At 42.0% G+C, this 121,896-nt stretch overlaps 2 protein-coding genes across 5 annotated transcripts; both read right to left on the bottom strand.

The window, feature by feature from the left end:
* Positions 1–1,301: 1,301 nt before the first annotated feature.
* LOC132821108 (NXPE family member 3-like) lies at positions 1,302–90,152 on the bottom strand. 4 transcript variants are annotated; one of them, XM_060833652.1, is made up of 6 exons: positions 90,113–90,152; positions 33,998–34,149; positions 24,275–25,044; positions 17,857–17,930; positions 13,055–13,264; positions 1,302–2,782 (listed from the first exon to the last, which is right to left on the bottom strand). In XM_060833652.1, the coding sequence occupies exons 2-6, from the start codon at positions 34,112–34,114 to the stop codon at positions 2,235–2,237; spliced, it is 1,719 nt and encodes a 572-aa protein (XP_060689635.1). In that variant the 5' UTR covers positions 34,115–34,149; positions 90,113–90,152; the 3' UTR covers positions 1,302–2,234. The 4 variants fall into 4 exon arrangements, with proteins under 4 accessions (XP_060689635.1, XP_060689636.1, XP_060689634.1 ...); XM_060833653.1 differs by lacking the exon at positions 90,113–90,152 and adding an exon at positions 90,009–90,059; XM_060833651.1 differs by lacking the exon at positions 90,113–90,152 and adding an exon at positions 49,937–50,100.
* A 9,320-nt stretch (positions 90,153–99,472) lies between these two features.
* LOC132820644 (NXPE family member 3-like) lies at positions 99,473–114,510 on the bottom strand. The gene is made up of 4 exons (XM_060832845.1): positions 113,795–114,510; positions 107,236–107,309; positions 102,408–102,617; positions 99,473–100,098 (listed from the first exon to the last, which is right to left on the bottom strand). The coding sequence occupies exons 1-4, from the start codon at positions 114,508–114,510 to the stop codon at positions 99,551–99,553; spliced, it is 1,548 nt and encodes a 515-aa protein (XP_060688828.1). The 3' UTR covers positions 99,473–99,550.
* Positions 114,511–121,896: the final 7,386 nt, after the last annotated feature.

The raw sequence follows: 121,896 nt of genomic DNA, 5'->3' as shown, positions 1-121,896 counted from the left end.
AATCATTGATATAGTCATGGCGGTATCAACGTCCATTTGAACCGGGTCACCATTTAACCATTTATCTTGATTGATTATGATTTGGATGTTGCAAAGCAATTTAACTGTTCAAGCTAGATGTAGGTGGGTTTTCCATGGTGTGCATTCTCCTGGATACTGGCCCATGAGAAATCTGACTCCATTTAGGAGTAGTAGGACTCTTTAGCTGCCGAAAATGGCTCGCCATCCCAGATCCTGAAGAAAATATTGACCATTTGGCCGAGGCTTGGCCTTGTTTTGGAGCTTTGAGCTAACCTAGAACACTTCTGTTCAGAATATGGTCTGACTGAGGTGATGCAATTGCCTTCACACAAGTGGTGTCCCCAAAGCTCAGTCAGTCTGATGAGGGTGTCCACTTCCATTGGCTTATCCTGAAACTTTTCTGCTCCATTTGCCACATTTTCCAATGATAAAGCCAGTTGTAGTGCCTATTTGAAGTCCAGTTGGGCTTCAGCTGTAGGCACCTTTGCAGGGTTACATTTAATGATGTAAACGGTCTCTCAGCATCTCATTAGGAATTAAACTAAAGTCACATGCCTCTGCCAGTCATCTTACCCTTATCAAGAATCCCAATAGATTCCCCAATTATAAAATTGCCAAATAAAACTGATAGCATTTCAGAATTACAGGAGTCTTGGGATTGTAATGTTCCTTAGCTAAATCCATCAGCTCTTGAAAGGTTTTAGTATTCCATGCCTCAGGGAAAGTCAGGGTCCTAATAATTGAAAAAGCTGCAGGTTCACAAGCTGTCAGGAGAATTAGTCATTTCTTTTCATCTGCACCAATGTCATTTGCCTGAAAAAAAAGCACATTCTTTTAACATTCCAGTCCCAGTTTTTGATGATAGAATGAAATGAATCAAGCTTCCCAAATAGCGGCATAATGCTCGAAACGCTCATCCTGACTCAAAGGTGACTGTCGCGAGTGAATTTCTTCAAGACTGCATTTTTTTTTCTATCATCACTGAAATAACTCCACTGAGGACAGTACCTTGTCACCAAGTTGCACTTTATTTAGTGTGGAGTCCTTGACACTGGTTCAGCTCCCTCCTATCAGGCTGAACTAATTCAAATCACTTTAGTTTGCATGTGAGAGAATGCATATGTGCATCTGCTGGTGTTTGCGAGAGGATGTGTGTGTGAGAATGTCTGTGTGAGAGATTGAGTGTGTGTTTGTTTGAATGCAAAAAGATGCGTATTTGTGTGTCTATGAGAGACTGCATGTGTGAGTGTATGAGAGCATGTATATTTATGTGCATGAGAGAGAGAGAGAGAGAGACTATGTGTGTGTTTGGTTTCTTTGAGTTTGTACAAGAGAATGTATGTTTGAGTTTTTGTGTGTGTGAGCGTTTGTGTGAGAAACAATGCAAGAGTGCATGTGTTTGTGTGAGAGTGTTTGTGACAGACAGAGTGTGTGTGTGTTTGTATGAGAAAGAGTCTGTGCATGTGCATGCAAGAAGATGTGTGCATGAGAGAGGATGTGTGTGTAAGAGTGTATGCAACAGGATGTGTATGTGTAGATGTAAGGGATGTGTATATGAGATAATTTGTTTATTTATGTAGGTGTGTGAGAGAGAGAAAATGTGTGTGGAATAGGATGTGTGTGTATGCAAAAATGTGCATGAGAGAATGTATGTAAGTGTCTGTATATATGTGAGAGGACGTATGTCTATGTGTACGAGAGAGAGTATGTGTCTATGAGAGAGCTGCTTGAGTTTGTATGTGAGTGAGAGAGATTGTGTGTTTGTGTGAGAGAGGGCATATGTGAGTGTTTTTATGTGTGAGGCAAGATGTGTGTGTGTGTGAGAGTGAAAGAGAGACTATGTAAGAGAGTGGATGTGTAAGTATGTAGCTGTGTTTGTGTAAATATGTGAGCGTATGTATTTGTGTGTGCAAGAGAATGTGTGTGTGTGTATATGAGACAGTATGTCTGTGTGCAAGAGGATAAGTGTGTGTGACAGTTATGTGTGTGCATGTGAGAGAAGGTATGTGTGTTTATGAGAGAGTGTGTGTCTGTTTGATCAGTTTGAGTGAAGTGCACAGGTATTCATTTCAGGCCTGATTTGTTGGACAAGTGTCAGACAGTGATATCCAGTAGCAGTGCCCAGAGCCCAAAGGTATGAACATGTTATTTAAACTTTGAATCATATGATTATTAAAAAAACCCTGGTTGGAACTGATTTCATAGAAATGTCATCATTTTACAGAAGGGCACACATATGAAAGAAACTCATCTATTTGATTCTTTATAATAATTCTCCCAGGATGTATATTGTGAGGAAGGTAATGTGCTATGGTCATCTCCCAGGCATCTACAAATACCACGTTGATACCTGTGAACATCTTCCTCATCACTGAATCAATCTGATAAGCGTACCAGTCACTGTAATAGGGAACGAGCTGTGGGGGGTTTTCCCGGACATTGGCCGTCTTTATTACAACCAGTGTATCCGGATTCCTGTCGAGTAACTGGAGAATCGACCTCCTGACATTCTGTATTCTTCGAATATAGACTTCAAGAGGAAATGGGGTGAAATGGGCCATTAGGGTAATGGCTATAGTTGTGTTTTCTCCTCCTCTAAGTTCATCCAGCACATTTGAAATGTAACGCAGGTGTCTTGGAAAGGTGCGGAATTGGATGGGAAGACCATGAGGGCGAAATTCTACCACAGTGTTGTTCTCCACGTTCACTGCAAGATGAGGACCAAGCTTGATAGGATTACCAAGATCCAATGTTTTGAGACCTGAAACACAGAAAATAGAATTGCATTACATTCTAACCCACAACATTGCTGATGTTAATGGATTTGAAACGGCTCTCTACTGTAGACAGCAGATCTCAAAATTTGTCTGCATGTTTTTCAGTCTGCTGTTCTAATGCATGAGTTACAGACATGAAATGTACAGAAGTATCATGCAGCAAACCCAGACAAGCTGAGAAATAAGTACATACCTCCTGTATCTCATTAATTTTCTTTCAGCTTTTGTATGACAATTTACATTTCTTCCCCTTACTCTCATGTGCCATTCTGCATTGAAGAGACAGCTGATTGCTGACCTGTTCCCAGTGTTGTAGCGACTTCACAGTAACAGGTTAACAGTGTCAGATTTTGTCATCTTCCATGTAAAGGAATAGTTCTGAGGGCATGAATAGAAATTAGAAACTAATTTTGTGCATTCACAGAGGTGAGAGTATCTGGGAGACCTTCATTATTAATTAGGCAACATTCAATCAGAATTTATTCAGAGTCAATTAAATGAATCGGTTACTGATCACACAAAGAAAATTTCTACCTACACTGGGTGAACATATCGAACAAAAAAAATCTATAATCCTGCAAGTCTCAATCTGCAATTCCAAAACAACATAATTTCTTTCTTCAGAAGTAGAGTCTAACCAGAATCAAAATATTAACTGTGTTTCTCTCCACAGATGCTGCTGTACCTTGGCTTTCTCTAGCGCACTCTATGCTTGCAGCAAAATGATTATCAGAGACTGGATCAGATATTGACACATGATCCAGTCAGGGAGAGGACAGTAATGGACGAGGAATGGAGTTAGTGGCCTGAAAGTTACGGCAAAACACATGAATGAGACAAATTATTAACTTGAACGAGGAGGGGAAGCAATTCACAAAGTGAGAGAGAGCAGGAATCAGGGCTATGGTTGTTCACTGTCAGAATTATTCCAGACCAATTGTTAGAACTGCTTTAGTCTATTAGTAAGTTTGCAGATGACACCAAAATTGGAGGTGTAGTGGACAGCAAAGAGGGTTACCTCAGATTACAACAGGATCTGGACCAGATGGGCCAATGGGCTGAGAGGTGGCAGATGGAGTTTAATTCAGATAAATGTGAGGTGCTGCAGTTCGGGAAAGCAAATTTTAGCAGGATTTATACATTTAAGGTAATGTCCTAGGCAGTGTTGCTGAACAAAGAACAAGGAGTTAGTGCAAGTTCATAACTCCTTGAAAGTGGAGTCACAGGGAGATATGATAGTGAAGAAAGCGTTTGGTATGCTTTCCTTTATTGGTCAGAATATTGAGTACAGGAGTTGGGAGGTCATGTTGCGGCTGTACAGGATATTGGTTAGGCCACTGTTGGAATATTGTGCAATTCTGGTCTCCTTCCTATCGGAATGATGTTGTGATACTTGAAAGGGTTCAGAAAAGATTTACAAGAATGTTGCCAGAGTTGGAGGATCTGAGCTACAGAGAGAGGCTGAACAAGCTGGGACTGTTTTCCCTGGAGCGTTGGAGGCTGAGGGGTGACCTTCTAGAGGTTTACAAAATTATGAGTGGCATGGATAGGATAAATAGACCAAGTCTTTTCCCTGGGGTCGGGGAGTGCAGAACTAGGGCATAGGTTTAGGGTGAGAGGGGAAAGATATAAAAGAGACCTAAGGGGCAACTTTTTCATGCAGAGGGTGGTATGTGTATGGAATGAGCTGCCAGAGGATGTGGTGGAGGCTGGTACAATTGCAACATTTAAGAGGCATTTGGATGGGTATATGAATAGGAAGGGTTTTGGAGGGATATGGGCCGGGTGCTGGCGGATGGGACTAGATTGGGTTGGGATATCTGGTTGGCATGGATGGGTTGGACCGAAGGGTCTGTTTCCATGCTGTACATCTCTATGACTCTATGACTCTAAATGCTACCAAACACGAAATGAAAAGAGAAATTACTCAGGGACTGTTATTGGGAGGGAGGTTGGAGCAGAAACTGGAACCAAAGTGACACAGGAAGCAGTGAGGAAGCTGCCTCAAAGATACTGAACCGTAAAGCTGTTTACTGCATTACCACCAACAAAAAACAAGAACTTCTTTTATCTGAACAGGTAGTTGCAATTTTTCTTAATTAATTTGACATCAATCAGAGATTCACTGTGTTTTTGTGTCTTAAACAAGAGAAGTATTTGCAATGTTCCCAATGTTCCAATGAGATTCAGCACCCCCGGTGGAATTCTGATTCACTGAGCTTGGGAAGTTTTGCATGGTCTGAATTTTAGAACTCACCCAGCCAGTTGGTTTGAAGGCAAGGGAGCTCATAAAATTAAGCTGCTAGCTTGAAACATTGAAGGCTATTGAAGCATGTTCCTCAGTTGTATTTGAAAAAGTTTGACATTGGTCCAGATACTTCCATGCCTCAAAAAGGAATTTTTGTGTATAATTGCTAGCTGTGATAATATTGAATTCCACACTCAGTTTCATACATTACAGAAGTTTACATCAGCATTGCTGCATCAGGTAGAATCCCTCAGTGGAAATAAAATTACATCATGTTTAGCAGTGGTGGCCATCAATCCAAAAGACCCCAATAGTTTTTATCGTTATTTGTAAATCTCAACAAAGATTAAGTGGATTATAGTTGATTTTGTAGATGACTTGAAGTATGGAATGGTACAAGCAGAATGCTCGTCCATTGCAAATAAATGGATTGAGACTATTCCAACCCATTAGGTATCAGTGAGTGTAATAATTCCATAGATTAGCCAGCCATAATAAATGTCTGTTGGATCTTTCAATACCATATTACTTATGCTTAATTTCTTATAATACATGGGATAACAAGTATTGTCACACCAGATAAGGAAACTTTGCTGGAAGTAAAGCTCATTATCCATTAATAAAAAGAGTCCAAGATCTTTGGTAGATATTTGGAAATCTAATGGATGATCAACTGGAACATAGCCTTGGACATTAAAGGATTCGGACAATAAGTCAGCAGTATCAGCCTCTTTAACTCTACACAGCCTTACAGATCTATTTATTGTCACTGACCAAACAGAAGACAGAATTATATTTTTTCTGGTAAAACCTTTCAAGCTAGAAGCCCTATTTTGTGTTTTATTTCAAAAACACCCAAATGCCTGCAGTTCTAATGTTAAAAAATGAAGTCAAATGTTTCTGACAGAATTGATACAAAGCTTTCCAAAATCAATACTGCTTATGAAACACTTCTCTACAGTAAGAATGTTTATTTCAGTCCAGACCAATTTCTTTCTTCAAATCAGTGTCAAGTGTAAAAGAAAGCCGATGTGACATAATCACTCCTTATTTGGTACAAATGCTGTAGAGAGACAGAAACTCCCTTAAGCACAAATTGCAATCTTAAACCTACAAACCTGGAATTCCTGAAACAACACTCCTAAAGGAGGCACAGCTAGTCATGGGGCAGCAACAAAAAAATGAAGAGAAACAGATGGAAAAAGAAACAGAGAAAAACAAAAACTAGCAACAAGGAATAATGATATACTGAAGAGCACTCAACTTCAGTAAAATAAAAATGAAAAAACAACAATAGAGAAGTGAAAAGCAAACACTGAACATTTTACTCAGCAATGACGATTTAAACAATCTATTCATTTCGATTTTACAGATCGAGAGATAGATGATCCCAAGAAGAAAAGTCTGAAAATCTTGCTTGGTAACAAAAGCCTTTGTAGAATTAACTCATCCAGTCTTATAAATGATCTGAAAGTTCCAGAAAAGGTCTGAAATATTCTTGAGAAGCAATACAAGCTATGAACTAACTTTAGGATTAACAAACTTTAACTCATACCATACAGTGAACAGACTCAAGAGTCCACTGACCAGTTTGTTAAATGATGCAAAGAGAAGTAAATGTGACTTTTCTGAAGAGGAGGAGTTGAGGCCTTCATTGTGTTAGTCACCACCTCCACACTGTTTAAAGCTTGACAAAAGAATCTTTGTTACTGATCCAGACCATTGACACATTACTTCAGGATAGATGCAAGTATGAAGCCAGAGTGGTAGGTCAGTATCAACTGCATGCATTAGATGCAGCAAAGTGTACCAAACAAGCAGAATCTGTTATGGATGTAGTTTGTCACATTTAACCAAAGGTTGTGCAGCTTTTTGCCATATTTTGAAAGCTTCTAGTGCCAAAGGAATGTGCCCAGTCATGTGCATGGAATTAGGCACAAAAGCCAAACCAGGCCCCAGGATAAATGCAAGTGACCAACAAGGCAGTACAATATCAGAAGGAAGGAAAGTGTTAACAACATGTACAAATGAAAAAAAAATCAAGGAAGTTTACAGTCGATCAAGCAAATGGCAAATTTCTGAAGATGATCAAGCTTTCCATCTCACCATGTTGATGGTACATTTCATAACAATAATAAGCATAAACTGGCTGTGGTGGAGTCCTGTGGGCAGAGTTTGTTCCATGGTGGTGGAATGGAACATCAAAGGAGGAACAGTAACTTCCCTGAAAAACTGCATTGTGCATTTGTGAACAGGAAAGTGAGATGACAAGTTTGGTCAATGCATAGACCTGTTCAGATTAGCAAGTGATTCAAAATTGTGTTAATGCCATAAGGAAAAGAGGAAGGACCATTGTGTTATAAAGGCAGTAAATGTAAGTCCCCCACTCAGCAAGCAGGTAAATAAGGCTGTTAGAGATATGATACTAGACAACTGCTATGTTTCTTGAAATGTGACTGAGATAAGGCCCTGGAAAGGTACATCTGACAGTAGCTTTTAACAAGAAAATGATGTTCTAAAGGACTGACTGATTGGGCTAAAGGAATATCTTACTTTATATGGCACACAGCCATCTCAAGAAAGATGTAAAGAGAGTCTTTGAAGGACTTGGTGCAGCAATGAGCAGGGTGGATAGTCTGCTGCTATGGTGATGTGCTTGGAGATCCATTATGATCTGATTGATGATCTGAGACAGGCTCTAGCCTCATACTACATTTTAGCAGACAGTGTCATTGTGAGTTTTACTGTGGCTTAGTGCTTCAGGGCAGCATGGTGGCTCAGTGGTTAGCATTATTATCTCACAGTGCCAGGGACCTAGATTTGATTCCCGCCTTGGGCAACTATTTTTGTGGATTTTGCACATTCTCCCCGCATCTGCGTGAGTTTCACACAATCCAAAGATGTGCAGGTCAGGTGAATTGATCATGCTAAATTATCTGCAGTGTTAGGTGCATTAGTCAGAAGTAAATATTGGGTTGGGGATTAGATCTGGGTGGGTTACTCTTTGGAGGGTTGGTGTGGACTTTGGCCAAATGGCCTGTTTCCATGCTGTAGGGAATCTAATCTAGTCAAGAGGTATTACATTTTGTTGATCAGTATTCAAGTTGCTGTGAACTGTTGGCATTTGTAGGAACAGCCAGAACTTGTGGAGAATGGGTTCTTACAAAGGTCATTGATGAAGCAACTAAAGATTTAGGGGGTGCCAAGGCATTATGCTGGGAAGGATATCCCGGGGCCGAGATTATTATCTCCAAAAACCCCAAGGATCTTCTGTTGTAGTAGGTTTAATATCAATTCCTTTAGGATCTATTGGTGTTATACTAAGTCAAGTGCTACTTTGGTGTCAAAGGCAATGATGACACCTCACCTTTGGAATTCAGCACTCTTGTCCACATTTGACCCAATGTTCCAGGCAGAATCTAAACTAAGTGTCAGTAAATAAGTTGTTGTTTACTAAGTGCTACTTGATACTGCTGTTGATAATATTTTCAGTCACGTGTTGCTGATTAGACACTAGACCTATGGGGCAGTAATTGGCTGGATCAGATTTGTCCTGCTTTTTGTGAACAGGACATTCATAGACACACTTCCACGTTATCGGATAGATGCCAGAATTGTAGCTGTACTGGAATATTTTAGCTAGAGACGCACCTATTTCTATAACATAAGTGTTTAGTGTTACGAGAAGTACAATAGTTTCTGGAAGGGTCATAAAGACATTATTGGAGTAGTATGCTTATACTGTTTGATGAGGGAAATCAGGGAGAAGACAAATATTCCTGACAATGATGTCTTCAGTCTGTCTGCAGCTCCTCTCAGACCACATGGATTGGGGTGGCAATTGGACTCACTGCAAAGCCGACAGGAGGAAAAACATTTGATAGATAGGAGTTTCAGGGATGTGGTCACACCAAAGGTTCAGCTAGATAGGCGGGTGACCACCAGGAGAGACACGCAGGCAGTGCACGAGTCTCCTGTGACTACTATGCTCTCATACATGGAAATTGTTTTGGATACTGCTGAGGGGTGAAAGGCCTGGCAGGGGAAAGGAACAGTAGTAGCCAGATCAATGGCACTTAGACCAGCTCTGTTGTACTGCAGGGTGGGTCTAGTAAAGGCAAATGTTAATAATGGGGACTCTACAGTCAGGGGCACAGAGAGGTGTTTCTGTGGCCATGAACAAGACTTGAGGACGGTAGGAGTGTCTGAGCAGGCACAAAGCATTCTGAAAGGGGAGGGTGAGCAGCCAGAGAACATGGTCCATTTTGGGATTAATGACACAGACAGGAAGGGTGATGAAGACCTGTAAAGGGAATTTGGGAGATCGGCAGGAAGTTGAAAAGCAGGACGTCTAGGGGTGTAATCTCAGGATTATTTTCTGTGCCATGTGCTAGTGAAGCCAGAAATATGAAGATAATATAGCTGTGGCTACGGAGCTGGTGTAGGAAGCCTACAGATATTTGGATCAATGGGATCTCTTCCAGAGAGGATGGACCTGTACAAGAAGGATGGATGCACCTAAATTGGAGGGTCACCAATATCCTTGTGGGGAGGTTTGGGACGGTTTATCCACATGTGGCAGGGGCAGAATGGTAGGTCAGCATGTGAAGTGACTGGGGAGAAGGTAGAGCTTGAGTCAGGTACATCTAATAGGAAGAACAGGCAGGGCAGCTAAATGAACACAAATGGACTGGCAGTCTGAAGTGTATCTATTAAAGTACTGTACAAGGAGAAAAAGGTTAGGGAGGTGTGCTTACAGTCTGGTTTAGAACCATTGTAGCCATTACAGAAACTTGGTTGGAAGAAGGGCAGTATTGGCAGCTCAATGTTCAAGGGCTTAGATGTTTCAAGAGTGATACAGAGGTAGAGGAGTTGAATTACTGATTAAGGAGAATGTCACAGGTGACACTGACAGGACATCTTGGAGGGCGTATCTAATGAGGCAATGTGGCTATAATTCAGCAATAAGAATGATGCAAATGCTATGACGGGGTTATAATATAGGCCTTCCAATAGCCAGTAGGAGATAGAAAAACATATATATATATATATATATATATACGGATCATGGAAGGATATAAAAACAACAGAGTTATTGCAGTGGGTAGATTCAACTTCGCCAGTAGTGACTGGGCCTCCCATAGTGGGACAAAATTTGTTCAGTGTATCCAGGAGAGTTTCTTGAAACAATATATAGATAGTCCAACTAGAGAAGGGCCTGTAGGAGACCTTGATTTGGGGAATCAGCCTGACCAGGTGATCGAAGTTTCAATGGGAGAGCATTTAGCAGTGATCATATTTCTGTAGCTGTTCAGGTAGTTATGGATCAGGATAAGACTTGTCTTCAAGTGGAGGTGCTAAATTGAGGGAAGGGTAATTACAACAGGATTACAGGAAGCAGAGAAATTAGATTGTGGGTGGCTGTTTGAGGATAAGTCCACATCTGACATGCAGGAGTCCGAAAAGGTCAGTTGATCAGGACCAGAATGTTCCTGTAAGGATGAAAGATAAGGATGGCAAGATTCAGGAACCCTGGATGATAACCGATAATGAAAGTTTAGTGAAAAAGAAAAAAAAAATGCATCTGTAAGGATCAAGAAACTGACAAGGCCATTGATGAATGTAAAGGAAGCAGGAAACAGCTTAAACAAGGAATTGGGAGGGTGTGGTGTGAAAAGAGACCAGGAAATGTTCTTGGAAAGTAGCATAAAGCAGAATCCCAAACCAGTATATAAGGGTAAGTGTGGGCCAAGCACAGATTCATGGCGATGGTGTCAGAGTTGAGTTTGGGTTGGCAGCAGCTTCTGCATTCAGTGCAGACTGATACAGGCTGAGGTAGAGGGAGTTTGGGCCCAGTACAAAACCCTGTAGAATTGGCTGCAGCTGCATTGGTGAGGCAGACTCATGGCACCAGCGGCAGAGTCTGGTTTGGTACCTGGCGACATCGGTAACATCTGCATTGTCAAGGCCCAGTGAGGACTCATTGGACAATGACATCAGTGAAGGCGAGAAGGTGCCAAAGAGTGGCAACATGGTGAAGAGGACTTGTGCCTGACCATTAGATTAGATTAGATTATAGTGTGGAAACAGGCCCTTCGGCCCAACAAGTCCACACCGACCCGCTGAAGCGCAACCCACCCATACCCCTACATTTACCCCCTACCTAACACTATGGGCAATTTAGCATGGCCAATTCACCTGACCTGCACGTCTTTGGACTGTGGGAGGAAACCGGAGCACCCGGAGGAAACCCACGCAGACACGGGGAGAACGTGCAAACTCCACACAGTCAGTCGCCTGAGACAGGAATTGAACCCAGGTCTCAGGCACTGTGAGGCAGCAGTGCTAACCACTGTGCCACCATGCCGCCCACTAGGCCCATGGAGAAAGTGAGGACTGTGGATGCTGCAGATCAGAGTCGAGAGTGTGGTTCTGGAAAGGCACAGCAGGTCAGGCAGGAGAATCAACGTTTCCAGCATAAGCCCTTCATCAGGAATGAGGCTTGTGGGCTGGGGAGCTGAGAGACAAATGGGAGGAGGTGGTTGGGGGGTTGGGATTGGGGGGAAGGTAGCTGAGAATCCAATAGGTAGATGAAGGTGAGGGAAATGGTGACAGGTCGGAGAGGGGGATGGAACTGATAGATAGGTGATGGACAGTGTTGCCGAGTTGGAGGCTTTGGACTTGGATAATATCGGGGGAGGGGAAATGAGGAAACTGGTGAAATCCATGTTGATCGATGTGATTGCAGGGTCCCAAGGCTGAATACAAGGCATTCTTCCTCCTCAGGTGGTTAGAGTTTGGCGATGGTGCCTGACCTGCTGACCTGATGTTCTGTTCCAGCACCACACTCTCGACACTAGGCCCGTGGCCCATGGTGGAGAACCGAACAAGAAGGGCTGTTAAGTTGAACACTTTTTAAAATTCTTTATTTTTCTGCATTTCTATTCAATGGTTTAGTTTATTTCTCCATGTTTTAACATGGCGCCGGAGAGTGGTAATTCTGAACAACACTTTTCATCACATTTTCTAACAAAATAATTACTCAAATCAAGTCAAGAGGGTAACCATGGAAAGGGTAGGTCCACTCAAGGACAAAGGAGGAAAATTATGTATTCATCCAGCAGCAGTGGGGGTGGTCCATGATATGTGTTTCACATCAGTATTCACCAAGCAGATGATGGTAAGGTTAGGGAGGGGTATGTTCATATTCCAGGGCATGTTGATGTTAAAAAGGAGTAGGTGTTATGTGTGCTGAAAAACATTCAAGTAATATGTCGCCAGGGGCAGATAGGATCTATCTCAGGATACTGAGGGAGATAAGGGCGACGATTGCTGGGGCCTGATAGAGATGTTTGTGTCTTCTTCAGCCACAGGGGAGGTCCCAGGGGCTGGAGAATAGCCAATGTTGTTTCTTTGTTTAAGAAGGACAACAGGTATAATCCAGGAAATGATAGGCTAGTGAGTCTTACATCAGTGGCCAGACAATTCTTGGACATTATTCTTAGGGAGACAATTTACTCGCATTTGGAAGACAATTGACTTAGTAGGAATAGTCAGTATGGCTTTGTATGGGGAAATTCTTGTCCCACAAATTTCATTGAGGTTTTTGAGGAAGTGAGAAAGTTGTTGATGAGATTAGTAGAGGTTTTCTGCATGGACTTTACTAAAGTATTTGACAAGGTCACTCATTGTCGGCTTGTCCAGAAGATTAGGTCACATGGGATCTACTGGGAGTCAATCAGTTGGTTACAGAATTGACTTGGTCATAGAAGACAGTGAATACTTTTAACAAATTAAAAAGTACAATTGACAAATTTCAGATGTCATATATGCATTTAATTTATAATCTATGCTACAGACACGATAATAAAGAAAGATTGACAAGCCAACTGACAGAGATAGGCTAACAGATGGACAGGTGGATGGATGCACATAAGGTCATACAGACAGATTTTCAAATTAGTACAAAATGATAGAAACTAACAGAAAGACACAATAATCGCCTAACCTGGAACCATTTGTATCAAGTATTCAAACCACTGACGCATAGTGGAATCTCCAAACAGATAAACTCTTTTTTGACGAAGACAGTCTGTCATTTTTGCAGGAGTGTCAAAGTGATAGATATTGCAGGTCATTGACATCCATCGGTCCTTATAATAAAAACCAGATGGTGATACAATGGGCTGTCCTCGGACACATTTTCCAAGAGCCGGAGCTGATAGTAAAGGGAAAAAAACAGAAAAATTACGATGCACTACACCTTCAGTTATCAATATATTTTCATTCATTTAATCACAGATTCCATGGTATTAGCAATCCCAGGAGGACCATGAGCTGGTGCTACAGGAAGTACACATGCACAGTGAGAAAATGAATCTGAGTAATAATCTGAACAAGGCTGTGTCAGTGGGTAAATACACCACTTGTTGTCACTGAGCTGTCATGAGAAGGAAGTCCCACTGTTCATGCTTGGTCTGCACTGGGAGAGCTCAGCTCAGCTGGGTGATGGTGAGGCCACTACATAGGATAAATTTGGAAAATGTGATCATGTTCCATTAAATATAGCATGCTGTGTATATGGCTATCTATTAGACTATTTAACTTTCTCTATAAAAGAAAAGAGTAAATAAAATGTGAAAAAGTAACAGCTCTTTCCCACATCCTAACCACTACCTTTTTGAATTAGTCCCTAGTCCAAGTTCTTGTCATTGGCAATAGCAAGTACACACTGTACATTGCCCTCTCCCCCAGCTCATCCCAGATCCAACTCTGCAACTTGGCACCTGTCCTACCAGTCCATCTTCCTTCCCACCTATCCATTCCACCCTTTCCCTGACCTATCACCATCACCCACACCTCCATCTACCTATCACTTCCCCTGCTACCTTACCCCAGCCCCACCCCACCCTCTTATTTATCTCTCAGCCCCCTTCCCATACCCCCACCACATTCCTGATGCCTGAAATATCGATTCTTCTGCTCCTCAGCTGCTCCCTGACCTGTTGTGCTTTTCCAGCGCAACACTTTTTGACTGTCCTTGTTATCCTTGCTATAGAATATCGAGCATATGAACACTTTCTGGCATATCTCTGCTGAGATGTATTCAGTCCATAACCCTGTAATGCACACACTTCTGCACCAATTTTGAGTAACCCAAGTATATTTTTCAGCCAAAGCTGTGTTCTGTAATTCTTGATGTATAAAAGCACTTTTGCACAGGAAAAAGCACCAATGGATTCCAAAGATTAATGAAGTACTCCACTGAAATTTCTGTCGATTTATTTTGCAGTGTAAGCCTCTTAGTTGGATTCTATCTTTTATCCTCACCCATCTTCTGCATAATATCAACCTTTACCTAGCTGCCATCATTCTGAAGAAGGGCTACTGACTCCAAAGTGTTCACTCTGCTTTCTGTCCACAGATTCTGCCAGACCTGCTGAGTTTCTCCAGCAATTTCTGTGTCCACAGCTATTTCTAGTCTATATTAATGATTTTGAGGGAAGTGAATATGGCCAGATTTGTGAATGACAAACATATGAAGGCATCTGATGAGGATGACAGAAAAGAGTCTGCAGAGGGATATAGACAAGTTAAGGGGGTGGACACAAATTTGGCAGCTGGAATATAATGTGAAAAATGTGATTTGGAACTTTGGCAGGAAGCATAGAGAAGCTGAATATCTTTTTTTATTCATTTGTGGGAACTGAGCGTTACTGTCTGTCCAGCATTTATTATTTAAATGGAGAAAGACTGCAGAAAGCTGTAGCACAGATGGATTTGGGGGCTCTTCATGCATAAATAATAAAAAGATGGTTTATAATTTTAGCTGGTAATTGGGAAGGCAAATGGAAAGTTGACACTTATACCAAAAGGGAATGACGTCCAGAAATCAAAGTATAAAAACTTCTTGCTCAATCTATTCAAGGCATTCATTAGACCACACCTGGAATAGTGTGCACAGTTTTAATTCCCTTATCTAAGGAAAGATATACTGGCACTAGAAGCAGTCCAGAGAAGGTTCATTAGGTCAGCCCAGGGTCTGGGGAAGAAATTGAGGAGGTTGGGCCGATACTCATTGGAGTTTACAAGAGTAAAAAATTACATGATTGAAACATGCTTTGGAGATTTAGATTCTTTGGAGATTTCACCAGAGTAGATGTAGAGAGGTTGTGTCCCCTTGTGGAAAAAAGCTAGAACTAGAGGACATATTCTCAGAGTTAGGGACTGCACACTTAGATCAGAGGTGGTTACAGAGTGAATCTGTCAAATTATTTCCCACAGAAGGCATCGTTAATTATAGTAAAGGCTGCGGTCGACAAAATATTATTTGGTTCGGGCATCAAGGGTTACTGGAGTAAGGCAGAAAAGAGGAGTTGAGGATTATGAGATCAGTCATGATCTCATTGAATGGCAGAGCAGACTTGATGGGCAGAATGGCCTACTTCTGGCCTGCACCTGACAGTCTTATAGCAGGTTTTAATCTTCTGATTGTTGATTCAATCCTACTGAGATTGCTGTGCGATTGGCCAGAGACACAGATCTGGGAAGTTTGTCCTATACTTACCCTCGCTTTACACACAGACATTTTAGAGATTTTCACAGCTGGTGTAAAGCTTGCTGAGGTGTTTAACTGTTATAAATCCATTGGAGATCATGCCATCACCAGCAGCAATGCTAATCACCCTCTCCCTCAACAGACCGTGGTCAGCACCCCTTCCCAAGCCAGAGATGGTGTTAACTGCTCTGGCCCTTCTGAACAATGACAGTGTTACAAAGGAACATGGGAACACCACTCAGCTATTTAACCCTTTGAGCCCTTTCTCCTATTCAGTGAGACCATGGTTGATCCGTGGCCTAATATGACTTTGGCACATATCTCTTAATATCTTTGCATAACAAAACTTTATCTGTCTCAGATTTAAGATTAACAATTGATCCTGAATTGATTGAGCTTTGTTGAAGAGAATTTCAAATATCTACTCCTATTTGTATGTTGAAATGCTTCCAAACATCTCTCTTGAATGGTCCTGCCCTAATTCTGGCACTATGCCCCTAGTTCGAGAAGCCCCAGCCTGTGTAAATAGGTTATCTTCATTTACCCTGTCTTTTCCTGTTAATATATTGAAGACTTTAATCAGATCACCCCTCAACCTTCTGAATTCTAGAGAAAATATCCACCGGGTTTGTGTAATTTTTCCTCAAACATATTCCCTGCAGTTCAGGTATCATTCTTGTACACCAATGTTAAGACAAAACAGGCTTATGAGGAAAACTAAGTTCTGGAGGAGAAAGACAGATAAATCCACTACTTTTAAAACAAGGAATCAAAATAGGAAGCTAGTGGGTTCTGTGTATTAATTCACAGTCATCTGTGATGATGGCCCACTGCTTGGCTTTGGAGACTGTTATTCCATATGGGCCAGCAGCAGGCAGGTGAAGGGCTATTGCCTGAAATGTTGATTTTCCTGCTCCTCGGATGCTGCCTGACCTGCTGTGCTTTTCCATCCCCACTCTAATCTAGACCCTGATTTCCAGTATCTGCAGTCCTCACTTTTGCCCAGGAGGGGGCAGGTGGCAATAGTTTAGTTTGGAATTACGTGTGGCATGGACTTGTTGGAGTGAAGTGTCTGTTTCCGTGCTGTGGCTCTATGACTCTCTCAGATTTTATGGAAACTGTAAGGAAGATTTTGAATACAAGGAGAATTACAGTCTGAGGTTCTATTTGGTGTGATGTAACTTAAATCACTGGAAACAACTTGAAATAAAGTTCATTAACCCTTTGGAATTCAATATAATTTTGTTGAGGCCAGTAATGGAAGGTTGGACAATTTTAACAATTTGCCTCTGGGACCAGTTCATGTTTACTCAGGATTACATTCAGTTCTGAAGAAGGGTCACTGGATCTGAAACGTTAGCTCTGATTTCTCTCCACAACTGCTGCCAGACCTGCTGAGATTTGCCAGCAATTTCTGTTTTTGTTTCAGATTTCCAGCATCTGAAGTTCTTTCACTTTTTTCCTTAATGGTGTATTGTGTAATAACCCCGAGACAATACAACGCTTTCTAGTCCTCACTAACTTTTTCACACATTTATCCTGTGGTTTTGGCTGTTTCAAGCTTTCATTTTACTGCAACTTTTCCAGCCCAGACTGACTGAGTGCAGCTTCAGCTGCAACTGTCACAGAAGCTGACTGTCTTTTTAACACTGACACACTCTTATAGTGACAACTCACTTATTGTCTGAAGAACGTTTTTTTTTACTTTACAGATCATTTAGATCCTTTCTCCCAATAGTTTATTCAGATTTGAAGACAGGAATCTGTATCCCCAAACACCAGGTTGTATGGGGTAGCACTCTCTGGGCAGCTTGCTACTACTTTGGAAGTGATGAGAGTAAAACTGCTGGCACCAATCTTTCTTTTAATGTTAGTCTATGATGCTTACCAATATTAAGTGATGAAGGGCTAACCATAATAAGTTTTTTGCAAAAAGGCCTGAATTTGTTTAATAAGAGTTGGTTTATTACTTACAATAACAGGTTATATTAGCTTCAGATTAACTGCAGCTAACTGGTGAACTCTATTACACAATGTAAAAGACATTGTTGTTTCTGAAAGGCACCATGTTGAGCTCGTGATTTGCAACTGGCTTGCTGCTCCCTGAGACAATCATTTATATATCAATGGGAGGAGTTATCCCAAAGGTTCAGAGTTAATCCCTTCAGTTCAACTACCTTATATGACAATTCATATTTCCTTTGATATACCAAATCTACAATTCCACATTTATAAATGTATGATTAACTTACTTGGTCGAGGTGAAGGCTCTACCATTATGTATCCTGTGCCACTGGGTAATATGCGCTGCTTGAGATTGATACGACTGTAGATGTAAATATATTAATGTAACAAGTGAATGTAGACAGGAGACAGCCCAATAATATGTTTTGCTCTGTTACTTCTCAAACTAATAGTAACAGTTTGAATTTTATAGTTACCACTGACTCCACTAAATTCTGTAATTGAGTTGTCAGCCTCTTGTCCCTAACCAACATTCCCAGTGTAAATAGCAGTCATCACCCAGAACCAGCTTCACTGGGTGTGTCATTTCATTCACAAACCTGACACCAAGTTCCTGAGCAACTGCTTTTCTCTGAACATCACGACAAGAGATTCCCAGGAGAGTAGAGGAGGTGCTTCAATGATATTATCGAAGCATAATGTGAAGAGATTCTCAATGAGCCTAGCTCACTATCACTCAGAATGGAGAACAGGCTTTCAGGGAAGCAATGAGTGATTGGACAGATTTCAATCAGAGAATGTTGAGGCCAAAGTCAAGGCGGTGGACAGAGTCCACAACACCCTCTGAGTAACTCAACTATTCAACCCTTCAAACACCAAGATCATAGAGTTTGCAGATCATTCATCAGACTGGTCAGCCCTCTTAGAATGTACTGAAACAAAGACAGAGATTGCTGGAAGAGCTCAACAGGTCTGGCAGGATCAGTATTGAGGAAGGGTCCCAGACTGGAAAACTTTGAATAACGGATTTCCCTCCACAGATGCTGCCAGACTTCATGGAATCACGACAGTGTGGAAACAGGCCATTCAGCCCAACAAATCCATATCGATTCTCTCAACCAGACCTATACTTTCCCTGCAGCCTGACATTTCCCATGGCTAGTGCACATAAGCTACACATCCCTGTACATTATGGACAATTTAACATGAACAATCCAGCTAACCTGCACATTTTTGGACAGAAGGAGGAAACTGGAACACCTGCTGGAAACCCAAACAGTCACAGAGAGGACGTGTCCATACAGACAGTTGTCCGAAGGTGGAATTGAACCCAGGTACCTGGTGCTGTGAGGCAGCAGTGCTAACCACTGAGCTACCATGCCACCTGATGAGTTTTTCCAGCAATTTCTGGTTTTGTTTCTGATCTACAACATTCACTTTCAGTTTTATTTAGTATGTACTGAGCCAGGGTGAAAGCATGCCATTCTCAATTCTGATGATTTGCCCAACAGAGGTTGTGAAATATCTTCAATCTGAATTTCTGATGGTGCTTCTCCAATAAGATGAGGGAAAGCACTGAACAAATGTGGTTCAATCAGACTCATCAGCATGAATAACAAATAATTGACTGAGGCTATTCCATGTCTCTCATTTTAACAGAGTCAGTAACTGCTAGATAGCCCACATTGACCCTTGTGTAATAAAATGTCCCAAGACTTTTCATCAAGCTATCACCAGAAGGAACATGGTACCAAGTCAACAAAAGACATTCAGGGAAGTGAAGAAAATTTTAGCTGAACAGGTTGGCATTAGGCAGCATTATAAAGCAGGAGGGAAAGGTAGCAAGGTGGGTTGGAAGGAATTCTCAAGCTTCTGGTCTGACAGCTGTTGGCACAGGCCCAACGGATATGGAGCAGTTGTAAAAGACCATAATAAAGTCATGGAGTCCTACCATATATTGTCACATCTGTATGAAAACAAACACTAATTAATACTATTTATCGGTGCAGGTATCATTGTGTGATGGGTTCTTCCAAATCCATGACTCCTATGTAAGTGCACAAACAATACAGTGAATCAACAAATCAGCAGGTCCAGGAATCAATGACTCAGATTTGGAAAAATGTGAGATCTTCGAGGATTACAGACTGGAGGAAGTGACAGAGCCAGAGAGAGGTGAGACAGCAGAAAGATTTGTACACCAGGACGTTAGCATGAATATTGTGGGAGTTCTGGGCAGGATTTTATTTATTCATGATTTTTGGGAATTGCTGAATGGGACAGCAATTATTTCTCATTTCTACTTGCCCTCAAGAGGGTGCGAGTGAGCTGTCTGCTTGCACTGCACAAGTCCATTTGGTGTAGGTACACACATGATGCTATTATGAAGGGTGTTTCAGGCATTTGACCCAATGACTTTAAGGGAAAAACATTTTAGCTCCAAGTCATCATTGTACGTGTGGAAGTTGGAGAGGAATGTGCAGCTGGTGGTGTTACGAAGGTTTTGCTGCCTTTGTTCTGCCCCAGGGGAGAGGTGTTTGGTTAGAAAGGGGTGTCAAAAAGTGTTAGTAATTTACTGCAGTGCATCATGGCCAGTGGTGGAGAGTGGGAATGTTGAAGGGGCTGCATAAGGTGGCAAGCAAGCATGGTGCTTTGTGGTAGGTGGAGGTTCGTGAGTGTTTCTGGAGTTAGATGGAGAGTGTGAAGAATTGCCCCACACTCATGACTTGTAACTTGTAGATGATGAACAGGTTTTGAGGAGTCAGGAGGTGAGGTACTCACTGAAGCATTGGAGGAACAGTATCTGATTGGTTCATGCAGTACATTTGCTGGTCAATGGTAATGTCCAAAATGTTGAAAGTGAGGCCAATAGTAATGCCTTTGAATTTCAAGGTCAGATAATATAATTGTTTCTTGTTGGAGATGCTTATTGCCTGGGACATGATTGTAATGAATGTTACTTGCCACTATCAACCTAAGCTTCTGATGATTTGGTTTATAGTGAGACCTCAATGTCCATCACCAAGAGTGACTTGGCAGAAGCACTGATGACCTCACTGGTCATGTCCTGAAGGACATAACTGCCAATCTGCTTTTGGGCAAATGGTGAAGGAATCTACACAATGGAAATATATACTTGACCTCACTGTCACCAATCTGCCTGCTGCCGATGCCCCTGTCCATGTGAGTACTTGGAGGAGAGACCAGGGCACAGTCCTTGTGGAGACGAAATCCCATCTTCACATTTAGGATACTCTCCATGGTGTTGTGTGGCACTACCACATGCTAAATGGATAGATGCTGATCAGACCTAGCAACTCAAGACTGACTATTCATGAGCAGCTGTGAATGCAAGGTAGCAGCAAAATTGGACTCAATCACAGTCTGCACCCATATGTCTGTCATATTCCTCCAAAGCACCATTACCATCAGGCTGGAGGATCAATCCTGGGTTCATTGAAGACCAAAAAGGACATGCCAGGAGCAGCAAAAGCATCTCAAAAAATGGGGTGCAATCAAGCAAAAACACAGGAGTACTTGCATGTCAACCACAATAAACAGAAAGTGATAGACAAAGATAAGTGTTTCCACAGTCAACAGATCTGATCTCAGCTCATCAATGATGGAGGAATCCAGTACATCAATGTAGCAGATAAGGGTGACAGGTTAATACAATCTTAACCCAGAAATGCTGAGTGTATCCACCTTGGCCTCATCTCGAAGTGCCCAGCATCACAGATACCAGTTTTCAGCCAATTTGATTCACTCCTTCTGACATCAAGAACCAGATGAAGGCTCTGGATATTACAAAGACAATGGAACTGGAAAGATTCTGGCAATAGTACTTAAGCCTTGTGCTCCAGTAATTGTCACAGCCCTAGTAAAGCTCCAGTACAGTGACAACGTTGGCATCCCTGTACATACAAAACAGGACAAATCCAAGCTGGAAAATTACTGCTGCATCAGTCTGCCCTTGATCATCAGTAATGTGATGGAAGGTGTTGTCAACTGTCTTAACAAGCAGCACTTTCTTTGTACTAACCTACTGACTGACACTCAGGAGGGAAACTTCTCTGTAGGTTGGAGTCATACCGAGGATAAAATATAACATTGAAGATCAATCATCTCAACTCCAGTACATCTCTTCAGGGGTTCCTCTGGGCAGTTTCTTCAGCATAGCCATCTTAGCTTTTTCAACAATGTCCTTCCCTCCATCATGAGGTCAAAAGCAGGGAATGTTCACTGATAATTGCACAATGTTCATTCACAACTCCTCAGATACTGAACCTATCCATACCCATGCACAGTGCGACTGGATCATATCCGGACTTGGCCTGGCAAATAGCATTCACACTATGTAAGTACCAGGCAAGGCCATCCCCAACGAGAGAGAATCTGACAATTCAATCGCATTGCCATAGCTGAATGCTCTAGTTTCAGTAACTTGGGGTCACTATTTACCAGGATCTGAACTGAGCAGGATTTTGCCTGTAGGGGCAGGCCAGAAGCTAGGAATTCTGCAACAAAGGACTTACTTCCTGACTTTCTCAAGTCAGTCGACCATCTACAAGGCATGAGTCAGGAATGTGGTTGAATACTCTTCATGTGCCCTAACGAGTGTAGCTCCACCAACACTCAAAACATTTGCACCATCCAAGACAAAGCAACTGCTTGATTGGTCCACATTCAGAAATATACATTTCCCCCAGTACCATGCTCAGTTTTTTTTTGTTTCTTTTGTCTTTCTTTCCCTAACCTATATGCTTCCTCCTGTGTCTCTACGAGCTTCATCATGAAGGATGGCTTTTCGAATGATGTTTTATCCCTGCTGTTGATCCTCTGACTGTTGCTCACTGACAGTTTTTGCATTTTATCTCCTTGCTGACTCCCTGAGCTTTCTTAACACAGTCATGCTCTTAAATTGCTAAATCCCTTTTCTTTAAACATTTTTTTTCCATTTGAATCCATGCAGCTGCTCTCCATGTTGTATTCTGATCTGGGTTGTTCATTGTCACCAATCCTTTATTAAAGCTAAGTCTGAGGCCTGACTAGTTATTATTGATGGAGGATAAAACAACTGGTGAGACTAATCAGAAGGGGTATTTTATTCTATAACAAGATAGTTTATTGCATGATAGCAATAAGATGATTACCATTAAGTTCATACACATACTTACTAAGGACTACCCAGAATTGCTCAAACCACATTCATTTCCCGAGGGAACACATGCAGATTTCAATGGCCACAATCCAAAGACTGTGAGATCATCAGATTGGTTGGAGGTCAATGCAATATCAACATTCCCCAACACTGACACTCCCGTACCACTGATGCTGTTGGACCCAACACTCACCCTCTTCATTGCCACCCGCTGGGGCTTCGCATCCCCTCACTTTTTGAGGGACCTGACACAATCCACCACAATATCCAATCCCTGACATCAAGTTCTATTTGTCCACAAACATGTAACTCTCCCTCAACCCAGGACCTGGGAAAACCCTGCACACAGATCCAAATGCACCATTTTATTACTGGATCCCCCTCCTCCCTGGAACCCATACCCGACACCCAAAGGACTGATAACTCATGCCCCACTCATCCAGACCCAATGTCCATCAGCCACCCTACAATACACACTCCAGAGACCCTACCTCCTTTCCAACCCAGCATCCTAACCATCTGGCACCCTACTTACCACGCACTATTGCATTCTTCCCACCTTGACACCTATTCTCCTTGCACCTGCTCCTCATGCACATCTTACATAGTTACAAGAGCTGCATAGATTGTGCAGACATATTCCTTAATGCAAAAGAACATCAGGAACTGAGTGGCAAACTGGGTGTGATTGCTATTCCTCAGCAAATGAGGAATGGCAAACCTTCCTGATGCCCTTCCCGATGAAGGGCTTATGCATGAAACATCAATACCCTTGTGTCTCGGATGCTGCCTGACCTGCTGTGCTTTTCCAACACTACACTTTCGACTCTGATCTCCAGCATCTACAATCCGCACTTTCTCCTAGTTGATTTTAATGTCACTGTGAAGCCTCTTCTCAGGATGCCTACCCTTGAAGAAGTTATTCTCCTCTTTCCAAAGGTTCTTAGTGAGTCACTCTCTCACTGCACCCCTCCCCCAGGTCATCTCTTCTGCCATTCTTGATGAAAAGCTTATGTCCAAAACATCGATTCACCTGCTCCTCAGATGCTGCCTGACCTGCTGCATTTTTCTAGCACCACACTCTCGATACCACAGCAAATCCAGACCATTGTGTGCAGCAACACCATATGGACAGCATGGGATCAAAGGGATGTCTCGACAACACAACCCTCACAAGAGTATTTAGAGATGGTCAATAAATATTAGACTTGCCAGCAATGCCCAAATCCCATGAACATTTCAAGTAAAGATGTGGATCGGTCCAATGAACTCTGCCAAGCTACACTTAGGAAACTCTTAGATTTGTCTGAGGATAGTGTATGATAACTTGACTTTCAATTGTTGACAGTGAGCATGCAGGTGAACTTTCTTAATTTGATAACAGCTCCAAATCTTTGTACCTAAAAGGATATAAATACTGTATCCCAAAGTGAAGGTTACTTTCCAGTGTTGAGAAGTCTGGTTCTGTGCTTCTCTATTAAAATCTGAGTCAGAAAGAAGAATGAGAAAACAAAATAGCAATAAAAATACTTCAACTGACATACCTTTGGAAATAGCGCTTCTCTTCTCCCGTTAAGAGATTTTTTTCAAATCCTGCTAAGCCACGTTTGATACGAGCAGAGCAGGAAAAATTCTTTGGTTTGTAACAGAACCAGGGCTCCCCAGTCTTGGGATCAGTAAAGTTACAGAGTGGTTCAGTTTGAGGCAAATAAAGATTACATCGAGTGGTCTGTAAGGTACTTTGAAAATAAACTCTTGAGATTCGTTCCTCACGTAGCCTTTTGAGTATTTGGATCCCTTCACTGGAATGAACCAATGAAATTGAGACTTCAACTTTCCCTGGCCATGATAAAGTAAAATTGACATAGTAAAATCCATTTTCATTGTCTATAATAGTTCCTGCTGAACCAGCTTTTAAAGCTGGGGTGTGGATCCGAGCTTGGAGATAGTCACCCCCATATCGCTTTGGGTGACCTTCAAAATCACTCATCTGCAGCATCACTTGTAACTGATCTCCCACATAGAAAGTCTTTGCAGAATTTAAAATTACAAAGTGAATGTGTGCTGGGTCACTGCTTTTCTGAAAGGGCACAGCAGAGTTGGGGGGCTTAGGCCATTTGATCATTTTCATAAGGGACGTTCCCTCTGACCTTTCTTCAGGGGTGAAGCTGTGAATCTGGTAGCCACATTGTATCAGCCTGTCTGTCCAATGGGGATTCCTTGTCTCCACTTTCTGCATCATGGTGTGATTAAACTTTGGAACTGGATATCTTCTCCATTCGGACACAGATCCAGGAATTGCAGTTTTATCGTACTATGAAAAAGAAAACCATTTTTCATGAATAACAGGGAATTCTTCAGAATTGCAGCATCTTAATCAAAGGATTACATACTTCAATGAGGTAGTGAGCATTAATTCATTCATATGCTGCATGTTCAGCTCAAGAGGAAACAGGTCATCAGAAAGTCTAACCCTTGATTCCCTGACAGCGCAGTGATCTTCTCCTGAAAGTGACCAGACCCGGAAAGTTCCCAGTTTAATTCCAAGTCTGTACAGAGTTGATTTCCTCACTGATTATTGAGGTAAAAATGCACAATCAATTTGTGTTCCCAAACGTCACACTGTGCAATGGCAGCTGCTGGAAGAGCATAGGATGAGGCAGAGGATGAGGAACAGACCTGAGCTTCAGTTTGAGACCCTGATTCAGGTCAGGTGACTTGAATACTAGGTACTAGGTCTGTCTGTAGAACTGTATCTCATAACTTAAGTCATAATCTCAAAAGACATCTCATAAATCCAGTTTTCAATTGATGAGCACCCTGAACAATGTGTAAGTCTGTCATGTTCAATAATCCCCTAGGGCTTATCCACCAACGAACAATAGCAGCTTGTCGATGTCATGAACAAAAGACAGACAAGCAGACTGTTGACTTGTGAACTCCAGTCAGTTGGTATAAAATCAGTTTTTGATACTGATGCATGTCTGCCCTCACTGTTTACATTGTATGAAAGAAAAAACCAGAAGCAACCTCAATGACAGGTTTAAAAGGAAAGATAGAGAAGGAAGAAAAAAAGGAGAGGGAGCAGTGTTGTTTAAGGAGTGCATTACAGTGTGGGAGAAAGAGAAAGTCTCACACAGATCAAATTGCCTCAAGAAAAGGAATAAAAACTGTATAATTGCTTTGCTCAATATAGTCTTTAACCAATCAACTCGTAGAAAGGGTGGGAAAGAACAAATTTTTATTCACCTTATGTAGGATGTCCATGTCACTGGCTGGGCCAGCATTTATTGCCTGTCCTTAATTGTCCTTCGTTATGTGGGGCCATATATTGGAAGGGATGTGCAAAAGAAGCAAATGTGATCAGAGAAAAAAACTTTCTCACACAGCAAGTAGTTAGGGTATAGAATGCACTATCTGGAAATGTGGTGAAGGAAGATACATTTGATGCATTCAAGTGATCATTGGATGATTATTTGGATAGAAATAGTGTTCAAGTTTATGGGGAATATTTAGACGTTTGCGCATAGAAATGATGTCAAAAAGTGTGGCACTGAAAAAGCACAGTAGATTAGGCAGCGTCTGAGGATCAGGACAGTCAATGTTTCGAGCATAAGCCCTTCATTTCGCACAGTGGTTAGCACTGCTGCCTCACAGCGCTAGAGACCCGGATTCAATTCCCGCCTCAGGCGACTGACTGTGTGGAGTTCGCACATTCTCCCAGTGTCTGCGTAGGTTTCCTCCGGGTGCTCCGGTTTCCTCCCACAGTCCAAAAATGTGCAGGTTAGGTGAATTAGCCATGCTAAATTGCCCGTAGTGTTAGGTGAAGGGGTAAATGTAGGGGAATGGGTCTGGGTGGGTTGCGCTTCGGCGGGTCGGGTGTGGACTTGTTGGGTCGAAGTGCCTGTTTCCACATTGTAAGTAATCTAATCTAATCATGAATGTGGGGGCGGGTGCCCAGGGGGGCTGAGAGATAAATGGGAGAGGGTTGGGGTTGGGGCTGGGGGGACAGTAGTAGGAATGTGATAGGTAGATGAGGGTGGGGGGTGATGTTGATAGGTCAGAGTGGAGGGTGGAGTTGATAAGTGGGAATGAGCATGGACAGGTAGGAGCGTTCAAGAGGGCAGTGCCAAGTTGGAGGTTTGGATCTGCGATAAGGTGGAGAGAGGGGAGATAAGGAAATGATGAAATCAACATTGATTCCATGTGATTGGAGGGTCCCAAGGTAGAAGATGAGGTGTTCTTCCTCCAGTCATTGGGTGGCTCAGACTTGGTGGTGGAGGAGGCCCAGGTCTTACATGGACTATTTTCTAAATGGGGAGAAAATTCAGAAGTCTAAAATACAAAGAGTCTTGGGAATTCTAGTCCAGGATTCCCTCAAGGTAAACCTGCTCATTAAGTCAGTATTTAGGAAGGCAAATGTAATGATGGCATTTATTTTGAGAGGACTTGAATATCAATACAGGGATTTCCTTCTGTGATGATGCTGCTCTTTAACAAGTTATCTTGTCCTTGGTTTCTTTTCAAGAGCTTGCAAAGATACAGGTTCCAAAATGTCTTGGATTGATCTATTTGAAGAAGCATTTAAGTTAAAAAAAAACTTTTGCAATGAAAAGGAAGTGGCCAGTTCTCCAAGCTCAGCGTTTCTCTGGTTTGGTTTGGTCTGGTTTTCGCAGTCTGGCTGTTCAGGGCTGCTAGTCAGTGGTGAAGCTGCTGGACCCAAAGAAGCAGGTCCATGCTGATCCTCCCTCTTTCTGACATCTCTCTTGCAAGAACCTGTGTTGAATTTTTCCTCTTTTTGCTCAAGTTCTTCCTGGGGATTGTCACAAGTATTTGGAACAGCATCATTAATTGGGATAATCTGATGGATTTCAGATAGGTTATTCTCTATTCTGTTCTCTTTTGTTTGTGTTTCATTTGATAATCTTGCAAATAAATTCTGTTTTGTTTAAAACTAAATGGTTGGACCAGCTGCATCGTCCCTGGAATATCCACATTCCACCTGCTTAAAGCAACGAGCAAAGTTAGGGTCCAGGCTACTTTCTTGAAATGTTTTGAGTGGGTCTGGCCTGGTCCATACAGATTGGGGAATCTTTGCAGGATTTGTTCTTTGTTCCAAATTGGGATTAAGGTTGTTGGACTTAAAAGCTGCAAGTGATAGGTGTTAGTGTCTGTTGTTGTGGGTGTTGATTTTTTTTGGTTTAAGCAGTGCTTGGGATAGCAATGGCTCTTTCAGTCACCAGTAGTTTTCTGGGGATGAAAGAAGTGACTATGGAGGTGTTGCAAAAGGAGATGAAGGACAAGCTGCTGGAATTAGCAGACAAGCTGGAGTCGGAGCTGTCTCCTTCCGTGAGGAAAGGACAGATAATTACAGCAATAGCTCAGCATTTACATTTGCTGGAAACACCATCAGAATCTTTAGAATTGGATAAAGTTCAACTGAAAATGAAGCAGCTTGGGTTAGAGGCAACAGACAGAGACCGGGAAAGAGAAGTGAAAGGGTTTGGATTATGATTAAAAGCAGAGGAAAGAGAGAGAGAGAAAAGGAAAAAGAGAGGGAATTTGAACTTTAGAAATTGGCATTTAGACAGGAAAATCAGCTTAAAAGGATGGAGAGGAAGGCTGAAGGTTAGCTTAGTGAGGAAGAGAGTGAGGATGAATAAACCCATGGTATCGAAAGGCCTGGTGAGGATCTGTTCCAATAGATTCAAGCATTGCCTAAACTTGATGAGAAGAATGTGGAAGCCTGATGCATCTCATTTGAAAAGGTGGCTAAACAAATGCAGTGGCCAGTGACCATGTGGGTTTTGTTGATCCAAACATAACTTGTAGGTGGAGCTAGTGAGATATTCATATCACTTTCAAAGGAGGTATCTAGGGCATATGGGGAGGTGAAGAAAGCCATCTTAGTGCATATGAGCTTGTGCCAGAAACCTACAGACATTTCAGGAATCTAAGGAGGGATCCTGGTCATACCTACATTGACTTTGAAAGAATGAAACAAAGTCATTTAAGGGCATTAAAAATAAGGATAAGGGCATTAAAAATAGAGCAAATCTATGACACTCTTAGAGAGATGGTTATTTTGGAGGAATTCAAAATTTAGTTCCTGAAGTAGTGAGAACTCATATGGAAGAGCAGAGAGTTAAAATGGCAAGATTAGCAACTGAAATGGGTGATGATTATGAGTTGGTCCATAAGTCAAAGTTTGGCTTCCAAAATCAATTTTAGTCTATGAGAGAAATTGGGGAAAAGAGAAATCCTCACATGAAATAGGAAAGGTAGATCTTGGTGAAGAGCATAACTATAATTTACAACAGGGTAAAAAGGAAACCCTTGAAGCAGAAAGAGAAGTTAAAGAGCTCCAGTGTTTTCACTGCAATAAAATAGGCCACATGAAATCGTAGTGTTGGTGGGCTAGGAAAAGAGAGGAAAAGACGATAAGCCAGTGAATTTTATTGAAGTGGTAATGGAAAGTACAGTGGAGGCAAGAAAGCTGCACCAGAATGTTCCATCTGGTGGGAGATTGGTTAAGGAGTGCCAGATCTGCAAAGGTAAAGTTTATTCACATAGGTCAGGAGTAGCAGGAAAAGAGGTTACAACATTAAGAGCTACAGGATCCTCTCAATCTTTGAGACAGGAAAATCAGCTTAAAAGTCAGAATAAAAATGGGCAGATGTTCATAAGTCGTATTGCCAATTAAATAATGAAATATAGAATAGTGATGTTGCAAGTGGTGCATGAATTACCAGTAGGGGGTCATTTAGGGGTAAGAAAGACTAAAAATAAAATATGAAAACATTTTTATTGGTCTGGACTGTTCAAGGATATAGTTGAATTTTGCCCTACATGTCATATATGTCAGGTAATTGGAAACCCACAGGCAGTGATGAAATCTGCATCTTTAATGTTTATTTCAGTATTTGCGGAAACTTTCACAAGTGTCTTAATTAATTGCATCGATTTCTTGCCAAAAACAAAAAGTGGAAATCAATATTTGGTAACCTTCATGGATGTGAACACTAGATTTCCAGAGGATGTCCCATTATGCAATAGATAAAGGGATTATAGAAGATTTACTCAAATTTTTCACTTGATACAGACAGCACACATAGATACAATCAGGTCAAGGGTCCAATGTTACATCAAATCAATTGCATACCATCCAGAGTCACAGGCAGCACTAGACAGGTGGCATCAGACATTAAAGACCATGTTGAGGGCCGATCGTCAAGACTATCCAGGTGACTCGGATGACGGAATTCTATTTGTACTGATTGCCATCAGTGATGCACCAAATGAAGTGACCAAATTCAGTCCATTTGAATTAGATTTTTGAGCATGAAGTGAGAGGACCATTAAAGATGATCAAGGAGAAATTAGTAAGTCAGAATTCAGAGACCACATATTTGGACGATGGGTATTGGTTTAGCACAGTTGGCTGGATTGTTGGTTTATAGAGCAGTGTGAGGCTAATAGTGTGGGTTCAATTCCCATCAGTGGTTTGAGGTTACCACAAAGGACTCTTTTTCTCAACCTCTTCCCTTGCCTGGGGACAGATGGTCCTCATGTTAAGTCACCACCAGTCGCTTCTATCTACAAATAGAGTAGCCCATATGGTTTGGTAAGACTACAGGGACACAACATGTATGACATTTTCAGGAACAATTAAATAGATCAGGGAGGTAGCTAGATAGCATTTAAAGGTATCACAGGATACAATGAACCAGAAAGCAAACAAGAAATCAAAAACTCACAATTTTGCTATCAGAGATATCATGTTAGTCTTACTTCCAAAGATAGGTAAACTTTTAAAAGCAAGGTTTAGTGGACCTTATCAAGTTGAAATGAAATTGAGTGAGGTGAGCGATTTGATCAGGATTCCAGACAGAAAGAAGCCTCACAGAGTGTGTTATGTGAATATGCTGAAAAGGTATTTTGCTAGGGAAGGAAAGCCAGAGGAGACTGTGTTATTGGTTACAACACAGAGGGAAGAACCAAGTTTAGAAGGTTCTGAATTGGACATTCCTCAAATTAAATTGGACAATGAGGAAGTTGTCAAAAATTGTGATAATTTATTGAGTTACCTTCCAGACGAAAATTGAAATGACCTGAAAGAATTATTACTATCACATGGGGAGATATGTGGAAATAAGCTAGGAAGTACTAACCTAATTTTGCATGATCTAGATACAGGAGATACTGTTCTGATTAAGCAATATCCGTATAGGCATGGCCCTCTGAATTTGGCACAGGTTCAGAATGAGATTGAACGCATGCTTCAAGATGACATAATCAAAGGGAGTTACAGTGACTGGAGCTCATCCATAGTAGTGGTGCTGAAACCAGATGGTCCCCAATGGCTATGTGTGGTCTATCACAAAGTCAATGCAGTTACAAAGATTAATGCAAACCCAATTCCGAGTTTGGAAGACTGTGTTGAAAAGCTAGGACAAGCAACGTATTTCTATGTTGGACTTGTTCAGAGGGTACTGGCAGGTACCTTTGTCTGAAAGAGTGAAGAAAATTTGGATTTTGTGACACCGAAAGGACTGTGTCAGTTTAAAGTCATGTTGTTTGGTATGAAAAATGCACCCACCACATTTCAGAACCTAGCCAATAAGGTCATTTCCAGATTACCCAACTGTGTACTTTATATTGATGACCTGATGGTTTTTACTCACTGTTGGAAGGAACATTTACAACATTTATCAGAATTGTTTGATCAACTTCAGGAGGGAGATTTGGTGAAAAACCGAGCTAAAATTAAACTTGCTAAAGCGCAAGTCACCTTCCTGGACCTTGTTATTGGACATGGACAAATAGTCCCATAGAATGTGAAAACAAAAGTGATAGGGTGGGGTGGGGGGAGGGGGGAGGTTTCTACACCATTGACAGAAAGAGCAGTACTTTGATTCCTGCAATTAAGTGGATTTTATTTAAAATTCACGACAAATTTTACCAGTGTGACTCCTCTACTCACTAAGTTGTTGAAGAAAGGCAAGTAGTTGCAGTGGACAGCAGACTGTCAAAAAGTGTTTGACTTCCTGTGGTAACCACTGCCCCAGTATTAGCCACACCTAATTATGCAAAGCCATTCAAGGTGGGCTATTGATGCAAGTAAAAAATGAGGTCTGCAGATGCTGGAGATCACAGCTGCAAATGTGTTGCTGGTTAAAGCACAGCAGGCCAGGCAGCATCTCAGGAATAGAGAATTCGACGTTTCGAGCATAAGCCCTTCATCAGGAATGCAAGCGATGTGGGTGTCAGTGCTGTGTTCTGACAGGAAGACAACGAGAAGATAGAAAGACCGATCAGGTATTCCTGCAGGGAATTGATCAGCAGAAATATTCGACAGTTGAGCTTGGTGTTGACGTTACAATATTTCAATGTTTATGTTACCAGTAACGTATCTGAGACAATCATATGCACTGATTGTAATCCTCAAGGTGCCAAAAACAATCCATCAAAGAGGTAACTGTATTCAATTTACCTGTACTAAAGAACATATGAAAACACTGGCAAAAATAAAGAAACACAAGCATCTCAAGCATCAGCAACTGGATATATTTTAGGAAGGGATAATTAGTAATTACTGTTAAAAATTACTGTTTAACAGTATTCCCATCTCTTTACCGGACTGTTCATGAAAAAAAAGAGGCCCAGAAAGTAAACAGATGCGCGAGGTGGTGCTTTTATCTTTCTATCGCGATGCTGAGTTCCCAGAAACTGACAAATGCTCTTGCAATCACCGAAGCTGTTCAGGACCTTGTTTAATGCTGGGATTACATAAACTGTATTTATATGATGATGAGGGTTTCGTCCTTTTCAGTTAAATTATAATTTGCAGAATGCAAAGATTGTTTAAAAGCAGACTCATTAAAATTATAGATTTAAATAAATTCTCTAGTAGAGCACAACATCAGATCAGTACGGCTTCCCTTGTTCAAGATAAAATTTGATTATCCCTATAATCAATTATCTGAACAAAATAGTGCACACCCATCTCATTCAGATAATCGAGATTCCTCTGTATTATGTGCAGTTTTGGGCCCCATATCTCAGAAAAGATTTACTGGCCCTGGAGCAGGTTCAGTGGAGGTTCACGAGAATGGTCCTAGGAATGAAGAACTTAATGTATGAGGAATGTTTGTGGACACTGGGACTATACACAATGGAGTTTAGAAGGATGAGGAAACATCTAATTGAAACTTGGAAAATACCAGACCCCTATGCTACAGCCTACGTATCAGGGTTGCTTAAAAACTGTCAGAGAAATTCTATCCTAAATTACTCGATTGCTTCTTTCAGATTCAATAGGGTGATGATTAAACAAGTACTTGTGCACTTCTCAATTTCAGCTCCATCAATATTCAGTCTAAACTTCTGCACACTATGATGGACTGGCCTGTTTGCCTGGAAAGTTAAAAATGATCTCCCTCTGGAGTCCTGTTTTCTAAACTCATGCATGACCAATGTTCCAGGGAAGACCATCGAAAATGGTTCTAAGACTCCCTGAAGCCTGCTTGAAATGTGCAATCATCACTTAAATGGACTGGAACGAGCTTGGACAAATTGTTCAAGTTCATCAAACTGCATCTTGAGTCAAAAGGTCATAACAGTGAGGCTTCATCCAAAGGCTCACTAATGATGTTACCTAGAATGGTGACAATCTGAAAATGAACCCAGCGAGTAAACCTACATCCAGTGAGGCAGAAAGTTACCAGAGAAGGAAAGAAAAGGAAGCAAATCCTCAACTCTGGATCCCAATATCTCATTAGACATCCTGCCCCAAGTGACCATAGACCTGTGGTCAAGAATTAGCCAAAATAGTCATGTAAAGATCCAAACTAGAAGCTTGTGACTCTGAATACAGGACTACCTTGTGTCTCGAAATAGCTCATGACAATCACCTGAAATATGGGTGGGAGGTGGGGAAGCAATGGGGGGGGGGGTGGAGAGTAAAATATAAAATGGCCCTGTCAGATCAATGTCGGGCATTTCCCAGCAGGCCATCATGAGAGAATGGCCAGACATCTGGAACATTCTCACTATGCAGGGAGAAAATGTACCCCCATAGGACTGAAACACGGAGAAACCTCAGTCCTTGATTCAAAAGGAAGCATGTGAAATAATTAAAATGGGTTTTAGCAATTGAAATGCCTCAGCCTGAGAGACTTACTATTCCATTTTAAAGGCTGTCACTTTGAACCTTGGTGAATGTGATCAGTTTCCTCTTGACATATTGATCGTACCATTCTACATACCATAATGCCATACAAATTCAGAATCAGGAGCAGTAGAGCTGTCAATACCAGCAATGTGAAGTGGGAGGGATGTATGGAGAAGAGGAGATTAGATTTTCTTGTACTTTGTCCATCCATATTGAAAGGTCACACTGCACTCACATGGTGTAAATCTGCAACAAAAAGTAAATCAATTTAATATCATTTTATGACTAAATTTGCTGCTTTTCATTGAAGAATCCTGAGGGAGTTTAATTTCACAAAATGCCCCAGAAAGGAAAGCCATGCTGGAGAACTGGGGAATATGAAATAAGGCACCAAAATGGAGGCAGGGATAAGGGAGATAATAACAGATGAGTCACTATTATTTCAGCTCTCACTAAAAATCAAAGCATAATCACAGTGAAACACAAACTCTCGGGGCCATTAAATATGGATTACAGGGAAGTAAATGGAGAGAAAAGACAATGTGACAGGTGCCAAGATCAAAAGGAAGAATGAAGAGGGAATGAGGTGCAGGGTGGCAGAGACATTGGAGAACTGTGGGTCTTACCAGTGAGAGAGTGTGAGGACGGTTCATTCTGGCTGACTATTGGGTTTTGTCAATAGCTTAGGATCCAGCCAAATGAAGATCATGAGAAACTTACATTGGATATAGTCATTGCCTGGCAAATGTTTTTCATTAATGTTATTTACTAATTTTCAGCCCAAGCCTGGATGTTGCCCACTTCTCATTGAATGTTTACACGAGCTGTTTCAATGGTTGAGGAGTCATGAATGATGCAATCAGGACTAACATCCCCACTTCTGACCTTGGATGGAGAGAAAGTCATTGATATTGGTTCAGCCTAACCTACTACCCTGAGGTACGCATGCGATGATAGTCTTGGACTGAGATGATTGACCTTTGCCAAACAGTTTCTAAAGATAAAGGTAAAGATTACATTGCCTCTTGATGCAGCTGCTGCCTCTTTTGATGGGCTGATCTAAAAAGTAGAAGCTGCAAAACTGAGCCCTGTGAGACTCCACTCATCACATCGTATCAAAGATCCATTTCAGCACACTCTTTGTTGGCTGCTCGATGGCCAGCCAATCTTTTATCTACCCACATGCTATGAGTTTTTATTTTTTTGCAATAACCTTTAATGTTCCAAGATCTGGAATTCAAGTTTAGTGTCTAAATTACTTCCTGCAATTGATTATGAATGCCACATGAAATTTTCAGAACTCTCCCCATGGTACAGGATATATCTACTATACAGCTGAGTTGTCCTTATTGTCATAAACTTACATTTCGACCAGTTAAACTGGTGGTAAGAAAGAAGGAAGTAAAAGTTCTCACTATCCAATGTCTCTGACTGCCTATTCCAGTGTCCTGACTTTGCCTTCTCCTCTAGGTACCATTTATTGCCTGTCTTGGAATCTTCTCAATGATTTTTTTGCAGTGTTAGTCTCTTACAAAAGATGTAAATGCATTCTGGTGTTCAGAGGTGGTTCAGAGGGTCACTGTACCTGAAATATTAACTCTGGTTTCTCTCTGGGGATGCTACCAGAACTGCTGAGGTTTTCCAGCAGTTTCTCTTTTTTGCACATTTTGACAGACTGGACTTGTTTCCTCTGGGAAAGTATTTGGGTGAGTGAAGGATGATTTGATGGAGATTTATGACATCCTGAAAGAGCTTGAAAAGATGAATGTGGAAAAGATCTTTCTTAAAACAAGGGAGTACAGCCTTAAAATTTCAGGACAGAGATGAGAATCTTTTTCTCTCAGAGTATTAGGTTTGTGGAATTTCCTGCCCCAGAAGGCAGTGGAGGCTGAGTCATTGAGTATTTTTAAGGTAGAAGTACTTAGATTTTCATTAGACAAAGGACTCAAAGTTTATCAAGGCTAGTTTGAAATGTGGAATTCGAAACACTGCAATGTTACTATGGCTTTCAGAGGTTTATTTTGTCTTGGTTTTTCTTTGAAGACAGATTCTGAGCCGTAGTTGTAGAGCTTTCTCTTCAAAGCCAATAAAGTAAACACCTTGTGAGGCCTTGGGTATTTTTTTAAAATGTAGGAACTGTAGAAGCAGCCTGGATGGGTGGACTCAGGCTCCCACAGAACCAGAGTTTTAGTATAGCTTTCAGTAGAAGGAGAGGACTGCAGATGCTGGAGATCAGAGCTGAAAATGTGTTGCTGGAAAAGCGCAGCAGGTCAGGCAGCATCCAAGGTGGAGGAGAATTGATGTTTTGGTCATGAGCCTTTCTTCAGGAATGAGGAGATTGTGCCATGCAGGCTTAGATAAAAGGTAGGGAGGAGGGACTTGGGGAAGGAGCATTGGAAATGCAATAGGTGGAAGGAGGTTAAGGTGAGGGTGATAAGGGCAGGGTGATAGGCTGGAGTGGGGGTGGAGGCGGAGAGGTCAGGAAGAAGATTGCAGGTTAGGAAATCAGCACCACCTTGAAGATGGCCATGGAAGCTCTCTCTCTGTCTCTCTCTCTCTCTCTCTCTCTCCTTTTTCAGTGCAAAGCTTGCCTTCTCTCTCTGGAGGAGAAAGTGAGGACTACAGATGCTGGAGATCAGAGCTGAAAATGTTTTGCTGGAAAAGCACAGCAGGTCAGGCAGCATCCAAGGAGCAGGAGGATTGACATTTTGGGCATGAGCCCTTCTTCAGGAAGGTGTGATTCCTGAAGAAGGGCTCATGCCCAAAACATCGATTCTCCTCCTCTTTGGATGCTGCCTGACCTGCTGTGCTTTTCCAGCAACACATTTTCAGCTCTTGTCCTCTCTCTCTGCTGACAGAATCCATATGAGACAATCTGTTTTACTGACTTTGCCTTTGCCAAGGGTGTGTTTATGGGATGTTACTATATTGGAACTGTTGTTGTTTCATGGTAAAATAATCTATTATTCTATTAAGCTTTCCTAAAGAGTTAAAGTTATATCAATTCTTATTTCTTTTGTTTATATTTTAACTATAGAGTAAGAATAAGGTGTGTACTGCTTAAAGCCTAGCTGCCTGATAAAGGAGCAGTGCACGGAAGATTTGTACTTCCAAATAAACTTGTTGGTTTATAACCTGGTGTGATTTTTAAATTTAGCCACCCCAGTCTAACACTGGCACCTCCTCATCTGTGTAACCAATCGAATTACATCTGGAACACAGCACCTTACACTTGACTGTAGAGAAGATTAAAGTTAGGACCCTGACTATCTTCTTGGGGATATATTTGAAGAGGGTTTGGTCTGGTCCATAATAACACAAACAGATCATCTATGATCTTATTGAATGGTGAAGCAGGCACACACAGCCAAATGGTCTTCTTCTGCTCCTATTTAGTACTTCTGCATGTTCATATCTTTCGATCTAAATAAATGATATTGGATACAGAAACTTAAATGTGGGCAACACAGTGGCACAGTGGTTAGTACTGCTGCCTCACAGCGCCAGAGACCCGGGTTCATTTCCTACCTCAGTGTGGAATTTGCACATTCTCCCCGTGTCTGCGTGGGTTTCCTTTGGGTGCTCTGGTTTCCTCCCACAGTCCAAAAATATGCAGGTTAGGTGAATTGGCCATGCTAAATTGCCCATAGTGTTGGGTGAAGAGGTAAATGTAGGGGAATGGGTCTGGGTGGGTTGCGCTTCGACGGGTCGGTGTGGACTTGTTGGGTCGAAGGGCCTGTTTCCACACTGTATCTAATCTAATCTTTAATTTATATTGTGCCTTGAAGGTGCTTCACAAGACCATTTGAAAACGTCATGGCTATGGTGGGGAGAATGTGACAGACCAGTCACAGTTGAGTGCAATAGTTGAGTTATGATAAATTAATGTATTTATGAATGTTCCAGTGGATTCCAAGTTAAAAGATTTAATTTATGTACATATGTAGATTTTTTACTATCTTATAGTGGTAGTAATAAGTCTAGACTTTTGTAGGTGTATGAGCAAAGTGTTTTTTAGTTATGACTATATATACGGAACAGTAAAAGTAGAACCCCATACACTATGATCCCAGTTCCAGGTAATTTGATGTTGCTATGTTAGAGCAACCAATGCATGTGCTGGGTAGCTACACTTAGTATAAGGCTTTGGGGTATTGTGTACTGTACAACTCTGCACCTCATCCACAAGTTATTTTTCTGCACCAAATTAACGATTAGCATTTGGCCATGAATTTAACTCTGTTCCCTCTGATCTAAGCCCTCCATCCACAAGTTTCATTTTCTTGAGGCAGTTACCTCCAAAGGTTGTCTCTGCTCTCTTGGAGGATGCAGACGGTGTATCTACTCCCTGATCTGGAGATTGTTTTATTTGAGCAAAACAAGGAGAGATCTGTGCTGAAAATGTGTTGCTGGTTAAAGCACAGCAGGTTAGGCAGCATCCAAGGAACAGGAAATTCGACATTTCAGGCCAGAAACGTCGAATTTCCTGTTCCTAGGATGCTGCCTAACCTGCTGTGCTTTAACCAGCAACACATTTTCAGCTCTGATCTCCAGCATCTGCAGACCTCACTTTTTACTACAAGGAGAGATCTGTGTTAGTTATGAGACCAAAGCAAAATCTCAAGCACACAGAAGAGCTGAATATCTTATTTTATTCACATCCTCTTATGCAAATATCAAGTGTTCTTTATAACCAGCAAATAAAATAAAAGTCCCAACAGTGTCAGAGGTTCATGCGTTAAGGTCTCCCTTCACCAAGCCATGGAGTAAACAATCAATCTCACCCTGGACATCTCTTCCTTCATCAGTGGTTGTCCTACACTGTCTCCTCTCCAAGCATTCTTAGGATGCTTCCATTAGCACTGTTGCATATTTACAGAGATGGCTAAAGGCATTCTGCAGACACTAGTCTCTAAACTGTATAAGTATCATTCCATGCAAAGTTGAAACCTGCTTTCATAATGGAAACATTATTTTATCTATCGAGTCTAAAAATCTAAATTTCTCTGACATAGTCCATCAAATGTTGGTCCAATAATTGCAAACAGCCAATAAAAATGCCATGCAGAGAAAAGGATTGGTTGAAGTCCGAGTTGGATGGTGCCAATATTAGTTTTCAGAAATTTATAATCAACATAATGATGACTGGAAATTACCATGGAGTCTCATCAGCAAATCATGTAAATATTCTTTTTCAGTCAACAATGTAATGCCCAATTCTGGAGCTTTTAGAGGTACAGAATTCCTGAGCAAAGCTTAAAGTCAAACTCATATAAAGATCCAACTTGTTGCATTAAGCTTGGAGACTGCAAAAGTAAGGATATTTCCTAAAATCCTGCCAGACACAGGCAATGTTTTCATATGATTGACACAAAAAGACCTGTATTAATGGATTTAATGGAAATATTCAGAGCTCCAAGACCTGGTGAGCGATGATCTGAAAGTTGAGAAAGGAATTTCATTGAGAGAGAGCAAAAGTTGGTGTTTAAAGATACAGAAGAATTTCATGCACAAGGAAACCCTTGCTAATTACGGAGATCACCTACAGAATGAGGATGATTCTTTGGGAAAATATCTTAGAAATACATGGGAAAGTAAAATAATCCTGACAGGTGAATGTCTGAAAGTCAGTTTCCTAAACAGCTATGTTTTACAGTTTACAGTTTACATATAAACTTCTACTTTCAGATGGAGACCTGTGAATATTCTTCAGAGAAGATGTGATCCACTTCATCTCCAAGACAGCAGAGAGTAAAACAATTGTACAAACCTATACTCACTCTCTAGCAGCTGGTTTTTAAAAAAATCATGAAAGTATACGGGTTCTCAAACTATCAAAGCAGCTTGACAAAATAGATGAGTATATTTCATTTATTATACATAGTTAGGGCTGGAAGCTGACCTGAGATGATTCAGTCAGGTGTCAAAGCAACTTTTCTTTATTCATTCATGGCACATGGACATTGCTGGCTGGCCAGCATTTATTGCCTGTCCTTAATTGCTGTTGAGAAGGTGGTGGTGAGCTACCTTCTTGAACTGCTGCTGTTCACACATTGTAGGTAGACCCACAATGCCCTGAAGAGAGGGTATTCCAGGATTTTGACTCAGTAACAGTGAAATAATGATGATAGATTTCAAAATCAAGATAGTGAGCGAAACTTGCACAGGGGCATTCCAGTGTATCTGCTTTCCTTGTCCTGCAGTGGTAGTGGGTTTGGAAGGTACTATCTGAGGATGTGGAAGAGGACTGAGGATAGAAAACGCTGAAAGAGAGAGATTGGTAACAAAGGCGCTGTGTTGGTAGAATTCGCATAGAAGCTATGGTAGTATCTGCACAGGAGTTGTGATTGATCCAAATCCGTATGGAAGTATCAATGCAGGAGCTGAGGATGGTCCATGCTGGCAATATTTGTGCTGAGTATGAAACAACTTTTTAAAAATGCAGTAAGGAGAGGTGAGGAAGGAAAAGCGCTGTGAACTTTAATGGGCGATCAGAAGGATCACCAAGTTTAAAGCAAAACAACAGTGACGTTGCAATGAAGAGAATGCTGGAGGAACCCACAGTGCACCCCAGAGGAGGTAAAGAAGAGAAGAGGGAAAATGGTCATCACCACTTTCTATTGATAGCTGTGCCGATCAGTTAGTGCAAAAATAAGTAGAAACCATGAGTCAGTGGCTGCAGCATGTATCAATGAGTATAGGGCAGAAACAGCTGGAAAATAGGGAGAGGACAGGTCTACACCATATAATGAATCACAACTGCCCACAGCACCACAGTCTGAGACGACAGGTACTCACCTTATTCAGGGGGGTCCCTGATTTATAAATATCAGACTAAGGATGTTCTATACTTACAAATAGGATCCCAAACAGGGATGTAATTTTAAAGATCCAACATACAAACATTTCCTGGATTGACAAGTAAGTATTTTACATTGTTCTTCACTGTGCCTTGACTTGTGTACAAATTGATTTGGAAATTAACTCAAGAACCCAGGGAGATGGTGAGAAAAGAGATCAGTCTGAGACTGGTGCAGTTGGGAAAAAAAGTAAGTCAGACAGTCAGGGCAGGCAGGAACAAAGCAGAGAATGAGGTAGGACTGATAAATTAATCTGCATTTATTTCAATGTAACATGCCGAACAGGTAAGGCAGATGAACTCAGGGTATGGTTGGGAACATAAGGATGGTATTATCATTAATAGACTCCCCATTTATCAGCAGGAAATTGAGAAGCAAATTTGTTGGGAGATCTAATTTATCTGTAAGAAAAATAATGGTATTGGTCAGGGATTTTAATTTTCCAAACATGGACTGGGACTGCCATAGCGTTAAGGGCTTGGATGGAGAGCAATTTGTTCATGGTGTACAAGAAAATTTTCTGATTCAGTATGCAAATGTGCCTACTAGAGATGAAGCAAACCTTGATTTACTCTTGGGAAATAAGGCAGGGCAGGTGACTGAAGTGACAGTGGGGGAACACTTTGGGGTCAGTGCTCATAATTCTATTTGTTTTAAAATAGTGATGGAAAAGGATAGATTGGATCCATAAGTTAAAGTTCTAAATTGACAGAAGGAAAGAGTATAACGCAAGAACTTTCAAAAGTTAATTGGGGGGAAGATGTTCACAGACAAAGGAAAAGCCTGGAAAATAGGAAGCCTTCAAAAGTGAGATACCAAGAGTCCAGAGACAGTATGTTCCTGTTAGGGTGAAAGGCAAGGCTGGTAGGTGCAGGAATGCTCTTCCAACAGCTCACGGATATGCAATATAGCCCTATGTATTCCTTAGCAGCTTCCAAGATGCTCAGAGGACCATCCATATATGAGAGTATTGTGCTGCATCATCAACTTCACATATTTTCCTAATGAGTACTTGAAATAGCAACTTTTATCAAATTATACATCAATCCCAATTTCAGAACTAAAAATCTCCTGGCTCAGTGGTTTGAAATCGTTCTTTTTAGATCAGAGACCCAAGTGATCAGAGTCAGTGTAAGATTCTCCCATTTTCAAACACTGTGTCTCAGTGGGTAACACATTGCCTGAATGATTCAGGCCAGTCTCTAAAAGGTAAAACCTTTAATCCATCTTGGATGTCAGTAAATTTCTAAAACCATACACCTTGGCCAAAAGAATCCCAGGCTCAATATGCAGACAGAGCTCCACGCCATCACCCCAGTCATTAGATGGAAATTAATTTCGATAAATGTGAGGGACTGTTTTTGGAAAGGCAAAGCAGGGCAGGACTTATTTACTTAATGGTAACATCCTGGGGAGTGTTGGTGAACAAAGTGACCTTGAAGTGCAGGTTCATATTCCTTGAAACTGAAGTTGCAGGTACTTATGATAACGAAGAAGACATTTGACATGCTTGCCTTTATTGTTCAGTGCATTGATTATAGGAGTTGGAAGGTCATGTTGTTGCTGCACAGGACATTGGTTAAGCCAGTTTTGGTTTACTGCATACAATTAGATTACTTACAGTGTGGAAACAGGCCCTTCGGCCCAACAAGTCCACACCGACCCGCCGAAGCACAACCCACCCTTTCCCCTACATTTACCCCTTTACCTAACACTATGGGAAATTTAGCATGGCCAATTCACCTGACCTGCACATCTTTGGACTGTGGGAGGATACCGGAGCACTCTGCTCCACCTGCTATAGGAAGGATATTGCGAACTTGAAAGGGTTCAGAAAAGATTTACAAGGATGTTGCTGGGGTTGGAGAGTTTGAGGTTTAGGGAGAGGCTGAATTGACTGTGGCCATTTTCCCTGTACCATCAAAGGCTCAGGGGTGACATTATGGGAGCTTATAAAATCATGAGGAGCAAGGATAGAGTAAATGGCCAAGGTCTTTCTCCTCAGAGTAGGGGAGTCCAAAACTAGATGGCATAAATTTAAGGTGAGAGGAAAAACGTAAAAGGGACCTAGGAAGCAATTTTTTCACGCAGAGGGTGGTGCACGTATGGAATGAGCTGCCAAAGGAAATGGTGGAGACCGTTGCAATTACAACATTAAAAAGGGCATCTAGATGTGTATGAATGGGAAGGGTTTAGAAGTATAGGGGCTAAATGCTGGCAAATGGAACTGGGTAACCTCAGGATATCTATTTGGTATGGACGACGAGGACCAAAGGATCTGTTTCCATGTATTATAACACCACTATGACTGTATGACTCCCCATTAAGGTGCCAGGAGGATGAGGTACCCTGAGCTTATTCCAGGTGCCCCTTCCTCACAAGGAGACAGGGCAGTGCCAATATGTACCCGGCCAAAGAAGGAAACACAGACATTGTGGATGGGTTAGTAAGTTTGCAGATGACACTAAAGTCGTGAGAGTGGTGGACACTGTGGAAGAATGTTGCAGGTTGCAGGCAGAGCTGGGCTGAAGGGTGGCAAATGGAGTTCAATTCAGATAAATGTAAGGTGATTTACTTTGGGAAGAATAACAGTAAGGCAAAGTACTAGATTAATGGATAGATTCTTGGTAGTGTGGATGTGCAGAAAGATCTTGGTGTCCATGTACATAATTCCCTGAAAGTTGCCACCCACATTGGTCGTGCTGTTATGAAGGCATACTATGTCTTCGGTTTTATTGGTAGAGGGATTGAGTTCTCTAGCCATGATGGTATGCTGTAACTGTACAAAACGTTACTGCAGCCTCACCTGGAATATTGTGTGCTGTTCTGGACACCCCATTACAGGAAGAATGTGGAACCATTGGAAAAAGTGCAGAGGACATTTACCAGGATGTTGCTTGGTCTGATGCAACAGTCTTACAAGGAAAGACTGAGGGACCTGGGTCTGTTCTCATTAGAGCAAAGAAGACTAAGAGGCAATTTAATAGAGATATACAAGATATCAGAAGATTAGATTGGGTGGACAGTGAGAGTCTCTTTCCAAGAATGATGAGATCTGCTTGTACGAGGGGCACAGCAGCAAATTGAGGGGCGATAGATTTAAGACAGATGTTGGAGGCAGGTTCTTCGCCCAGAGAGTGGTGAGGGCATCGAATGCCCTGCTTGCCAATGTAGTTCATTCAGCCACTTTAGGGGCATTTAAACAGTCCTTAGATAAGCATATGGATGATGATGGGATAGTGTAGGGTGATGGGCTCAGATTAATTCATTGTTCGATGCAACATCGAGAGCCAAAGAGCCTGGTCTGTGCTGTATTGTTTTCTGTTCTATGTTCTATGGTCTCCTTCACCCAGTCTGGGAGTGAACAATCAATCTCACTGCAGGTATTGCTGTCTCTTCCATTACAAGTTTCTGTCCTGCACTGTCTCCTCCCAAGGCCTTCTTCGAATATTTTCATTAATGTTGTCCCTTATTTACACAGGTACCTACAGGGATCCTCCTGACACATTTCTGTAAGGGGCTTGAGCCTCAGTCTATATAAAGTTGAAACCTGCTTTCTACTTAGAGTAAGCAAGCAACATTTAACATTTAGAGTATTAAAATCTAAATTTCCTTAATAATACCCACTTTTGGTCCCTTGGCCAAAGGTAGCCAATACTGTGATGTCATCCTTGTCCTTAATGCTCCATCATCCATCGATACTCACCAGGTGTCCAGATTAGGTTTGTAAAGGCAAAGGGTTAAACCATCTGTGCCATTAGGTAATTCAGTTGAGGTCTCTGACCTAATTGTTCCTGGTTTCTGAATCATCATCACCATCTTCTATGCAATCTGCCTGTGCCATAAATCAGGCATGTTTCTCTAAAGTCTTTAACAATTGGCTGACAACCAAGGCATGAGAGACCATACTAATCCGTGGTTGAATTTCTGCTTTTATTCTACAATTCCATACATTGCCCTACACGGAGTATCTCAGCCTGTCCTGCTTCTACGTGTTCCTCTATATCATGCCGAAATTGCTGATTCTGATCTCCTGTGTTTGCACAGCTTCCACACACTCTCTTTTTCTTGCTCCTCACTCGATTGCTCCTGTGGACACGAATACCCTGCACAAGCAGCTGCAACCTCCTTATTGGCTGAGTGATTGCTCAATTCACAGGGTTTGCCACTGTGGACTGTGATCTGGATTAATGCTGCCTCTAAGAGTAGTGTTGCAGCTTGTACTAAATCCTGATTGTTGCCTAATGTTACGTATATCCCCTTTAGCTTCATGATTCCATATAATCAGGTATTACCTCAAAGTCAGGTTTAATGTTTGTATAAAAGTTCACTTACTGAATCACAGAGGCCTTACACCACAGAAGAAGGCCATTTGGCCCATTATGCCTGGATCAGCTCTTCAAATAAGCATCATTACCTTGTGCCAATCTCCTGCTTCTTTCCTTACACCTTACATTGTTTTTTCATCAGTTGATTATTGATTGCCCTCATGATCATTTGAATGCTATAACACATTATGTGTGGTCATCAGTACCCAATGTTGTAATTTGATACAAGATTCCATTTTTATTGGCACTTAAACAGAAATATCTTTACTATCATATCAAATGAGTTTAAAAGAGTCTATGGCTCTCATTTTCCCTGTATAATTTGATGTTTTAAAAATTAGTTCCTCTATGGAAAAGTATATTTTCTTGTTCTTGATCAAAAGCCGGAAAGACATGTGTACCCTCCCCCCAACCCCCACTCAATCCCAATGTTTCAGGCGGTGGTCAAATTGTCCAATCCAGTTCTCTTAAAGCCTTAATTAGATTAGATTACTTACAGTCTGGAAACAGGCCCTTCAGCCAACAAGTCCACTCCGACCCGCCGAAGCACAACCCACCCATACCCCTACATTTACCCCTTACCTAACACTACAGGCAATTTAGCATGGCCAATTCACCTGATCTGCACATCTTTGGACTGTGGGAGGAAACCGGAGCACCCGGAGGAAACCCACGCAGACACGGGGAGAACGTGCAATCTCCGCACAGTCAGTCGCCTGAGTCGCCTGAGTCGCCTTCTCGATCAAGAGCACACATATCTCCAAAAGACAGCTGAAAATTAATTTGTTTCATTTACACATTCCTTTCTTTTGAAATATCCCATTTAATTACACCAAGTGATCAATGCGAGATGTTGTACATTGGCAAGGCAAACCAGGGCAGGGTTTATCCAGTTAATGGAGAGCACTGGGGAATGTTAGTAAACATAGGGACTGAGGGGTGGGGGATTGGGGGGGGAGAGTCATAGCTCCTTGAAGGTGGAGTTGCAGGTAGACAGGGTAGGGAAGTGACAGTGCTTGCATTCATTAGTCATGATCAATATTAAACATCATCTGCGACTTCTCGGCCCATTGACCTATCTGATCAAGAGATCACTTTGAGAGATAACCTTCTTCACTGCCTACTATCAGTTTGGTATCATCTGCAAACTTACAAACTATACCTCCTGTAGTTTCATGTCCTTGAAATGTTGTAACTGTACCTGCATCAGACTTCATTGAATTTGTAAGACACAGTCTCTCACACCCAATGCCAAACTGACTATTCCTAATCAGTCTTTGCCTTTCCAAATGCAGGTAAACCCTGTCTCTCAGAATTCCTCCACCACCTAATGCCAACATCCAGCTGACTTGGTCTGTCGTGCCCTGGCTTTTTCTTGCAGCCTTTCTTAAACAATGGAACAACATTAGCCACCTCCAAACCTCTGACATTTCACCCACGGCTGTTGGTGAAACTAATCTCTTTACAAGGGGCCTTGCAATCTCTTCCCTAGATTCCCATAATGTTGTGGAGACACCTGATCAGGTCTTGGGAATTGATCTGTCTTTATGCATTTTAAGAGCTCGAGCACCTTTTCAAGACATCACTATTCATTTCTTCAATTTCCCTTGCTTCATGTCTTTCTCCACACTAAATAGTGGTGCTCAATATTTGTTTAGTATCTCACCCATCTCCTGTGGTTCCACACACAGACAGCCTCATTGATCTTGAATGGACCCTATTCCCTCCCTGGTAATTCTTCTGCCATTAATGGACATGGAGAATTTATTAGGATTTTTCTTAACTTTATGCGACAAAGCTATCACATACCCCTTTTTGCCCTCCTGATTTCCCACATCTGTACACTCCTACTCCCCCTATACTCCTACAGGGATTCACTTCATCCCAGTGTCTAGACCTGCCATTTGCATCTTTCTTTATCTTGACTAGAGCCTCAATATCTCCAGTTGTCTGGTGTTCCCTCCATCTTCCAGCTTTCCCCTTCACATTAACAGGAACACACTGTCTCTGAACTCCCGCTATCTCATTTTTGAAAGCCTCCCACATGCCAGACATCCCTTTAACTGCAAATAGCCTCTTCCAATCAACCTTTGAACATTGGTGTCTGACACCATCAAAGTTGGTCTTGCTGTAATTTAGAACTGCAACTTTCAGATCAGACCTACCCTTTTAAGGAATCGTGGAACAAATGCACAAATTCATCCGAGGATTACAATGGTCTCCCCTGTCTTGGTTGGCATCCAATTGTTATAGATTTGACACCGGGAGATGGTGATGATTCAGAAACCAGGAACAATTAGGTCAGAGACCTTGAATGAAGGACCTAATAGTACAGATGGTTTAACCCTTCGGGATAGGAGTGTTTGTGCCTAGAGGGACCAGACATGCAGATGGTGTCCTCACAAGGGGCAAACGCTCCCTTCTGGTATTGACCCGACACTGTCTGACACTGGTAGGCGGGATGGGGGTGGAAGGCCTGTCGAGTGTCGAGAGAGAAGGGATCTCTAGGGGGACCTGTCTGTGGTTCCTCCTCTGGCGGGTGCCTACTGGCACTGCCCTGTCTCCTTGTGGGGAAGGGGCACCTGGAATAAGCTCAGGGTACCTTATACCCCCATCACCTTGCTGGGGTGCTGGGAGGCAATGACTGGGGCGATGGTGTGCAGCTCTGACTGCGTTTCGAACAGGCTGTGACAGGGCTGGATCAGGCTCTCCATGTCATCCACCAGCCTGACCATGGAGACAACCAGAAAATCACATGCTTGAGGAATCAATGTCTCCATGACGATACTACATTCCTGCAGCCACTGGGCTATGGGGGCAGGGGTAGAGGGAGGGCATTGATGCCCCACCAGCCTGCCTGCTGCCCCTATCTCTGGTTGTTGCATGGCACCATGTGCTCCCCTCCTACCAGGGACTGAGTGGGGGCCTGTTCCCCAGCGTCCTCCAAGTGCCACAAACCTGGGGCATTCCTTCCTTGGCTGAGATGTGACAGTAAAAGTGTCCAGCAGCTGGTACTCACATCTCTAATCTCAATCAAAGACATTCCCCCACCCACCTCCACCCTTAACCCGGGGTGTCAGTATCTGAGCAGGAGACAGGCAGGATGCAGCCTTGCCTGTGCTGCTTCTGGGGTATCCGCACTCTCTTTTTCAGAGGTAGTGAACCATCATTGTCAGGAAGGCTAACCCACCTGCAACTTCCTGCTGACTTAATGTCCAAATTTCAACCTGCTGTCAAAAAGCTGATCATTAACTTCCTGCCCAGGTACGTTACCTCACCCATCTTTCAGCATCAGTTTGCCCTCTTGCTCCTTTCCTGTCTTGCAAGTCTTATACATTTTAATACATAGTTAAACTGGACATCCTGAACAAGCTGAGACCTGCAAAGGAATCCCTGTAGACGCCAGACTCCTCAAATGTCCACCTGCTGTCAGGCTTGGTGAATTATTGTAAATACCATATGTAATTGTACACAACCATTACATACACAGTCAGAAGGATGGAGATAACTAGAATTAACTTTGTGATGATTAAGGATGTGTTTACAATTAAATAACTTAAACTTGTAAGAACTGAAAAATTCAAATAACACGACTTCCTATGTCCCAGATAACTCAGAATAACTAAAGATCTGTCGTATGAAATAGAAACATTGAAAATGCAAATGCCAAGATATGCAAATGCCTAAAATTTCATACACAACCCAAAGAGCAAAAGAGCTGTGATGCGTGATGTGATTTTCTAATATTATCCCAGGTAATGTTTACCAAAGAGTCACAATTGTATTGAATCACACATCTAGAAATTTATCAGCAACCAACTGGTATCTTAATATGATATTTCAGGTTTAAAACATAATCTGGTTTATAAGATCACTCAGATTCTTGTTACTAGATGTACATATTTGACTGGCTTACTAAATGACTGACTAGCAGGCTGACCGCCAACTGTATGTACAGAGAGTAAGGTGGAGACCTTTTCCACTGAAGCATCATGCGGTGTGATGTCACCTAGCTGTCTGAAGGACATCAAGTCTTTCTCAGATAATACAACAAACTCCAAGGAGTTGTATACTGATACCAAAATGCCAATGTTTCCGCTGTTTGATCAAAGCTGCAGAACATCAGAAATCTCTTCCTGAGGACAGACTGGAGAAAAGCAGAAAGTGGGGTTGCCCTGAGTGTAGTTGGGTGACGGAGGCATTACACATGAGATACTGGGGATGTGTGAAGGTGACACAAGATGGAGGAACTGGACATGCAATGACACCAAGTCTTCTGGGAAGAGAGTCTGCAAGTAGGGGCAGTGACTCGGAATCAAACACGTTTTCCACAGAAACTGTCCCATTCTCCTTGCAGAATAATTGCAAAAAATCTGAACAACTGTGTTGATATTGGCAAGAAAACACTCAAATTTTTTAAACTGTTGCTTCAGTTGAATGTAATTGCGTGCTCACAGAGTTTAATCTTTGTATGGTGTGACCTATCAGGAAGTTGAGATTTCTTTTGAACAGTCAGGTACTTTGTTTCATATCTCATCTTAAAATGTCAACAATGGGTGTGTGGAATACTCAAAGCTTAATGTTTAATGATCAGTTTAAAGATTGTCTTCTATCACAAAAGTTGTTTTGAACATTGTTACCACACGGGATAAACCCCTCTGCTAATTTTAAACCCGACACACAGAAGCTCACCTCTCGCTGTCATCTGTTCAATTTTGAGAGACAAAGAACAAACCCAGAGGTCACTATTTAATGCAAAAATTAACAATTTTATTCTTTAAGTCCAACAGAGAATATTAAAACCAACAACTATTTACAACTCCTTTCTCTTAAATCTATATTTACCTGTCCATCTCCAATACTGGTCCAATAAATTCCCTCTTACATGCATGGCAAAGCCAAAATCAAACCTGTAGGTTCTTCTGGGTCAACTTTGATGTTCTGCTGCACAAATGACTTATAGACAGCTACCTTTCCAAGAGCTATTTGGCTGGCAGTCTGTTTGTTAGCGCTTGTAGCTGTTCTCTCCCCAACCGTTCAAAATGTCTGGTTTTATACCCCATATCATGGGATCATTTCATTGGTTTGATGTCATCAAAACACTAAATTCACATTCGATTGAACTTTGGTATCTGGGGTATAATTTAAACTGATTGGCTGAATTTAAATTTGCTTTTTTTTCAATGGCAACGCAAATCCACCTATTTGTTTTCAAAAGTGTTATATGTTTACATTGTTCAGCACACTGTGCTTTTAGTCAGTCCTTGCTATCTTCCTCCCTCTCACAAAGGTACAGTACAGCTGCACCTTCACAACAACGTACTATCTAATATTCGGATGAACCGGTGCTTCCATCACTGGTTGTTTTTCTGGAGATCAAACTGACGTGTTTTGATGAATTGGACTTTTTTGCATGAAATTGTATCCTTCATCAGATAACATATGCTGAGTGATACACATGAAAAATAATCCTTACCTTTTCAATACCTTATGATAAAACATAATATCGTACAACACAGAAACAGGCCCTTCATCCCACTAAGCTTATGCCAATTCCTATCCCTTATTTAGACCCACCACTTATTGCACACACCTATCAATTATCCCTTTGTTCACATCCTGATGATGTATCTAAGAAGATACACCTTAAACATTTCTAACTTTCCTGCTTCAACCACCTCCACTGCAGTGTGTTCCAAGCATCCACACTCTCTGTGTGAAACTTTTTCCCCTAAATGTTTCAGCTCACACTTTGTACCTGTGCCCTTTTGTAGTTAGATTACGTACAGTGTGGAAAGACGCCCTTCAGCCCAACAAGTCCACACCGACCCTCTGAAGAGTGACTAATGCACCTAACACTATGGACAATTTAGCATGGCCAATTCACCTGACTTGCATATCTTTGGATTGTGGGAGGAAACCAGAGCACCCAGAGGAAACCCACACAGACACGGGGAGAGAATGTGCAAACTCCACACAGTCAGTCACCTGAGGTGGGAATTGAACCCGGGTCTCTAGTGCTTTGAGACAGCAGTGCTAACCACTGAGCCACCGTGCTGCCCTTTCCACTCTGGGGAAAAAGTTGCCCTTTCCACCATGGGAAAAAGCCTTCAATTATCCACCCTGTCAGAAATTTATTGACCTCGATCAGATCGCCCCTCAGCCTCCATCTTTCCATTGAAAACAATCCAATTTCATGCAACTTCTCCTCAATTCTAAAATCCTTCAGTCCAAGCAACATCCTGATGAACCTTCTCTGCACCCTGTCCAAAACATCCATGATTTTAACGAGAGTAGAGGCCCTCAGTTTTTGGCCAAAAATCTTGTATTTTCTTTACATCTCATGTTTCCGTTGACCCTACTAGGTCACATTATAAAACTCTTCCAAAGGAAACTTTAAGTTCCCATTAACTTATTTTGCTGAAATTTCATAGAATTTTCAGAAAATATCTGCTTAATGAAGAAAATAAGAAAAATGAAGAACCCTTTAATCCACTTAAATAGAATCACATTCATCCACTCGTACTGATAACTCTACTCATCGTTCTTTGTTTATTATATCACATTTCCATTGATCATAAGGCAATAAACGCACTTGGTTTGCAACAGCATGTTTTGACTCATTCATTCATTCAGACTGGTACTAAGTCTATCATTACTTCTCACCGTGAACAATGGTAAGTTACTACATTATCATATGAAATTAAAGGGAAGTATAGTTATTGTGGGTTAGAGCCTGGAAGGCAGTGGGAAAGGCTGTGCTTTATTGTCTCTAACCGCGATGAACCGAATATATTCCATCTTTATGGAATAAAACGTCAAACTATTTGAAAGGAACATTATTGGGGGAAATTGACAGTTCTCCCCACACAGAGTGAGGAAGGGGGAATGAGAGTGAGAGGCAGATTGTGACACCTCGTTCCCTTTCTTCAGGTGAAAGTGTAACTTGTTGGAGGATGTGAGGCATTGACAACCATCGCTCATTAATCAGCGGTTGAGTGAGCCGCTCTGTATCAGGGCCTTGCCCCCATCCCACTTGTGGCTACCCTCCCGTCTCACCTTCTCCTCCTCACCCCTGCGCCTCTGCCCCCATTTGACACTAGGCTACGAACCGCCAGCACCTTCCATCAGCACAGCACACAGCGGGAGGCAGTGCCCGTCACCTGTCTCCAATGACATCACTGACCACCAATCAGAACATCTGCCTACTTGATGGGCAAGCTGAAAGCCAATCCGAACTGCAGTCTGTGGGCAAGGAAATATCACAGAGAGATTGGAACTCCATGTACTGTGATAGAGAACATTGTAAATTGAGGAAAGTTTGTGTTTCTGACTCAGACCCGGCAGGAAGGTGGACAGTAGAAGATTAGGATTCGGTAGTAGTTTGGCGCACCGACCTTTATACCGCCAGTAGGAGATTAGGATTCATGAAGTATTTAGAATTCTTCTTTACCCTGGATTAGCTGTGTGATCAAATCGACTTCTGCTAAAAATATGATATTTCAACAAGCAGCATGAATTTCAGCCCCTAAAAAATAACGCCTCATGTCTAAATCGACCCCCTAATTTCAGCTTTTAAAAAGACTTTAAAATTCAACCTATACATGAGTATATATGGTAACCCATTCACAATCATTTCCCAAGGGACCAAAATTAATTTATTTCAACTATATCAGAAATAAGTAGAACTTTTTCTTTGACTTTTACAACTTTAACTTGTTACACATTTTCCCTGGATTAATAATGATCAGCCATGACCGTATACAGTTCTGGTTCTGTGCACAGCAAAACACTTGTGGTTCTGAACATTGAGGTCTCCCACATTGGGAATTGCCAAACAGCTGACAGGAGTGTCACACCTACCCTGCTGTCGGAGCATTCAAGAATGTTAAATAATTTAAACATTTTAAATTCATATGCTAATTTAAAAAGCTGTCATTTCGACCAACTTAAAAGTTTGGGGTTTAGGAACATTTAAAGATTCGATATTTATTTTGCTGCATTCACTCCCCAGGCAGTAAAAGAGGAATAGAGAACCCACAAAATGTTCTGTTCTATTTTCTGTGACAACACAATATCCAACCATTCCACTTCAAGCAGAAGGGGTTGATTAGGCGTGATTTACTGCTGATTTAAAGGGTGCAGGGCAAAAAAAATCCTGCGTCAAAAGCCTCTCCTCTTTCTGTACAGGAAATAAAGCCATTTGTTAGAATTCATTTGTGAACGAAGGAAAACCCTCCCTCATTTGTTTCATTCTACTCTCTCCTTTGTTAACTCTTTGATATCAATTTTCTAAGATTTTAGACCATGTCAGGAGGTAATTTCCATCAAAGAGAATTGCATGTCCAAAATTTCCAATTTACCTATTATTTGAGTACATTCACACCAATCAGCATTTAAGATAAGCAAATCTTATCATTTGGAATTAAAGATTCACCCATGTGTTAAAGTAATATTTGCAAGTTATTCTGTCCAGAAAATGAAATTCGTAACATGATAGCTTAGACATAGAGGTTCAGAGCTTAAACATTCATCCAGGACTTTCTTCAACCTAAACACAACACATAGAAATAACAAAGATTGGAGCAGGAAGAGACCATTCAGCCCTTTGAGCCTGCTCCACAATTCATCATGATCATGATTGATCACTCAATCATTAGCCTAATTCTGCTTTCTCCCGTTAACTTTGATGCCATTTGCCTGAAGTGTTTTGTCTTCAATACATTCAATGTTTTGGGATAACTACTCCCTGTGGCAATGAATTCCATAGGCTCACTGCTCTTTGGGTGAAGAAATGTCTCCTCATCTCTGTCCTAAATGGTCCACCCTGAACCCTCAGACTGTGACCCCTGATTCTGGACACATTTGGGAACAATCTCTCTGCATCTACCCTGTCTCGTCCTAGTATCAGCCTTTTATAAGTTTTACAGATAGTACATTATTTTGAGGAAGGAGGAAATAAGTTATGTCTTTTGACTTACTTGTTTTCTTCTTCAAATAACTTTAATCAACTGTAACTACTTCCAAGAGATACATTTTTACTATGCTTAAGAAACAAATTCTAAATCAACATTTCAAAGCAACTTTCAATCACCATACATTCCCAAAATGCAAACTAAACTCAATGTTACCCCCGATCATGAGTTCTGGGGAACAAAAACAAACATATTATCTATCTATCTATCTATCTATCTCTCTCTCTCTCTCTCTCTCATGTACTTCCAATCTCTGTTTTTAAATCTTTATTTACTCTTTGCTTGTAATGAGAATGAAAGATAATTGTTTCACTTTCTAGAACCAGCAGTTATTTAACACACAATCACTTTCATAAATCTCAGCTGTGATAAATATCTACTGGTCAATGAATTTCTCTTTTAATTACACATGAGCTCAAAGTGCCAATTAAATTCATTTTCAGGCCTTATCTTTGTTTTACCACTCACTTTGCAGCCCAAGTAGCTTTGTGGGGTTCCAACTAGCTTTAACCATTTGGTCAATTCACTTGCCTCTCTGCTGGGGTAAAATGTTCGAGGAAAACATACTTCCTATCGTGTGAATTCCCTGTCTATCACTTCAATTTTTTAACTACAACCCAGACTGCAGCTATAGGTGCAGGTCTTTCTGGTTCATAGGGAGGTAGGTCATCCCACCCTTTGTTGATCTACATACGCCTTGTCCTCTAATCCAGTCCAATCAATGTCATTGCCCTCACTGCCCTCTGAGTAGAACAAGGTACTGAGTGCCTCCCTGACTGTGACCACTGTCCAGCCTTTCGACTTTAAACCCTCACATCTGAGAGCTGTCACCCTCATGGTTCCTGGCTCTCATTGGCCATATTTCTAATGAGGGCTGTCAGAATTACAACTGCCTTCTCACATTTCACATTTCCTTGTCCGTTCCACCAAGCTTTCTGCTCTGGTATCAGGGTATCTAATCACACCCCCTGTTGATCATCTCTGTGAAAAGCTTCTGATTGTAATCTAGTGCACTTTGTACCAATGCCCTTTCTGGACTCCATATTATTTTACCTTTGTCCTAAGACATGATCCCTTCCAGACCATTTCCTGCTACCATGGTCTTGTGCCTCCCTGAGCACTCTTTTCTGTTGAGGTGAGCTGCTGTGGGGTTGAACAACTCCATGGTGCAGATTAGACCTATGGATTGTGGACCAACACAGCACAACTCTGTTCTCCCTCATTGTCCTTTTTATGCTGCAAATTACAGCCGGGATTGACTACAGCATTAGCCCTGTTACTAAAGGGTGGTCATATTAAACATACTCACCCAATTAGGACCCACGTAGTCAGGAATGGACCGGTGCAGTACCTTGCTCACAGTGCCAATTGTTGGGGAAAGGTTGTCAAACAGAAGAATTGAGTTCAATAGTTAGCAAGAGAATTGATTTTTATTCGGAGCTCTTTATATTACAACATGGGAAAGATTCCTGGAACAGTGTTCATTGAACATTTTGGTGTTCCTCATCACGTACAGCATTTCTATACATTTTCAATCAAATTTAATTACACGTAAGTCATATCCTCCCAATTTATATGTCCAATCCTGTAAACACATGATGAAAAATGGATATTTCTATGGACACACCTAGGTTCCCCATGCTGTCATGATATTTACCAGTATTGTCTAATTTCTCCTTAAATAAATTCAACAACTCCAACCAGAATGTTATAAACTGTTTGCCAAGGTATCCCAAAACAGCAAAGCCTCCAAATCAATACAAATACAATCCAGTATCAACGCAAATCAGTCATACTTTTATTAGGAACAAAATTACAATAATGTTTAATATTTAGAATGAACAGTTCGACATTTTCATTGTACATGTTTCACTGTATAATCAATCAATAATCTTCTATGTGTTAAAAGAAACCTGATTGATGGATCTTTTTGTTTTAAGCCTAATGTAGAGAAAGCATATGATTGGCTATAACAGACCGTGAGCACTAGATTCACCCCGAGGGGAAAGGAATATCCATTCTCACCGTCAAATCTTATATTAAATTCAGGATCTTATATGCTTCAACTTAGTCAACCCTCAATCTTCTGAACTCAAATGGAAACAACTGCAGCCTATTCAAGCTATTCTCACAAAACAATCCAATTCCAGGTACAACCTAGTCAACCTGCTTTGAACCACTTCCAATGCACAGGGTCAATAAGATTAAGCAGGTCAATGTGTGGCTCAAAGATTGTGAGAATGAGTTTGAATTCATGGGGCACTGGGGAAGAAGGCATCTGTTCTGATGGGATGGTCTTCATCTGAGCTGTGCTGGGACCAGAGTCCTAACGAATTGCGTAACTGGAGCTGTAGACAGAGCTTTAAATTAAATGGTGTTGGTGGGTGTTTGGATACAGTTAGAGGGAAAAATAGAAAACCCAAATTAGAGGAGGAGGTAAGATTGCAGGACTCAGGAGAAGTTAGATTAAAATCACCAGAGCAGATTCTAATGCTATGATCTGCCTGTATAGCTAGCAAAACAACATTTTTCACTGTACTTACATACACGTGGCAGCAATAAATCATATCAAATCAAAATGTTCAATTCACCTTGTAGTAAAGGATAGCATTTAGTGATTTTGTGCTGTACCTTCATCATAAACTTTAATGACTCATTCCTGATGAAGCGCTTATGCCTGAAATGTTGATTCTCCTGCTCCTTGATGCTGCCTGACCTGCTGTGCTTTTCCAGCACCACTCTGTCAACTCTAATCTCCAGCATCTGCAGTCCTCACTTCTTCCCTCCAAACTCATGCACCAGAACACGTAACTTATTCTGCAACTCAAAAATCTCTGTTGTTCACCATTCAGTAAATTACTCTTATTTTTTAATTCTTACCGTAAAGGAAAACAACTTCCCATTTTCCCACATAATACTTTTCATGCCAGATGTTTGCCTGTTCATTCAACCCATTCCCATTTGCAACTTCATATGCCTTCTTCACAACTTAGCTTCCTACCTATCATGGCATTGTCTGAGAATTTAGGTGCCTTGATTTTGCTCCTCTCCTCTGAGTCATTGATTTAAATTGTAAAAGGTTGAGGTCCAGCCTCGACCCGTGCAGGGCATCACTCATCACATCAAGTCCATTGGACAATGACTCATTTACGCATTCTCTCTGTTTTCTGCCAGCCAGCCAGTCTTCTAACCATGCTATATACTCAGAGCTTCTATTTTGCAGAATAAGCTTTCTTTTGCCACCATATCAAATACCTTCTGGAAATTCAAGAACTGCGTGACTACTCACTTCACATTATTCACAGTGTAATTCAGGTAACTGTGGGAGTGGGTGGGTTTGTAGTAGATGTCCATGTTAGGTCAGTCACCAGAGATGGAGATGGAGAGGTCCCGGAAGGGGAGGGAGGTGTCTGAGGTGGTCCAGGTGCATTTGAGATTGGAGTGAAAGGCGATAGTGAAGTAGATGAACTGTTCAATCTCCTTGTGGGAGCATGAGGTAGCACCGATACAGTCATCGATGTAACAGGGGAAAAGGTGGGGGATGCTGCCGGTGTAGCTGTGGAAGATGGACTGTTCCATATACCTGACAAAGAGGCAGGAATAGCTAGGGGCCATGCGGATGCCCATGGCTACCTATTTGGTTCGGAGGATAGGAAGGAGAAGATGTTGAGGATGAGGACCAGTACAGCTGGGTGAATGAGGGTACTGGTTGGGACGGCATGAGAGGATGCATTGGAAGGGGTGGAGTCGGAGGTGCGAGAAGTGGAGGAGATGCATTGGAGGGCATTGTTGACCATGTGGGAGGGAAAATTGCGGTCATCGAACAAGGAGGACACCTGGGATGCTCTGTGGTCATAAAGAGAATTCTTTCTTCAACTCCCTTATCAGAACCACACCCCCCACCTGCCCACAACTCATCTTTGACACCTTCCCCTGCCACTGCAAGAAGTGTAAAACCTATGGCCCCACATTCCCCCTCACCTGCATCAAAGGCCCTAAAGGATCCTTCCACATCTGACAGAAATTTACCAGTAAGTCCACAAATGTCATCTACTACATCCATTGCACCCGAAGTGGTTTTCTCTACATTGGGGAGACAGGACGCCAACTTATCGATCATATCAGAGAACATCTCTGGGACACCCACACTAACCAACCCCACCACTCCATGGCTGAACACTATAATGCCAACTTCCACTCCACAAGGCCATGCAGGACCTGGGCTGCCTCCATTGCCAAACCCTAACTACCTGGTGCCTGAAGAAAGAATGCCTCAATTTCTGCCTTACTGAATAATCAATGGAGTATGTTTTGGTCACAGATGCTATTTGTCAATATTGACCACACATAGAACATAGAACATAGAACAATACAGCACAGAACAGGCCCTTCGGCCCACGATGTTGTGCCGAACATCTATCCTAGATTAAGCACCCATCCATGTACCTATCCAATTGCCGCTTAAAGGTCACCAATGATTCTGACTCTACCACTCCCACGGGCAGCACATTCCATGCCCCCACCACTCTCTGGGTAAAGACATCCCCCCTATACCTTCCACCCTTCACCTTAAATTTATGTCCCCTTGTAACACTCTGTTGTACCCGGCGAAAAAGTTTCTGACTGTCTACTCTATCTATTCCTCTGATCATCTTATAAACCTCTATCAAGTCACCCCTCATCCTTCGCCGTTCCAACGAGAAAAGGCCGAGAACTCTCAACCTATCCTCGTACGACCTATTCTCCATTCCAGGCAACATCCTGGTAAATCTTCTCTGCACCCTCTCCAAAGCTTCCACATCTTTCCTAAAGTGAGGCGACCAGAACTGCACACAGTACTCCAAATGTGGCCTAACCAAAGTCCTGTACAGCTGCAACATCACTTCACGACTCTTGAATTCAATCCCTCTGCTAATGAACGCTAATACACCATAGGCCTTCTTACAAGTTCTATCCACCTGAGTGGCAACTTTCAAAGATCTATGTACATAGACCCCAAGATCCCTCTGTTCCTCCACCTGACTAAGAACCCTACCGTTAACCCTGTATTCCGCATTCTTATTAGTTCTTCCAAAATGGACAACCTCACACTTGGCAGGGTTGAACTCCATCTGCCACTCCTCAGCCCAGCTCTGCATCATATCTAAGTCCCTTTGCAGCCGACAACACCCCTCCTCACTATCCACAACTCCACCAATCTTCGTATCATCTGCAAATTTACTGACCCACCCTTCGAACACACCCACTCAAATATCAATCACTTACCTTCCCGACCAGCTCTGCGCTCCAACCTCACTTCCGCCCAGCTCGCACCGCTCTCTGCGGTGAAAATACATCAATGTATTATCCATGTTTACCAGATGTCACCTTTGGATATGAAACTTAATTTGTACATGGATTGCAGATTGTAGACCAATTCCAAGTTTTCTAGCAATGTAGTGTTGGCTCAAACCATGCTATCTTGTGCCTTTATTCCCTTTGGATCCACACTTCAGTCTTTCTACTTTAAAAAGAAAGCTTTCTGGTTCTTAACCAAATCATAACACACATTATGATCCTGAATGCAATGAGAAAAGTAAATTGGGCACACTGATCTAGGATCAGGTCGACACGTTTTTATTGCAGTTTGCCAAGTGAGCTTTCCAGCATTTTCCGTATTTTTCAGACCTTGATGAATGCATTCCTGTGTTCATTCTCTCATCCCCACATATTAATAATTCATTTGCCCTTCAGTAACCTCTGGATATCACTGACATGTTAGAGGTTATTAGATAACTTACAATGTGGAAACAGGCCCTTCGGCCCAACAAGTCCACACCGACCCGCCGAAGCGCAACCCACCCAGACCCATTCCCCTACAATTACCCTTCTACTAACACTACGGGCAATTTAGCATGGCCAATTCACCTAACCTGCACATTTTTGGACTGTGGGAGGAAACCTGAGCACCCGGAGGAAACCCACGCAGACACGGGGAGAATGTGGAAACGCCACACAGTCAGTCCCCTGAGGCGGTTTACATTGAACCCGGGTCTCTGGCGCTGTGAGGCAGCAGTGCTAGGTGCTGTGAGGCAGCAGTGTTCGGCGCTGAGACAGCAGTGCTAGGAGCTGTGAGGCAGCAGTGCTAACCACTGTGCCAACGTGCCACCTTGAAAATCTACTTCTAATCTAAACTCCACTGGAATCTGTGAGATTCATCCATTTAATTTGCTTAAAACAATGTGAATTTTCTGATTTTATAATTATCTAAATTACATTTACCTCAGATGAAATGAATGATGAACAAGGTATTGTTATTGATGATGGAATTGTCACTGATTCTGAAGAAGAACAGTGAGTGGATAAAGAAAGCAAAGTACGTTCACGTGAAGTCCTTTCTCCTGGAATCATTATTTAAAATATAATGAAGTACAAGTATATGTCTTTGTAGACTCTATCTTGATATAAATTAATTTTACATTGGTACAATCCATAGAATGCCCACATTAAAGGACAGAAATGCAGTCATTTCAAATACCTCTGTAGAATATTTAGAATTTGGTTACTTGTTTGAAGCCATGAGTCCCAAAATTACCAAGATTGATCTGACACACCCTTTGTGAATGAACACAGGGATGATGAAATGCAATGAGTAAGATCCAATAGAAATAGAAAATGTTGGAAATAATCAGGAGTCTGGAAACATCTGTGTTGAGAGTTGAGTTAACAGACAGGATTGATTTGGAAATTGTAAGTCAGGTTGTTTTCCTGATATTACTTTCCGAAACTCAGAATGGTTTAGCTGACAGTATAAACTTTAAGCTGTTGTCATTGTGTGCAGTAACTTCTTTCAATCTGCCCCTTCTAAACCATTGCTGAAAGAGAGGTCCGCCTACATCCTCGATAATGAGTGTGCTTGTGGAGGGAGTGGGTGTGGGGGCTGTCATTCCACAATTGGATTTGATTCAAGAAAGAGTGGAGCAAGATTGACCACGGAAAAGAGTAAACTCCCAGCTTTTCAATGCTGCATGAGAGCTCGAGCTGAGGAGGTGGAAAGGAGGAAAGGTGCCCATTGTTCACAGCAGTACAGCAGGATAACAAGGCATGTCAAAACAAGGGGAATGGAAACAGTCAGCCTCAGAGAGTGATCAAATAAAGAAAAGCAACATGAGGAACTTACCATCAAACGGCTGTATGTAATACCATGAGTTTAATCACCACATTGAATGATCGGGTCAGTGAATGCTTCCTCAAATGCCATATCCCTCTAATTACATCACCCTCCTCGGTCATTCCTCAATACAGCTCGTCACCATTATATACCCTGCAGCAATCATTATCAATCTTGACTCACATATATTTAAATGCTTCAGCACAGGCTGTAAGACACACCTGTACTGCTTGCATAGATCGTTGGTTATTCAAACCCATCTCCACTTCACACATGCCGGTACTGAACTCTAATCGTATTGTTTTTAAAAAATTCCCACATGACAGATGTGGATTTACCCCCCAATCTCAGTTCCCTAGTTCTGCCTTAATATTGTGGTAATTACTCTTCCCACAAGACTATTCTTATCCCTCTCCATAAGTAACTTAAAACATAATGGAATGATGATCCTGCTCCTGAAATTTTCCCCCATTGAAACAAAGATCAACTGGCCGCACACAATCCCCAACATCAGGCCCAGTATGGTCCCTTCCCTCGTTGGAATATTTCAAAAAGTTTTGAAAAGTGTCCCAGGACGCACTGAACATTTTCTTCCCCATCAAAGTCCCTGGCACTAAGTGAGTCCCAGACAGTATGGGGGAAGTTTAAATCCCCCAGAACAATAATCCTATTGTTTTCATGTTTTTCATAATCTGTCCAAATATCGGCCCTTCTACCACCTGATGGCTGTTGGGAGGCCTGTAGTACATCAAAGTGATTGTACTTTCCTGTTCCTGATATGTTCCCATTTGGCTTCACTGGAAGTGCCCTCTAAGATGTCCTCCCTCAGTATAGCTGGGATGTTTTCCCTAATTAGCAACACAACTCCCCACCTCTTTTACATCGCTCTCTATCATACCTGTCTTTGAGTTAATTTCTGAATTTAATCCCTGACTGCATAGCCTACCTTTGTGTGTTTATGCTTAAAGCTGGATTTTCTTTGCAGCATTTATATATCGGATCTTTTTTTTCAAATTTCATAACATCCAGTCGGAAAAATGTCTGATCCCACACTTGTGATGTGGTATGTGGTCACTTCAAGAAGTTGAAGAGCAGTACACCCACCAGCTCCCCATTACCTACAGTACTTGTTAATTCCTCATAGAACTCCAAAATACTTTTTCTTTTCTCCCATTGGTGTATAGGTATTATTGGCACCAGCCAGTATTTATTCCCTGTCCCTCGTTGACTATCAGAAGGTGCTGGTGAGCTGCCTTCTTGAAACAATGCAATTCATGTGCTGCAGATAGTCCATTTAATTTCAACAATTACACAAAGTAAAACAAGAAAGCCAGTATGAGAGATTATGCAAGACCCTGCTGTATACACAAGATACACAGACACTGTAACAGTATCATAGCCTGCTATATTGTGAGAACTGTATGTTCTGAATAAGTTTGAACATTCTGACTATGAAATTGAGCAGACCTTGAATACCTGCAGTAGCACCCTGATGCAGGATTGCTTCTGATTTAGCAACATGCAAATCTAATGCTGCCACCTAAATTAAATAATTGTCGCTTGCTGCCAATTCTTGGCTCATCCTTTACTGGTTGCATGCCTGAACGAGAAGCACAAAGTTATGGATTCAAGTTACGATGGCTTCACGGTAGCTCATCCTGTTTCCTCGCCTCATCAAGGAGAGCTGCATTGCAGCTAAAGATGGTAGTGGAAGTCTTGACTGGGAATAATTTAGCTATGATAAAAGCCCTTAATTGTCAAAGGAGCAATGTTTGGACTCTGTCTTGTTGAACATGGTCATTGCCTGACACTTGTCTGGCAAAGGTATTCCTTATCACTTATCAATCCAAGCTTGGAGAGAGTCCAGGTCTTCCTGTGTATGGCCACGAGCTACTTCAATGTTAAAGGAGTCACAAACAGTGCTGAAGATTATGCAATGATCAGAAAACATCACCATTTTTGACTTGCTGGATGTAGTTCATTGATGAAGTGATTGAGTCTAGGTCATTACCCTGGGGAACTTGTTTGATGATATGCTGGAGCAAAGGTAATTGATCTTCAACAATCTTCTTCCTTCTTTGGTCAGTCTGTCTTCATCTCAAAGAAAGTTTTACTCCTGACAACCATTGATTCCACTTTTGTGAGGGCTTCTCGAAGCCACACTCAGTCAGTGGGTGGCACGGTGGCTCAGTGGTTAGCACTGCTGCCTCACAGCACCAGAGACCCGAGTTCAATTCCCTCCTCAGGCAACTGTCTGAGGTGAATGGATAAATGTAGAGGAATGGGTCTGGGTGGGTTGCTCTTCGGAGGGTCGGTGTGGACTTGTTGGGCCGAAGGGCCTGCTTCCACACTGTAAGTAATCTAACCTAAACAAATGTGACCTGGACATCAAGACAGTCACTCTCACCTCACCACTGGAATTTAGCTCATTTGGCTCCCTGGCATCACGCAAACCGAGATTCTGTGGAAAGGTTATTATTGGGTAAGTGTCATTTGAGAGCAATACCGATGACAGATTCTATCAGTTTGCTGATGATTGGGAGTAGGCAGTTGGGATAATGAATGGGCAGTTTAGATTTGTCCTGCGTTTTGTTCACAGTATGTACTGGGCAATTTTCCTCCTTGCTGTAGAGATGTCAATATTGTTGCTAAGTAATAGCTTGACTTTAGTATCTTTCTCTCTGTCAGTGAAAATTTAAAATAGTGGTAAAGCCTTCAGTGATATCATTTTTCTGCAGGGTAAAATCCACCTAACCGTCACGGGAATCAGGACAAGTTTGGCTAAACCATGCAAAATGTGTCAGATAGTTATGTATGATCCAATTCACTGGTTCCTGGCATTACATATCACTTACATGGTAGTTTCAGAGGAAATATCCATGGAATTCCAAAGCAATGCTGAGGTTGTTAGCCACACTATATTGTTGCTCAGTGGCTTATCGTTCCCTCATTATTGATTGCATTCTCAGAGGAATTAAAAAGATGATTCATATCAATGTAGGAGAGAGATTTATTAATGATCGTTGCTGTGCTGATACAGTATTTACAGCACAAATGAAAAAGACAGGAAAAAAACGAATTTGTCTGTCCATAATGAAAGTGGCAGTTCTCAGCTTAGACTCGAGTGTGAGCAAATATCAACTGGGGAATGACAAAAGAAAAACAAATTCTATCTGCAATATTAAAATAAACACATGATAAGTTGTAACACTCAATTATGTTCATAGATAGTAGAAGGTGGTTGTTAATGAGGTCAGTATCTGGGAATTGCCTCCGGTAAGTCCAGAAGGCACCATAAATTCAAGCAGATGGCAGATGTTGACTAGTAATTGAGAGCACAGGAACAGGTGCTGAGTGTCTCAGGGCAGGACTGATGTTGAAGTTGGGTTTTTGAACAATGACTTCTATGGAGATGAGTTTGACTGCTGGTGAAACAGCATGGAGATCTGACAGCTCCCTGCCTCATCTCCCCCTCCCGCGTTTGGAAGTCAAATGAGTCGAAAGGTAAATTAGAATTATTATACAACCTTTACAATGAGTGAACTGAAAAGGTGAGATTGACCGACATTTCCAGAAAAGGAACCAAGGAGTTCAAATTTCTGCCTATGAGACAGCAATTTGTGAAAACCATTTTAGAAACCTGGGGCAATCTTATTATTTTCTTTATCCCTTAACAGTGTTTGTGTGTCTGTCTGTTTTTTGTGTGGGTGGGGCTGAAACCATATAATCTCGGTTAATCATGTGCACACTAATTACATTACCTTGTTTAATTTTCCTCTGCAAAAGCGATCATGCATTTAATGAAATGTTAAATGTTTGTTAAAGATCCAAACCATTGGAGTCACTATTGAGGGTCTGTGACAGTATTAATTTCACTGTGTTGCGAATACAGAGGGAGAAAGGCTGATTTGGTTTGGCTCTTTGTATCCATGTCTTTACATGTGGTGTATGAATTTCAGTGCTGATGCGATATTAAGTATATTGGCTGTATGTCCCTCACTTCCACAACTCACAACACAGTGTCCAACATTGCTAGTCTGTTTTTGTTAAATAATCCTCAAAGTGTGAAGAATCATGTGAACAACCCATTGAGAATTGTCAGTCACCTGTGCAGACTGGGATACATGTGATTACTGGAAGCTTCATATATTAAGACAGACCTGTTCTTTCCCGACATTTGAACGTGGACTCCTTCAGTTTCTGAGAAGTCACAAATGATACTTAATATTGTGCAGGTATTGCTGAAGATTCTGATCTCATGTTGGAAGGAACGTGACGGATGAAGCAGCTGAATATGGCTGGGTCTTGGACACTATAGTGAGGAATTCCTGCAGAGATGTCCTGGAGCTGAGATGGTTTACCTCCAACAACATATTTCTCAATGTACCAGGCATGACTGTAACAAGGAGAGAGTCTGAGCCCTGATTCCCTTTGATGATAGTATTGCACCTTGATGTCACGCCCCCAGCCAAATGTGTCCTTTAGGTCAATGGCTGTCACTCTCACCACATCTCTGAAATTCAGCTTTTTTGTCGTTGTTTGAACCTAGGCTGTAACGAGATCAGGAGCTGAGTGGCCCTGACAGAATCCAAACTAGAAATCACTGAACAAGTTATTGCTGAGCAGGTGTTGCTTGATAGTGCTCTTGCCCGAGGGCTTTTACCTGGGGTGTCGGTTTTCCTGCTCCTCAGATGCTTCCTGACCTGCTGTGCTTTTCCAGCACCACTCTAATCTTGACTCTAACCTTGCTAACCGGTTTACCATGAGGAACCTTGTCGAACACTTTACTGAGGACCATATACATCACTGCTCTGCCCTCATCAACCCTTTTCATTACTTCTTCATTGCTTTTGCAAAAAAAGCTCAATCATGAGTGAGACATGATTTCCCACACACAATGGCATGTCGACTAACCGTAATCACACGTTGGCTTTCCAAATGCAAGTAAATCCTGTTCTTCAGGATTCCCTCCAACAATGTGCCCACCACTGATGTATTGCTCACTGGTCTATAGTTCCCTGTTTTTTTCTTACCACCTTTCCAAAATAGTGGCATCACCTTATAAAGAGGTGAGAAAACCATGAGAGGCATTGAGAAGGTAAATAGCAAAGATCCTTTCTCTTGTGATGGGGTGGGGGGGTGGTTGCAAAAGGAGAAATATTCCAAAGGGTCCTAAGGGTCACACAGAGGATGGTTCATATGTAGAATGAACTGGCAGAGGAAGTGGTAAATGCAGGTATAGTTACAGCATTTAAAAGGTAAATGAACAGACACATGATTAGGAAAGGTTGAGAATGATATGGTCCAAACGCAGGCAATTGGGACTAGTTTTTGGGAAACTTGGTCAGCATGCACGAGTTGGACTGAAGGGTCTGTTTTCATGTTGTATGACTCTATGACTCTATAAGCGAAACAGTGGGACTCTTAGCATTGTTGTGACCACTTGCTGGTGAGGCCAGAAATAGGAAGATAATACAGTTGAATGTGTGGCTAAAGGGCTGGTGTCAGAGGGAGGGGTTCAGATATCTGGATCATTGGGTCCTCTTCCAGGGAAAGATGGACTGTTCAAGAAGGATGGACTGAACCTTAACTGGAGGTTACCAGTATCCTTGTAGGGAGGTTTGCTGATGCCATTCGAAAGAATTTAAACTCGTGTGACTGGGAAGGTGGAAACCAGACCAATAGGTCAGTGTATGTAGTGTTTGAAGGGAAGACAGGGACTAAGTCAAGTAAGTCTCATAGGAAGAACAAGCAGGGCCAGGTTAATGAACACATCAGGACTAATTGTGAGGTGTAATTATTTTAATACTCAGAGAATAACAAATAAGGCAGATGAGCTTCGAGTCTGGATTAGTACATGGGACTTTGATGTGCAGCCAGTACAGAAAAACTTAGTTGTAAGAAAGACAGGACTGACAGCTCAACAGTCCATGGTTTCGATGCTTTTAGCATGGTAGAGCGAGATGTAAAAGGAGAGGGGGAATTGCATTGCTGAGTACAGAGAGCCTCACAGCTGCACCATGAGAAGACATCTTGGAGGGCTCATCCAGCAAGACCAGATGGGTAGAACTCAAGAAAATGAAAGCTGTAATTACTATGATGAGATTGTTTAATCGGCCCCCCAATAGCCCGCAGGAATTAGAGGAACAGATATGTAAGCAGATCATGGAAAGATGTGAGAACAATAGAGTTGTGGTAGTTGGTGATTTAATTTGTCCCAATATTAACTGGAACTCCCTTAGAGGAGAAAGTGAGGACTGCAGATGCTGGAAATCAGAGTTGAAAATATATTGCTGGACAAGCGCAACCCGACCTTCCTGAACTCCCTTAGTTCCAGAAGCTTAGGTGGGACAGAATTGGTCAGGTACATCCAGGAGGGTTGCTTGAACCAATATTTGAATGGATTTATTGTTGTCATAGGAACCTAGGTGCAGTGAAATGTTTTGTTTTGTGTGCAGTACGGGCAGATAATACCATACAAAGTGCATCAGGGTAATAGGACAGAGCAAGGAATACAATGTTACAGCTACAGAGAAGGTGCACAGACAGTGAGATCAACATTAAACATGAAGTTATAAATCACACAACATCAGGCTATAGTCAAACAGGTTTACTTGGAAGGATCAGCTACCTGGTGAAGGAGCAGCGCTCCGAAAGCTAGTGCTTCCAAATAAACCTGTTAAACTATAATCTGGTGTTGGCTGGTTTCTAACTTTGTTCACCCCAATCCAACACTGATGCCATCCCATCATTAAATATGAAGCTGTCCAACCAGAGAAGTGGCTGTTAGACCTTGTATTGGGGAATGAGCCTGAGCAGGTTTTCAAAGTTTCACTGAGGGAGCATTTTGGGAAAAGTAATTATTATCCCGTAAGTTTTAAGATAGTTATGAAAATGGATAAGACTGGACTTGGGTGAAAGTGCTCAACTGGAAGAAGGTATTCAGCAAGAACTGCAAAAATTGGATTGGGGACAGAGATTTGAAGATAGATCCATATCCGAGATGTAGGAGTCTTTTAAAGGCATGTTGACTGGAATTCAAGACCAGCATACCTGTGTGAGCGTGGCAGTTCCCTTCAGCAACTTGTCCAAATAGTATAGGCCCAAACTGCTCAATCCATCTCCATGATACCAAACCCCTCATGTCTGGAATCAATCTAGTGAATCTCCTCTGAAATGTCTCCTACATCCATTACATCATTCCTCAAGTGAGGGGACAGAAATTGTACTCACTACTCTAGATCTGAGTTCTCTAATGCCTTCTCCAGTTGCAGCAACACTTCCCTACTTTCACACTCCTTGTCTTTACCAATAAATGGGAGAACGTGAGGACTGCAGCTGCAAGAGACCAGTGTCGAGAGTGTGGTGCTGGAAAAGCACAGTAGGTCAGGCGGCATCCGAGGAGCAGGAGAAGTGATGTTTTGAGTATAAGCCCTTCACCAGGAATAAGGTGGCCTCATTCCTGATGAAGGGCTTATGTCCAAAACATCGATTTTCTTGTTCCTCGGATGCTGCCTGACCTGCTGTGCTTTTCCAGCACCACACTCTTGACTTTTTACCAATAAATGCCAAGATTCCATTTGCCTTATTATCTGCTAAACTTGCATACTAGTTTACTGCGGTTCATGTACAAGGACACCCAGATCACTTTAAAGCACTTTAAAGTTTCTCTGTATTTACATAATAGGTTGTCTTCCTATTCTTCAGCTTCCCTCGTCTTCTGAATGAAGGTGTTATATTAGCATTCTTCCAATCCACAGAAATCTTTCCCACGTCCAGGAAATTTTGTAAACAATGGATCATTAATCTCTGTTGCCACTTCCTTGAAGACCTTGGGATGTCGGTCATCAGGCCCTGGGAACTTGCCTCCTTTAATTCCAATAGTTTGTTCAGTACATTTTCCCCTAGTGATGATGATCAGTCTAAGTTCCTCCCTTCCTATCGCCTCTGCATTACCTGTTACTATTAGGATGGTACTTGTGTCCTTCACTGTAGAAACTGAAGTAAAATATTGATTTACTGGCTCCATTATTTCTGTGCTCCCCAATATTCACTCCTCAGTCTTTGCTAGCAAGGGACCAGCTACACTCTTCCTTTTTATATCGTCATAAAGATTTTCCTGTTTTATACATTGCAGGAGTGTTCTTTCAGATTTAAATTGTTTTTCGATTTTAGATTTTTATTGTCACATGTACTCAAGTATAGTATAGTGAAAAGTGTATAATGTCACCATATATGTTGCCATCTGTGATATGTTGTGTTATGAGATATTCACTCACCAGCTCGCAATATTCATTAATACCGCATTCCCGTTCATTCATTCATAACCCTTTCCTAACCCATTATTTAAAATAACACAGTCTCATTCATTCATTCATTCATAAAACCGCGGTTCTATTGGATTTAAATTTACAATCAATCGTTTCAAACCCATCACTGTATTCCCACACCTTGTCAGCCCCTGCTACAAGCAGTGTTTACCTCAGCATACAGAACAATATCATCCCCAACAAGTCTCCATGAATCAAAATAATATTAATCAGCTCTTACCAACCATCTCCTGGACCTGAATAGTCCTGAACCATCTCTTGGACCTGTTAAATATCTTTGCAATGGGCCATTGTCCTTTTAAGAAACTTAACTGACTAAACAGCGCTTGCATGAAATTGCATGATGAATGCAACTCATATCGGCAAATACTAAATAAATCTCGCAACCCAGCTGCAGTAATCAGTTTAATTTGTTTTATTACGATTTCTAACTTATATGCAAAGAGCCTAATATTTTTTCTGACACTTGCTAATTTAAAAGACAAAAGGGCTAACATCTCCTAATTAGGCAAGAAGACTGGATGGACATCCCATCAGAAGTAGGTAAAAACAATGACTGCAGATGCTGGAAACCAGATTTTGGATTAGTGGTGCTGGAAGAGCACAGCAGTTCAGGCAGCATCCGAGGAGCAGCAAAATCAACGTTTCGGGCAAAAGCCCATCATTAGTAGCTAGCAGTTAGCATGTTTTAAACTATCTCCTGTGTCCCAGCACAAAAGCCCTTCAAAGCTTTGTGTAATATAGACAAAAATATAACACTATAAAAATGATATTTTACTATTTGTAAGAACTGTGTGTAAAGGGGCTCTTGTAAGAACTGTATTTTGGGATTCTGTTGCTGCCCTGTGCTGTGGTTGCTGAATAAACAAGCTGTTTTTGCTCCTCACCAATTTGAGTCATTATTTGAACATCATCCCACACATCTTCAAAAACAAGTCCAAAGAAAGCTTCGGTACAAGGTTGTAAGACAAACGAGAGTTAAAAAGTTAAATGTTGTATTTTATGATTTTGTTTTAGTAACATTTTAGTAACCATTCTCCAGGTGAAGAAAGATTTCAACTTTATCGTAAATGGTCTACCCACATCCATGGACTGTGATCTGGACTCCATCAGCAATGACATCCTTCCTGCACCTGTCCTGGATAGTCCAGTTAGAATGTTAAAGGTTTCCATGAGATCCACCTCATTGTTCTGAACTCCAGTGAATATAATCCTAAACAATTCAATCTCCTCATATGTCAGTCCTGCCATCCCAGGAAGCAGCTTGCGTAGACTTCACTGCACTCCTTTATCGCAAGAACATTCTTCCTCAGCTAAGGAGACTAAATCAGTTCACAAAAGTCCAGGTGTGGTCTCACCAATGTACTGTATAATTGCAGCATGACATACCTGCAAATCATTGAGCTATGAAGACCAATATCATTTGCAATTTTACTGCCTACTGCACCTGGATACTTACCCTCAGCAACCGGTACATGAGGACACACCCAATTCCTATGTTCCTACGATGCCTAGGTCCCATTGCACATCCCCCTCTCTCAACTTAAGGCCATTCAGATAACAACATGCCTTCATAGTTTTGCTCCTGAAGTGGATAACTTCACATTTATCCACAATACAACACATCTGCCACACATTTGCCCATTCCTTCAACTTGTCTAAATCAAAGTTAAACGTATCTAATCCTCCTCACAACTCACCTTCCTAATCAGCTTTGTGTCATTGCCACCTTGGCGATATTGCATTTATTTCCCTCATCTGTGAACAGCTGGAACCCAGCACTGAGTTACTCCATTGTCTGCAATTCAGAAAAACTCCCATTTATTCCTACTCTTTGTCTCCTGCCTGCCAATCAGTTTCTATCTATCTATCTCAATGCACTACCCCTAATCCAATGTGTTCTCATTTTACATGCTAATCTCTGTCAAAAACCTTCTGAAAGGCCAAATAAACCACAGCCACTGGCTCTACTTCATGAATTCTATCGGTATCCACACACGATCTTTTCAATTCTGCATATAACTTTATCTCTCCTTGAACATTGCCAATATTGAACTCATATCAAGCTATGCTGGTCAGTTAAATGTTTCACTTCCCTGACATATTGAAGGAGAATGTGCCGAGCACTTACCTTCCCTTTGCTGCCATATACATAATTCAAGTCACAGGTGAGGAGGTCGAACATCTGAAAAATTGTCTAGCTCAGCATTCTATAGGATATCATAATGAAGAGAGAGCAACTGTCATTGAAAGAGATCCAAGAAATGAGGAAACATTCTCAATCAAAGGTATCTTTTCATATGGAACATACTTGTAATAAAAGGAGAGAAAATGACCCAGGGAATTCAGTAGCTGGGAGAGTGAAGTGACAGAAGATAACAGTGACAGTGTGGTTTTGACATTAAGTTGGTGTAATCTTAATAAGCGTCTTATTGGAACAGCATATTGTTGGGGAGTTGGAGGCAGGTAATAAGCAGTTAAGATAAGGGAGGCTTAGAGTTGTGAATATTTGTTGTTTCATGTTCACTTTTAGGGTTTAAAAATAAATTGATGTTATTTTCGTAAAATAGTGGAATTGGAGAGTTCTCTGCCACTCGTATTTTAAAAGATTACAAGATGAAGTGAGCTTTTCTGGGTGTTTGGTTTTGTTAACAGAGGGGGTCACTGTGTCATAACAGTTTGATTGCTTGTCTGGGATTTACACAGATTTGAACAGATTCAGGGTACAAAATATTCCAGCAGATTTAAACACTTGCCAACTAGTGTCCTAGATCTTTAGATAAAAGATAGATGATAAAGATTGTTTAGCTTTGGTTACTTGTTGTGAGAGAAATGCTTTTAAGATTGCTCAAAGGGTTTGAAGATGCTTCCCAAATTTGCCATAAAAGTGTAGAAAAACAAAGGGAGGACATACTTTTAGAATTAGCAAATAGGTTAGAATTGGGTCTAACCAGGGACAAAAGGAAAGCTGAAATTGTAATGAAGTTGGGCAAGCACTTAGGTGTATCAAAGAAACAGATAAGTGCATGAGAGTAAGAAAAAATGTACATTGCAATTGAGGCAAATAGAGTGAGAAGATAAAGAAAGGGAAGAAAAGCCATGAGAGAAGAAAGAGAAAGATAGAAAAGACAGAGAGAGAGACAGAGGGAAAAGAAAGCGAGATAAGGTTCTTGGATGAGCAAAGAGAGAGAGAGAGAGAGAGAGAGAGAGAGAAGAAAGAGAAAGAGAAAGGGACAGAGAATTTGAACTTCAGAAGTTGTAAATTAGTCAGGAAAGTCAAACTAACAGAATGGAGATGAAAAGAAAAGGTGGTGATTTATAGAAATATGTAAAAACATTGCCACGTTTTGATGAGAAAGATGTCGGAACCATCTTTATTTCATTTGACAAACTGGCTAGGCAGACGGAGTGTTCGGAGAACTTGTGGGTAATGCTAGTTCAGACTAAGCTGTAGGCAGAGCTATTGAGGTATTTGCAGTGCTGTCAGATGAGTGGTAAAGAGATTATGCAGATATCAAACAGGCTATTTGAAGTGCTTATGAATTGGTACAAGAAGTGTCTAGACAGCGGTTCAGAAACATAAAGAAAGAACCAAGTCAGACTTATTCGAAAGAATTACACATAAGTATGTAAGTTAGCTCGCTGAGGTGCAAGGTTTGTTTACAGATGTTTCATCACCATATTTGGTAATATTATCAGCGAGAGTCTCCAGGGAAGCGCTGATGGTATGTCTCCCCTCTCTATTTATAGGTCTTGGTTTCTTAAGCTGGGTAGTGTCATTTCCGGTTCTTTTTTTACAAGGGAAGGTAGATAGGATCTACATCTGTGTGTTTATTGATATGTGCAGGTCTTGAAAATAGATAAGACCGATAAGGTTCTAAAAGCGATTATTCTGCTGGAGGAGTTTAAAAACTCACATCCAGAGATGATAAGAATGCATGTGAATGAAGAGAAGTGAGAAGAGTGGCAGAAATGGCAGGTGAATATGCATTAGTGCATGAGGCAAAATTTAGCTTCTGGCAAGAATTTCATCTTGTGATGGATAGAAATTGGGAGAAGGGGAGATCTTTCACTACAAACCAAAGAGTACAGCACAGAGGGAATAGTTTACCATAGATGAAACATGACACCCAAGAGGGTGGAGAAGAGGCGAAAGACCTCAGGAGAAAGACCTCCATTTGCAGCAGCAGTGGGAGCAGTGAGAACGAGGACAAGGCAGCTGCCGGGAAGGTAAATTTGCTCTTAATGACTTATCCCATGAACAGACAGAGTGAAGGCTCAACAGGAGCAGACAGGGACACGGGAATTGCTAGGTGCATGGACTGATATATTCGCACTTTGGCTAAACCCAAGATAGTACACATGTAGTGTCTCCCACCTGTTCTCCTCCACTCACCAAAAAATATCAACCCATCTATGGAGGCTTGGTAAGGTAAGGCTTTTTTGATTTTTTCTCATTTATTCAATCTCTCTTGCTAATTTAGAGCAGAGGGGATGGATGCTCGGGCAGTTGCATGCTCCTCTTGCAGGATGTGGAAGGGAAGGGTTACCACTGGTGTCTCTGCTGACTTCACCTGCAAGAAGTGCATCCAACTCCAGCTCCTCACTGACCGCAGTAAGGAACTAGAGCTCAAGCTGGATGAACTTCAGATCATTTGGGAGGCTGAGGGGGTGATAGGGAGGAGCGAAAGGGAGGTAGTCACACCTAAGATACAGGATAAAAGTAGCTGGGTGGCCATCAGGAGAGGGGAAAGGGAATGGGAAGAGAGTGCAGGGAGCCCCTGTGGCCCTTCCCCTCAATAATAAGGAAACCATTTTGGATGCTGTTAGAGGGTGGATTGAGCTACCGGGGAAAGCCGCAGTGGTCGGGTCTCTGGCACTGAGCCTGGCTCTGTGGCTCAGAAGAGAAGTGGGGAGAATAGGAGAGTGACAGTGATAGGAAATTCAATCCTGAGAGGAGCATACAGGAGATTCTGTGGTTGCAAGTGAGACTCCCAGATGGTATGTTACCTCCCGGGTGCCAGGGTCAGGGATGTCTCAGATTGAGTCTACAGGATTCTTAAGAAGGAGGGACAGCCACTTGAAGCTGTGCTACACATCGGTACCCAATGTAGGGAGGAGGACCTGAAAAGGGAATATAGAGAGTTAGGTTGGAAGGTAAAAGGCAGGGCGAGCAGAGTAGTAATCTCAGGATTGCTACCTGTGCCAATGGCTAGTTCGGCTAGGAACAGAGAGCGAGTACAGATGAACATGTGTGGCTGCAGGCCTAGTGTAAGAGGGAGGGCATCAGACATGTGGGTAATTGAGATATCTTCTGGGGAAGGTGGGAACTGCATAACAAGGATGGGTTGCATCTGAACTGGAGGGGCACCAATATTCTAGATGGGAGGTTTGTTAGTGCTCTTTGGGAGGGTTTACATGAGATTGACAGGAGGTTGGGAACTGTAGCTATTGATCAGATGACGGAGTAGGTAGAGAACAGTCAGGTGCAGTGTGCAGAGAATCTGTGAGGAAGTATTGGCACTTGAGAAGGCAAAGGTGCATTCAGTATGCTGGGTTGATGTGTGTCTATTTTAATGCAAGAAATATCAGGAATCAGGGTGACAAATTCAGAGCTTGGATCAGCACTTAGAACTATAATGTTATGGCCATTACAGAGATTAGCATATCACAGGGGCAGGAATGGTTGTTGGATAATCCAGGGTTAAGATGTTTCATAAGAAATAGGGGGGGAAGGTAAAAGAGGTGGAGGAGTGGCATTGCTAATCAGGAATAGTATCATAGCTACAGAAAGAAAGGTCATCGAGGAGGGTTTGTCTATAGAGTCAGTAAGGGTGCAAGTCAGAAACAGGAAAGGAACAGTATCCAGAATGTCGGGAAGAAGAGGAGTAACATTCTACAGTGGGAATTCGGAGAACTCGGAAGAAAGCTGAAAAGCAGGACGTCCAGGGTGGTTATCTCTTGTTTGCTTCCAGTTCCTCAGGCTGGAGAGGCCAGGAACAGGGAGACAATGGACTTGAATGTATGGCTGGGGAACTGGTGCAGGAAGCAAGCACTTAAATTATTGGATCACTGGGGTATGTTTTCAGTAAGAATATATTATACAAGAGGGACGGGTTGCACCTTAATAGGTGGGGGACCAGCATTCTGGCAGGCAGGTGTGCCACTGCAACACAGCTGTGTTTAAACTAAATAGCAGGGGGGAGGGAACAAACTGGTAGTTTAAGAAGGAAATTGAAGGGAAAGTTAGAACAAGAGAAGTCAAGAAAGACAACAGTATGAATGAAGCAGAAAACTCAAAAGGGATCATGCCGTAAGATTGAATGAAATAAGGATTGATAGGAAGGGTGAGGGCAGTAACAAATTAAAAATATTATATATGAATGCACAAAGCATTAGAAATAAGATGGATGAGCTTGAGGCTCATTTGGAAATTGGCAGTTACGATGTTGTGGGGATAACGGAGACGTGGCTTCAAGTGGACAGGGCCAGGGAAATGAATATTCAAGGCTATACGTGCTATCATAAGGACAGACTGATGGGCAGAGGGGGTGGGCTGGCCCTGTTGGTAAGGAATGATATTCAGTCCCTTGCACGGGAGGATCTAGAATCAAGGGATGTAGAGTCAATATGGATAGAGCCGAGAAATTCTACGGGTAGAAAGACCCTCACGGGAGTTATCGACAGGCCCCCAAACAGTAGTCTGGATGTAGGGTGTAAGTTGAATAAGGAGCTGAAATTGGCCTGTTGCAAAGATATTACTACAGTTGTTATGGGGGATTTCAACATGCAGGTAGACTGGGAGAATCAGGATGGTACTGAACCTCAAGAAAGGGAGTTTGTGGAGTATGTCGAATATGGATTCTTAGAACAGCTGGTGCTGGAGCCTATCAGGGAGATGGCAATTCTGGATCTGATGTTGTGCAATGAACCTGATTTGATCAGGGACCTCGAAGTGAAGGAGCCATTAGGAAGTAGTGACCATAATACAATAAGCTCTAATCTGCAATTTGAAAGGGAGAGGGTACAATCGGAAGTGACAATATTATGGACCAATTAATCTGACCTCAGTGGTGGGAAAGATGCTGGAGTCAATTATAAAGGATGAAATTACAACACATCTGGATAGCAGTAACAGTATAGGTCAGAGTCAGCATGGATTTATGAAGGGGAAATTATGCCTGACTAATCTTCTGGAATTGTTTGAGGGTGTAACTCTGAAGATGGACAAGGTATATCCAGTGGATGTAGTGTACCTGGACTTTCAGAAATCCTTTGATAAAATCCCACATAGGAGGTTAGTGAGCAAAATTAGGACGCATGGTATTGGGGGCAAAATATGACTTGGATTGAAAATTGATTGGCTGACAGGAAACAAAAGAGTAGTGATGAACAGCTCCCCTTCGGAATGGCAGGCGGTAACCAGTGGGGTACCACAGGGATCAGTGCTGGGAACGTAGCTTTTAACAATGTACATTATATAGATGATGGTATTAAAAGTAATATTAGCAAATTTGCTGATGATAGAAAGTTGGGTGGCAGGGTGAAATGTGAGGAGGATATTAGGAGATTACAGGGTGATCTGGACTGGCTAGGTGAGTGGACAGATGCAGTTTAATGTGGATAAATGTTTGGTTATCCACTTTGGTGCCAAGAACGGGAAGGCAGATTACTACCTAAATGGAGTCAGCTTATGTAAAGGGGCAGTACAATGAGATCTAGGTGTTCTTGTACATCAGTCAATGAAAGCAAACATGCAGGTACAGCAGGCAGTGAAGAAAGCTAATAGCATGCTGACCTTCATAACAAGAGCAATTGAGTATCGAAACAAAGAGGTTCTTCTGCAGCTGTACAGGGTTCTGTGAGACCGCACCTGGAATATTGTATGCAGTTTGGTCTCCAAATTTGAGGAAAGACATTCTGGCTATTGAGGGAGTACAGCGTAGGTTCACAAGGTAAATTCCCGGAATGGCGGGACTGTCTTACATTGAAAGATTGGAGCGACTGGTCTTGTATACCCTTGAGTTTAGAAGGCTGAGAGGGGATCTGATTGAGACGTATAAGATTATTAAAGGATTGGGTACTGGAGGCAGGAAGCATGTTTCCACTGATGGGTGAGTCCCGAACCAGAGGACACAGTTTAAAAATACGGGGTAGGCCATTTAGAACAGAGTTGAGGAGTAACTTCTTCACCCAGGGGGTGGTGGGTGTGTGGAATGCTCTGCCCCAGAAAGCAGTGAGGCCAAGTCTTTGGATACTTTCAAGAAAGAGTTGGATAGAGCTCTGAAGAATTGTGGAATCTAGGGTTATGAGGATAAGGCAGGAACAGGATACTGATTGAACATAGACTGAAAATCACTCTGTGGCAATGCAGAGGAAGTACATCCCGGTGAACATCAATGTTCATTGTATGATATTCAAAATAATTTATTCAGAGTCAACTAAATAAATTAATTAACTATTGATCTCAAGGCAATTTTTTTAACCAATTCTACCCAATTGCTTTGAACAGAAAAAAAATTCCTCTGCAAATATAACTCTTTTTCTTTTCCATGACATCATTCGTTTATTCTCTCGCTCTGTTGATCTCTTTGTCTTGCTGTCTCTTTTGATGGAGAAAAGAAATGGAGAAAAACTGCATTAAGAATGGAACCAGGCCATACAGCCCATCAAGTCCATTCTAACCCTCTGAAGAGCGCCCTAACATGAATGCATTTCCCATGGCTCATCCACCTAGCCTGCACATCCCTGGACACTAAGGGCAATTTAGCCTGGCCAATCCACCTAACCCCTACATCTGTGGACAGTTGTAGGAAACCAGAGCACCTGGAGTAAACCCACACAGAGATGCATAGAATGTGGAAACTGCACATCGCCAGTTGCCTGAGGGTTCAATTGAATCCAGGTCCCTGGGGCTGGCAGGCAGCAGTGCTAACCACTGAGCCAACAAAAGGTTCACTAGAATGATCCCTGGTATGGAGCTATTAAAAGCCAAGCAAGCTGGGGCTCTCCTCACTGGAGTTGAGAAAAATGGGAAGTGATCCCATTGAAACATATAGGATTCTTCAGGGGCTTGACAAGGTAATTGCTGAGAGGATGTTTCCTCTCATGACAGATTCTAGGACCTGAGGGCATCATCCCAGAATGAGCAGGAGATGAGGAGGCATTTCCTCTGAGAGTCTTTGGGTCTCCTTGTCCCAAAGAACTGTGGGACAATAGTCCTTGTGTATATGTATGGATATGATAGATAGATTCTTGATTCCATGGAGAGGAATCGAGGGTTACAAGTAAAACATTAAATTGGATATGAGGAATGTCGGATCAACCATGATCCTATTGAACAGCAGAGTAGGCTTGAGGGGCTGAGTGGCCTGTTACTGTTCCTTTTGGATCTGGCCTGATGATCTAACAATACAGGAGAGCAAACCATTCAGCAACTTGTGGAAATTCACAAGCTCAGAAGATGCTGAGCAGTTTGTATGTTGATGCCAACATGAAATAGCTCATGAATAATCGTTTCTTCTACACAATATATAAGCACATCTGTCCCTTGATACAAACTTGGAAAGTCAAACTGTATTTTTATTATGTGGCTAATGGTCTTGGAATGATCTCCACAATTCTGTTTGGTATTAAGCGAATATTGTAACTTCTGAAACCTCATTTGGTGTTGAGGCATATATTTACCGTCCTGTGGCATTAATATGATCCCCAGACAATCCCATAACTCAGGCTTGGAGCTGTACCTGGCTTTCTCACTGCCAAATCCCCATAACATCATGGGGTATTCAAACCTGAAGAAAATGAACTTAGCTGAGTGCATTTGACCTCTATCCTGTTGACAACAGCTCACTTTCCAGTTGTCAGGGTCAGGGAACAGAACATATCTCCATGTTTCATGGATATCCATTCAATATTTCTCCAGGAAATTGAAGGAGAGTCTGGAATTTTCTTTCCTATTTCGTTAGTAGATGTACTGAAGATGTGAATTACTGCAGTTGCAGGGACAATACTGCTCAGCTGGTATCAGTTACACCTGATCCACAGTGCCTCACCACTATGGCCAGGACAGGGAAGCAAATCCTGAATCCACTTCAACCTGAATGGGGACTGAAATCTTGGGCTATGGCGTCAATTTGACCCACATGGCCCATCCAGCTAATTTAGCAAATGATGCCCCAAGTGGCTTCAGGAGTTGCTGTGGCAATGTTCTTTTTAACATGCATGTTACAGCCTAGAGTGACAGATAACAATGTGAGATGTTCCAATTTCTTTCCATCTTGTGGCTGACCATTCATACTACTTGCCATATGTCTACGTTTGAGACAAACCCATCTACATAACCCTTCTTCAGGACATGCAGTTACAACTGAAACGATGACTTATCCACCTCCTGATGTTGCCTGTCTTGCTGTATTCTTCTAGCCTCCTGCCTGTCTACCTTCAAACTAAAGTAGCAATAAACAAGTTATATAGAACCTTCAAAGTAGTGAAACATCCCAAGTAACAGTTTAAGTAAAATTTGTCAATGTGCTGATAAGACTGTTTCAGTACGTATGGTCAAGACCTTGGTAAAGATGAAGGTCTTTAGGACATCTTAACGGCAGAAAGTGTCACATAGCGACAGAATATGACATATCGTAACTAAGAGCGTAATCCTGGGCTTTGTGCCCAGGCAGCTCAAGGCACAGCCACGCATAGTGGAGCAATTAAAATGTGGGGGTGAAAATAGACCGTGTTAATGGCAAACAAAAACAAACATTGCTGGGAAGGCACAGTAGGTTTGGCAGATTCTGTAGAAAGAAATCAGAGTTAATATTTCAGGCCAAGTGACCATTCCTCAACTATTTTCTAGTGGGTAATTGCTGTCACTTGGTTCCCTTCATATCTCTCTAATTGTAGCCAGAGAATCATCTGCAATGGCTTCTGTTTCTGATCCCAAACTGTTACCTTCAGAATTGATCAAACTCGAGTAGTTTGAGGAAGGGTCACTCAACCCAAAACATTAACCCTGATTTCTCTTCACAGATGCTGCCAGAGTTGCTGAGCTTTTCCAGCAATTTCTGTGATTTACAGCATCTGCAATTTGTTTGTTTTTTTATTTCATGTTAATGACACCATGGATATGTAAAAGGATTTAGTTAGACTCAAAGGTTGTGAATGGATAGGTTTAATTGCAGGAAGTTGCAGGGATAAGAGAAAAGTTTGGAACTGGAAAGGAAATATATCCCATGTTCCCAATATTTAACTGAAGGAAAGTTTTGCTTCTTGAGCAGTATATGTTAAATAGACAGCCTGTTAATTCAAAAATGGTGAAGGTTTGAGAATGGTGGTGAACCGGACATGGGCATAATCAGTAAATATGTGGACACACATGACATGCACTTAGATGTAGAGGGCCAGCAGGTCAATGACAAATAGGAGGGAGCTAAGGATAGAACCCAAGGTACCACAAAAGGTAACAGTTTGAGAGCAGAAACAGAAGTCATTGCAAATGATCCTTTACCTACAACTAGAGAGATAAGTATGGAATCAAGTGAGAGCAATCACCCATTAAATAACAGTGGAGAGGCATTGGAGAAGGATGGTATGGTCAACCATGTCAAAGTTGGGAAGGAAGAGGAGGAAAAGTTCATTGCCTACTCTGGTCTATTTGTGACACCATACCTACTGTAATATTGGCTCTTAAATGCCCGTTGTAATGGTTTAACAAACATTCACACATACCAAATTGCTACAGAAATGCTGAATGAGAAAAAAAGCCAAATCATACAGATGGTTGTGAACAGATGAAAAATACTACATATAGGAGTAAATTTTTAAAAAGAGAGAAAAAGGGCAAACTTATCTCTAATGCTTCCTTTGATGTTCACCAATATCAATAACAGAGTAAGATTTTGGCCTTGTTTTCAATCACATGCTGGTAATACAAGAGTGCATGAAGGAAGGATTTCTTTGTAAATTGCACAAAGGGCTCTTAGGAATATCCGAGTGTCAGGCTTATGCACAACAGTCTGCATGGTGACCTGGCTTTTTGCTAAAAATTGAGAATTCTATATCATTCGGTAATGCATGTGCAATCAATAGACAGACACCAACCGTGTCTAGTATCTACTAGTCTCCCAGTCAAGCCATGGTGAAGATTGGGACTAGATGTATTTGACTTTCAGGAAGTACATGTTTGACCTCCAGGTGGGAGACGTTTTTATACTTAACTCCACCACAATGGAGACTGTGATCAAAGCACTGAAGACAATCTTTTTCAAATGAGATTATATCAGACAACAGTGTGCAATTTGTGAATACAGTGTTTCAGAGGTTCACAGCAAAATTAGGAGCCAATTATGTCACTAAGGGTTCACGTCTTCATACACAGGGCAATGGAGAAATAGTGAGAGCAGTGAATGTTGTTCCTGATTAAAGACAGTGAGTCAAATTTAGTTTGACAAAGAACGAAGAACAAAGAAAATTTACAGCCCAGGAACAGACCATTCGGCCCTCCAAGCCTGAGCTGATTGAAATCTACTATCTAAACCTGTCACTCAATTCCTAAGCATCTGCACCCCTCTGCTCCCCACCTTCTCATGTAGCTGTCCAGATGCAGTTTGATTGAATCCAACGTGCCTGCCTCTATTACCTCTGCTGGCAACATGTTCCAGATACCCACCAACCTCTGAGTCACTTGTTTGCCACGTGTATCCCTCTTAAACATTTCACTTCTCATCTTGAAAGCGTGACCTCTAGTTATTAAATCCTTCACCCTGGGAAAAAGCTTCTCTATCTACCCTGTCTATACCCTTCATAATTTGTAGACCTCAATCAGGTTCCCCATTCCCCCATCTCCTTTTTTCTAATGAAAACAAACCTAACCTATTCAACCTCCCTTCATAGCTAGCACCTTCCATAACAGGCAACATCCCCGTAAACCTTCTCTGCACCCTGTCCAAAGCGTCAATGTCCTTTTGGCAATATGGCAATCAGAACTGTACACTGTATTCTAAATGTGGCCGAACCAAAGTCTTGTACAATTTGAACATGACCTGCCAGCTCTTATACTCAATACCCTGTCCGATGAAGGCAAGTATACCATATGTCTTCTTGACCACTACATCCACCTGTGTAGCAACCTTCAGGGTACAATGGACTTGCACTCCCAGGTCTCTCTGCCCATCAACTTTTCCCAAGGCTCTTCAATTCATTGTATAATTTGCTCTAGAATTAGACTTGCCTAAATAATTTCTCTTGCAGTTTTTACATAACAATGATATGTAGGCTGGGTCTCGCTTTGGCATAGGGATCAGGTAGCAAGAGTAAACAAAAACTGAAAGAACTGTAGAATTTTCTCATTAACATTTTACCAAAAGCTGAGTTCAGTTGGATATTTGTCAAACCACAGTTCAACTATATTTATCCAGGTCTGAAGAAGAATCACTGGACCCAGGATGTTAACTCTGATTTCTCTCCACAGATGCTGCCAGACCTGCTGAGCTTTTCCAGCAATTTCCGGTTTTGTTTTGTGATAGTTCATCTATCATTTTGACAACTTGAGCTTGAACAACATGAAAAATTTGGTTTCCAATTAAAATCTACAAGTAAGTTCAAATTCTTTCCGTAATTGAAATTGTTTGTCCAACCAGTTTACAAAGACCTAAATTTTCAATCAATTTGTACACAACTCTGAGCAGAATGAAGATCAACGTTAAACAATTCTTTGTAAATACAGTAAATGTTTGCATATTGCGTCTTGAAAATTACATCCATGTATCGGATCATGTTCATATGTATAAGAAGTGTAAGTCATAAATTGGGAACCCCTTGTATAGGGTAAGTACTTGCCTTCTCATACTATAGTGTCGTGGGCAGTTGTGTTTCCTTTTATGTGGTAGACCTGTTGCTTCCCCATTTTTCAGCTGTTTCTGCCCTTACCTCATTGATACGTGCTGCGGTGACTGACTCATGGTTTCTTCTTATACCAGCACTAACTCATCGAAACAATTATAAAAATACAAAGTGGTGATGATCATTTTCCTTCTCTTCTTCATCTTCCTTCTCACCAATCTCCCAATCTCTTTCCTCTGCTGTGCCCTCTGGGTTCCTCCCATTTCCTCTGTATTTTCGTCATTATATTTTGGCCATTGGTGATGTATCCCTCTGACCGCCAGTCAAATTTTACAGCCCATTTCCTACTTCACCTCTCCTGACTACATTTTAAAAGGTTGTTTCATTCTCAGCACAGTTACTACCAGTATGGACCTTCTTCAGCTCCTGTAAGGATGCTTCTATACAGATGTGGCTCAATCACAACTCCTGTGCAGATGCAGCCATTGCACATAAAGCTCAGTCAATACCTCTGGGAGAATTCTACGAAACACAGAGCCTTTGCTAACAATCTCTCTCTTTCAAGCATTTCCTGTCCTCAAGACTCTACCAGGTCCTGATACAGCATTTTCCAAACTATGGCCTTTTATTTAGAAGGACAAGGACAGCAGATACGTTGGAACACCATCACCTGCAAGCTCCCCTGTAAACCACTCACTATCCTGATTTTGAAATATGTCACTGTTCCCTTCACTGACGCTGGTCCAAAATTCTAGAATTCTATCCCTAAGGACATTCTGGATCTACTTACAGCATAGGAAGTGCAGCAGTTCAAGAAGGCTGCTCACCACCATCTTCTCAAGGGCAACTAGGGATGGGATATAAATGCTGCACCACAGTATCAACAGTGCTTTAAATTCCGTATTCCAATCTACCCTCGATAAACTTTGAGTCCCTAGTCTAATAAGAATTTAACTACATCTAACTTAACAATATTTAATGACTCTGCCTCAACACCCTACTGGGGCAGAAAATTCCAGAAACACAAAGCTCAGAGAAAAACATTCTAAAAGGGGATTCCTAATTTTAAGAGAGCACTCCTTTGTTCTGGACTGTCCCACAAGAAGATACATCATTTCCACATCCAAATTTTCAAACTCATTGAGGATGTTTTAAAGCTCCGTCAAATCATTCCTCACTCACCCAAACCCCAGAGAAAACAAGCCAAGTCTGTCAAAGGTATCCTTGGAAGCCAACACACTCATTCCAGATAACAATCTAGTAAACATCCACTAAACATCAGAATGCACCTACACTCTTTCTGAAATAAGAGACCAAAACTGCACAAAAGACATTGAGAGGAAGATTCCTAGACAGGCACTCAGTGGTATCTGGAGGAAAGGACAAAGAAACAGGCAGTCAAAGGCATTGAAGGGTGAATAGTTTTCATTCCTCCTTTCCTAACTTCAGCTTAAATACTCTAAAAGTAAACTTAAAACAGACAGGTCAGCTCAGCTATATAGAACACTCATCCTTTGTATTGTGGGGAGTGGTGAATACTTCATATGGTGTTCATGATTACTGGTGCAGAAAGTAATTTGAGCAGCAAAAACTTGACATCTGGATTTTGGGACATTAAAGGTTATTGAGAAAAATATAAACTCATAGCTTCGGGCTAGATAGCTGGCTAGTGAGCAGCTAACAGAGCGTGTGCAGAAATGGGTCTTTGCCTGATTGGTAGGAATGTGGTAAGTAGAGTCCCACAGGGCTCTGTGCTGGGAGCTTCAACTTTTTAATATATTACATCAAGACTTCAACAAGTGGAGTGAAGATATGAAAGCTAACTTTGTCGATGGCACCCAGGCAGGAAAGCATGTTGTGAAGCAGATTGAAGGAGGTTGCAGATAGATATAAATAGGTTGGGTCAGTGGGCAAACGTCTGGCAGGTGGATGAATCACATGGGAAAAAGTGAAATAGTTCATTTTGACAGGAAGATTGAGAGACAGACCAGAATTGAAGTGGAAACTCACTGTATAATTCTGAGTTGCAGAAGGATGTACGTGGTTTTGGGTCACAATTAATTCATACACATTTATAACACCTAATCGAGAAGGCCAATGGGATCCTCTCCTTTATTGTGAGAGAGCTTGAACATAAAAATAAAGGTGCGGTTCAGGTGTAAAAGGCATTTGTGAGACAATATTTGGTTACAACATGATAGTTTGGAGTCCATATTTAAGGAATGATGCAAATGTATTTGAGATGGTTCAGAGGGCATTTGCGCTTGGACATGCCAAGTTAGATTCTGCTGGAGTTTATACAAGCGATGGCTGACTTGGTTGGAGTAGATAAGATCCAGAATGGTCTTGAGAAATGAGACATCAAAAGGATGTCATTCCAGAGACATGGGACAATGTTTTAAATCTAGCTATTGTTCTTTTAGGTCAAGATTGAGGAGGTTCTTTCTCCCTCTCTCTCTCTCTCTCTCTCTCTCTCTTTCTCTCTCTCTCTCTCTGAATAGCCAGAAAACCCTGGGCTGTTTTCAGAAAATATCAAAAAAGGTAGCAGTAGCATCAAAAGGGAACGTAATCTTTATCTTTATCTTTCAAAGCAGATCATCTCAGTCCAAGACTATCACTGCGTACCTCAGGGTAATATGTTAGACTTGACCAATATCAATGACTTTCTCATCACCTAAGGTCTGAATTAGGGATGTTAGTCATGATTGCATTGTTCATGACTCCTCAGGCATTGAAGCAGTCCATGTCAACATTCAATGAGAACTGGGCAACATCCAGGCTTGGATTGAAAATTAGCCAGTAACATTCATGACACACATTTGCCAGGCAATGACCATATCCAATGTAAGTTTCTAATGATCTTCAGTCGACCAGATCTTGAGCTACCCATGAAACCCAATAGTCAGCCAGAATGAACCGTCCTCAAACTCTTACTGATAAGACCCATAGTTCTACAATGTCTCTGTCTCCTCCCCTCATTCCTTCCTCATTCTTCCTTTTGATCTTTGCACTTGTTGCATTGTGTTTTCTCTCCATTTATTTCCTGTAATCAGTGTTTACTGGTCCTGAGAGTTTGTGTTTGTCTGTGATTGTAATTTGATTTTTAGTGACTGCTGAAATAATAGTGTTTCTCTCACGACCTGCCTCTGGAAGGAGCAGGAGCACCGAAAGCTTGCGGTTATAAATAGACCTGTTGGACTCTAATTTTCATGACAGTCCAACACTGGCACTTCCACATCATCTGTTATTATCTCCCTCATCCCGGCCTCCATTTTGATGTCTCATTTCACAGCCTCCAGTTCTCCAGCATGGCTTTCCTTACTGGGGCCTTTGTGAAAGTAAACTCCCTCAGGATTCTTCAATGAATAGCATCAAATTTAGTCATAAAATTATATTAAATTTATTTATTTATTTATTGCAGACTTACAACACATGAGTTCATTGTATCCTGACAACATGGGTGAACAAAGTACAAGAAAATCTATTCTCCCCTTCTCCATACGTCCCTCCCACCTCTCATTGCTGATATTGACAGCTCTACTGCTCCTGATTCTGAATTTGGATGGCATAATGGTATGTAGAATGGTATCATCAATATGTCGAGAGGAAACTGATCATATTCACCAAGGTTCAAAGTAAAAGCCTTCAAAAATGAAATAGTTTGTCTCTCAGGCTGAGGCACTTCAATTGCCAAAACCCATTTTAATTATTTCACATGCTGCCTTTTGAATCAAGGACCGAGGTTTCTCCGTGTTTCAGTCCTATGGGGGTACATTTTCTCCCTGCATAGTGAGAATGTTCCAGATGTCTGGCCATTCTCTCATGATGGCCTGCTGGGAAATGCCCGACATTGATCTGACAAAGATATTTTGTCTTTCACTCTCCACCCCTCCCTTGCTTCCCCAACCCACCCACCCACCTCCCCCCCCACCCCGCCTTATTTCAGGTCATTGTCATTGGCTGTTTCGAGACTCAAGAATGTCCTCCATTCAGAGTCACAAATTTTTGTTCTGGAGACCTTCACATGACTAATCTGGCTAATTCTTGACTACAGATCTATGGTCACATGGGACAGGATGTCTAATGAGATATTGGGATCTGGAGTATAGGATTTGCTTCCTTTTCTTTCCTTCTCTGTTGCCATTCTGCCTCATGTTATGACCTTATGACTCAAGATGCAACTTGATGAACTTGAACAACTTGTCCAAGCTTGTTATAGTACATTAAAGTCAATGATTACACATTTCAAGCAAGCTTCAGGGAGTTTTGGAAGCATTTTCTGTGTTCTTCCCTGGAACATTGGTCATGTGTGAGTTTACAAAATAGGACCTGGAGAGTGAGATAGTTTTTAACCTTCCAGGCAAACAGGCCAGTCCATCATAATTTGCAGGAGTTCAGACTGAATGCTGATGGAACTGATTTGGAGTTGTATACAAGTACTTGTTTAATCATCTCCCTGTTGAATCTGAAGGATGCAATTGAGGGATTTCTGATATAATTTAGCACTGCTGCCTCATAGCGCCAGAGACCCAGGTTCAATTCCCGCCTCAGGCAACTATCTGTGTGGAGTTTGCACATTCTCCCTGTGTCTGCGTGGGTTTCCTCCAGGTGCTCCAGTTTCCTCGCACAGTTCAAAAATGTGCAGGTTAGGTGAATTGGCCATGCTAAATTGCCGGTCGTGTTAGTTGAAGGGGTAAATGTAGGGGAATGGGTCTGGAGGGGTTACTCTTCGGTGGGTCAGTGTGGACTTGTTGGGCCGAAGGGCGTGTTTCCACACTGCAAGTAATCTATCTATCTAATCTAAAATATCTCATATGCAGACTTCCCTTCAAATAACTGTGTCCAATCCGCATTTCCCAGCTCCAGCCTAATTTTGATATAATTGGCCTTGGCCCAGTTTAGTACTCTTCCCTTAGGACCACTCTCATCTTTATCTACGGGTATTCTAAAACTTACAGAATTGTGGTCATTGTTCTCAAAGAAATCCCTCACCACAACTTCTAGCACTTATCCTGGCTCATTCCCCACTATTAGGTTCAATGTGTTCTCTTCCCTCGTCGGACTATTGACATACTGCTCTAGAAGACTCTCCTGGATGCTTTGTACAAATTCTATTCCATCCAAACCTCTGACACTAAGTGTATCCCAGTCAATGTTGGGAAAATTGAAATCTCCCATCATCACTACTCTATTGCCTCTACATCTATTCATAATCTATTTACCTATTCGTTCTTCTACCTCACGCTCAGTGTTGGGAGGCCTGTAATACAGCCCCAACAATGTAACTGCACCATTCTTATTTCTCACTACTCAAAACCGCCAGAGTGTCCTCCTTTAGCACAGCAGTGATATCGTCCCTGACCAGCAATGCAACTCCGCCCCTCTTTTACTTCCCTCCCTGTCCTGTCTGAAGCGTCTATATCCTGGAACATTTAGTTGCCAATCATCATGTCCTTCCTTCAACCAAGTCTCTGTGATGGCAATAATGTCATAGTCCCAGGCACCAATCAAAGCCCTAAGTTCACCTGCCTTACACACTATACTTCTTGCATTAAAGTAGATGCATTTCAGGCCACCAGTTCTTTTGCACTCACCTGCTCTCTGCCTATTCTTCTCTTTGTTAATGTTATCTCCATAATTCTTACAGTCTCCACCACACTGCCTACTTACTTCCTCTTCTGGTTCCCAGCCCCCTGCCACATTGGTTTAAAAACTCCCCAACAGCAGGAGCAAAAACTCCCCCAAGGACATTGGTTCCAGTCTGGTTCAGATGCAGACCATCTCTTTTGTAATGGTCCTACCATCCCCAGAACCGGTCCCAGTGTCTAATAAATTTGCACCCCTTCCTCCAACACCAGCGGTCAAGCCACGTGTTTATCCTGCCTATTTTTTCATTTCTAGCTGGTTAGCATGTAGCACTGGTAGTAATCCCGAGATCACTACCTTTGAGGTCCTACCCTTTAACTTCTCTCCTAGCTCCCTGAATTCTTCCTTCAGGATGTCATCTCGCTTTCTACTTATATCGTCGGTGCCTAGATGCACCAAGACAACTGACTGTTCACCCTCCCCTTTTAGAATGCTCTGCAGCCTATCGGTGACATCCCTGATCTGAGCACCAGGGAGGCAACATACCATCTGGGAGTTCTGTTTTCGGCCACAGAGCCGCCTATCTACTCCCCTCACAATAGAATCCCCTATGACTATGGTTCCATGAGTCTTTTTCCCACCCTTCTGAACAGCAGTGCCCACCACGGTGCCATGTCTTGACAACTGCTGTCCTCCTCTGGTGAGCCATCTCCCCCAACAGTATCCAGAACAGTATATCTGTTTTGGAGGGAGATGACCGCAGGGGACACCTGCACTGCCTTCCTACTCTTTTTCTGTCTTTTGGTCACCCATTCACTGTCTCCCTCAGTAATTCTAACCTGCGGTGTGACCAGTTCATTAAACGTGCTATCCAAGACCTCCTCAGCATCGCGGATGCTCCACAGTGAGTCCATCCGCAGCTCCAGAGCCATCATGCGGTCTTTATCTTCCGGTTGGAGGAGGATCCGGGAGGGAGATACTGGGCACGCATATTATCTCGGGTTTAGCCACTGCCCAAATATAAATTAAGCCCTTACCCTTCCCAGCAGCCCTCGCTTCACTCCTCCTTCTCTCCTCGTCGCTCTGGCAAAATGGAGGCCTGACTCCTGAGGTAAGTCCCTTTTTATGCGTGAAAACTTACCCTTCCTGGCAGCCCTCGCTTCACTCCTCCTTCTCTCCTCGCCACTCCGGAAGTATATAATTGTTAGTCATATCCCCACAATCTATACATCCAATCCTGTGAACACATGATGAATATGGATATCTCTTTTCCCCATGATGTCATGATGTTTACCAGTGTTCTCAAGTTTCTATTTAAACAAGTTGGATAACTCAGACCAGCACGTTATAAACTATTTGCCAACTATAATAGCAAAGCCATCGAATCAATATGAGCACAAGCCAGTACCAATTTAAAACAGTCGCAACTTTATTAGGAACAAAGTTACTATAGCCTTTAATAACAAAGAATATACTTTTTATCCTATTCAGCCCCTTAAGCTTACAATCTTTCCCGAGTATCTTGCATTCATTTATACTCTGTCTGTCTGTGGGGCTATGAAGCTGCTTTCTCTCTCTGTCTCTGTCTCTCTCTCTCTCTCTCTCTCACTCACTCTCTCTGCACTGTAAGCTGGTGTCTGCTCTTTGCCATGCTTTGGAACGTCTCCAGAAGGTGTCAGAGCTCAGTCTAAAAGTGAAACATGTTTTTACAACCTTTTGGATGGTTTTCTGGAACTTTCAATAGTTTTGGCCAATTAGGGAGACTCACGTAATAGATTGAAACATTGTCAATCATTTACATGACATGCTATTGTTTGTTTCTTTGTTTGTGGAGGACTTAGTGCCTTTCCATTTGGGTCCTCCTTTGTTTAGTGGATACGTTTTTGGGACTAGACGACAGCTTGTATGTGTGATTGGGTATTTTAGAGAGGTAAACAGTTATGATTGACAGTTCTACGTTGTACATGTTTCACTGTCTAACAAATCAATAATCTTCAATGTATTAAAGGGGACCTGGTTACGGATCTAATTTGTTTTAAGCCTAATGTAGTGAAAGCGTATGATTGGCTATAACAAACCGCTCGCACTGGATTCCTCACCAGGAGAAGAGATTTCCATGCCCAGTCTGTCAAATCTAATCAGGATCTCATATGCTTCAACTAACTCAATCCTCACTTTTATGAATTCAAATAGAAACAACAGCCTGTCCAAACTATTCTCACAAAACAACCCAGTAATTCTGGAAAACAATTTAGTTAACCTCCTTTGAACCACTTCCAATATAAACTTAATAAGATTAAGCAGGTAAATGTATGGCTTTAGGATTGGGGTGGGAGAAATGGGGTTGAATGCATGTGACATTGACACCAGTACTGGGGAAGAAGCGACCTGTTCCGATGGGATGGTTTTTGTTTGAACTGTGCTGGAACCAAAGTCCTAGCGAAGCGCTTAACTAGAGCTGTAGACAGGGCTTCAAATTAAATGGGGGAGGGGTGAGGATTCCGCTGTATGGGTAATTAGAAACCCCGAATTAAAGGAGGAGGTGAGACTGCAGAATGTGGGAGAGGTTATTAAAATCTCCTGAAGAGACCCAAAAGTTTTGATCTGCCTGTACTGCTCGCATACATGTGACAGCAATAAATCATATCAAATCAAAATGTTCAATTCCTCTTGTAATAAAGGATAGCATTTGGTGATTTTGTGCTGTCCCTCCATCATCAACTTTAGTGACTCATTCTTCAGAACACTTAAATTACTTTGCAATTCAAAAATCTGTAGTTGTTCTCCATTTAGTAAAATACCTTTTTTTAATTCTTACCATAAAAGAAAACAACTTGCCACTTCCCCACATAATATTTCACCTGCCAGATGTTTGCTTACTTGTTCAACCCATTCCCATTTGCAACTTCCTTATGCCTTCTTCATAGCATACCTTCCTACCTATTGCTACCTTCTTGAATAGAGGGATTATATTTGGGATTTTAAAATGTTCTTGTGTTAAGATTGGTTGAGCAAAAGTGAAGTGGAGTAACTGCTTTTGAAGTTTAATATGATCTAGTGTCCCAGTGTCTCATTACTATCTGGGAGTGAGAATTACTGAGAAATTGTTGCAATCTTTCTTGGTCACTCATGTTAGTTGATGTGGACTGTGTTATCATTAATCATCATCAATTGCCCATGTGTACCAGACATCACCTCGAGGTTTTAGAATTAATTTGTACATGTATTGTAGACTGTAGACCAGCTTCAAATTTTCTACTGAAGTCGTGTTGGCTCAAACTATGAACTCTTCTGAATTTATTCCCTTGGATCTAATCCTGAGACTTCTGACTTTAAAAAGAAAGCTTTCTGATTCTTAACAAAAACCGTAATATAATTTTCTGACTGTATTCAAGATCATAATATAAGTTTGGCACTCTGACCTGGGATCAGAGGGCAGTCTATTTACAACAGCAGCTTGCAAAGCATAAGGTCGCTCACACCCTCTTTAGTAACTTCTAGTTTTCATGTAAGTGTGAATGACTGTAAATGTAGGTCTATTCTAAACTCCACTGGCATCCGTGAGATTCACGATTACATTTGCTGAAGACTTGGTGAATTTTCTGACTTTACAACTGTCTAAATGTCATCTTCCTCAGATATAATGAACAGTGGACAAAATGTTGTCATTGAAGATGGGATTGTCTGTCACTGATTCCAAACAGGAACAGTAGTTAGAAAAAGAAAACCAAGTAGAGTCAAATAATGATGTTGTTTCCCCTGGAATCATTACTTAAAGTATAATGCAGTGCAAGTAAATGTCATTGGAGACTCTACTCTGACATAAAACTAACTTTAAAGTGGTCCAATCTGTAGGATGTCAACATTAAAGAAAAGTAATGCAGTCAATTCAAATACTTAGAATATTTAGAATTTGGAATGCATGTCTGTAAACGCATGAGTGATATGAAATGAGTCCCATATTACCAGATTTGATCTGACACATCCTTTATGAATAAACACAGGTTTGACTGAAATGCATTGACTAAGATCCAATAAAAACAGAAAATGCTGGAAATACTCAGGAGATCTGGAGCCAGCTGTGTTGAGAGAAGAGTTAACAGGTAGGATTGATTTGGAAATTGTAAGTCAGGTTGTCTTCCTGATATCACTTTCCTAAATTCAGAATGGTTTAGCTGGTAGTCTAAACTTTGAGCATGTTGTTATTCTGTGCAGTAATTAGCCCTTCATTCAAACTGCCCTTTACTAAACCATTGCTGAAAGACAGGCGCTCCCACGTCCTCTATAATGACTGTGCTAGTGGAGGGAGTGGGTGTGGGGTCTGTCATTCCACAATTGCATCTGACCCAAGAAAGAGAGGAGCAAGATTGACCACGGAAAAGAGCAAACTCCCAGCTTTTCAATGCTGCATGAGAGCTCGAGCTGAGGAGGTGGAAAGGAGGAAAGTTGCCCATTGTTCATAGCAGTACAGCAGGATAACAAGGCATGTGAAAACAAGGGGAATGGAAACAGTCAGCCACAGAGAGTGATCAAATAAAGAAAAGCAATATGAGGAACTTAACCTCAAACAGCTGCTCGTAATGTCATAAGTTTAATAACCACATCGAAAGTTCGAAGTCAGTAAATGTTTTCTCAAGTTTCACATCACTCTAATTACACCACCCGCCTCGATCATTCCTCAGTTCAATTCATCATCATTACACACCCAGCAGCTATCATTGTCAATCTTGACTTGCTTCTATATTAATTGCTTCAGCACATGCTATAGCATGCACCCACACACGGCTTGCATAGGTCACTGGTTATTCAAACCCATCTCTACTTCACACAAACAGGTTGCACCTCTCTCACGCCCTTCGTTTACGTGATAGGATGAGTGAAACAATATCCATACAGTAAACATTCCACAGAGAATATGCTCATTTCACAATAGTTCCAATGATCTCTGTTTGGAGTGACGTAGCAACCTCAGCGGAGCCCAGAGTGGACAAATGTTTGAATTATCCTTCCTGTGTGGGAACCCATCCCAGCAACAAGGGTCAGGGTCCCTATACTGTTGTGTTAGGTGATAAATTTCTTGATTATATCAGGAAATGATAGGTTCTGGCAATGCCCTGTCCCAATGCTCCATGATAGAAATCAGATGTGAAATTCCTCATACTGAGCTACTGTCAAGAAGAAAGTACAGCACAGGAAGAGGCCCTTCAGCCCACCAAGACTGAATTTGTGTTGACAAAAAGCATGTTATAACAGAATGGTCTGTGTTCCAAACAAGGCCTCACTAGAGTTTTCTAGGAGAAAGTGAGGACTGCAAATGCTGGAGATCAGAGCTGAAAATGTGTTGCTGGAAAAGCGCAGCAGGTGAGGCAGCATCCAAGGAGCAGGAGAATCGACGTTTCGGGCATTAGCCCTTCTTCAGGAATGAGGAAAGTGTGCCAAGCAGCCTAAGATAAAAAGTAGGGAGGAGGGACTTGGGGGAGGGTGTAGGAAATGCGATGATGGAAGGACGTTAAGGTGAGGGTGATAGGCTGGAGTGGGGGTGGGGGCAGAGAGATGAGGAAGAAGATTACAGATTAGGAAGGTAGTGCTGAGTTCAAGGGTTGGGACTGAGACTATGTGGGGGGAGGGGAAATGAGGAAACTGGAGAAATCTGAGTTCATCCCTTGTGGTTGGAGGGTTCCCCGGCGGAAGATGAGGCGCTCTTCCTCCAGCCATCGTGTTGTTATGGTCTGGTGATGGAGGAGTCCAAGGACCTGCAAGTCCTTGTTGGAATTGGAGGGGGAATTGAAGTGTTGAGCCACAGGGTGGTTGAGTTGGTTGGTGCGGGTGTCCCAGAGGTGTTCTCTGAAACGTTCCACAAGTAGGCGGCCCGTCTCCCCAATATAGAGGAGGCCACATCGGGTGCAGCGGATGCAGTAAATGATGTGTATGGAGATGCAGGTGAATTTGTGGTGAATATGGAAAGATCCCTTGGGGCCTTGGAGTGAAGTGAGAGGGGAGGTGTGGGCGGAAGTTTTGCATTTCTTGCGGTTGCAGGGGAAGGTGCCGGGAGTGGAGGTTGGGTTGGTGGGGTGTGTGGACCTGACGAGGGAGTCACGGAGGGAGTGGTCTTTTTGGAACGCTGATAGGGGAGGGGAGGGAAATATATCCCTGGTGGTGGGGGCTGTTTGGAGGTGGCGGAAATGACAACGGATGATACGATGTATATGGAGGTTGGTGGGGTGGTAGGTGAGGACCAGTGGGGTTCTGTCCTGGTGAGGATTGGAGGGTCGGGTCTCAAGGGCGGAGGAGTGAGAAGTGGAGGAGATGCTGTGGAGAGCATCGCCGATCACGTCTGAAGGGAAATTGCGGTCTTTGAAGAAGGAGGCCATTTGGGTTGTTCGGTATTGTTCTGGGTTGTTGGTCCTCCTGGGAGCAGATGAGACGGAGACGAAGGAATTGGGAATATGGGATGGTGTTTTTACAGGGGGCAGGGTGGGAGGAGGTGTAGTCTAGGTGGCTGTGGGAGTCGGTCGGTTTATAGTAAATGTCCGTGTTGATTCGATCTCCCGAGATAGAAATGGAGAGGTCTAGGAAAGGGAGGGAGGAGTCTGAGACGGTCCAGGTAAATTTGAGGTCAGGATGGAAGGTATTGGTAAAGTAGATGAACTGTTCAACCTTGACCATGACCCCACCTCCCACCACCAAACAATCATCTCCCAGACCATCCATAACCTCATCACCACAGGGGATCTCCCATCCAACGCCTCCAACCTCATAGTCCCACAACACCACACCGCCCGTTTCTACCTCCTGCCCAAAATCCACAAACCTGACTGCCCCGGCCAACCCATTGTCTCAGTCTGCTCCTGCCCCACCGAACCCATCTCTGCATACCTCGACATGGTCCTGTCCCCCTTAGTCCAAGAACTCCCCACCTACGTTCGGGACACCACCCACGCCCTCCACCTCCTCCATGATTTTCGCTTCCTTGGTCCCAATGCCTTATCTTCACCATGGACATCCAGTCTCTGAACATCTCCATTCCCCATCAAAGCCCTCTACTTCTTCCTTTCCCACCGTACCAACCAGTACCCTTTCACTGACACCCTCCTTCGACTGACTGAACTCGTCATCACTGTGAACAACTTCTCTTTCCAATCCTCCCACATCCTCCAAATCAAAGGAGTTGCCATGGGTACCCGCATGGGCCCCAGCTTTGCCTGCCTCTTCATAGGATATGTGGAACAGTCCATCTTCCGCAGCTACACTGGCACCACCCCCCAATTTTTCTTCCGCTATATCGATGACTGTATCGCCGCTGCCTCGTGCTCCTACGAGAACGTTGAACAGCTCATCCAGCAACACGTTTTCAGCTCACTAGAGTTTTCTGCAGCCCTAACAAGCCTTGCCAATTTTTATACTCTATGCCTTGACTGATGAAGGCCAGCATGCTGTCTGCCTTCTTGACCAACTTATCCACTTGTATTGCCACTTTCAGGAAACTGTGAACCTGTATGCCCAGATCCCTCTGTTTGTTGATGTTACAAAGGGATCTGAGAGTTAATGTACACTTCCCTCTTGCATTTAATCTTCCAAAATGCATCACTTCGCATTTGTCTGGATTAAACTCCATCTGCTATTTCTCTGTCCAAGTCTCCAGCCTCTCTATATCCTTATGTATCCTCTGCCAATCTTCCTCACTATCTGCAGCTCTCGCCAATCTTTATATCATCTGCAAATTTACTAACTGGGTCACTTAAATTCTCCTCTAAATTATTTATTTATGTACATTATAAGGAACAATGGTCTCAATACTATTCCTAATGAAAACCAGCGGTCACAGATCTCCAGTCAGACCTCTATTCTCTGTGGAACCCGTGCAACTTTATCAACAGATGCCTAAGAGATAGACCACGGAACGAGGACATGCCACAACCAAAAGGACTAGCCACACTAAGATACATCAGGAGCGTTTCAGAACTGACAGCCAGACTACTGCGACCCTTAGGACTCATAACGGCACACAAACCAACAGCCACGCTCAGACAACAACTTACTAGAACAAAGGAGCCAATACCCAACATGAGCAAAACTAATGTAGTTTACAAAATACCATGCAAGGACTGCACAAAACACTATATAGGACAAACAGGAAGACAGCTAACAATCCGCATACATGAACACCAACTAGCCACGAAACGACACGACCAGCTATCCCTAGTAGCCACACACTCAGACAACAAGCAACATGAATTCGACTGGGAAAACACTACTATCATAGGGCAAGCCAGACAGAGAACAGCCAGGGAATTCCTAGAGGCATGGCATTCATCCACAAACTCCATCAACAAACACATCGACCTGGACCCAATATACCAACCACTACAGCGGACAGCTGAAACTGACACCCGGAAGCGGCAAGGACAGACCACTATAAATACCGGAAGAAACATCAAAGAAGCGCTTCGCAGGAGGCTCCAGAGCACTGATGATATCTCCTAGCCAGGGGACGAAACGTTTGCAACAAAAACTTCCAGCTCGGCGAACAGAACCACGACAGTAGGACTCTTTAGCTGTCGAAAATGGCTTGCCATCCCAGATCTTGAAGAAAATATTGACCATTTGGCCGAGGCTTGGCCTTGTTTTGGAGTTTTGCTTTAAGCTAACCTAGAATACTTCTGTTCAGAATATGGTCTGACTGAGGTGATGCAATTGCCTTCACACAAGTGGTGTCCCCAAAGCTCAGTCAGCCTGATGAGGGTGTCCACTTCCATTGGCTTATCCTGAAACTTTTCTGCTCCATTTGCCACATTTTCCAATGATAAAGCCAGTTGTAGTGCCTATTTGAAGTCCCGTTGGGCTTCAGCTGTAGGCACTTTTGCAGGCTTACATCATTAATCCCACATACCAAATGGTCGCTCAGCATCTCATTAGGAGTTAAACTAAAGTCACATGCCTCTGCCAGTCGTCTTAACCTTATCAAGAATCCCAATAGATTCCCCAGTTATAAAATTGCCAAATAAAACTGATAGCATTTCAGAATTACAGGAGTCTTGGGATTGTAATGTTCCTTAGCTAAATCCATCAACTCTTGAAAGGTTTTAGTATTCCATGCCGCAGGGAAAGTCAGGCTCCTAATAATTGAAAAAGCTGCAGGTTCACAAGCTGTCAGGAGAGTTAGTCATTTCTTTTCATCTGCACCAATGTCATTTGCCTGAAAAAAAAGCACATTCTTTTAACATTCCAGTCCCAGATTTTGATGACAGAATGAAATGAATCAAGCTTCCCAAATAGCGGCACGATGCTTGAAACTCTTATCCCAAATCAAAAACGACCGTCGCAGGCGAATTTCTTCAAGACTGCACTTTCTTCTCCTGTCATCACTGAAATAACTCCACAGAGGACAGTACCTTGTCACCAAGTTGCACTTTATTCACGTGTGGAGTCCTTGACACTGGTCCAGCTCCCTCCTATTGGGCTGAACTAATTCAAATCACTTTAGTTTGCATGTGAGAGAATGCATATGTGCATCTGCTGGGGCTTGCGAGAGGATGCGTGTGTGAGAATGTCTGTGTGAGAGATTGAGTGTGTGTTTGTGTGAATGCAAAAAGATGCGTATTTGTGTGTCTATGAGAGACTGCATGTGTGAGTGTATGAGAGAGCATGTATGTTTGTGTGCATGAGAGAGAGAGAGAGAGAGAGAGACTATGCGTGTGTTTGGTTTGTTTGAGTTTGTGCGAGAGGATGTATGTTTGAGTTTTTGTGTGTGAGAGCGTATATGTGAGAAACAATGCAAGGGTGCATGTGTTTGTGTGAGAGTGTTTGTGACAGACAGAGAGTGTGTGTGTTTGTATGAGAAAGAGTCTGTGCATGTGCATGCAAGAAGATGTATGCATGAGAGAGGATGTGTGTGTAAGAGTGTATGCAACAGGATGTGTATGTGTAGATGTAAGGGATGTGTATGTGAGATAATTTGTTTGTTTATGTAGGTGTGTGAGAGAGAGAAAGTGTGTGTGGAATAGGATGTGTGTGTATGCAAAAATGTGCATGAGAGAATGTATGTAAGTGTCTGTATATATGTGAGAGGATGTATGTCTATGTGTACGAGAGAGAGTATGTGTCTATGAGAGAGCTGCTTGAGTTTGTATGTGAGTGAGAGAGATTGTGTGTTTGTGTGAGAGAGGGTATATGTGAGTGTTTTTCTGTGTGAGACAAGATGTGTGTGTGTGAAAGAGAGACTATGTAAGAGAGTGGATGTGTAAGTATGTAGCTGTGTTAGTGTAAATATGTGTGTGTGCAAGAGAATGTGTGTGTGTATGTGAGACAGTATGTCTGTGTGCAAAAGGATAAGTGTGTGTGACAGTTATGTGTGTGCATGTGAGAGAAGGTATGTATGTTTATAAGAGAGTGTGTGTCTGTTTGATCAGTTTGAGTGAAGTGCACAGATATTCATTTCAGGCCTGATTTGTTGGACACGTGTCAGACAGTGATATCCAGTAGCAGTGCCCAGAGCCCAAAGGTATGAACATGTTATTTAAACTTTGAATCATATGATTATTAAAAAACCCTGATTGGAACTGATTTCGTAGAAATGTCATCATTTTACAGAAGGGCACACATATGAAAGAAACACATCTATTTGATTCTTTATAATAATTCTCCCAGGATGTATATTGTGAGGAAGGTAATGTGCTATGGTCATCTCCCAGGCATCTACAAATACCACGTTGATACCTGTGAACATCTTCCTCATCACTGAATCAATCTGATAAGCGTACCAGTCACTGTAATAGGGAACGAGCTGTGGGGGGTTTTCCCGGACATTGGCCGTCTTTATTACAACCAGTGTATCCGGATTCCTGTCGAGTAACTGGAGAATCGATCTCCTGACATTCTGTATTCTTCGAATATAGACTTCAAGAGGAAATGGGGTGAAATGGGCCATTAGGGTAATGGCTATAACTGTGTTTTGTCCTCCTCTAATTTCATCCAGTACATTTGAAACATAACGCAGGTGTCTTGGAAAGGTGCGGAATTGGATGGGAAGACCATGAGGGAGAAATTCTACCACAATGTTGTTCTCCACGTTCACTGCAAGATGAGGACCAATCTTGATAGGATTACCAAGATCCAATGTTTTGAGACCTGAAACACAGAAAATAGAATTGCATTACATTCTAACCCACAGCATTGCTGATGTTAATGGACTTAAAACGGCTCTCTACTGTAGACAGCAGATCTCAAAATTTGTCTGCATGTTTTTCAGTCTGCTGTTCTAATGCATGAGTTACAGACATGAAATGTACAGCAGTATCATGCAGCAAACACAGACAAGCTGAGAAATAGGTACATACCTCCTGTATCTCATTAATTTGCTTTCAGCTATTGTATGACAATTTACATTTCCTCCCCTTAATCTCAAGTGCCATTCTGCATTGAAGAGACAGCTGATTGCTGACCTGTTCCCAATGTTCTAACGACGTCACAGTAACAGGTTAATAGTGTCAGATATTTTTTTCCTCTTCCCTGTAAAAGAATAGTTCTGAGGGCGTGAACAGAAATTAGAAACTAACTTTGTGGATTCACAGAGGTGAGAGCATCTGGGAGACCTTCATTATTAATTAGGCAACATTCAATCAGAATTTATTCAGAGTCAATTAAATGAATCAGTTACTGATCACACAAAGAAAATTTCTACCTACACCAGGTGAACATATCGAACAAAAAAAATCTATATTTTTGCAAGTCTCAATCTGCAGTTCCAAAGCAACATAATTTCTTTCCTCAGAAGTAGAGTCTAACCAGAATCAAAATATTCACTGTATTTCTCTCCACAGATGCTGCTGTACCTTGGCTTTCTCCAGCGCACTCTGTTTGCAGCAAAATGATTAACAGAGACTGGATCAGATATTGACACATGATCCAGTCAGGGAGAGGACAGTAATGGACGAGGAATGGAGTTAGTGGCCTGAAAGTGACAGCAAAACACATGAATGAGACAAATTATCAACTTGAACGAGGAGGGGAAGGAATTCACAAAGTGAGAGAGAGCAGGAATGAGGGCTATGGTTATGTCACCGTCAGAATTACTCCAGACCAACTGTTAGAACTGCTTTAATCTATTAGTAAGTTTGCAGATGACACCAAAATTGAAGGTGTAGTGGACAGCAAAGAGGGTTACCTCAGATTACAACAGGATCTGGACCAGATGGGCCAATGGGCTGAGAAGTGGCAGATGGAGTTTAATTCAGATAAATGCGAGGTACTGCAGTTTGGGAAAGCAAATCTTAGCAGGACTTATACATTTCATGGTAAGGTCCTAGGGAGTGTGGCTGAACAAAGAGATCTTGGAGTGCAGGTTCATAACTCCTTGAAAGTGGAGTCGCAGGGAGATAGGATAGTGAAGAAAGTGTTTGGTATGCTTTCCTTTATTGGTCAGAATATTGAGTACAGGAGTTGGGAGCTGAAAATGTGTTGCAGGAAAACGCAGCAGGTCAGGCAGCTTATGCCCGAAACGTCGAATCTCCTGTTCCTTGGATGCTGCCTGACCTGCTGTGCTTTTCCAGCAACACATTTTCAGCTCTGATCTCCAGCATCTGCAGACCTCACTTTCTCCTACAGGAGTTGGGAGGTCATGTTGCGGTTGCTAATATTCCAGGGCATATTGATATTAAAAAGGAGTAGGTGTTGTGTGTGCTGAAAAACATTCAAGTAATATGTCGCCAGGGGCAGATAGGATCTATCTCAGGATACTGAGGGAGATAAGGGAGACGATTGCTGGGGCCTGATAGAGATGTTTGTATCTTCTTCAGCCACAGGTAAGGTCCCAGGGGCTGGTGAATAGCCAACGTTGTTCCTTTGTTTAAGAAGGACAACAGGTATAATCCAGGAAATTATAGGCTGGTGAGTCTTACATCAGTGGCCAGACAATTCTTGGACATTATTCTTAGGGAGACAATTTACTCGCATTTGGAAGACAATTGACTTATTAGGAATAGTCAGCATGGCTTCGTATGGGGGAATTCTTGTCCCACAAATTTCATTGAGGTTTTTGAGGAAGTGAGAAAGTTGATTGATGAGGGTAGTGGAGGTTATCTGCATGGATTTTACTAAGGCATTTGACAAGGTCCGTCATTGTAGGCTTGTCCAGAAGATTTGGTCACATGGGATCGACTGTGAGTCAATAAGCTGGTTACAAAATTGACTTGGTCATAGAAGACAGTGGATACTTTTAACAAATTAAAAAGTACGATTGACAAATTTCAGATGTCATATATGCATTTAATTTATAATCTATGCTACAGACACGATAATAAAGAAAGATAGACAAGTCAACTGATAGAGATAGGCTAACAGATGGACAGGTGGATGGAAGCACATAAGGTCATACAGACAGATTTTCAAATTAGTACAAAATGATAGAAACTAACAGAAAGACACAATAATTGCCTAACCTGGAACCATTTGTATCAAGTATTCAAACCACTGACGCATAGTGGAATCTCCAAACAGATAAACTCTTTTTTGACGAAGACAGTCTGTCATTTTTGCAGGAGTGTCAAAGTGATAGATATTGCAGGTCATTGACATCCATCGGTCCTTATAATAAAAACCAGATGGTGATACAATGGGCTGTCCCCGGACACATTTTCCAAGAGCCGGAGCTGAAAGTAAAGGGAAAAAGACAGAAAAATTACGATGCACTACACCTTCAGTTATCAATATATTTTCATTATTTTAATCATAGATTCCATGGTAGTAGCAATCCCAAGAGGACCATGAGCGGGTGCTACAGGAAGTACACATGCACAGTGAGAAAACTAATCTGAGTAATATTCTGAACAAGGCTGTGTCAGTGGGTAAATACACCACTTGTTGTCACTGAGCTGTCATGAGAAGGAAGTCCCACTGTTAATGCTTGGTCTGCACTGGGAGAGCTCAGCTCAGTTGGGTGATGGTGAGGCCACTACACAGGATAAATGTGGAAAATGTGATCATGTTCCATTAAATATAGCATGCTGTGTATACGGCTATCTGTTAGACTGTTTAACTTTCTCCATAAAAGAAAAGAGGAAATAAAATGTGAAAGTAACAGCTCTTTCCCACATCCTAACCACTGGCTTCTTTGAATTAGTCCCCAGTCCAAGTTCTTGTCACTGGCAATAGCAAGTACACACTGTGCATTGCCCCTTCCCCTATCTCATCCCAGATCCAACTCTGCAACTTGGCACCTGTCCTACCAGTCCATCTTCCTTCCCACCTATCCATTCCACCCTTTCCCTGACCTATCATCATCACTCCCACCCCCATCTACCTATCACTTCCCCTGCTACCTTATCCCATCCCCACCCCACCCTCTTATTTATCTCTCAGCCCCCTTCCCACACCCCCACCACTTCCTGATGACCAAAACATCGATTCTTCTGTTCCTCATCTGCTCCCTGACCTGCTGTGCTTTTCCAGTGCAACACTTTTTGACTGTCCTTGTTATCCTTGCCATAAAACATCAAGAATATGAACACTTTCTGGCATATCTCTGCTGATTATGTATTCAGTCCATAACCCTGTAATGCACACACTTCTGCATCAATTTTGAATAACCCAAGCATATTTTACATCTAAAGCTGTGTTCTGTAATTCTTGATGTATAAAAGCACTTTTGCACAGGAAAAAACATTAATGGATTCCAAAGATTAATGAAGTACTTCACTGAAATTTCTGTCGATTTATTTTGCAGTGTAAGCCTCTTAGTTGGATTCTATCTTTTATCCTCACCCATCTTCTGCATAATATCAACCTTCTTCATCATTCTGAAGAAGGGCTACTGACTCCAAAGTGTTCACTCTGCTTTCTGTCCACAGATTCTGCCAGACCTGCTGAGTTTCTCCATCAATTTCTGTGTCCACAGTTATTTCTAGTCTATATTAATGATTTTGAGGCAAGTGAATATGGCCAGATTTGTGAATGACAAACATATGAAGGCATCTGATGAGGATGACAGAAAAGAGTCTGCAGAGGGATATAGACAAGTTAAGGGAGTGGACACAAATATGGCAGCTGGAATATAATGTGAAAAATGTGATTTGGAACTTTGGCAGGAAGCATAGAGAAGCTGAATATCTTTTTTTATTCATTTGTGGGAACTGAGCGTTACTGTCTGTCCAGCATTTATTATTTAAATGGAGAAAGACTGCAGAAAGCTGTAGCACAGATGAGTTGGGGCTCTTCATGCATAAATAAGAAAAAGATGGTTTATAATTTTAGCTGGTAATTGGGAAGGCAAATGGAAAGTTGACACTTATACCAAAAGGGAATGACGTCCAGAAATCAAAGTGTAAAAACTTCTTGCTCAATCTATTCAAGACATTCATTAGACCACACCTGGAATAGTGTGCACAGTTTTAATTCCCTTATCTAAGGAAAGATATACTGGCACTAGAAGCAGTCCAGAGAAGGTTCATTAGGTCAATCCAGGGTCTGGGGAAGAAATTGAGGAGGTTGGGCCGATACTCATTGGAGTTTACAAGAGTAAAAAATGACATTATTGAAACATGCTTTGGAGATTTAGATTCTTTGGAGATTTCACCAGAGTAGATGTAGAGAGGTTGTGTCCCCTTGTGGAAAAAAGCTAGAACTAGAGGACATATTCTCAGAGTTAGGGACTGCACACTTAGAACAGAGGTGGTAACAGAGTGAATCTATCAAATTATTTCCCACAGAAGACATCACTAATTATAGTAAAGGCTGTGGGAGACAAAATATTATTTGGTTCGGGCATCAAGGGTTACTGGAGTAAGGCAGGAAAGTGGAGTTGAGGATTATGAGATCAGTCATGATCTCATTGAATGGCAGAGCAAACTCAATGGGCAGAATGGCCTACACTTCTGGTCTACACCTGACAGTCTTACAGCAGGTTTAACCTTCTGATTGTTATTTCTATCCTACTGAGATTGCTGTGCGATTGGCCAGAGACACAGACCTGGGAAGTTTGTCCTACGCTTACCCTTGCTTTACACACAGACCTTTTAGAGATTTTTACAGCTGGTGTAAAGCTTGCTGAGGTGTTTAACTGTTATAAATCCATTGGTGATCATGCCAGCACCAGCAGCAATGCTAATCACCCTCTCCCTCAACAGACCGTGGTCAGCACCCCTTCCCAAGCCAGAGATGGTGTTAACTGCTCTGGCCCTTCTGAACAATGACAGTGTTATAAAGGAACATGAGAACACTAGTAGGCTATTTAACCCTTTGAGCCCTTTTTCCTATTCAGTGAGACTATGGTTGATCCGTGGCCTAATATGACACAACTGACTTTGGCACATATCTCTTAATACCTTCGCATAACAAAACTTTATCTATCTCAGATTTAAGATTAACAATTGATCCTGAATTCATTGAGCTTTGTGGAAGAGAATTCCAAATATCTACTCCTATTTGCATGTTGAAATGCTTCCAAACATCTCTCCTGAATGGTCCTTCCCTCATTCTGGCACTATGCCCCTAGTTCGAGAAGGCCCAGGCAGTGTAAATAGGTTATCTACATTTACCCTGTCTTTTCCTGTTAATATATTGAAGACTTTAATCAGATCACCCCTCAACCTTCTGAATTCTAGAGAAAATATCCACGGGGTTTGTGTAATGTTTCCTCAAACATATTCCCTGCAACCCAGGTATCATTCTTGTATACCAATGTTAAGACAAAACAGGCTTATGAGAAAAGTTAAGTTCTGGAGGAGAAAGACAGATAAATCCACTACATTTCAAGCAAGAAACCAAAATGGGAAACTGGTGGGTTCTGTGTATTGATTCACAGTCATCTGTGATGATGGCCTACTGCTTGGCTTTGGAGACTGTTATTCCATATGGGCCAGCAGCAGGCAGGTGAAGGGCTATTGCCTGAAACGTCGATTTTCCTGCTCCTCGGATGCTGCCTGACCTGCTGTGCTTTTCCATCACCACTCTAATCTCGACTCTGATTTCCAGAACCTGCAGTCCTCACTTTTGCCCAGGAGGGGGCAGGTGGCAATAGTTTAGTTTGGAATTACGTGTGGCATGGACTTGTTGGAGTGAAGTGTCTGTTTCCGTGCTGTGGCTCTATGACTCTCTCAGATTTTATGGAAACTCTAAGGAAGATTTTGAATACAAGGAGAATCACATCTCTGAGGTTCTAATTGGTGTGATCTAACTTAAATCCCTGGAAACAACTTGAAATAAAGTTCATTAACCCTTTGGAATTCAATATCATTTTGTTGAGGCCAGTAATGGAAGGTTGGACAATTTTAACAATTTGCCTCTGGGACCAGTTCATGTTTACTCAGGATTACATTCAGTTCTGAAGAAGGGTCACTGGATCTGAAACGTTAACTCTGATTTCTCTCCACAACTGCTGCCAGACCTGCTGAGACTTGCCAGCAATTTCTGTTTTTGTTTCAGATTTCCATCATCTGAAGTTCTTTCACTTTTTTCCTTAATGGCGTATTGTGTAGTAACCTCGAGACAATACAACGCTTTCTAGTCCTCACTAACTTTTTCACACATTTATCCTGTGGTTTTTGCTGTTTCAAGCTTTCATTTTACTGCAACTTTTCCAGTCCAGACTGACTGAGTGCAGCTTCAGCTGCAACTGTCACAGAGGCTGACTGTCTTTTTAACACTGACACACTCTTATAGTGACAACTCACTTATTGTCTGAAGAACATCTTTTTTCTTTACGGATCATTTAGATCCTTTCTCCCAATAGTTTATTCAGATTTGAAGACAGGAATCTGTATTCCCAAACACCAGGTTGTATGGGGCAGCACTCTCTGTGCAGCTTGCTACTACTTTGGAAGTGATGAGAGTAAAACTTCTGGCACCAATCTTTCTTTTAATGTTAGTCTGTGATGCTTACCAGTATTAAGTGATGAAGGGTTAATCATAATAAGTTTTTTGCAAAAAGGCCTGAATTTGAGTAACAAGTGGTGGTTTATAACACATAATAACAGGTTATATTAGCTTCAGATTAACTACAGCTAACTGGTGAACTCTATTGTAAAATGTAAAAGACATTGTTGTTTCTGGAAGGATACAGCTGTGTTTATGCAACATGATTGTAGATTGTTGAGCTAGTGATTTGCAACTGGCTTGCTGCTCCCCGAGACAATCATTTATATATCAATGGGAGGAGCTATCCCAAAGGTTCAGAGTTAACCCCTTCAGTTCAACTACCTTGTATGACAATTCATACTTCCTCTGATATACCAAATCTACAATTCCACATTTATAAATGTATGATTAACTTACTTGGTTGAGGTGAAGGCTCTACCATTATGTATCCTGTGCCACTGGGTAATATGCGCTGCTTGAGGTTGATACGACTGTAGATATAAATATATTAATGTAACAAGTGACTGTAGACAGGAGATAGCCCAATAATATGTTTTGCTCTGTTATTTCTCAAACCAATAGTGACAATTTGAATTTTACAGTTACCACTGATCCACTAAATTCTATAAATGAATTGCCAGCCTCTTGTCCCTAACCAACATTCCCAGTGTAAACAGCAGTCATCACCCAGAACCAGCTTCACTGGGTGTGTCATTTCATTCACAAACCTGACACCAACTTCCTGAGCAACTGCTTTTGTCTGGACATCACGGCAAGAGATTCCCAGGAGAGTAGAGAAGGTGCTTCAGAGATATTATTGAAGCATGATCTGAAGAGATTCTCAATGAGCCTAGCTCACTATCACTCAGAATGGAGAACAGGCTTTCAGGGAAGCAATGAGTGATTGAACAGACTTCAATCAGAGAATGTTGAAGCCAAAGTCAAGGCAGTGGACAGAGTCCACAACACCCTCTGAGTAACTCAACTATTCAACCCTTCAAACACCAAGATCATAGAGTTTGCAGATCATACATCAGACTGGTCAGCCCTCTTAGAATGTACTGAAACAAAGACAGAAATTGCTGGAAGAGCTTAACAGGTCTGGCAGGATCAGTATTGAGGAAGGGTCCCAGACTGGAAAACTTTGAATAACTGATTTCCCTCCACAGATGCTGCCAGACTTCATGGAATCACGACAGTGTGGAAACAGGCCATTCAGTTCAACAAATCCATATCGATTCTCTCAACCAGACCTATACTTTCCCTGTAGCCTGATATTACACCTAAGCTACACATCCCTGTACATTATGGACAATTTAACATGAACAATCCAGCTAACCTGCACATTTTTGGACTGTGGGAGGAAACCGGAACACCTGCTGGAAACCCAAACAGTCACAGAGAGGACGTGCAAACTTCATACAGTCAGTTGTCTGAAGGTGGAATTGAACCCAGGTACCTGGTGCTGTGAGGCAGCAGTGCTAACCATTGAGCCACCATGCCACCTGCTGAGCTTTTCCAGCAATTTCTGGTTTTGTTTCTGATCTACAACATTCACAGTTCTTTCAGTTTTATTTAGTATGTACTGAGCCAGGGTGAAAGCATGCCATTCTCAAGTCTGATGATTTACCCAACAGAGGTTGTGAAATGTCTTCAATCTGAATTTCTGATGGTGCTTCTCCAATAACATGAGGGAAATCATTGAACAAATGTGGTTCAATCAGCATGAATAACAAATAATGTACTGCGACTATACCATGTCTCTCATTTTATCAGAGTCAGTAACTGCTAGATAACCCATATTGACCCTTGTGTAGTAAAATGCCCCAAGGCTCTTCATCAAGCTATCACCAGAAGGAACATGATACCAAGTCACCAAAAGATATTCAGGGTCAGGGAAGTGAAGAAAAGTTTAGCTGAGCAGGTTGGCATTAGGCAGCATTATAAAGCAGGAGGGAAAGGTAGCAAGGTGGATTGGAAGGAATTCTCAACCTTCTGGTCTGACAGCTGTTGGCACAGGCCCAAAGGATATGGAGCAGATGTAAAAGGCCATAATAAAGTCATGGAGTCTTACCATATATTGTCACATCTGTATGAAAACAAACACTAATTTATACTATTTATCGGTGCAGGTATCATTGTGTGATGGGTTCTTCCGAATCCATGACTCCTATGTAAGTACACAAACAATACAGTGAATCAACAAATCAGCAGGTCCAGGGATCAATGACTCAGATTTGGAAAAATGTGAGATCTTCGAGGATTACAGACTGGAGGAAGTGACAGAGCCAGAGAGAGGTGAGACAGCAGAAAGATTTGTACACCAGGACGTTAGCATGAATATTGTGGGAGTTTTGGGCAGGATTTTATTTATTTATGATTTTTGGGCATTGCTGAATGGGACAGAAATTATTTCTCATTTCTACTTGCCCTCAAGAGGGTGCGAGTGAGCTGTCTGCTTGCACTGCACAAGTCCATTTGGTGTAGGTACACACATGATGCTATTATGAAGGGAGTTTCAGGCATTTGACCCAGTGACTTTAAGGGAACAACATTTTAGCTCCAAGTCATCATTGTGCGTGTGGAAGTTGGAGAGGAATGTGCAGCTGGTGGTGTTACCATGTTTTTGCTGCCCTTGTTCTGCCCCAGGGGAGAGGTGTTTGGTTAGAAAGGGGTGTCAATAAGTGTTAGTAATTTACTGCAGTGCATCATGGCCAGTGGTGGAGAGTGGGAATGTTGAAGGGGCTGCATAAGGTGGCAAGCAAGCATGGTGCTTTGTGGTAGGTGGAGGTTCGTGAGTGTTTCTGGAGTTAGATGGAGAGTGTAAAGAATTGCCCCACACTCATGACTCGTAACTTGCAGATGATGAACTGGTTTTGAGGAGTCAGGAGGTGAGGTACTCACTGAAGCATTGGAGGAACAGTATTATTTGTTTAGTGCAGTACAATTGCTGGTCAATGGAAATGTCCAAAATGTTGAAAGTGAGGCCAATAGGAGTGCCGTTGAATTTAAAGGTCAGATAATATAACTGTCTCTTGTTGGAGATGCTCATTGCCTGGTATATGATTGTAATGAATGTTACTTGCCACTATCAACCTAAGCTTGTGATGATTCAGTTTATAGTGAGACCTCAATGTCCATCACCAAGACTGGCTTGGCAGAAGCACTGATGACCTCACTGGTCATGTCCTGTAGGACAGTAACTGCCAGTCTGCTTTTGGGGCAAATGGTGAGGGAATCTACACAATGGAAATATATACTTGACCTCACTGTCACCATTCTGCCCGCTGCCGATGCCCCTGTCCATGTGAGTACTTGGAGGAGAGACCAGGACACTGTTCTTGTGGAGATGAAATCCCATCTTCACATTTAGGATACTCTCCATGGTGTTGTGTGGCACTACCCATGCTAATTGGATAGATGTTGATCAGACCTAGCAACTCAAGACTGACTATTCATGAGCAGCTGTGAATGTGATGTAGCAGCAAAATTGGACTCAATCACAATCTGCACCCATACGTCTGTCATATTCCTCCAAAGCACCATTACCATCATGCTGGAGGATCAATCTTGGTTCATTGAAGACCAAAAAGGGCATGTCAGGAGCAGCAAAAGCATCTCAAAAAATGAGGTACATTGAAGCAAAAACACAGGAGTACTTGCATGTCAACCACAATAAACAGAAAGTGATAGACAAAGATAAGTGTTTCCACAATCAACAGATCTGACCTCAGCTCATCAATGATGGAGGAATCCAGTACATCAATGTAGCAGATAAGGGTGAAAGATTAATACAATCTTAACCCAGAAATACTGATTGGATGCACCTTGGCCTCATCTCGAAGTGCGCAGCAGGTCAGGCAGCATCCAAGGAGCAGGAGATTCGACGTTTCGGCATAAGCCCTTCGTCAGCTGCCTGACCTGCTGCGCTTTTCCAGCAACACATTTTCAGCTCTGATCTCCAGCATTTGCAGACCTCACTTTCTCCTCATCTCGAAGTGCCCAGCATCACAGATACCAGTTTTCAGCCAATTTGATTGACTCCTTCCGATATCAAGAACCAGCTGAAGGCACTAGATACTAAAAAGACGATGGAACTGGAAAGATTCTGGCAACAGTACTTAAAGCTTGTGCTCCGGTAATTGTCACAGCCCTAGTAAAGCTCCAGTACAGTGACAACGTTGGCATCTAGTGTATTCCTGTACATACAAAACAGACAAATCCAAGCTGGAAAATTACTGCTGCATCAGTCTGCCCTTGATCATCAGTAATGTGAAGGAAGGTGTTGTCAACTGTCCTAACAAGCAGCACTTTCTTTGTACTAACCTACTGACTGACACTCAGGAGGGAAACCTCTCTGCAGGTTGGAGTCATACCGAGGATAAAAGATAACGTTGAAGATCAATCATCTCAGCTCCAGTACATCTCTTCAGGAGTTCCTCTGGGCAGTTTCTTCAGCATAGCCATCTTAGCTTTTTCAACAATGTCCTTCCCTCCATCATGAGGTCAAAAGCAGGGAATGTTCACTGATAATTGCACAATGTTCATTCACAACTCCTCAGATACTGAACCTATCCATACCCATGCACAGTGCGACTGGATCATATCCAGGCTTGGCCTGGCAAATAGCATTCACACTATGTAAGTACCAGGCAATGGCCATCCCCAACGAGAGAGAATCTGACAATTCAATTGCATTGCCATAGCTGAATGCTCTAGTTTCGGTAACTTGGGGTCACTATTTACCAGGATCTGAACTGAGCAGGACTTTGCCTGTAGGGGCAGGCCAGAAGCTAGGAATTCTGCAACAAAGGACTTACTTCCTGACTTTCTCAAGTCAGTCGACCATCTACAAGGCATGAGTCAGGAATGTGATTGAATACTCTTCATGTGCCCTAATGAGTGTAGCTCTACCAACACTCAAAACATATGCACCATCCAAGACAAAGCAACTGCTTGATTGGTCCACATTCAGAAATATACATTTCCCCCAGTACCATGCTCAGGTTTTTTTGTTTCTTTTGTCTTTCTTTCCCTAACCTATATGCTTCCTCCTGTGTCTCTACGAGCTTCATCATGAAGGATGGTTTTTCGAATGATGTTTTATCCCTGCTGTTGATCCCCTGACTGTTGCTCACTGACAGTTTTTGCATTTTATCTCCTTGCTGACTCCCTGAGCTTTCTTAACACAGTCATGCTCTTAAATTGCTAAATCCCTTTTCTTTGAACATTTTTTTTCCATTTGAATCCATGCAGCTGCTCTCCATGTTGTATTCTGATCTGAGTTGTTCATTGTCACCAATCCTCCTTTATCAAAGCTGAGTCTAAGGCCTGTCTAGTTATTATTGATGGAGGATAAACAACTGGTGAGACTGAACAGAAGGGGTATTTTATTCTATAACAAGATAGTTTATTGCATGATAGCAATAAGATAATTTCCATTAAGTTCATACACATACTTACTAAGGACGACCCAGAGCTGCTCAAACCACATTCATTTCCCGAGGGAACACATGCAGATTTCAATGGCCACAATCCAAAGACTGTGAGATCATCAGATTGGGTGGAGGTCAATGCAATATCAACATTCCCCAACACTGACACTCCCGTACCACTGATGCTGTTGGACCCAACACTCATCCTCTTCATTGCCACCCCCTGGGGCTTGGCATCCCCTCTCTTTTTGTGGGACCTGACACAATCCACCACAATATCCAATCCCTGACATCAAGTTCTGTTTGTCCACAAGCTTGTACCGCTCCCTCAATCCAGGACCTGGGAAAACCCTGCAAACAGATCCAAATGCACCATTTTATTACTGGATCCCCCTCCTCCCTGGAACCCATACCCGACACCCAAAGGATTCATAACTCATGCCCCACTCATCCAGACCCAATATCCATTAGCCACCCTACATTACACACTCCAGAGACCCTACCTCCTTTCCAACCCAGCATCCTACCCATCTGGCACCCTACTTACCACGCACTATTGCACTCTTCCCACCTTGACACCTATTCTCCTTGTACCTGCTCCTCATGCACATCTTACATAGTTACAAGAGCTGCAGAGATTGTGCAGACCTATTCCTTAATACAAAAGAACATTAGGAACTGAGTGGCAAACTGGGTGTGATTGCTATTCCTCAGCAAATGAGGAATGGCAAACCTTCCTGATACCCTTCCTGATGAAGGGCTTACGCCCGAAACATCGATACCCTTGCGCCTCGGATGCTGCCTGACCTGCTGTGCTTTTCCAACACCACACTTTCGACTCTGATCTCCAGCATCTACAATCCACATTTTAATGTCACTGTGAAGCCTCTTCCAAGGATGCCTACCCTTGAAGAAGTTATCCTTCTCTTTCCCAAGGATCTTAGTGAGTCCCTCTCTCACTGCACCCCTTCCCCAGGTCATCTCCCCTGCCATTCTTGATGAAAAGCTTATGCCTGAAATGTCGATTCATCTGCTCCTCAGATGCTGCCTGACCTGCTGCATTTTTCTAGCACCACACTCTCGATTCCTCAGCAAATTCAGACCACTGTGTGCAGCAACACCATATGGACAGCATGGGATCAAAGGGATGCCTCGACAACACAACCCTCACAAGAGTATTTAGAGATGGTCAATAAATATTAGACTGGCCAGCAATGCCCAAATCCAATGAACATATCAAGTAAAGATGTGGATCAGTCCAATGAACTCTGCCAAGCTACACTTAGGACACTCTTAGATTTGTCTGAGGATAGTGTATGATAACTTGACTTTCAATTGTTGACAGTGAGCATGCAGGTGAACTTTCTTAATTTGATAACAGCTCCAAATCTTTGCACCTAAAAGGATATAAATACTGTATCCCAAAGTGAAGGTTACTTTCCAATGTTGAGAAGTCTGGTTCTGTGCTTCTCTATTAGAATCTGAGTCAGAAAGATGAATGAGAAAACAAAATAGCAATAAAAATACTCCAACTGACATACCTTTGGAAATAGCGCTTCTCTTCTCCCTTTAAGAGATTTTTTTCAAATCCTGCTAAGCCACGTTTGATACGAGCAGAGCAGGAAAAATTCTTTGGTTTGTAACAGAACCAGGGCTCCCCAGTCTTGGGATCAGTAAAGTCACAGAGTGGTTTAGATTGAGGCAAATAAAGATTACATTGAGTGGTCCGTAAGATATCCCCCTTCTTGAAGGTACTTTGAAAATAAACTCTTGAGATTCGTTCCTCACGTAGCCTTTTGAGTATTTGGATTCCTTCACTGGAATGAACCAATGAAATTGAGACTTCAACTTTCCCTGGCCATGATAAAGTAAAATTAATATAATAAATTCCATTTTGGTTATCTATAACAGTTCCTGCTGAACCAGCTTTTAAAGCTGGGGTGTGGATCCGAGCTTGGAGATAGTCACCCCCATATCGCTTTGGGTGACCATCAAAATCACTCATCTGCAGCATCACTTGTAGCTGATCCCCCACATAGAAAGTCTTTGCAGAATTTAAAATTACAAAGCGAACATATTCTGGGTCACTGCTTTTCAGAAAGGGCACAGCAGACTTGGGGGGCTTAGGCCATTCGATCATTTTCATAAGGGACATTCCCTCTGACTTTTCTTCAGGGGTGAAGCTGTGAATCTGGTAGCCACATTGTATCAGCCTGTCTGTCCAATGGGGATTTCTTGTCTCCACTTTCTGCATCATGGTGTGATTAAACTTTGGAACTGGATATCTTCTCCATTCGGACACAGATCCAGGAGTTGCAGTTTTATCGTACTATGAAGAAGAAAACCATTTTTCATAAATAACAGGGAATTCTTCAGAATTGCAGCATCTTAATCAAAGGATTACATACTTCAATGAGGTAGTGAGCATTAATTCATTCATTTGCTGCATGTTCAGCTCAAGAAGAAACAGGTCATCAGAAAGTCTAACCCTTGATTCCCTGACAACGCAGTGATCTTCTCCTGAAAGTGACCAGGCCCGGAAAGTTCCCAGTTTAATTCCCAGTCTGTGCAGAGTTGATTTCCACACTGATTATTGAGGTAAAAATGCACAATCAGTTTGCGTTCCCAAACGTCACACTGTGCAATGGCAGCTGTTGGAAGAGCATAGGATGAGGCAGAGGATGAGGAACAGACCTGAGCTTCAGTTTGAGACCCTGATTCAGGTCAGGTGACTTGTAAGTGAAGGTACTAGGTCTGTCTGTAGAACTGTATCTCATAACTTAAGTCACAATCTCAAAAGACATTTCATAAATCCAGTTTTCAATTGATGAGCACACTGAACAATGTGTAAGTCTGTCATGTTCAATAAACCCCAAGGGCTTATCCACCAACGAATAATAGCAGCTTGTCGATGTCATGAACAAAAGACAGACAAGCAGACTGTTGACTTGTGAACTCCAGTCAGTTGGTATAAAATCAGTTTTTGATACTGATGCATGTCTGCCCTCACTGTTTACATTGTATGAAAGAAAAAACTAGAAGCAACCTCAATGACAGGTTTAAAAGGAAAGATAGAGAAGGAAGGAAAAGAGGAGAGGGAGCAGTGTTGTTTAAGGAGTGCATTACAGTGTGGGAGAAAGAGAATGTCTCACACAGATCAAATTGCCTCAAGGAAAGGAATAACAAGTGGATAATTGCCTTGCTCAAGAAAGTCTTTAACCAATCAACTCGTAGAAAGGATGGGAAAGAGCAAATTTTTGTTCATTCTTTTGTAGGATGTCCATGTCGCTGGCTGGGCCAGCATTTATTGCCTGTCCTTAATTGTCCTTCGTTATGTGGGGCCATATATTGTAAGGGTTGTGCAAAAGAAGCAAGTGTGATCTGAGAAAAAAAACTTTCTCAAGTAGTTAGGGTATAGAATGCACTATCTGGAAATGTGGTGAAGACGGATACAATCGATGCATTCAAGTGATCATTGGATAGTTATTTGGATAGTAATAGTGTTCAAGTTTATTGGAAATATTCAAACGTTTGTGCATAGTAATGATGTCAAAAAGTGTGGCACTGGAAAAGCACAGTTGATCAGGCAGCATCTGAGGAGCAGGAGAGTCGATGTTTTGAGCATAAGCCCTTCATCACGCACAGTGGTTAGCACTGCTGCCTCACAGTGCCAGAGACCCAGATTCAATTCCCGCCTCAGGCAACTGACTGCGTGGAGTTCTCACATTCTCCCCATGTCTGCGTGGGTTTCCTCCGGGTGCTCCCGTTACCTCCCACAGTCCAAGAATGTGCAGGTTAGGTGAATTAGCCATGCTAAATTGCCCGTAGTGTTAGGTGAAGGGGTAAATGCAGGGGAATGGGTCTGGGTGGGTTGCGCTTCGGCGGGTCGGTGTAGACTTGTTGGCTCAAAGAGCCTGTTTCCACACTGAAAGTAATCTAATCTAATCTAATCTAATCATGAATGTGGGGGGTGGGTGCCCAAGGGGGCTGAGAGATAAATGGGATGGGGTTGGGGCTGGGGGGACAGTAGTAGGAATATGATAGGTAGGTGAGGGTGGGGGGTGATGGTGATAGGTCAGAGTGGAGGGTGGAGTTGATAAGTGAGAAGGAGCATGGACAGGTAGGGCAGTTCAAGAGGGCAGTGCCAAGTTGGAGGTTTGGATCTGCAATAAGGTGGAGAGAGGGGAGACAAGGAAATGATGAAATCAACATTGATTCCATGTGATTGGAGGGTCCCAAGGTAGAAGATGAGGTGTTCTTCCTCCAGTCATTGGGTGGCTCAGACTTGGTGGTGGAGGAGGCCCAGGGCTTACATGGACTATTTTCTAAATGGGGAGAAAATTCAGAAGTCTAAAATACAAAGAGTCTTGGGAATTCTAGTCCAGGATTTCCTCAAGGTAAACTTGCTCATTAAGTCAGTATTTAGGAAGGCAAATGTAATGATGGCATTTATTTTGAGAGGACTTGAATGTAAATACAGGGATTTACTTCTGTGATGATGCTGCTCCTTTGACAAGTTATCTTGTCCTTGGTTTCTTTTCAAGAGCTTGCAAAGGTACAGGTTCCAAAATGTCTTGGGTTGATCTATTTGAAGAAGCTTTTAAGTTAAAAAAAAAACCTCTTGCAATGAAAAGGGATTGGCCAGTTCCCCAAGCTCAGCGTTTCTCTGGTTTGGTTTGGTCTGGTTTTCGCAGTCTGGCTGTTCAGGGCTGCTAGTCAGTGGTGAAAGCTGCTGGACCCAAAGAAGCAGGTCCATGCTGATCCTCCCTCTTTCTGACATCTCTCTTGCAAGAACCTGTGTTGAATTTTTCCTCTTTTTGCTCAGGTCTTCCTGGGGATTGTTACAAATATTTGGAACAGCATCATTAATTGGGATAATCTGATGGATTTCAGATAGGTTATTCTCTATTCTGTTCTCTTTCGTTTGTGTTTCATTCAGTAATCTTGCCAATAAATTCTGTTTTGTTTAAAACTAAATGGTTGGACCAGCTGCATCGTCCCTGGAATATCCACATTCCACCTGCTTAAAGCAACGAGCAAAGTTAGGGTCCAGGCTACTTTCTTGAAATGTTTTGAGTGGGTCTGGCCTGGTCCATACAGATTGGTGACTCTTTGCGGGATTTGTTCTTTGTTCCAAATTGGGATTAAGGTTGTTGGATTCAAAAGCTGCAAGTGATAAGTGTTAGTGTCTGTTGTTCTGGGTGTTGATTTTTTTTTTGGTTTAAACAGTGCTTGGGATAGCAATGGCTCTTTCAGTCACCAGGAGTTTTCTGGGGATGAAAGAAGTGACTATGGAGGTGTTGCAAAAGGAGATGAAGGACAAGCTGCTGGAATTAGCAGACAAGCTGGAGTTGGAGCTGTCTCCTTCCGTGAGGAAAGGACAGATAATTACAGCAATAGCTCAGCATTTACATTTGTGGTAACACCAAAAATATCTTTAGAGATGGATAAAGTTCAACTGAAAATGAAGCAGCTGGGTTAGAGGCAAAAGACAAAGACAGGGAAAGAGAAATGAAAGGGTTTGAATTATGGTTAAAAGCAGAGGAAAGGGAGAGAGAGAGGAAGAGAGAGAGAAGGAGAGAGAGGAAAGGAAAAAGAGAGGGAGATTGAACTTCAGAAATTGGCATTGAGACAGGAAAATCAGCTTAAAAGGATGGAGAGGAAGGCTGAAAGTAAGCTTAGTGAGGAAGAGAGTGAGGATGAACAAACCCATGGTATCCAAAGGCCTGGTGAGGATCTGTTTCAATAGATTCAAGCATTGCCTAAACTTGATGAGAAGAATGTGGAAGCCTGATACATCTCATTTGAAAAGGTGGCTAAACAAATGCAGTGGCCAGTGACCATGTGGGTTTTGTTGATCCAAACATAACTTGTAGGTGGAGCTAGTGAGATATTCATATCACTATCAAAGGAGGTATCTAGGGCATATGAGGAGATGAAGAAAGCCATCTTAAATGCATATGAGCTTGTGCCAGAAACCTACAGACATTTCAGGAATCTAAGGAGGGATCCTGGTCATACCTACATTGAATTTGAAAAGATCAAACAAAGTCATTTAAGGGCATTAAAAATAGAGCAAATCTATGACACTCTTAAAGAGATGATTATTTTGGAGGAGTTCAAAATTTAGTTTCTGAAGTCGTGAGAACTCATGTGGAAGAGCAGAGAGTTAAAATGGCAAGATTAGCAGCTGAAATGGGTGATGATTATGAGTTGGTCCATATGTCAAAGTTTGGCTTCCGAAATCAATTTTAATCTGTGAGAGAAATTGGGGAAAAGAGAAATCCTCACATGGAAAAGGAAAGGTAGATCTTGGTGAAGATCATAAGGATAATTTACAACAGGGTAAATAGGAAACCCTTGAAGGGGAAAGAGAAGTTAAAGAGCTCCAGTGTTTTCACTGCAATAAAGTAGGCCACATGAAATCGTAGTGTTGGTGGATTAGGAAAAGCCAGGAAAAGAGGATAAGCCAGTGAATTTTATTGAAGTGGTAATGGAAAGCACAGTGGAGGCAAGAAAGCTGCAGCAGAATGTTCAATCTGGTGGGAGATTGGTTAAGGAGTGCCAGATCTGCAAAGGTAAAGTTTATTCACATAGGTCAGGAGCAGCAGGAAAAGAGGTTACAACATGAAGAGCTACAGGGTCCTCTCAATCTTTGATGTTGAAAGACGAGGAGATATGTACCTCTGAATGACTGTTGCCAGAAAACGTACTAGCAACAGCATTCATAGTGAGGCAAGAAGCACTCAATTATGTAGAGTGAGGTTAGAATGTCCAGAGAAGAGTGGACAAGTCATGGTAGGAATCCTGGACAAACTCTCAGCTCCAGGAATACAATTTGTCCTTGCTAATGATATAGCTGGTTCACAAGTAGGAGTGTTGCCTACTGCGGTTGAAAAGCTAGTGGAACTCAGGCAACTGGTCTATTAGGAAATGCATATCCTGGGAATATTCCAGAATGTGTGGTAACGAGGTCACAAAGTCACCAGTTGAAACAGGAGACATCAAAGAGTACAGATAAGAAAGTTGAAGTGAAATTAGCAGAGACCCTATTTTATCAAATGATTACCACAAATCAGGAGCAGATAGATGTCAAATAAATTAACTGAGTTACAGGAGAAAGATGAAAAGTTACAATGATTCTATCAAAAGGCATGCATGGAAAAAGAATCCAAATATAAACCTAAATGCTGCTATCTTAAAGACGATGTCTTAATGAGGAAATAGAGACCATTACATATTCAGGCAGAATAAAAATGGGCAGATGGTCATAAGTCGTATTGCCAATGAAATAATGAAATATAGAATAGTGATGTTGCAAGTGGTGCATGAATTACCAGTAGGGGTTCATTTAGGGGTAAGAAAGACTAAAAATAAAATATGAAAACATTTTTATTGGTCTGGACTGTTCAAGGATATAGTTGAATTTTGCCCTACATGTCATATATGACAGGTAATTGGAAACCCACAGGCAGTGATAAAATCTGCATCTTTAATGTTTATTTCAGTATTTGCAGAACCTTTTACAAGTGTCTTAATTAATTGCATCAGATTCTTACCAAAAACAAAAAACGGAAATCAATATTTGGTAACCTTAATGGATGTGACCACTAGATTTCCAGAGGATGTCCCATTGTGCAATAGCTAAAGGGATTAAGAGGATTTACTCAAACTTTTCACTAGATACAGACTGCACACATAGATACAATCAGGTCAAGGGTCAAATGTTACATCAAATCAATTGCATACCATCCAGAGTCACAGGCAGCACTAGACAGGTGGCATCAGACATTAAAGACCATGTTGAGGGCTGATCGTCAAGACTATCCAGGTGACTCGGATAGCGGAATTCTATTTGTACTGATTGCCATCAGTGATGCACCAAATGAAGTGACCAAATTCAGTCCATTTGAATTAGATTTTTGAGCATGAAGTGAAAGGACCATTAAAGGTGATCAAGGAGAAATTAGTAAGTCTTTGCACTTTGGGTATTGGTTTAGCTCAGTTGGCTGGATTGTTGGTGTACAGAGCAGTGTGAGGCCAACAGCACGGGTTCAATTCCGATCACTGGTTTGAGGTTACCACAAAGGACTCTTTCTCAACCTCTTCCCTCGCCTGGGGACAGATGGCCCTCATGTTAAGTCACCACCAGTCGCTTCTATCTACAAATAGAGCAGCCCATATGGTTTGGTAAGACTACAGGGACACAACATGTATGACACTTTCAGGAACAATTAAATAGATCAGGGAGATAGCTAGATAGCATTTAAAGGTATCACAGGATACAATGAACCTGAAAGCAAGCAAGAAATCAAAAACTCACAATTTTGCTATCAGAGATATCATGTTAGTCTTACTTCCAAAGATAGGTAAACTTTTAAAAGCAAGGTTTAGTGGATCTTATCAAGTTGAAATGAAATTGAGTGAGGTGAATGATTTGATCAGGATTCCAGACAGAAAGAAGCCTCACAGAGTGTGTTATGTGAATATGCTGAAAAGGTATTTTGCCAGGGAAGGAAAGCCAGAGGAGACTGTGTTATTGGTTACAACACAGAGGGAAGAACCAAGTTTAGAAGGTTCTGAATTGGACATTCCTCAAATTAAATTGGACAATGAGGAAGTTGTCAAAAATTGTGATAATTTATTGAGTTACCTTCCAGAAGAAAATTGAAATGACCTGAAAGAGTTATTACTATCACATGGGGAGATATGTGGAAATAAGCTGGGAAGTACTAACCTTATTATGCATGATCTAGATACAGGAGATACTGTTCTGATTAAGCAATATCCGTATAGGCATGGCCCTCTGAATTTGGCACAGGTTCAGAATGAGATTGAACGCATGTTCCAAGATGACATAATCAAAGGGAGTTACAGTGACTGGAGCCCATCCATGGTAGTGGCGCTGAAACCAGATGGTACCCAATGGCTATGTGTGGTCTATCACAAAGTCAATGCAGATACAAAGATTAATGCAAACCCAATTCCGAGTTTGGAAGACCGTGTTGAAAAGGTGGGACAAGCAACATATTTCTATGTTGGGCTTGTTCAGAGGGTAGTGGCAGGTACCTTTGTCTGAAAGAATGAAGAAAATTTGGATTTTGTGACACCGAAAGGACTGTATCAGTTTACAGTCATGTTATTTGGTATGAAAAATGCACCCACCACATTTCAGAACCTAGCCAATAAGGTCATTTCCAGATTACCCAACTGTGTATATTGATGACCTGGTGATTTTTACTCACAGGTGGAAGGAACATTTACAACATTTATCAGAATTGTTTGATCAACTTCAGGAGGCAGACTTGGTGATAAACCAAGCTAAAAGTGCATTTGCTAAAGCGCAATTCACCTTCCTGGATCTTGTTATTGGACAGGGACAAATAGCCCCATAGAATGTGAAAACAAAAGTGATAGGATGGTTGGGGGGGGGTGGGGTGGGGGGGTTCTACACTATTGACAGAAAGGGCAGTACTTTGATTCCTCCAGTTGAGTAGATTTTATTTAAAATTCATACCAAATTTTACCAGTGTGGCAGCTCTACTCACTAAGTTGTTAAAGAAAGGCAAGAAGTTGCAGTGGACAGCAGACTGTCAGAAGGCGTTTGACTTCCTGTGGTAACCACTGCCCCAGTATTAGCCAT

Source organism: Hemiscyllium ocellatum, chromosome 12 (assembly GCF_020745735.1).
Source record: "Hemiscyllium ocellatum isolate sHemOce1 chromosome 12, sHemOce1.pat.X.cur, whole genome shotgun sequence".
In the NCBI taxonomy this organism is placed as follows: Eukaryota; Metazoa; Chordata; class Chondrichthyes; order Orectolobiformes; family Hemiscylliidae; genus Hemiscyllium; species Hemiscyllium ocellatum.
This window is presented reverse-complemented; position numbering and strand designations above follow the sequence as displayed.

Bases quoted from the DNA above. Each gene is read 5' to 3' on its own strand.
- LOC132821108 (XM_060833652.1), bottom strand. From the start codon at position 34,114: ATGGATGGACAAAGTACAAGAAAATCTAATCTCCTCTTCTCCATACAT. The intron at 25,045-33,997 runs GTATGTAGAATG...TCTTTTTCATAG, and splicing joins TGAATTTGTATGGCATTATG to TACGATAAAACTGCAATTCC. The intron at 2,783-13,054 runs GTTAGGCGATTA...TCTGTGTTTCAG, and splicing joins CTTGATACAAATGGTTCCAG to GTCTCAAAACATTGGATCTT.
- LOC132820644 (XM_060832845.1), bottom strand. From the start codon at position 114,510: ATGATGCAGAAAGTGGAGACAAGAAATCCCCATTGGACAGACAGGCTG. The intron at 102,618-107,235 runs GTAAGTTAATCA...CTTTACTTTCAG, and splicing joins AGAGCCTTCACCTCAACCAA to CTCCGGCTCTTGGAAAATGT. The intron at 100,099-102,407 runs GTTAGGCAATTA...TCTGTGTTTCAG, and splicing joins CTTGATACAAATGGTTCCAG to GTCTCAAAACATTGGATCTT.